The following is a 144,179-nucleotide window of genomic DNA, read 5'->3' as shown; positions in this document are numbered from 1 at the left end:
ATGCTGCCTAACCTGCTGTGCTTTGACCAGCAACACATTTGCAGCTGTGATCTCCAGCATCTGCAGACCTCATTTTTTACACCAGGTTTTAAAACAGACAAGAATGTATTCATAAAATTACGCAATGAAACACAAAAACGGAATAAAGTACCTCTAATGAACTAGACTTAATTATGCTGTTCCAAATATACACAACAGTCCCAATAAACAAACCCTCTTAAAACACAGTAAAAGCAATGGAAACGATGCTTACAGGTTGAAGTTAAAAGGGCAGAAGGAGAGAGACCTGTTCACACAGTCCACTGCTGAACTCCCATTTAAATCTAGACTGAACTGCTCAGCTAGAGAGCTGACCAGTCCCTTTCCATTATACAGGTCACTTCTAAAACTTTGGCCTGAAGACTCATCTGTTTACATGTAAACAAAAGAACTCTTAAAATCCTCTTCACCTTGTACCAAACTAGTCTAATCAGAGCCTGGCCCATTTACAACCCCTCTGAAAATTTCAAGGACACAGTATCCTTGAGAAAAGTGGTTAGCACTGCCGCCTCACAGCACCAGGAACCCAGGTTCAATTCTGACCTCAGGTGACTGTCTGTGTGGAGTTTGCACATTCTCCCCGTGTCTGCGTGGGTTTCCTCCGGGTGCTCCAGTTTCCTCCCATAGTCCAAAGATGTGCAGGTCAGATGAATTGGCCATGTTAAATTGCCCGTAGTGTTGGGTGTTGGGGTTGGAGTTGGGGAGTCAGCGATAAATGTTGGGGAATGAGTCTGGGTGGGTATCTCTTCTGAGGGTCGATGTGGACTTGTTGAGCCGAAGGGCCTGTTTCCACACTGTAGGGATTCTAATCTAATTTAAAAAAGGAACAGCTTTTAGGAAAAAAGGACCAGCTTTGTGACAAACAACACTCCCCAAGACCTTACCATTAAGTATATTGAGGAATTGAATTCAGTTTATCACCTCCCCCTGCCATCTCCTCTGAAGTCTCAGACTCCACACGTTTGGATAACTTATAGACCACTACTTTGATTCTGTTCCTGACAGTGTAAGGTCTGAAAGTTCCTTTTGCTGTGACAATACTTATTGGGTTTATCCTCATCAAGATGTGCTGGACAATTTATCCACAATAGAACATGGTTCCTGTGCCTCCTTCATTAAACTCCTTCAGATACATGAACAATACCAGATTTGCGCTGGTCTGCAACTCCCTAGAGGACTGTACCTGTCCCGTTAAGGTCTTATATTGTTAACTTTGGCCCTGATGTGTCAACTGCATGGCATGATGACATTGATAATAATGTATGGTCTGCTGTCCTCAGTAGGATTGGTCCTCTTTATGCCCATCGCAATAGCCTCAATAGCATAGATGTGGAGTTAACATCTTTAGTAGAATGAGAAGCTGACTGATCAGCTTCCTGTCCAACGACGGCTCTGTCAGTGATACAGCAGACTGGCTGGGGGTGAATCAGTCATTGAGCAAAGCTATAAAGGTCAGCATTTCTCTTCATGAGTGACTGGAGTGTCTGGACCTTATGGTCGGTTTCCTGTTCCATTATGGGTTATCTTGATGACATGTTTGAATCCAGCACTACCTGCAAATTGAGTGAAAGACTCATGAGAAGTTTTTTGTGTTGCAAAAAACTTCTTATGTTCCTGTATTTCTCAAGGCAGCACACAGTTTTATGTGAAGAAGAGCTACCGACAACAGTGAATGTGTGCCCAAAACGTTCTCACAGTCTGGGGAGGGTGGGAGGGGAATGGCAATCGGTATCAGTTCCTCTCATTACTCCAGTCTTTGAATAGCATGCAGTTCACAGTTAGTCATGAGTTCTTCAAAATCACTGTGGTTCCCAGGCCACCATACCATGATTACTTGCTGGTCCTGCAATTGGCAATTCCTGAGTAGTCCTGGTGGGTCTTGTCCAGGATACTTCCCTGGAGGTTGAGGGGTGACCTTACAGAGGCTTATAAACTCATGAAGTGAATAGCCAAAGTCTTTTCCCCAGGGTGAGGGTGTTCAAAACCAGAGGGCATAGTTTTAAGATGAAATGGGAAAGATTTAAAAGGGATCTAAGGGGCAACTGTTTCACTCAGAAGTCGGTGCATGTATAGAACAAGCTGCCAGTGGAAGTGGTGGAGATGGATACAATTACAACGTTTAAAAGACATTTGGTCAGGTGCATGAATAGGAAATATTTGGAGGGAAATGGGCAAAATGCAGGCAAAAGGGACTAGATCAGTTTGGGAAATTTGGTCAGCATGGACTTGTCGGACCGAAGGGTGTGTTTCCGTGTTGTATGTCTCTGTAGTGAAACTGAACCCAGCCTTTTAACAAGCAGTGATCAGTCATCCACAACTGTATAAAGTTGTCAGTGCTGGGCCTTTGAGCTGGCCACCATTCAGAACAATCCTGAGATATACCTGGGCCCTCTCCTGCTCCTGAGCTGAGTTGATTGTGACTCACTGGTCCCTGTATTGTGCTTGACTAACTCAATCTCAACATCAAACTTGGTAAGGCTGTCCACCATTGCTTTGGACAGTGCAGCCACTACCATTTCCCCATGTTTATACTGTTTCATAAACAAACCTCATATGATGGAATGGAAATCTCTGTGTCCTTTGAGGGATCTTTGCAAATCTTTCCCCTTGAGTAGGGAGACCAGGGCTTTGTGACCTTAAGGTATTCTGAAAATCTCTTGTCATCACATTTTGCCAACTAGTTTAGCCAATAGTTTTTGTAATTCGTAAATTGATTTCAGAGTAGAAAACTCCTTTATTTCTTTGGTTTTCTGCTCTGCCACTATACTTTATCATTGTGGACTGTGTCCCCAAAAAAGTGAATAGAATCTTAAGAGTATTCATACTTATTGTTAATGATGAGCCCTACTTCCTGTAATCACTTTGATATTACATGCAAAAATTTGTCACGTACTAATTTGCTCTCCATGTGGCAAATGACATTTAACTCTTCGAAGGCATTTGCAAATGGTTGGATTTAGCCCGTTGGGAAATCTCTGGTGCTCAGGTGATAATAAAGCGCACTTTCTGGAAGCAAAACACAGCATTTTATGCAAACTCTGGCCTTGAATAATTTAGACAAACCCTCATCAAACTGAGGCAAAATGCAGATCTCTCCCACTAATGCCTGTTGAGCTGTGTAAAGTCAACACAAGATGAAAGAACCGGTTAGTTTTAGGTACAGTAATCATGCTGAGCACCATGCATTTGGTGTTGTAACTGGGGACATGAAACACATCCAGGTCATCTCTGCAAATTGTTTCTGAAATGTTTCATAGAAGGATCTATAGTCTTCCTGGTTGTACAGAAATCTAATAGTTTAAAATCTTTCGTCAAACTGAGGGCTGTATTCAGTATTAAACTCCTTTAATTCATTCAATAATTTAAAGCACTCTTGTTCAAAGGAGATCTTGAAGTTCTGCTGTTTAACTTTTTAACCCCTATTGAAGAATGTTTAGGATATGTCAATTATTCTTGACTGTAGAGCATGTATACGTGTCATGTTGTCTGGTACCCCTTTATGTTCAAGAGTTGCTTGGAACACACTTTTAATCTTAAGTGCGGCAACTTCCAGACCATGTAGTTGCACTATTGTCTGCTTCAGATGGTATGTTTCCAACTGGTCATTCTTGATAATATTGTGACATTCACCTTATCAAGCATCTGATTACTAGGATACCTACTGCCTTATATATCCTTTTGCCAAAAGACTAAGTCTCCAACAAGAGAGAATCTAACCATCATCACTTGACATTACCATCACTGAATTCCCCCACTTTCAACATCCTGGGAGTTACCATAGATTATGAACTGAAATGGACAAGCCCATATAAATACCGTAGCTGTAAAACTACATCACAAGCTGGGAATCCTACAGCAACATGACTCACCTCCTAACACCTCCCCATCCCTCCAAGCCTGTCCACAAGCAGCAAGCCACAGATCACAGAGAGTGATAGACAAAACTAGGCTATTTGGTCTATCAAGTTCGCTCTGACATCCAATGAAACCATGGCTAATCTAGTAATCCTCAACTCCACTTTCCTGACTTATTGATTAGCTTCCCTACAGTGTGGAAACAGGACCTTTGACCCAACAAGTCCACACTGACCCTCCAAAGAGTAACCCACCCAGACCCATTTCCCTCTGACTAATGCACCTAACACTATGGCAATTTAGCATGGCCAATTCACCTGGCCTGCACATCTTTGTGACTGTGGGAATAAACCAGAGCACCTGGAAGAAACCCACACAGACGCGGGGAGACTGTGCAAACTCCACACTGAGAGTTGCCCGAGGCTGGGATCGAACCTGGCACCCTGGTGCTATGAAGCATCAGAGCTAACCACTGAACCACCGTGCAGCCATAACCCTTGGTTCCCTTCCTGATTAAAAATCTGTCTGTCTCATCCTTGAACATACGGAATGACCCAAACTATACAATGCTCTGCTGTAAAGTATCCCACAGGTTCATCACCCTTTGAGAAGAGAAAGCTCCTCTTCATTTCAGTCTTAAATGGGCAACCTATTATTCTGAGATTATGCCATTGGGTCCTAGACTCTCCCTAGATTTTCTCCTGATAAGAAAATCCCTCCATGCCAAGAGTGAGCCGAGTGAACCATCACTGGACTGCCTCTAACTCCTGTATATCTTTCCTTAAGTAGAGATCCCTAAACTGTTGACAGAATTCCAGCTGTTGCCTAACCAGTGCCATATATAATTTTAGCTACTTTTAGACTCCATTCCCTCTTAGAATTACATTTGCCTTCCCTATTACCCACTGAACTTGGATGCTAGATTTTTGCCAATCATATATGAGGGCTCCCAAATCTCTGTTCTGTAGCTTTCTGAAGTTATTCTCCATTTAAATAATATTCAGCTCCTGTATTCATCCAGCCACAGTACACCTCATATTTTCCCACATTATATTCCACCTGTCAAATTTTTGTCCATTCACTTAACCTGTCTACATCCGTCCGTAGATAGCTTGCGTTATCATAATCTTGGGATTATGCATTTACCTCCCTCACCCCAGGTATACTAAATATTGTAAACAATCGTGGCCCCAGCACTGATCTCTGTGGCACTCCACTAGTTGCCTTTGTGAAAATGCCCCCTTTATCCCAACTCTCTGTCTTCTATTAGCTAGTCAATCCTTTATCCATGCTAAAATATTACCCCTAATACCATGGACTCTTATCTTAATAAGTCACCTCATATGTGTTACCCTACCAAATGTCTTTCGGAAATCAAAATAAATTACTGTGACAATGCTTTCACTTTAATAATGTTAATTTGTCCTTGGATTTTTTTTAAGAGTGGTCATAAAGGCAGAGGTGCTAAAATGTCTTGGAAGAACCCAGTTTAACAATGGCAGGGGAATGGCCAGTTGTCCCAGTTCAGGTTTTTTCTAGTTTGGTTTAGCTGTAAAAGTGAGAAGTTGCCGCAGTGCAGAGAAAGGTCCCAAGTGTCTGCAAATGACCCGTGGCTGATTTCTCTCTCTGAAATCTCTCTTGCCAGCAGGAACTTGCGTTTGAATTTACCTTTTGCTAAACAGGTGTGTTTATGGGATGTTGTAGGAATTGGAACAGTATTGAGTTGGTTGGGTTTTCAAATGGTTGTTATTCTAAATTCTGTTTTCTTTTGTTTGCGTTTCAACTGTCGTGTTTAAATAAATTCTGTTTTGCTTAAAGCCGAGTAATTTGACCAGCTGCATCACACCTGAAATATCCACTTCATATCTGTCTTTAAAATAAGGAAAAATTAGGGTCTAGGCTAACTTCTTAAGATATTTCGAGGGGGTCTGGCCGGTCCATAGCATTATATCCATAGGTTATTTATCTATTTAACTTGTCAAGGGTGGTAATAAATTGATCAGGCATTGTATCTCCTTTATTAAAGTCATGCTGACGCTGTTTGATTTTATGATGTATTTCTAAAAGCTCTGTTATTACATCATTTGTAATAGACTCTTGACACTTCCTCAATAAGACATCAAGCTAACTCACCTAAAGTCACCTGTTAAATTTTGTCTTTCTCTTTTTAAATAAAATTGCTACATAGGCATTTTCCAGTCCTCTGCGACTTTCCCAGAATCCAAGGATTTTTGTAAGATTAATACTACTACCTCTATAACTATTTCCTTTAATATCAAAGGATGCATCCCATCTGGCCCATGGGATTTATCAATTTTTGCCCCATCAGTTTCCCTTGTATTTTTTTCTCTAGTTATCATGTTTATTTCCTCCTCACCATTTCACTCCTTGATTATTTAGCATTTTTAGAATTCTATTAGTAATGTCTATCTTAAAGACCAATACAAAGTATTTATACAAACTCCTCTGCCATTTCCCAGTTCCCCATTATTATTTCCCCTGCCTCATTCTCTATAACATTGCACATCTCTTCCTTCTAATATATTCAAAGGAATTCTTCGCATTTATTTTTATGTTACTTACTCATTTGCCATCATGTTTTCATTTCTCCTTTTTTTGCTCATGTTTTATTTGTTTTAAAATGTTCCCAGTCCTCTGACTTACTAGTTGTCTTTGTCTCATTATATGTTGTTCCTTCAATTTGGTGCTGTCCTTAACTCCCTTGGTTAACTCTGGTTACTTTATCTCCTTTCTAGAATCTTTCTCCCTCACTGCGATATATCACTGTTATAAATCATGACCTGTTTTAAATGTCTGCCATTCTTTATCAACGATCTTTTCAGCAAATATTTCTTTCCCAGTCCAATCCAACAAAATCCGTCCTCATTCCCATGTAAATATCCTTATTTAGGATGCACTGCAGAAATTCACCAAGGCTCCGTAGACAGTACCTTCTGAACCCATAACCACTGCCATGTAAAAGGACAAGGGCAGCAGATACAGGGGAACACCACCATCTGCAAGATACTTTCCAAGTCACTCACCATCCTGACTTGAAAGTATATCATTGCTGCTTCACTGTCACTAAGTCAAAATCCTGGAAAGCCCTCCCCTATATTATTGTGGGTCTACCCACAGCAAATGGACTGCAGTGGGCTTCAGAAGGCAGCTCACCACCACCTTCTCCAGGGCAATTTACTGTCGGGCAATAAATGTGAATGAGTAAACAAAAACACACCTATTCCTCAAAAAATACCTATTCTTGTATGTTAGAGTGTTCTATTCCATTACCCTCTTTGTGTGTGACCACTTGATTTTTCTGCCCTATTTAGATCAGCATGGATCAGTTTGGGCTGAAGAGCCTGTCTCAGTATAGGACTCTACGGTTCTGCATGACTTCAGCACATTTTCTGAACAGAGAGTGTGTCGACAAAGCTAAGATGGCTGGAGAAAATGGCTGCCAGACACCTGCACCTGTATTGATGTTAACAATTACACTATATTGACATGACAGAACCTTCTGGCTACTTTCCCCCGTATCCCCCTGGTCACATCTTCCGCTACGTGGCTTTGGGCTCTATCTGAATGCACCAGCCGTTGTTCCAGCTTGTGGTGACATTATAATAAATGCAGCATTGTCTGTGTATTACAAAGAAAGCATTATTTTGTAATAGCTGGGCAATGTCTGCACCTGTGATGTTTTTTCATCCATTGTGTTGACTATGATTGTTGTGTCTGGTGCCAGTCATTACTATTGGTTTCACACAAGTGTCTTTTCATGCTTTATACCTAAGGAGCTGACTAGTTTCTCTTGATCTCTGGTGATAAAAGTTGAAGTTGTTCTCTTACAATTGATCTGTACTGCATGCTGATTTTGGCTTTTCTTACAATTAGTATGGCTTTCTGCACGGTCAAATCACAGGTAAGTTAGATTTCTGCATTTTTGTGACTTCCAGGAGATAAACTTTGCTACTTACAGTTGAAATAAATGATTCTTCTTTCTTTAACAGCAGCACTGAATAAATTTCACGGTCTGAATCTTTTGAAAATGATCCTTATTTTAATCATATTGTTTTCTAGTTGATTGCTGCTATCAGGTGCTTTAATAATGATTCTACTTCCTGTCCACCTTTTTCCTGAATGATTCCCACACTCTGGTCCCAATAAGTGTTTCCTGCCTTCCTCGGTTTTAATAATGAATTTTCTAATTTCCATCTTCCATAAACCAGTGACATGCATTAAAACCCCTCTTCATACATTACAAAACCTGGTTGTTAAAAAGTTTCACAGGTAATTGTAACAGTATAAACCAGTCTAGCAACTAAAACAAAAACTGTTGTGATTCTGGGACTGTCATTCGATCCTGAAGACATCAACAGCTAATTGCTTCAGATTTCAGATTCATCAGATATCCCAGGGCTGAATCTTTGCTTTCCATCACCCCCAATCTCCCACAAGGGGAAAATACAATGGTCTTCACTTGTGGAAAAAGCTGAAAGGTGAATGGTCTCCCTCAGTTGCTACATTCCACTGCACAGTTCTGACACTGATCCCTCTGTACAGTTCTGACACTGATCCCTCTGCACAGTTCTGACACAGATCCCTCTGCACAGTTCTGACACTGATCCATCTGTACAGTTCTGACACCGATCCCTCTGCACAGTTCTGACACTGATCCATCTGCACAGTTCTGACACTGATCCCTCTGTATAGTTCTGACACTGATCCCTCTGCACAGATCTGACACTGATCCATCTGTACAGTTCTGACACTGATCCCTCTGTACAGTTCTGACACTAATCCCTCTGTACAGTTCTGACACTGATCCCTCTGTACAGTTCTGACACTGATCCCTCTGTACAGTTCTGACACTGATCCATCTGTACAGTTCTGACACTGATCCCTCTGTACAGTTCTGACACTGATCCCTCTGTATAGTTCTGATACTGATCCGTCTGTATAGTTCTGACACTGATCTCTCTGTATAGTTCTGATACTGATCCCTCTGTATAGTTCTGACAGTGATCCCTCTGTACAGTTCTGACATTGATCCCTCTGTACAGTTCTAACAGTGATCCCTCTGTACAGTTCTGACACCGTTCCCTCTGCACAGTTCTGACACCGTTCCATTTGTACAGTTCTGACACTGTTCCCTCTGTATAGTTCTGACACTGATCCCTCTGCACAGTTCTGACACTGATCCCTCTGTATAGTTCTGACACCGATCCCTCTGCACAGTTCTGACACTGATCCCTCTGCACAGTTCTGACACTGATCCATCTGTACAGTTCTGACACTGATCCCTCTGCACAGTTCTGACACTGATCCCTCTGTACAGTTCTGACACCGATCCCTCTGCACAGTTCTGACACTGATCCATCTGTACAGTTCTGACACTGATCCCTCTGCACAGTTCTAACACTGATCCCTCTGCACAGTTCTGACACTGATCTCTCTGTATAGTTCTGACACTGATCCCTCTGCACAGTTCTGACACTGATCCCTCTGTACAGTTCTGACACTGATCCCTCTGCACAGTTCTGACACTGATCTCTCTGTATAGTTCTGACACTGATCCCTCTGCACAGTTCTGACACTGATCCATCTGTACAGTTCTGACACTGATCTCTCTGTATAGTTCTGACACTGATCTCTCTGTATAGTTCTGACACTGATCCCTCTGTACAGTTCTGACACTGATCCCTCTGTATAGTTCTGATACTGATCCGTCTGTATAGTTCTGACACTGATCTCTCTGTATAGTTCTGATACTGATCCCTCTGTATAGTTCTGACAGTGATCCCTCTGTACAGTTCTGACATTGATCCCTCTGTACAGTTCTAACAGTGATCCCTCTGTACAGTTCTGACACCGTTCCCTCTGCACAGTTCTGACACCGTTCCATTTGTACAGTTCTGACACTGTTCCCTCTGTATAGTTCTGACACTGATCCCTCTGCACAGTTCTGACACTGATCCCTCTGTATAGTTCTGACACCGATCCCTCTGTACAGTTCTGACACTGATCCCTCTGCACAGTTCTGACACTGATCCATCTGTACAGTTCTGACACTGATCCCTCTGCACAGTTCTGACACTGATCCCTCTGTATAGTTCTGACACCGATCCCTCTGCACAGTTCTGACACTGATCCATCTGTACAGTTCTGACACTGATCCCTCTGCACAGTTCTGACACTGATCTCTCTGTATAGTTCTGACACTGATCCCTCTGCACAGTTCTGACACTGATCCCTCTGTACAGTTCTGACACTGATCCCTCTGCACAGTTCTGACACTGATCTCTCTGTATAGTTCTGACACTGATCCCTCTGCACAGTTCTGACACTGATCCATCTGTACAGTTCTGACACTGATCTCTCTGTATAGTTCTGACACTGATCTCTCTGTATAGTTCTGACACTGATCCCTTTGTATAATTCTGACACTGATCCCTCTGTATGATTCTGACACCAATCACTTTGGACACTCTGAGACCGATGTGGATCCTGTCAAGGGAAGCAGCTATACAAAGGATGTGCTATCTATTGGACTGTTTCCAATACATATCTGAGAATTGGTTCAGTTCAATCAAACATCTGTTAATGAGGTACAGTGCTGGCTGCAGGAGCTGCCTTGGCCAATCCAGCACCATATAATTATTATTCCATTTATATTTTTGCTGATGACACCACCACAGTCGGTCGAATCCCAGATGGCAACAAAACAGACTACAGACGGGAGGTGCAAGACATGGAGAAATGATGCACTGAGAACAACCTAACTCTCAATGCCAGGAACTCATTATTGACTATCAGTTGGGTGTGACTCATACCTCCACCACCACCCCCCACCCCAACCCCAGTAAACCCCCCCTCTCCCCTTCCCACCCACCTTACACATTAACAGCACAGAAGTGGAACGAGTGGAGAGTGTCAGGCTCCTGGGAGTGGTCATCCACAACAAGCTTTCTTGGACTCTTCATGTGGACACACTGGTTACAAAGGCCCAACGTCTCTTCTTCCTCAGGCAGCTGAGGTAATTTGGCATGACGTTGAATATCCTTACCAACTTTTATAGATGCGCCATCGAGAACATGCTGTCTGGATGTATTACTACCTTGTACGGCAACTGTACCATTCAAGATCAGAGACGGTTACAGAGAGTGGTGTACTCGGCGCGGACAATCACAAAGGCCAACCTCCCATCTATAGAATCCATCTACCAGGCCCGCTGTCAAGGAAAGGCCGCCTGCATTCTCAAAGATCCATCCCACCCTGGCAATGTTTTTCTACAACCTCTATCATCGGGGAGAAGGTACAGAAGCCTGAACACACACACCAGCTGGTGTCAAAACAGTTTCTACTCCACTGTTGTTAAAGTATTGAATGGACTCACAAACTCTTAACATTTGCCTATACCTGTGTTTTTTGTTTTTTCTGCTGTTTACCTCTTATTTACTTATTTTTGCTACTTAGCTCTGTGATCTGCCTGTATTGCTCACAAGACAAAGCTCTTCACTGTGCCTTGGTACATGTGACAATAAATTCAATTCAATTCAATGTGCAATCAAAAGAAAATATGGTATAGGGAATATAATTTATCATCCAATCCCAGTTGGTGCAGCTATGGTTATAAACGCTCATATCTTATTAATGTATTGCATTCCTATGTATTGCTTGCATTTCAAAATTGGACAACGCTTAGGGTCATAGAGTCCTACAGCACTGAATCAGACCCTTCAGTCCAACCAATCCATGCCGACAAAATTTCCCAAACTAAACTAGTCCCACTTGCCTGTGCTTGGCCCATATCCCTCTAAACCTTTTTTATTCATAAATTTATCCAAATATTTTTAAATGTTGTAATAATACCGACATCCACCACTTCCTCTGAAAGTTCATTCCACACATGAACCGCTTTCTGTGTAAAACATTTGCCTCTCATGGCTTTTTTAGATTTCTCTCCTTTCACCTTAAAAATATGTCCCTAGACTTGAAATCCTATTTCCTACATATCAACCTAATAATCTGTTTTCAGTATCTCAGCTATTTCATATTCTCCACCATTGTACATTGAGATTAGTTCACAATTTTTCTTAAATTTTAACCAGGAGTCTCAAGGCCATGACCCATTTGCTCCAGAATGCATCACAGCATGACTGAAGAGGCTGATTAAAAATAACAGTGTTAGTATACTACTTTATAGGGATTTTGGGATACAGTGGTAATGTCCCTACCTATGAGCCAGGAGGCTCAGGTTCAAGGCTTACTCCAGAAGTGTGTAATAACATTTCTGAATGGTTGATCAGAAAATAACTAGAGCAGTTGCTTTGTAAGAGTGCTCCCAACAATTAAACAAGGTTACCACCTGAAAACATTGGGCTTGATTTTCCCTGCGGACTTCCGAAGCCGTCTGTCAATTGAAAAGATTTGCCAGGGTTGGACGGTTTGAGCTATAGGGAGAGATTGATTTCCCTGCAGTGTCAGAGGCCGAGGGGTGATTTTATAGAGGTTCATAAAATCATGAGGGACATGGATAGGGTAGATAGACAAGGTCTTTTCCCCCCAGGGGTGGGGGAGTCCAGAACTTGAGGGCATAGGTTTAAGGCGAGAAGGGAAAGATATAAAAGGGGCCTGAGGGGCAACTTTTTCACACAAACAGTGGTTGGTGTGTGTGTATGGAATGAACAGCTAAAGGAAGTGGTGAAGGCTGGTACAATTATAACATTTAAAAGGCATCTAGATGGGTATTTGAATTGGAATGGTTTGGAGGGATATGAGCTAAGTGCTGGCAAAGGAGTCTGGATTAATTTGGGATATAGGGTCACCATGGATGAGTTGGACTGAAGGGTCTGTTTCTGTGCTGTACATCTCAATGATTCTATGACTCTATGACCCTCACTGTTAAATGTGTTAAATGGTCTCCCAAAGTGATTTTCCCCAAACTGAGCCAGTTAGTGCGCAGAAAGTGGGTATTGTCTGATTAAGAAAGAGAAACTCAGCAGATCTGGTTGAATCTGTGGAGAGAGAAGCCGAGTTGATTTTTTCAGCCCAATGACCTTTCTTCTGAACAGTCATTGGATCCGAATCTCTGCTTTCTCTCCATAGATGCTGCCAGACTTGCTGAGCTTTCCCAGCAATTTCTATTTTTATTTCAGATTTCCAGCCTTCAAAGTTCTTTGCTTGTTTGTATTCTCTGATTAAGGATGGTTAGGAGGCACATGAACTCAGAAGGAGCAGTACATGGTTTGTACATGTGAGAAAGGACCACTGATAACATTGCACTTTTCAAAAATGCTTTTCCAGAAAATGGGCGTGGCTGATTCGGCCTGGGGTTATTTCCCATCACTGACAGCCCAGGTGAATTTGGTGATGAAGCTGCCATCTTCAACTGCTATAGCACGGGGATTAAGGGCACCCGCAGTGCTATTAGAGAGGGAGTTCCAGGATTTAAACCCAGTGGCAGTGGAGGAATGGTTATATATTTCAAACCCAGAACAGTGAGTGGCTTGGTGGGGAACTTGAAGGTGAAGTGTTCCCTGTATCTGCTGCCCTTGTCCTTCTAGACTTAGTATGGATCCTACATGAAAGCAAGGCATGTGGAAATGTTGAAGGTGGTGACAAGATTTAAAATTTAAAATAATAATATTCAAGATGAGAATGTCAACTTTTATCAGATGTTACATCCTTAGGGACAGGTGATGTCAGGAGCCTGCGTTTGTCCAGGTCTCTGGTCCATACACCGTTATCGATTGTGAACAAAACGACTGACAAGTAAGTCTGAGCAACACAGGAATACTTGTTGCTTGGAAATTTTTTTTAGATTAGATTCCCTACGGTATGGAAACAGGCCCTTCAATCCAACAAATCCTCACTTACCCACTGAAGAGTAACCCACCCAGACCCATTCTCCTACCCTATATTTACCTCTGACTAATGCACCTAACACAATGGACAATTTAGTGTGGCCAATTCAGCCAACCTGCATATTTTAGGACTGTGGGACGAAACTGGAGCACCCGGAGGAAACCCACACAGACGTGGGGAGAATGTGCAAACTCCACACAGACAGTCACCCGAGGCTGGAATCAAACCTGCGTCCCTGGTGCTGTGAGGCAGTAGTGCTAACCACTGAGCTACTATGCCGCCCTCGTGGACACCTGTAACTGTCAAAACATTGGGAACACCAAATAAAATTCTCAAGAAAGCATTGTTTCATATTGAAGAGTTTGAATCAGCCTATCAGAAAGAAGGGAAAGTCCCACACAGATACCAAAGTTCCTGCCCAATGACACTTGCCAGACTCCAGCTCAGCAGAGGGATTGGTGAGATAGGGAGTAAAACGAACTCGCAGGAATCACTGTTAAAGGAACAGGAACAGCATCCTATTGGGAGACCAGCTAACCATCAAACGCCTGCTGTCAGTACCACTTGTGGTCATTGCACTGAGTGACTTTCCAGCTTGTGTTTTAATGAAGTCAGTCTCCTACAACCTCTCCCCCACCATTGTCTAAGAGAGGGATCTGTCACATACTCATCAACTGGATTTACCCCATGTGCAGCTACATTGAGTTACAAATAAGAGAAAGTACTAGAAGAATAAATGGAATGAAATCCAATGAGTCTGGGATCGTAACCCGGAGGAACCCCGAGGAACCCACACAGACATTGGGGAGAACGTGGAGAACTTCACCCAGTCACCCAAGAGTTGAATCAAACCCAGGTGACACGAGGCAGCAGTGTTAACCACTAAGGGAGGCATGGTGGCTCAGTGGTTCTGGTGCTCCAGTTCTCTCCCACAGTCCGAAGATGTGTAGGTTAGGTGGAGTGGCCATGTTAAATTACCCATAGTGTCCAGAGATGCTCAGGTTAGGCCATGAGGAATGCAGGGTTACAGGGAAAGGGTGGAATATTGTTCAAAGGGTCAGTGTGGACTTAGATTAGATTAAATTCCCTACAGTGTGGATACAGACCATTTGGCCCAACAAGTCCATACCGACCCTCCAAAGAGTAACCCACATAGACCCATTTCCCCACACTTACCCCGACTCATGCCCCTAACACTATGGGTAATTTAGCATGGCTAATTCACCTGACCTCCACATCTTTGGACTGTGGGAGGAAACTGGAGCACGCTGAGGAAACTGACGCTGACATGGAGAGAATGTGCAAACTCTACACAGACAATTGCCTGAAGCAGGAATTGAACCTGGGTACCTGGTGCTGTGAGACAGCAGTGCTAACCACTGAACCACCATGCTGACTTGATGGGCTGAATGACCTGCTTCCACACTGTCGGGATCCTATGATTTGAAGGCCTATATTCCAGGCTTTTAAAAGAGATAGCTACAGGAATAATGGCTGCACGGAATATTATTTTCCCAAATTCACTAGTTTCTAGAATAGTCCCAGTGGACTGGAAATTAGCAAACATACTTCCGGGATTCAAACATGGAGGAGGACAGTGAAAGGGGAACTCCAGGTCAGTTAGCCTGACTCAGACATCAGAAAGTGCTGGAATCTATTATTTAGGAAGTCTTAACTACATATTTAGAAAATGTCGAGATTGGACAAAGTTGGCGAGAAGGAACATGTGTTTGACAGATTTCTTCGAAAACTCGGAGTGATGAAACTAGTGGCTAAAGGTGGTGTAGGTGTACATGGGTTTCTGGAAAGTATGTTACACAGGGCCTCACAAAGGACTAGCCATGCATAAGCAAGTGCTCATGGAGTGTTAGCAATACGGATAGAGGTTATAAAAAATACATAAGATACTGAGAAAGATGGATAGTAAGATTTGAGGCAGTATAGTGGCTCAGTGGTTAGCACTGCTGCCTCACAGCGCCAGGGACCCAGTTTTGATTCCTGCCTTGGGTGACTGTCTATGTGGAGTTTACATATTCTCTGTGTCTGCGTGGGTTTCCTCCCACAATCCAAGAGATGTGCAAATCAGGTGAATTGGCTATGCTAAATTGCTCAGAGTGATAGGGGCATTAGTCAAGGGTCAATACAGGGTAGGGGAATCCGGCTGGGTGGGTCACTCTTCAGAGGGTCGGTGTGGACTTGTTAAGCCGAAGGGCCTGTTTCCATACTGTAGAGGATCTGATCTAAGATTGATAGAAGGGGCAGCATGACGGTTCAGTGCTGCCTCACAATGCCAGGGACCTGGGTTCAATTCTGGCTTCGAGTGACTGTCTGTGTGGAGTTTGTACATTCTCCTCATGTCTGTGTGGATTTCCTTTGGATGCTCCAGTTTCCTCCCACAATCCAGAGATGTGTAGTTTAGATTGCTAGATTGCCCATAGTGTACAGGAATGTGCAGGCTAGGTAGGTTAGCCACGGGAAATGTCGGATTGTAGCTCTTCAGAGGATCAGTGTGAACTCGACAGGGCAAATGGTCTGCTTCTACATTGTAGGGATTCTAACATTGGTGAATGAAAAGGAAGTAGAGCGTAGGGATAAAGCAGGCCTTCTCATGCTGGCAGGCAATGCCTAGTGGAATGCCATCAGGATCATTACTGAGGCCTCAGGTATTTACAATCTGTATGACTAGCACAGACAAACAGTAATGTAATTAGTTTCATTAATGATTCAAAGCTGCTTGTGATTATAATGTGTGAGAAGGGCCCAAAGAGGCTGATATATACAGGTTACCTTTCTTTAATATTTTCACGGGTACAGACCTCACTGGCAGCTTCAATTTTTATTGTATTGATGGTGGCCATGATGTGGAGGTGCCGATTTTGGACTGGGGTGGACAAAGTCACAAGTCACATGACACCATGTTACAGTCCAACAGGTTTATTTGACATCACAACCTTTCGAAGGGCTGTCCCTTTTTTTGGTGAAGAGGCAGTGGTTAGATTTTTTCCATTTTGAGATGGCTTGTGTATAGCACAAATATTACGTCAGCCCAAGCCTGGGTATTCCAGGGCTTGCTGGATTTAAGCACCGACTGCTTCAGTATCTGAGGAATCGCAAATGGTGCTAAACATTGTACAATCACTGGCGAACATCCTCACTTCTGACCTTATGGTGGAGGGAAAGTCATTGATGAAGAAGCTGAAGATGCTTGAGCCCAGGATACTACCCTGAGGGACTCTTGCATAGATATCCTGGAGCTGAGATGACTGACATCCAACAACTATGACCATCTTTCTATGTGCCAGGCATGAATTCATTCCTGATGATGATGCCTGAGATGTTGATTCTCCTGCATCTCGGATGCTGCCTGACCTGCTGTGCTTTTCCAGCGCCATACTTGTTGACTCTGATCGCCAGTATCTGCAGTCCTCACTTCCTCCAAAACTTCTAGATTAGATTACTTACAGTATGGAAACAGGCCCTTCGGCCCAACAAGTCCACACCGACCCGCCAAAGCTCAACCCACCTTCGACCCATTCCCCTACATTTACCCCTTCACCTAACACTACGGGCAATTTAGCGTGGCCAATTCACCTGACCTGCACATTTTTGGACTGTGGGAGGAAACCGGAGCACCCGGAGGAAACCCACGCAGACACGTGGAGAATGTGCAAACTCCACACAGTCAGTCACCTGAGGCAGGAATTGAACCCGGGTCTCTGGCGCTGTGAGGCAGCAGTGCTAACCACTGTGCCATCGTGCCGGCCAGTGTTTACCCACGCCTTCCCCCCAATACCCATTGACTGCAGTTTTGCCAGGACTCCTTGAAGCCACACTCAGTCAAATGCAGACTTGATGTCAAGGGATGTCACTCTCATCCCCTCTGGAATTCAGCCCTTTTGACCATGTTTGAACCAAAGCTGTAAAGAGGTCAGAAGCTAGGTGACCCTGGTGGAACCCAAACTGAGCGTCACTGAGCAGGTTATTGCTGAGCAGGTGCTGCACACTGTTGGTCACCTTCCATCACTTTACTGATGATCGAGAGTAGACTAATGCTGCAGTAACTGGCCGGATTGGATTTGTCCTGTTTTTTATGTATGGATGTATTTGGACAATTTCCCACACTTTTGAGTAGATGCCAGTGTTGTAACTGTACTGGAACAGCTTGGCTAGGGGAACAGCAAGTTCTGGAGCACATATCATCAGTGCTATTGCCGGAATGTTCTCAGGCCTCATAGCCTTTGTGGTGTCAAGTCACTTCAGCAGCCTCTTGATATTACATGGAGTGAATTGGTTTGACTGGAGACTGGCGCCTGTAATACTGGGACGACTGGAGCAGGCTGAGATGGATTATCCATTTAGCACATCTGGCTGAAGATTGCTGCAAAAGCATCAGCCTTATCTCTGGCACTAATCTGCTTGGCTCTTCCATCATTAAGGAAGGGGACATTTGTGGATCCTACTTCTCCAGTGAGTTGTTGAATTGTCCACCATCATTCAAGACTGGCTATGGCAGGACTGCAGAGCTTAGATCTGATCCGTTAGTTGTAGGATTGATTAGCTCTGTCTATCACTTGCTGGTTGAAATAACAAGCAACTGTGAGGTTATTCACTTTAGCCACAAAAACATAGAAGAGCAGAATGGTTTTTAAAAGATGTGAAACTTGTAACTGCTGATTTTAGAGTGGCTCAACTGTACTCTTATGAGGAACACAACAAGTTAGTTGAAGAAACAGTAAGCAATGAGGAAGGCAAAGGATCTTTGGCCTTTATTGCAAGGAAATGGAGCACAATGTTAGGAATGGCAATTGTACAGGGCTTTGGAGAGACCACAATGGAATACTAGGGGCAGTTTGATCCGCATATCTGTCTACATATTTGCCTTGGATTCAGTAAAACAAAGGGTCATTAGATTGTTTCTTGGGTGAGAGGATTGTCCTCATGAGAAGCTAAGTAAAAATACACACTCAATTTCAAAGGGGCACAACAGAGTAGACACGGAGGTTGATTCCCCCTGCTGACGAATCTGAAAGATGGAGGCACAGCCCTTCAATAAGAGAGAAAGCGAGTACGGGGCTACTCAAGTTGGATTGAGTTTGTCTCCTAACTACTGTCAAAATGGGATGAAAGGATTTCAACAAATTGCAAAACTAGGAATCTCAAACTGACTGTTCAACTATCAATGTTCTACTCTCCTCAAATGACCCAGAGTGACTGATCCATGTATCTTTGAACTTTTATAATTATTTTGAACTCATTTCTTATTCCTAATCTGTCTGTATGTGTGTTATGTTGCTATTTCTTGTAACATTTACTAGCTAATCTTTTGTTGATTCAAGAAAGCCAGTTAAAATGGCTCCTCTTAAAACAAATTTATTTGGTCTGGAGGGAAGGTCTATATTGAGGGAGGGAGTTTTGTTCTATATTAACTGTGTGTTAGTGGGGAGAAATAAGGGGGAGCCAGTTTTATCCCCTTCTCAATCTGGGGACTGAACATTTTGGGGCATAACCTTTCCTGGGACCTGATTATGATAAATTGAGGACAAGTTGCTTCTCTCAAAAGATTGTGAACTCTCTGCCTCCAAGGATTGTAGATGCTCCATTGTTGACTCTAAGGCTGGGATTGGGCAGATTCATGTTTGCTCAGAGAATCATGGGATACAGGTGGAGAGAGAAGGAAAGTTTGAAGCTGTAGGTCAGATCTTCAAGGAGCGATGAGGGCTGCTTACTCTGCCTCACTCCTATTTCTTGTTTCCCTGTGTTCCTATAAATTCTTGCACCATGTACAGGGGAGTGTATACATTGGCAATAATGATGGAACACTACCGGAATTGAGATTGCCTCCTTTCCCAATGGTCAGTTTAATTATCATTCCATAATATAACTTCCCTATCGTTCTTGGAATGATGGAGAACAGTAATGTTAGAAATGCACAGTCCACCTTTTTCAGGCCTGAAGGTGTAGTTCACTTCATTTTCACAGGAGCTGTAGGAAAACAGACAGAAATTCTCACCCAATACAGTTTGTACTTGCTGGAGTAGAAATGACTTTAATTTCGATATCGCTTTTGACCAATAGGTCCAAAATCATTTTCATAGAATCTCCTTAGTGCAGAAAGCTCCCCTTTACTCTGTGCAGATCCCACCCAGACCCACACCCACTCCCCTCTTCCTACATGGCTAATCCACCGAGTCTGCATATCTCTGGATACAATGGAGCAATTTAGCATGGTCAATTCACCTAACCTACATATCTTTGTAGGGAGGAACCCAGAGCACCCAGAGTAAACTACACAATCACAGGGAGAACGTGCAAACTAAATAAATATTCACCTGAAGGTGGAATCAAAGCCTGCTCCCTGGTGCTGTGAGGCTGTAGTGCTAACCACTGACCCACCTTCAATTTTATACACTATGACAACTGGGCTGTGAGTGAGTCTTTGATGGAAATGGCTGGACTCAATGCTGGTACAAATGAGTAGATGTTTATTAACTATTTACAGAGGCAGACTTCAGGAGGACTTCAATAGAACCTTCTTCCTCCAGGCTCCAGTGCAAGAGATCTACAATCACAGATGTTGCATTCAAACAATTGGCATAATAGCTACCTAGCCCTTATAGAAACACAGAAATCCGGAACAGGAGGAGGCCGTTCAGCCCTTCGAACCTGCCCTGCCAGTCAAGAGGGTCATGGCTGATCATCCAACTCAGTCCCTATTCCCAATTTCTCCCCCTATCATTTGATCCCTTTAGCCCTAAGAAATATATCTGACTCCTGAAAACATTTCATGGCCTTGACTGCTTTCTGTGGCAATGCTCCTTACACCAAATAGTTAAGATAACTTTGAAGTATCGTTATGTTGCAATGTCAAAAATGCTATTTTCAAAGGAGAACATCCCACAAGAAGCAATGTGATCATGACCAGGCAATTTGTCCTCACTGTTGAATGAGGAACAGGACAATGGGGTGATTTTCCCTCAGATAGAGACACTGGAGGTTTTACATCACTCTCCCTTGATACCTCTTCTCTCGTTTAACACCTTGTGTCAGGGATCAACTTCAATTTTGTTGACAGCTCTCTGAACAGAACTGAAAATCTTCAATCTTCTGACTCAGATGAGAGCGCTATCTGTGAATCAGAGCTGGTAAACCCAGGGAGTGGTAGAAAAAGCCGAAAAAAAGGCTGTTGCTGTGGTATTTATTTGAACCGTTAAATATTCATTTTCTGATTCTTATTTATCGATGGTATAGTTGTTGTAACGATAATCTTTTCTCTTGTAGTTTCAGAATGACTCAATAAGCAACCGCCCCCTCATCTGAAATTGACAGCTAAAGAAACATATCGTTGAATAATTATTTGATTTATTTATCCACCAAATCAGTTCAAACAATACTACACTAACCTTAAACAAGCAATACTACATGACTGTTCACACGCGTACAATGGACACATACCAAGTCTTAGTCATTCTCTGGCAACACACTGGGAGGTCAGGCAGCATCCAAGGAGCAGGAGAATCGACGTTTCGGGCATGAGCCCTTCTTCCCTGACTCTCCTGCTCCTTGGATGCTGCCTGACCTGCTGCGCTTTTCCAGCAACACATTTCCATCTCTGACCTCCAGCATCTGCAGTCCTCACTTTCCCCTAACACACTGGGGAGGAGCAAGAGTCTGTCCCTAACCTCAATTCAGGGATTGGGGAGCCTCAGTGGGTCCCTAGCCCCTCACCACATTCCACTCCCTCAAAGCTTGAGGCCCCCAGTTGGCCATTTCTTTCCCTGTGCAATGCTCTTGGGTGTTGAGGCATCGTGTTGTGGCTATACAGGACATTGGATAGGCCCCTTTCGGAACACTGTATGAAATTCCATTCCACCTGATGTAGGAAGGATGCTGTGAAACTTGAAAAAGTTCAGAAAAGATATACAAGGATGTTGCTTGAACTAGAAGATTGGAGCTATAGGGAGAGGCTGAATAGGCTGGGGCTGTTTTCCCTGGAGTGTTGGAGTCTGAGGGGTGACTTTGTAGAGGTTTATAAAATGATGACAGTCATGTATAAGGTAAATAGACAAGGTCTTTTCCCTGGGGTGAGGGGTCCAACAGTAGAGACATAGAGTCATAAAGATGTACAACACAGAAACAGACCCTTCAGTTCAACACGTCCATGCCGACCAGATGTCCAAAACTAATCTAGTCCAAGTTGCCAGCACTTGGCCCTTATCCGTCTAAGCCCTTCTTAATCAGATGCCTTTTAAATGTTGTAATTGTAACAGCCTCCACCATTTCCTCTGGTAGCTCATTCCATACACATGCCACCCTCTGTGTTAAAAAGGTGCCTCTTAGGTCCCTTTTAACTCTTTCCCCTTTCACTCTAAACCTACACCCTCTAGTTCTGGACTCCCCAACCCCAGGGAAAAGACTTTGTCTGTTTACCCTATCCATGCTCCTCATGATTTTATGAACCTCTATAATGTCACCCCTCAGCCTCCGACGCTCCAAGAAAAATAGCCCCAGCTGATTCAACCACTCCCTCTTGCTCAAATCCTCCAACCCTGGCAACATCCTTGTCAATCTTTTCTGAACCATTTCAAGTTTCTTCCAATAGGAGAAAGATCAGAATTGCACACAATATTCCAAAAGTGGCCTAACCAATGTCCTGTACAGCCACAACATGACCTCCCAATTCTAATATTCTATGCTCTTACCAATAAAGGAAAGTATACCAAACACCTTCTTCACTAACCTATCCACCTGCGACTCCGCTTTCAAGGAGCTATGAACCTGCACTCCAAGGTCTCTTTGTTCAGCAACACTCCCTAGGACCTTACCATTTAAGTGTATAAGTCCTGCTCTGATCTGCCTTTTCAAAATGCAGTGCCTCACATTTATCTAAATTAAACTCCATCTGCCACTCCTCAGCCCATTTGCTCACCTGATCAAGATCTCTGCGATAACCTTCTTTGTTGTCCACTACACCTCCAATTTTGGTGTCATCTGCAAACTGACAACTATACCTCTTATGCTCACATCTAAATCATTTATATAAATGCCGAAAAGCAGTGGACGCAACACTGATCCTTGTAACACATCACTGGTCACAGGGCTTCAGTCTGAAAGGCAACCCTCCACCACCACTCTCTGTCTTATACCTTTGAGCCTGGTCTGTATCCAAATGGCTCGTTCTCCCTACTGTGTGGAAACAAGCCCTTCAGCCCAACAATTCTACACCGACCCTCTTAAGAGAAACCCACACCCCCTATATTTGCCCCTGACTAATACACCTAACACTACGGGCAACTTAGTATGACCAATTTACCTAAACGGCGCATCTTTGGACTGTGGAAGGAAACCAGAGTACCCAGAGTGAACCCACGCAGACATCCGGAGAATGTGCAAACTGACAGTTGCCCGAGGTGGGAATTGAACCCGGGTCCCTGGCACTGTGAGGCAGCAGTGCTAACCACTGAGCCAATGTGCCACGTGATCTAACCTTGCTAACCAGTCTACTATGAGGAACCTTGTCAAACGCTTTACTGAAGTCTGTATAGATCACGTCCACTGCTCTGCCCTCATCAATCCTCTTTATTACTTCTTCAAAACACTCAATCAAGTTTGTGAGACAAGATTTCCTGAGCACAAAGTTTGTGAGACGAGATTTCCTGACTATCTCTAATCAGTCCTTGCCTTTCCAAATACATGTAAATCCTGTCCCTCAGGATTCCCTCCAATAACTTAACTGGTCTATAGTTCCCTGGCTTTTCCTTATCACTTTTCTTAAATATCAGGAGATTCCTCATGAAGAGCTTACACTCGAAGCCTCTACCTCCTTCTCCTTGGATGCTGCCTGACCAGCTGTGATTTTCCAGCACTTTTTGACTGATCTCCAGCATCACTGTCTCCCACCTTTCTTAAATAGTGGCACTACATTAGCCAACCTCCAGTCTTCTGGCACCTCACCTGTGACTATTGATGATACAAATATCTCAGCAAGGGGCCCAGCAATCACTCCCCTAGCTTTCCACAGAGTTCTAGGGCACACCTGATCAGATCCAGGAGACTTATTCACTTTTGTATGTTTCAAGACATCCAAAACCTCCACCTCTATAATATGGACATTTTTCAAGATGTCACCATCTATTTCACTACATTCTATATCTTGTATGTCCTTCTCCACATAAACACTATTGCAAAATACTCGTTTAGTATCTCCCATAACTCCTGCTGTTCCACACATAGGCTGCCTTGCTGATCTTTGAGGGGCCTAATTCACTCTCTAATTACCCTTTTGTACTTGTGTTTACAGAATCCCTTTGGGTTCTTCTTAATTTCCCTTTTAAATATACACCTACTGCCTTTTTATTCTTCTAAGGATTCACTCAATCTCTCCTGTCTATTCCTGACATGTGCGTTCTTCTTCTTAACTAAACCCTAAATTTCTCTAGTCATCCAGCATTCCTTATACCCACCAGCCTTGACTTTCACCCAACAGGAATATACTGTCTCTGGACTCTTGTTATCTCATTTCTGAAGACTTCCCATTTTCCAGCCGTCCCTTTACCTGCAAACACCTGCCCCTAATCAGCTTCTGAAAGTTCTGAGGCAAAAGTGAGGACTGCAAATGCTGGAGATCAGAGTCAAGATTAGAGTGGTGCTAGAAAAGCACAGCAGGTCAGGCAGCATCCGAGGAGCAGGAAAATCGATGTTTCAGGCAAAAGCGCTTCATCAGGAATGGGACTAGGGAGAAGGTAGCTAAGAATACAATAGGTAGATGGAGGTGGGGATGAAGGCGATAGGTTGGAGAGGAGGGGGCAGCGGATAGGTGGGAAATTCTTGCCTAATACTTCAGAAACGGCCTTCCTCCAATTTAAAACTTCTACTTTGACATCCAGTCTATCCTTTTCCATGACTATTTTAAAACTAATAGAATTATGGTCGCTGGCCCCAAAGTGCTCCCCCACTGACACCTCAGTCACCTGCCCTGCCTTATTTCCCAAGAGAAGGTCAAGTTTCGCACCTTCTCTCGTAGGTACATCCACGTACTGAATCAGAAACTTTTCTTGTACACACTGAACAAATTCCTCTCCATCTAAACCTTTACCACTATGGCAGTCCCAGTCTATGTTTGGAAAGTTAATATGCCTGACCATAACCACCCTATTATTCTAACACATAACTAAAATCTCTTTACAGATTTGTTTCTCGTTTTCCTGCTGACTAATAGGAGGTCTACAATACAATCCCAATATTGTAATCATTCTTTGGTATTTCTCAGTTCCATCCAAACAACTTCCCTGGATGTATTCCCTAGAATATCCTTCCTAAGTACAGCATAATGCTATCCCTTATCAAAATGCCACTCCCCTTCCTCTCTTGCCCCCCTTTCTATCTTTCCTATAGCATTTGTATCCTGGAACATTAAGCTGCCAGTCCTGTCCATCCCTGAGCCACGTTTCTGTAATAGCTATGATATTCCAGTCCCATGCCCTGAGTTCACATGCCTTCCCTGTTAGGCCTCTTGCATTGAAATAAATGCAGTTTAATTTATCAGACCTACCTTGTTCTCTGCTTTGTTCCTGCCTGTCCTGACTGTTTGACTCGCTCCTTTTCCCAACTGTACCAGTCTCAGACTGATCTCATTCCTCACTATCTCCCTGATTCCCACCCCCCACCTTACTAGTTTAAATCCTCCCAAACAGCTCTAGCAAATCTCCCTGCCAGTATGTTAGTCCTCTTTCAATTCAGGTGCAATCAGTCCTACTTGTACAGGTCACCTTCTGTAGATATAATCATCAGTAACATGGAAACTCTCCCTAATCTCCCACATCTGACTGGAAGAGCACATCAATCTGCTAAAGACCATCTTTGCTCCTTCACAACCTACAGAAAATAGCACAATCTTACTGCTCTAAAAAACGCTGCTCCAGGCTAACTTCGCACTTATCGTTTAGATTTTAAAAATTTAATTGAGAACAGGTCTCAATAAAATGTATAATCAAGAAAGAACCCACTCTACTCACCACTGTAGACTTACAACAAAGTTACATGTTAAAAACTATGCACTTATCTGTTCCTGTGTTGTGAGCTCTCCCACACAGGTTTCTTCAAGGTCAGCTGGGAATTTCGCTGTTTGTTAATTGTTCCTAGATGTCCAGAGATATTCAAACTCAAACAGCAAATGTAGTAACTGTGCAGATTCACTGCTGTGTATAGGTTTCTTTCTCTGACCATGTGGTCACTGCCTGTGTCTGTCTTTTCTCCCTCAGAGTTCCAAAACAATGCAACAGCGGGTTTGGGGTGAGAGGGGAAAGGTTCAAAAGGTACCTGTGGGGTAACATTTCCCTGCAGAGGGCAGTGCTTGTATGGAATGAGCTGTCAGAGGAAGTGGTGGAGGCTGGTACAAGTAAAACATTTAAGAGGCATCTGGATTGGTATCTGGATAGGAAGGTTTTAAAGGGATATGGGCCAAGTACTGGCAAATGGAACTAAATTAGTTTAGGACATGGATCAGTATGATTGAGTTGGAGTCTAGATTAAAGTAGTGCTGGAAAAGCACAGCAGGTCAGGCAGCATCCGAGGAGCAAAACCAAAGGGTCTGTTTCGATGCTGTGCATCTCTATAAGTCTATTCCTCTTACAAACTCTCCAACCAGACCTTCACCACTTTCATTTGTGTTTTGCAACCCAAAGGAGACTACTTGGCCCATTGAGTCTATGCTGTCTCTCTGTTGAGCTATCAATCAGACCACTGCTCTTGTCAATCCCTAAAACCCAGCACGTTTCTTTTCCTCAAGAGCCTTATGACTGTGTTATCACACACAGGATATACTTCCAGTAATGTGTCAGTTGCCTGATTTTCTACTGGCTATTCAACCATTGTAGGCAGCACTCCCACCCATGACCCAGCTATATCATTACCGAGGACAAGATGTTTCCATTGGCAAGAGAGAGAGGAGGACGCGAGGGCACAGCCTTTATGTCAAGGGAAGTCCCTTTTGAACGGAGATAAGGAGAAACTTCTTCAGCCAGCGAGAGGAGAATCTGTGGAATTCATTGCCACAGGAGGCTGTGGAGGCCAGGTCATTGAGTATATTTAAAACAGAGATAGATTAGTTCTTGATTACCAAGGGGATCAAAGGTTACAGGTAGAAGGCAGGAAAATGGGGTTGAAACCCCTGTCAGGAGAAAGTGAGGACTGCAGATGCTGGAGATCAGAGCTGAAAATGTGTTGCTGGAAAAGCGCAGCAGGTCAGGCAGCATCCAAGGAACAGGAGAATTGACGTTTCGGGCATAAGCCCTTCTTCAGGAAGAAGGGTTTATGCCCGAAAGGTCGATTCTCCTGTTCCTTGAAACCCCTGTCAGCCATGATTGAATGGCTGAGCAGACTTGATGCACCGAATGACCTAATTTCTGCCTCTATGTTTGATGATCTTATGGTCTAATCGACCTTCCTTTTGGACACATCCATCATTTCTATTTCCATCCACCCCTCTCCTCTTGGTCAGTGAGTTCCAGGTTATTACCACTCTTTATACAAAATGTTCTTTCTCTAAATCCCATTGTATCTCTCACCCCAAATCTTACATCTGTATCCATTAGTTCATGAAAACAGATTATCACCCTCTTTGCTCCTAGTAGGACCCATTCTACCTTTAACTACTTGCATAGTATTTACATGCCAATAGAACATTTTTGAGTTCTCTTTAATGTTGACTACCATTCTCTTCTCATCCTGTCTCTTTGCCATTCTTACTTATTCCCCTATTAGATAAGAACAGTCAAAGAAGGAATACAGTCAGTTCCTCTACAGCGCAATGGTCACGCTCCTATGCCATGACCACAATGCAAAAATCATGCAATACAAATAACACTTAAGGTGTTGGCAAACTAATTGTGTTAAAGCCAACATATGTTTTACAAGTTGCACTTTAGAAACAACGTTCTCTACTCTCCAACCAAATGTGTTACAGCTAATTCATATTAAACGAGACATGTTAGAGCAGAACTGTGAAGGCAGGTTTACCACGCACACACACACACGTAAATACACAAAGTGTGATGAATAACATTGTTCCAAAGATTAATATCTCTGATGGAATATGGTTTGGTGTCAATAACATAATTGAGGTTTAAAAATTGTGAGAACTGGGCTTGTACAAAATATAGAGATAAGAGAGAGATGACAAAAAAAGGACATGTGTGCCGGTGATTAGGGAAGACATTGTAAGTTTGGAAAGAGATGATTTTCATAGTGCGGGAACGACAAACTCCATGGCTAGTATTGAAATATGACAAGGCCATTGAAATAACTCCACACAGGCCAGTGTCATGTCACGTCACCAAGCTGCCCTTTATTTACACATGTGCAATACAGTTACAATGCTGGCATCAACCCAACAATGTGGAAAATTGCTCAGGTGTTACCCACACATCTAGCCCGGCCAATTACCACCCCACCATCTATTCTCCATCATCAGTAGAGTCATCAACAAGGCTTTCAGACAACACCTGCTCAGCAATAACCTGCTCAATGTCACCCAGTTTGGGTTCCACCAGGACCACTCAGCTTCTGACCTCATTACAGCCTTGGTTTAAGCATGGACAAAAGAACTAAATTCCAGAGGGGAGGGGAGAAGCACAGTCCTAGACATCAAGACTGCATTCAACAGAGTCTGGCATCAAGGAGCCCTGGCAAAATGGGATCAAAGAGAATTGGGGGAAAACTCTCCAGTGGTTAAGTCATGCCTGTCACATAGGAAGATGATGGCAGTTATTGGAGATCAGTCATCTCAGCTCTAGGATATTTCTGCAGGAGCTCCTCAGGGCATTGTCCTAGGTCCAACCATGTTCAGCTACTTCATCAATGATCATAAGGTCAGCAGTGGGGATGTTCGCTGATGATACACAATGTTTAACACCATTTACAACTCCTTAGATACTGAAGCAGCCCATGTTCAAATGCAAGAAGACCTGGACAATATCCAGGCTTGAGCGGAAAACTGACAAATAATACTTGTGCCACACAAATGCTAAGCAATGACCATTTCCAACGAGGGAGAATCTAACCATCATCCTTTGATATTCAAAGGGGCTTCCATCACTGAATTCCATAGTGTCAACATAATGAGGGTTGCCATTAACCAGAACCAAACTAGAATAACCATCTGAATACAATGACTACAACAGCAGTTCAGAGGCTGTGAATTTGACAGTGAGTAACTCACCTTCTGGCCTGACAACAATCGACAAGGCACAAGTCAAGACTGTCATGGAAAACTGCCCACATGCCTGGATATGTGCAGCTCCAAAAACACTTAAGAAACTTGAAACCCTCCAGGACAAAGAAGGTCACTTCATTGACACCCCATCCTCCACTTTTCACTTTCTCTCTATTTGTCATTGATGCATGGTTGTAATGGCAGCACTGTGTTACTGTTCCATCACTCTCATTTGGTCAAGGTACTGGAACACCTTCCTAAAAGAATTGTGCATGTTCCTACGTCACCACCTTCCCCAGGGAAATTATGAATGGTCATAAATGTTGGCCCAACTAGCGACTTCCACATCCCATAAACAAATTGTGAAAAAGGTCTTGGAGTTCCAAAGTTTTGTGGATGGTTGATATTCTGATTGGCTTCAAAGGTTTTTGTGTGTTCGGATTTGAGGTTGTGTTTTTGTTGGTATGGTTGTTCGAGGAATCTCATTATGAAAGCTTGACTTAGTTCCAAACTCACGAAGGGTTTGAGCTCAAGACCAATGTTAAGAGACTGTTTGTTTGGCTATAATGATAAATTTATGAAGTTAAGAGGATTGCAATTTACATGTGGATTTTAAAGTAATTTTTAATGTTATTTATGAGGAGTTAAGAGGATTTTATTTTAAGAGTAGAATTGCAAGTACTGTTTATATTGAACATCACGTTCTTAACAATTTCCCAATATTTGCAAGGACCCATATGTGCAGCACATTGGTTAAGCCACGTTTAGTATCCTGCATACAGTTCTGGTCTCTCTGTTATGGGAAAAATGTTGTTAAACTTGAAAGGGTTCAGAAAAGATGGACAAATACGTTGCCAGTGTTGGAGTGTTTGAGCTATAGGGAGAGGCTGAATAGGCTGGGACTGTTTTCCCTGGAGTGTCGGAGGCTGAGTACTGACATTATAGAGGTTTATAAAATTGTGAGGGGCATGGATAGGGTGAATAGTTCAGGAGTTTTTCTCAGGGTAGAGGAGTCCAAAACTAGAGGGAATAGGTTTACGGTGAGAAAGGAAAGATTTAAAAGGGACCTGAAGGATAATATTTTCATACAGAAGGTGGTGCGTGCATGGAATGAGCTGCCAGAGGAAATGGTGGAGGTGGATATAATTAAAATAGCTGAAATGGGGTATATGAATAGGAAGCATTTAGAGAGAGACATAGGCCAAATTCTGGCAAATGGGGCTATTGGGTAGCACGGTGGTTAGCACTACTGCCTCACAGCGCCAGAGACCTGGGTTTAATTCTTGCCTCAGGCAACTGTCTGATCTAATTAGTTGTGGACATCTGGTTAGCATGTCCAAGTTGGACCGAAGAGTCTGTTCCTGTGCTGTATGACTCTATGATCTGCATGAGTACAATCATCCTGTCCAGTACTTTTTTTTCAAAAATCTGTTCAGAGGTGTTATCACACCTCTCTGGAGCAGGTCAGACTTGAAACCAGGTCTCCTGGCTTAGAGGTACGGACACTACCACTCTGCCACAGGAGCACTTTCCTATATGAGCTACTGGGATTTCCCTGGTTGCCGTTTATCCGATAATGTTCTCTATTATTTAATGTTTAGTTTTATAATCTGTTTTGTCACTCAGACATTTTGAGCCCAAGGGAAACCCAATCCTCCAGACTCATCCATCGTGGGTTAGTAAAGTTATTTCAGTACAGTGGCTGAGTGGTTAGCATTGCTGCCTCATAGCACCATATACTCAGGTTCAATTCCAGCCTCAGGTAACTGCCTGTGTGGAGTTTGCAAATTCTCCCCAGTCTGCATGGGTTTCCTCTGGGTGCTCCGGTTTCCTCCCATAGTCCAAAGACGTGCAGGATTGGTCATGCTAAATTGTCCATAGTGTTCAGGGATGTGCAGGTTACGTGGATTAGTCATAGATAATGGAGGGATAGGGTAACTGGGTGGGATGTTCTTTGGAGGATCAGTATGGACTCGCTGGGCTGAATGGCCTGTTTCCACACTGTAGGGATTCAATGATTCAATATTCAAAGTCAGTATTCAACCAAGATCCCCTTTGAATTGAAGTCATAATTTGTACAATCTGGTCAGAGTGATTTGAATGGATTTCATCAGATTACAGCTTGTTTTTGGGGTCCTCTGATCCCCAGGAGTGAGTCACCAAGTGTCGGGTTTTGTCATCTCCTCTGTCTCAGCTGCAGGGACTGAGCTCAGTGCTACAGGCAGCTGTGAGTAATGCAGGGCCAGTGTACAGTAATGAATCTGGCCTGGCTCCTTAACAATGAGCCTTTGCTGCCAAATCCCTGTGAATGCAGCATTGCCTGGGGTTTTCCAAGAGGTCAGCAGTGAGCTTGGCTGCTCTCCCCTGTGCCTACACTCACACTGTGTTTCCCTCGCTCTGTCAACAGGAAACATGTTGGCTGTCAAGAGGAACTGGAACTCTGTAATTGGACCCATGTAAAAGTACATCCTCGCCGTCAGCCCAATCAGGGGCCGGAATATTTTAGGAGCTGGTATAAAAAGGGCTGCAGGCAGACCGTCATCAGTTGCAGCAAACACACTGTCCTTCAGTGACTGCACGTTCTCATACACTCAGCACTGGCAGCATTTCCCCAGCTTCCCCCCTGATCAAGCAGAACACCAGGAAGTTATTTATAGGACATTTCCATCACTGCATCAAGCAATAATTTCCAGCAATTGTGTCCTATGGTACACTAATATTTCCCAACTATTAACCACAAGGATAGAGTAATACTACGTTCAAACAAGGCAACACCGGCTCAACATTTTTTGGATTAATCTGACAGTGGGGAGAGCAATAGATTTGTTACCCACTGTCAGGCTGCAGTGAGGGAATGGGGCTGCTGTCAAAATGATAACCAACTGGAGATTACTGGGTCAACATGAGATGGAAATGAATCAATGCAAACAGTAAAAGCAGCAGGGAATACCCAAAGAGATAGTGTGCAAGGATAGTGTACAGAGATAATGGTACAGATAATGTGTAAGGATAGTGTGTAAGGATGGTGCACAGATAGTGTGTAAGGGCAGTGTATAAGGGTAGTGTACAGGAATAATGTGTATAGATAACGTGTAAAGTTAGTGTGTAAATATAGTGTACAGATAATGTGTAAGGATAATGTACAGGGATAATGTATACAGATAATGTGTAAAGATAGTGTGCAAGCATGGTGTGCAAGAATAGTGGGACAGCGTGTAACTGTGGTGTATGCTTTAGTTTTTTTTTCCTAAGAATTTGTAGTTAAGAATCTGTACCTAGGTATTGTTATACCTAAGATGGTGCCATAAATGGCAACTTGTAAACTTTTCACTGTCCTCATTTGAGTACGTGTGACAATAAAACTAATTCTAATTGTAATGTGTAGGGATAGTAAGCAGGGATAGTGTGTAAAGATATTGTGTAAGATAGCATGTAAGGATAGTCTGTAGGTGTAGTGTGTAAGGATAGTGTGTAAGGATTGTATGTAGGGATAGTGTGTAAGGATAGTGCATAAGGATAGTGTGTAAGGATAGTGTGTGGGGGTAGGGTGTAAGGATTGCATGTAGGGATTGTGCAAGGATGGATAATGCATACAGGAATGGTTTACAGGGATATTGAATGTATAGGGAGCATTAAAGGATAATGTGCAAGAATAGAGATTTATCTTAATTCACTCATGGGTTGTGGGCATCGCTGGCTGGCCAGTGTTTATTGCTGGTCCCTAACTGTCCTGGAGACGGTGGGAGTGAGCTGCCTTCTTACACTGCTGCAGTCCACCTGCTGTGGGTTGACCAACAATGCCATTAATGAGGGCATTCCAGGATTTTGATCCAGTGACACTGGCTGTACGGTGATATATTACCAAGTCAGGATGGTGAGTGGCTCGGAGGGGAACTTGAGGGTGATGGTCTTCCGATGTATCTGCTGCTCTTGTCCAGGCAAGTGGAGGTATACCATCACACTACTGACTTGTGCCTTGTAGATGTTTGACAGGCTTTGAGGAGTCAGGAGGTGTGTTACTTGCTACAGTATTCCTAGCCTCTTGTTGCCAGTGTTTATATGGTGAGGCCAGTTGAGTTTCTGGTCAATAGTAACCCCAAGGATGGGGGATTCAGTGATGGTAACACCATTGAATGTCAAGGGGCAGTGGTTAGATTGTCTCTTATGGGAAATGGACAGTGAACTTGGCACGTGTGTGGTGAAAATGTTACTTGCCACCTGGCAGCCCAAGCCTGGATACTGTCCAGATCTTGTTACATTTGATCATGGACTGCTTCAATTTCTGAGAAGTTGCAAATGGTGCTGAACATTGTGCAATCATCAACAAACATCCCCACTTCTGACCTTATGATGGTGGAAAGTCATTGATGAAGCAGCTGAAGATGGTTGGGTCTAGGACACTACCCTGAGGAACTCATAGAACATAGAAACATACAGCGCAGTACAGGCCCTTCGCCCCTCGATATTGCGCCGATCCAAGCCCACCTAACCTACATGAGCCCACTTTCCTCCATATGCCTATCCAATGCCCGTTTAAATGCCCATAAAGAGGGAGAGTCCACCACTGTTACTGACAGGGCATTCCATGAACTCACGACTCGCTGAGTAAAGAATCTACCCCTAACATCAATCCTATACCTACCACCCCTTAATTTAAAGCTATGCCCCCTCGTAACAGCTGACTCCATACATGGAAAAAGGTTCTCATGGTCAACCCTATCTAAACCCCTAATCATCTTGTACACCTCTATCAAGTCACCCCTAAACCTTCTTTTCTCCAATGAAAACAGCCCCAAGTGCCTCAGCCTTTCCTCATACAATCTTCCTACCATACCAGGCACCCGTTCCAGTGCCTCCACATCCTTCCTATAGTATGGCGACCAAAACTGCACATAATACTTCAGATGCGGCCGCACCAGAGTCTTATACAACTGCAACATGACCTCAGGACTCCGGAACTCAGTTCCTCTACCAATAAAAGCCAGTACGCCATTTGCCTTCTTCACAGCACTATTTATCTGGGTGGCAACTTTCAGAGATCTGTGTACATGGACACCAAGATCCCTCTGCTCATCCACACTACCAAGTATCCGACCATTAGCCCAGTACTCCATCTTCTTGTCACTCTTACCAAAGTGAATCACTTCACACTTAGCTACATTGAACTCCATTTGCCACCTTTCTGCCCAGCTCTGCAGCTTATCTATATCCCACTGTAACCTGCCACATCCTTCCTCGCTGTCAACAACTCCACCGACTTTCATATCATCTGCAAATTTGCTCACTCAACCTTCTAGCCCCTCCTCCAGGTCATTTATAAAAATTACAAACAGCAATGGTCCCAAAACAGATCCTTGCAGAACACCGCTCGTAACTGCACTCCAAGATGAACCTTTACCATCAACTACTACCCTCTGTCTTCTTCCAGTCAGCCAATTCCTAATCCAAACCTCCAACTCCCCCTCAATGCCATACCTCCGTATTTTTTGCAGTAGTCTACCATGGGGAACCTTATCAAATGCCTTACTAAAATCCATATACACCACATCTACCACTTTACCCTCGTCCACCTCCTTAGTCACCTTCTCAAAGAATTCAATAAGGTTTGTGAGGCACGACCTGCCCTTCACAAATCCATGCTGACTATCCTTGATCACATTATTCCTATCCTGCAGAGGTGTCCTGGAGCTGAGATGACTGACCTCCAACAACCATGACCATGTTGCCAAATTAAACTGGGCCCATGGGCCTGCATTTCGCCCATATCCCTCCAAACATTTCCTATATGTCAGGATTGACTCCAATCAGCGGAGAGTTTGCCCCCGATACCCATTGATTCCAGTTTTGCTCGGGCTCCTTGATGCCACATTCAGCCTTGATGTCAAGGGCTGTCCCTCTCCCCTCTCCTCTGGAATTCAGCTCTTTTGTCCATGTTTGAACCAAGGCTGTAATGAGGTGAGGAGCTGGGTGGCCCTGGTGGAACCCAAACTGGGTGTCACTGAGCAGGTTATTGCTGAGCAGGTGCTGCTTGATAGCACTGTTGATGGCTGAGAATAGATTGATGGGCCAGTAATTGGCTGGGTTGGATTTGTCCTAGGTAAAAACAATGACTGCAGATGCTGGAAACCAGATTCTGGATCAGTGGTGCTGGAAGAGCACAGCAGTTCAGGCAGCATCCGACGAGCTGCGAAATCGACGTTTCGGGCAAAAGCCCTTCATCAGGAATAAAGGCAGTGAGCCTGAAAGTGTGGAGAGATAAGCTAGGGGAGGGTGGGGGTGGGTAGAGAGTAGCATAGAGTACAATGGGTGAGTGGGGGAGGAGATGAAGGTGATAGGTCAGGGAGGAGAGGGTGGAGTGGATAGATGGAAAAGGAGCTAGGCAGGTCGGACAAGTCCGGACAAGTCATGGGGACAGTGCTGAGCTGGAAGTTTGGAACTAGGGTGAGGTGGGGGAAGGGGAAATGAGGAAGCTGCTGAAGTCCACATTGATGCCCTGGGGTTGAAGTGTTCCGAGGCGGAAGATGAGGCGTTCTTCCTCCAGGTGCCTGGTGGTGATGGAGTGGTGGTGAAGGAGGTCCAGGACCTCCATGTCCTCGGCAGAGTGGGAGGGGGAGTTGAAATGTTGGGCCACAGGGCGGTGTGGTTGATTGGTGCGGATGTCTCTGAGGTGTTCCCTAAAGCGCTCTGCTAGAAGGCGCCCAGTCTTCCCAATGTAGAGGAGACCGCATCGGGAGCAATGGATACAATAAATGATATTAGTGGATGTGCAGGTAAAACTTTGATGGATGTGGAAGGCTCCTTTAGGGCCTTGGATGGAGTTAAGGGAGGAGGTGTGGGCATAGGTTTTACAGTTCCTGCGGTGGCAGGGGAAAGTGCCAGGATGGGAGGGTGGGTCTTAGGGGGGCGTGGACCTGACCAGGTAGTCACGGAGGGAACGGTCTTTGCGGAAGGCAGAAAGGGGTGGGGAGGGAAATATATCCCTGGTGGTGGGGTCCTTTTGGAGGTGGCGGAAATGTCAGCGGATGATTTGGTTTATGCAAAGGTTTGTAGGGTGGAAGGTGAGCACTAGGGGCGTTCTGTCTTTGTTATGGTTGGAGGGGTGGGGTCTGAGGGTGGAGGTGAGGGATGTGGACGAGATGCATTGGAGGGCATCTTTAACCACGTGGGAAGAGAAATTGCTTTCTCTAAAGAAGGAGGCCATCTGGTGTGATCTATCGTGGAACTGGTCCTCCTGGGAGCAGATACGGCGGAGGCGGAGGAATTGGGAATACGGGATGGCATTTTTGCAAGAGATAGGGTGGGAAGACATGCAATCCAGGTAGTTGTGGGAGTCGGTGGGTTTGTAAAAATGTCGGTGTCACGTCGGTCATCATTAATGGAGATGGAGAGGCCCAGGAAGGGAAGGGAGGTGTCAGAGATGGTCCAGGTAAATTTAAGGTCAGGGTGGAATGTGTTGGTGAAGTTGATGAATTGCTCAACCTCCTTGTGGGAGCACGAGGTGACGCCAATGCAGTCATCAATGTAGCGGAGGAAGAGGTGGGGAGTGGTGCCGGTGTAATTACGGAAGATCAACTGTTCTACGTAGCCAACAAAGCGACAGGCATAGCTGGGGCCCATACGTGTGCCCATGGCTACCCCTTGGTCTGGAGGAAGTGGGAGGATTCAAAGGAGAAATTGTTAAGGGTGAGGACCAGTTCGGCCAAACGAATGAGAGTGTCGGTGGAAGGGTACTGTTGGGGACGTCTGGAGAGGAAAAAACGGAGGGCTTGGAGGCCCTGAATTTGTCCTACTTCAGGTGTCCAGGACATACCTGGCAATTTTCCACATGCCAGGAATGCCAATGTTGTAACTGTAATGGAGTGGTTTGGCCAAGGGCAGCAATAAGTTCTGAAGTTCAAGCCTTCAGTAGTTCTGTCTGTATTCCTGTCTCCCACTCCCTGCCCTGTCCACTCCCCATTCCCTCACTTTCCTCCCACTCTGTCCTCCCTATAGTCCTCTCCCCTCCTTCTTCTCCTCTCCTCATGGCAAACTCCTCTTGCTTTTAATGACGAGATTTCAGGAGGGCCAAAGCAGGAGGATGGGAAAGGGGGAAGTACCAGACAGCAAGGAGGGGAGTGAAAGAGTCACAGAGTCATAGAGCACAGAGTCAGGCCCTTCGATCCAACTAGTCCATGCCATCCATGTTCCCAAATTAAACTGGGCCCACGGGCCTGCATTTGGCCCACATCCCTCCAAACATTTCCTATTCATACACTTATCGAAATCCCTTTTAACTGTACCTGTATCTACCACTTCCTGTGGCAGTTCATTCCACACACGAACCACCCTCTGTGTAAAAAAGTTGACCTTCATGACCTTTCTAAATCTTTCTCCTCTCACCTTAAAAATGTGCCCGCTAGTCGTGAAAGTCCCCAGCTCAGTGAAAAGACTTTTGTCGTTTGCCTTATCCACGCCCCTCATGATTTTAAACTTCTATAAGGTCTCCCCTTAACCTTTGACGTTTTGGGGAAAGATGCCCCAGCCTATCCAACCTCTCCCATGCTCAAGAGAGGCGAGTCGAGTGGAGAAAGGAGGGAAGGTCGACAGTGAAGAGAAGCAGAGAGGAGTGTGGAGATGTGGGTTGGTCAAGGGGCGGAGCATGTTAGGCAGCAATCTGTGGCCGGCGGTTGTCTTTAGCTCGAGAGAGTTGAGAACAAGCAAAATGAGCCATTATCAAGATCTCCCATCACTGTGAATTAGACTTGAACTGAATGCCTGAGGTGAAAGGTCAAAGTTCCAATCTGGTACCTGCTTGTTTCCTTTGGTAAACCAGTGCCTGTTCTCTCAAGCTTTTTTTGCGGTATACAGGCGGGGCAGGCTGTCAGTTTATTTTCCGCAGCAAAGATTTTTCTGTGCTATTCTGTGACCTGAGGTCATTGGGAGGTCACAGATATTGGTGGTATTCAGCAGGGTTGGTGAGGGGGGGGATTTTTCTGGTCCATAAACAGGAAAGCATAGTGTAGCTCTTAAATACCACAGAGCAGTAGGCATGTCACCATGCTCTCCCCATGAGTTTCACTGAAGGTTTAAAAGTGCTGAAATTCATTACATTAAAAAGATTTATTCTTGGAATCCTAAATCTTAAGTAAAAACGGACTTGCTTTTTATACCACATCTTTCACGAAAATGTGACAAATGGATTTGCAACCAGTGCAGTACTTTCTGCAGTACAGTCACTCCTGAAACTGAGCAAACTGTAGAGTCCCTACAGTGTGCAAACAGGCCACTTGGCCCATTGAGACCACCCAGACTCACCATCCAGCCTAACCCTGTAACCCTGCATTTCCCATGGCTAACCCACCTAACCTGCACATCCCTGGACACTATGGGAAATTTCCCATGGCCAATCCAACTAACCTGCACATGTTTGGATTGTGGGAGGAAACCGGAGCACTCAGAGGAAACCCACACAGGGACGGGCAGAATGTGCAAACTCCACACAGACAGTCGCCTGAGGCTAACCACTGAACCAACATGTCACCCCTTTTGTCACCAAAGTCGCAGCACAGCAAGCTCCCAAAAGGCAACACTACGGTAAGACCAGTGCTTGGATAAGGACTAATCCTCAGGATACTGGCTAGGATGCAGTAGGAGCTTCCATGACCAGAGAAAGCCAGCATCCATCTGGAGGATCATTTTGGATGACCCCCTCAAGGGCTTGACCTTTTCCTCACTCAGAGTTGGCAAATCAGCAGCAGAAAGGTGAACGTTGGTTTCAAATCCTAATTAGCTTGTAGAGAAATTACCTGAAAACTATCCACCACTATCTCCTCTTGTTTTCCTCCACAAATAACCTTTACCCCACACTTCACTCCTACCTCGAAGTCTAAAGGAGGCAAGTGGGAAGGTGTCATTTCAAAGAAGTTTGGAGGGAAGGTTTGCGGGTAGGATAGTGGCAGCCATCCAGTGTTCACCCACCAGGATCCTGTTCATGAATGGCCAGAGTATCAATCATGACTCATTGAAAGCACCATTATCTTGGAGTCAGCTGGTTGTGGTTGAAGATCCCAGGTTCACTTGCTTCCCCAGCACAGGACAAAATTCAAAGAAACCAGCCTAGTTAGCAAAGACCTTCCCTGGAAGTGGAGCTGAGACAATCCTCCTCCTGACTCTATGATCACCTGTCCTCCAGGTGATCCAGCAATTGCTTGAGATCTCAACTACTCTCTTAAGTGGGGCGGAAAAATCCACTCTTTCTATAGGAACAGGAATTCCTTCTTCAGCAGGATGGTTACATTTACCAATTTCCTGTCTGTGAGAACCTTACCAGAATTTACAAAGATTTAAGTGATGACCACAGAAAAGTTGATTATCTCTATGCATTCTCATTTAACACTGGGAAGGTAGTTCATTTGGTCCAAGGGACTTATCAACCTCTGATCCAGTTCACTCTTCAATTACTATCTCTTCTTGAAAACTCATTTCTTTCAGTTCCTTGGTTTCACAAGGCCCTTATTTGATTTGTATTTCTGGGATATTCCCTGTATCGTCTTCCATGAAGACAGACACAAAATTATTATTTAATTATTCTGCCATTCCTATTCTCCATTATAAATTGTCCTACCTTGAAATGAAATGTGCCAATATCTATCCAAGTCAGTTTCTTACTTTTAATGCAGTTTGCCTTCAGATTTCTAATGAGCTAACATTCAGAATCGATTTTCCATTTCTTTATCAGTATATCAAGTCAACCTTCCCTCAGTCCTTTGCTCCTTTCCTCAGCTTACTATGTTTTCTGGCATCCTTACAGACTACTTCCTCCAATCTAACAAAATCATTAATTGAATTTGTTAGCCACAGTTGATTCACCTTTTTAGGGTGATGACACAGTGGCTAGCGCTGCTGCCTTACAGTGTCAGGGATCTGGATTTGATTCCATCCTCCGGCAACTGCCTGCGAGGTTTGTGTGCTCTCCCCGTGTCTGTGTGGGTTTCCTCCGGTAACTCCAGTTTCCTCCCACAGCCCAAAGGTGTGCAGGTTAGGTGCATTGACTATGCTAAATTGCCCATAGTGTCAAGGTTAGCTGCATTAACCGTGGGAAATGCAGTCTTACAGGGGTAGGAAAATAGGTCTGGGTGGGATCCCCTTTGGAGGCTCGGTGTGGACTAGTTGGTCCGAATGGTCTGTTTCCACTGCAGCGATTCTACGATTGAGTGTGCCTTAGAAAATGTATGTATTTCTTATAGAGAATGGTTAATTTCTTTCACTACTATCCATTGCTTGTCAATGGTCAAATATTTTACTGTACTTGCAAATTCTACATAGCCAACCTGCCCCTCATACCATGTTCAGATTTAAGACCCTAGCTTCACATTAAATTATATCTCATTATAACTTGATATGAAATTGAAAAATTTTATGGTCACTATTTCCCAAAGATTCCCTTACAGCAAGCTTATTAATTAGTCAATACTCATCAGAAATATTAAATCCCAAACAGTCTGATTCCCAGTTGATTCTTCAATTACTGCTCATACACACTCCAGGAATTCATCCTCTACAGCATTAGTTTCAGTGTTTGTCAGAGGTCTCTGAATGAGTCTCATAGAAATAGTTTAAATTGTTGTGAAACTACATCCTGCTTGGTCAGAAGGCTCTCGCCCCACAGCTAACCTATGGCTGGTGGAAATCCTGCAGAGATTGATCCACTCGGACATGGGTGGCACTTCTACTACCCACTGGAGACGCCGATAGTTATTCTGCCTCTCTGGGAGGTTCTGCCAATCTTCAGAGGGCAGGTAAGTGGAAAGTCAGACCTAACTCGTGAGAATTCAGGGCCCAACACTGCTGGAGAGAGAGTGTGGTGTAACATCATTATATAGCAATGCTTGTACACCATCCAGCAGTACCTAGCTCAAACCTGCTACGGCCTCCAAATGCTAGCCACCAGGGTGGGGCACCCTTCCCGAAATTATAATTTAATTCCCAAATTTTACATTCTCATTCTTGAGTTCAATGCTGACGTCCTTGCAATGCTCTTGCCCTCCATTATCTCTCAAATGGTTTCTATCCTCAAAAAGCCCCGAGACCCAGCCTGCCCAGTCTCACTTCTGCACCTGTAGACTCCATCTTTGGCCTTAGATTCCTCCCTGTGTAATTGTGACAGCGGGCTTAGCGGTGGGGGGTGTGGTGGTGGGGGGGAGGTGGGGGGCTGGGGGAGGTGCTGCTTCATAACAAGACCCATTCACCTATTAACCGCTGAGCTTGCTGAGCTGTGTTGACTCCTGGTTTCAGCAACACCTTGATTTTAAAATTCTCAACATTGTTTTAAATTGCTCCCATGTCTTCCCTTCCCTATCTCCGGGTTCTCCTCCAGCACCACAACTCTCTGAGATGTTTGTGTTTCTCAACTCCTAACCTCTTGACCAGATTAGATTAGATGCCCTACAGTGTGGAAACAGGCCCTTCAGCCCAACCAGTCCACACCAACTCTCCGAAGACTAACCCACCCAGAGCCATTTCCCTCTGACTAATGCACCTAACACTATGGGCAATTGAGCATGGCCAATTCATCTGGCCTGCACATCTTTGGACTGTAGGAGGAAACCGGAGCACCTGGAGGAAACCCACGCAGACACAGGGAGAATGTGCAAACTCAACACAGACAGTTGCCGGAGACTGGAATCAAACCTGAGATCCTGGTGCAGTGAGGTAGCAGTGCTAACCACTGAGCCACCACTGTAGGAGAGCTGTCACTCAGCTTGAAAGAGTTCACAAAGGATTGACATGGATGTCGCTGGGACTGGAGGATTTAAGCTAAAGGGAAAAGCTGAATAGGTTGGGGCCATTTTCCCTGGAGCGCCAGAGACTGAGAGGTGAGCTTATAGAGGTTTATAAAATCATGAGGGGCATAGATAGGGTAAATAAACAGGGTATTTTCCCTGGGGTGAGTGAGTCCAAACTGAAGGGCAAAAGTTTTAGGGTAAGAGGAGAAAGATTTAAAAGAAGCATAAGGGGTAACTTTTTCACACAGAGGGTGGTATGTGTATGGGATGAGCTGCCAGAGGAAGTAGTGGAGGCTGGTACAATTACAATATTTGAAAGACATCTGGATGGGGAGATGAATAAGAAGGGTTTGGAGGGATATGGGCCAAGTGCTGACAGATGGGACTAGATTAATTTAGGATATCTGGTCAGCCTGGTCAAGTTGAACCAAAGAGTCTATTTCTGTGCTGTACACCCCTATGACTCTCTGACTCTAGAGGGTATAGGTTTAAGGTGAGGGGAAAAGATTTAAAAAGGATCTAAGGGATAACCTTTCAGTGGTAAGCGTATGGACTGAGCTGCCAGAGGAAGCAGTGAAGACTGGCACAATTGCAACATTTAAAAGGCATGTGGATGGGTATATGAATAGAAAGGGTTTAGAGGGATAGTCGCTGGCAGTGCGACTAGGTCAGCTTGGTATGTATGGTCGGAATGGATAAGTTGGATGTAAGGGTCTATTTCCATGCTGTATGACTGTATAATTGTATGACTCAATCCCCAACTTTAATTGACTCTATCCATTACTTTTTCTGCTTGTATTTTAAGCTTTGTAAATATCCCTAGCCAAATCTCACTGCTCTCTGCTACTTTACATTTCTACTTAAAATTTATTCTATTTGACCAAGTTTTTTGGTCATCTGCCACAATATCTTCTAATGTCGTAAACTTTGCAACCTTGATGTTTCTCTGCAGTGGGTTAGGATGTTCCGAAGAGTCATGTCAAACTTGAAACGTTAATTCTGTTTCTCTCACAGCAGCACTTTGTTTTTATTTCCAATCTCCAACATCAGCGGTGTTATTATTTTTTGGATATTTTACTGGGGTGAATGTGAACTGTTCGACCTTTTCCCAACAGCCTCCATTTTAGTTAACAGGCACTTGAATCACTCAGAGCTAACACCATAGCGTCATTTCTTGACTGTGCTTTGTTCCTGTCTCTCTCGCAGCGCTGATGTAAGTGTGAGCCCAGGGTCAACAAAGAGATGAGGTCAGTGTATGATACAGTCCCTGCACTGACAATGGACTGACATCACTCGCCATTATATGGAGCCTGATAACATACAATGTGAGCAGATCTCTCTGTAGAATATCGTTGGTGAAACAGTTCCCAGCTTTAGGTTGTATCTGAGTGAACAGACAAACCCTGTAAGGTCATTGTAGTGTTCAGTCTGACTGAGCTATACAATGAGCCCTGTATACCACACTGTGTACTCACCTCCACCATCTGCAGCTGGACATTGTTTGCTGTTGCTGCTATTTCAGTCCCAGTTCAATTATTTAAAAATGCTTTTGTTCTGCAATGACTTTGAAATGTCTACATTCCTGAGGTGAGACATAAGCACTAGAAGAAGCTGTTCAGCCCCTTGAGTTTGCTCTGCCATTGAGTTAGATCAGAGCAGATCTGTACCTTGGCACCAATTCTCCACACTTGTTGGCCGCTCCGATAGTCTTACCCAGTAAAAAGCCGGCATTCTTGGGTTTGAAAGCACCTGTAGACCTGCAACACGTTGACAGGGAGAGTTCCCAGATTTCACTCAATGGTGAGTGGCACGGCTCTCAGTCGAAGATGGTTCTTCATTCCACCTTCAGCACAGATAGTTTTGCCCCATCAAATCTATTCATCATTTTCAAAGGCCCGATTAGATCATCCCTCAGCCTTCTACACTACAACTCACATTTAACAGCAGCTATTTATCTGATATATGCTTGAAATGGAGGAGGACTTGATGGTTCTTTTTTTAAATACAGAAACCCCACCGTGTGGACACAGGCCATTTGGCCCAACAAGTCCACAACAACCCGCTGAAGATTGTCCCACCCAGGCCCATCCCCCTACCTTATCCCTGGAACCCTGCATTTCCTGTGGCTAATTCACCTGACCTGCACATCTTTGGACTGTGGAAGGAAACCCACACAGACTCAGGGAGAATGTGCAAATTCCACACAGTCCAAATTCCAAGGCTGGAATCAAACGCGGGTCCCTGGTGCTGTGAGGCAACAGTGCTAACCACTGAGCTACCGTGCCATCCAGGTGGCTTTGCTGTAAGAGAATATGGTGGGGGTGGGGAGGTTTTGGTTTTTGACCCAACATTTGGAGTCACTGTTCCTTCTGAGCTTTTGGTTCTTTCATGAGATGTGGGCCTCATTGGCATGAGCCCAGTATTTATTGCCTACCCCTAATTGCCCCGATTTGAATGATACATTAGACTATTTCATGTTACTGAGGACCAGCTAAAGATGACAGGTTTTCTTCCCTCAGGGACATTAGTAAACTGGGCGACAGGTTTTGACAGTAGCTGATGTTCACTGTTACTGAGTCTAGCTTTTGCCTTCATCTGACATTAATTGAATTTCACTGGCAGCCGAGGTGGGATTTGAACTAATGGTCCCCAAAGCAGTTATGGGTCTTATAGATTACCACATTGCAATGGTTCACTCCCTCCTGACCAAGTGCTGTAAACACCAGCAGAAATGGTGTTGACTTATGAAGAAAGGGATGGCCATCCTCAATCTGGGAGGGGTTGTCAGGGAGTGGGGAATTGGACATCCTGGTGGGGGGTCACAAAGTGGGCTGATCGACTGTGGGAAGGTGCCCTGAGGAAAGCTCAGGCTTGTGTTACAGGTCTGCGACCTGTGTTTGCTCATTGCCAGTTTGTGAACATCTTTTCACACCTTGTGGTCTGTGGGATAGCAACTTATTGGCATGCAATTAATCTATTTTTCACTAACTGTAACCGAGGTCACAAGGTCATGGCCCCGGGTCACTGGGGGCGGTGGTGAGCGGTGATGGGGCTGAAAGCGGAACAGGCCTGCCCACTGAGATAGGCACTACCCACATGGTTCCCATCCTGTGTATGTTCTGAACAAATGTCTTTTCTTATACCAGTCACAGTGAGGGACCCCGTTCCCTTTTCCAGAAGCAGTTTACCAGCTTTCACATTGGGGCAGGAGAATATTGAGGATGAATCTGCATTATTAGAGCACCTTTCGTTTCCTCAGGGTGTCCTAACACCCTTTGGAACCTGCAGGGTGTTTTTTCAAATACAATAGACTCTGTTGTAATGTCGGAAACCTTGCACCCAATAGAAGCACAGCAAGATCCCACAAATAACAAGTCAGCACATCAGTAGATTTTTTTGAGATGTTGACTGGGACATGAGTCAGAAATCCCCCAACCCCAGTCTTGTAGTTGATGGTACAGCAACTCCTGAACACTTGGACTAATTCTCATTAAAAGCTGCTTAGGGTCATGACCTCAATGCAACAACGGCAGGGGCAGGAGACAAAAATCATTTTTTAGTGGGAACAGGCCTGAGATAAATACCCTCTTCATTATGGTAAAGATCCCAATCTCCCTCTTCTTTAGAGAGGTCAATAACAACCTGGGCATTGAGGGATGAGGTGCCTTCATCTTAATCCAATGCCAGGGTCTGACTGCATTGAGAAAGTCTGTTTCTCTCCTTCACTTCAAAACATTGAGGTTGTGACCCTGTTCAACCATCAGTTAGTTACCACAAGGCCACAAAGTGAGGCTCTCAACAATAAACAAGAGATAGGAGAGCACTGGTTTTTCAAGACAACAAGCACAGAGTGAGATTAGATTTCCTAACCAGAAAAGCCAATGATAGCTGACCTGTGACCTCAGGTCACAGTCCCATTTTCAGATCTACTGGGGTCCTACAGTCCTTAGGGAACACAGCCATCCTATACAGTCCCTGCCCTCCACCTCAACATTCCTCCTCTACCCCCACCAACTCCCTCCAATTCCTTTCACCTTAGAATTCCTTCTCCACTCCCTCTAACTCGCTCTACCTGCCTCCAACTCCTTCTAACTTCCACCAACTTGCTCCACCTCCTCTGCTCTCCTCCCTCCAACTCACCCCATATCTATCCAAATCCCTCCACCTTAGTATCTCTCATCCTCCCCTCCAACTTCCTCCAAATTCCTCCACCACCCCATCTCCCCACCCCTCCTCACCCCTCCAACTCCCTCCACATCCCTCCATATCCCCATCCCTTGTCCTCCTCTCCAACTCCATCCAATTCCCTTCACATCCCTCCACCTCACCATCCCTCATCTTCCCCTCCAACTGCCTCCAACTCCCCATCCCAGTTCTCTCCATATCCCCCTCCAACTCCTGCCATCTCCCCTTCTAGCTTCTTCCACCTCCCTCTCTCTCCCTCCATCTCTTAAATGCCCTCCTCTATCTAATTTTATTGTTTATAAGAAGGTTTTTACCTTATTTGCCCTGACTTGATTAGTACTCAGTGACCAATACATGTGGACATGAGCTTAGAATAGGGTAGCCTCTACATCTCAGTACAAAGAGCAAGGGAGTCAGGATAGAATTAAGTGCTACCCTCAAGGGTCTACAGATGCAGAGACACCCAAATGGATTTGTGCATCAGTCATTAGAGATGGCAGAATGGGTGGATGACTGAATTTGATTGAGTAAAACATCAAGGAGCCCAAGCAAAGCTGAAGTTAATGGGAATTGGGGGAAAACTCTCCACTGGTTAAAGTTATACATCTCAAGGGCAACTAGTGGTGGACAATAAACCAGGAATGGCCCAGCCAGTGACACCCATGTCTCATGGATGAAAAACTATGTTAGTGAAGCATACAGTATTTTAAGCTTCATTAATAGCGATGTGGAGGCGATTACATTACCTACAGTGTGGTAACAGCCCTTCAGCCCAACCAGTCCACACCCACCCTCTGAAGAGTAACCCACCCAGACCCATTTCCCTCTGACTAATGCACCGAACACTATGGGCAATTTAACAAGCCCAATTCACCTAGCCTGCACATCTTTGGATTGTGGGAGGAAACCCACACAGACAGTCACCCAAGGCTGGAATTGAACCTGGGACCTTGTGCCTTGAGGCAACAGTGCTAACCACTGTGCCATCTTGCCACCCCAGTACAGGTGATGCTGTATTTGTGACAAACGTTAATTAGATCTCAGCAGATGTATTGCATACATTGTGGGCACCAAGCTTAGGAAGCAAGTGAACATGTTGGAGACAATGTGGAACAGGATTACGAGAATCTTTCCAGGGATGAGAAACATCAGATACGGAGATTGGAAAATTTGGGACTGCTCCCCTAGACAAGCAGAAGGTAAGAGGAGATTTGATGGCTTTTATGTTCAAAAATATTAGGGGGCTGTGAGCAGTGTATGTAAGGGGGAAACTGTTCCCACTCATAAAAGGATTGAGAATAAGAGGGCATAGATGTAAGATTATTTGCAAAAGAGGCAAGCACAATGTGAGAGTAAATCTATTTAGGGGCCTGGAATACACTGCCTGGAAATGTGGTGGAGACAGGCTTCTTTGGGGCAGTCAAGAGGAATGAAATGATTATTTAAATAGAAACAATCTTCATATTTCCAGGAAAAAGGTCGAAGAATGGTATAGTGACATAATGTTCTTTCAGAGAGTCAGTGCAGACACAATGAAGTCAACAGCTTCCTTCTGTGTGGAACAATTCTGTGATTCACTCGAATTCCATGGCAGGACTATGCACCTGTACCCCTAGGTCACTCTGTTCGATAACGCTCCACAGAGCCCAAGTGAGTTGCAGGTAGACAGGGTAGTGGAGAAGGTGTTTGGTATGCTTGTCTCTATTGGTCAGTGCATGGAGTGCAGGGATTGACGCATCGTCTTGTGGCTGTACAGGACAGTGGTTAGGCCACTTTTAGAATACTGCTTTCAATTCTGGTCTCCTGGCAAGAGGAAGGATGTTGTTAAACTGGAAATGGTGCAGAGAAGATTTACAAGGATATTGTCCGGACTGGAGAGCTTGAGTAATGAGGAGAGGCTGGATAGGCCGGAGCTTTTTACACCTGGAACATCAGAAGCTGAGGGATGACCATATAGGGGTTTAAAAAATTATGAGGGGCATAGATAAGGTGAAAAAGCAAGGTCTTTATCCCAGGGTAAGGGATAAGGGGTAAGGGTAAACTAGAGAACATAGGTTTAATGTGAGAGCAGAAAGACATAAAAGGGACCTAAGGGGCAACTTTTTCGCAGAGGGTTGTACATGTATAGAATGAGTTGCAAGAGGAAGTGTGGAGGCTGGTACAATTATGGCATTTAAAATACATTTGCATAGATACATGGATAGGAAGAATTTAGAGGTATTTGGGCCAAATATTGGCAAATGGGACTGGAATAGTTAGAGTATCTGGTGAGCAGTGATGAGTTGGACCGAAGGGTCTGTTTCCATGCTGTATGACTCGATGATATTAATTGTGAGTTTGAGTCTCACACAATGCAATAATGAAGGAATACTGCCCTGACCAACAAACAATTGATTGGATGAGAAATTAGACCAAGGCTCTGGCTTCTCTCTCCAGTGGATGTGAAAGTTCAAAAGGCACTGAGTATAGAAGAACTCCCCTCCTTAACAACACTGCAGCTGCCCCTTCCCTAACAGTTCCAGATGGCAGCTCAGCACCACTTCCTCAAAGGGCAATTAGGGGTGAACATTAAATTCTGGCCCAGCCCCAGCAGCACCCACACTGCCTGAATGAACAAAACGAAAGGAGGGGATTTCTCGCAAGCTCCAGTATACATCCCACTACAGCAGCAAAATGTTCACGTCATTATTGCATTGTGGGAGTTTGCTGTGCATGCACTTGCTCTATTACAGGACAAAACACACTTCAACAAATCTTTCATTCAGTGTAAAGTGCATCGGGATGTCCTGAGGTCAGTTAAAGGTGCTACATAAACGTAAGTCTTCCTGCTGGGCCAAGTTGACATTTGAGCAGGGTACTGGAGGGGGTGGATCCACAAATGTTACTGTAGCTCAGTGAGACTCAGTGGGGAAGAAATGGGAGGGTAAACTATGGCCCAGGTAAAGACTGGCAGACAGAATTTGTTGGAAATGTTTGACAGAGTGAACTAGCGTCCTTGTTTCATACAGAAGCAGCAATCATCTCAATCTAATGTGAACTGTTGCAGGTGCTAATGATGTTTTTCAACAGAGACCTTGACTAATTTGTGTGTTATTTTTATCCCTTATTTTTCTTCAACTGATCTGAGGTCATAACCACACTGTGCAATCTTAATTTGGCAAAAAAATAATTCTTACCCAACTTCTAAGAAGGTACGGCTACCACAGACCACAGGGTGTGGCTCTGAGATGGTAAAAGACACAGTGAACTAGGCATTGGTTTTGACTGAGGATTTGGCCTATCCAAAACCAGCTGACCTGTTGATTGAACATGAAGCCAGCCCAGCTGATGAACTGGGCAGATCCAAAGCCTGAGAAGAGCTGGTGTGTAAGGGCCAGGGGCTGACTGCAGGAAGGTTGCAACATCACTGGTTGAGGCCTAGTCTAATGCTTTGGAGAGAACAGCCAGTGGAATTTAAATTCAATTAAGGAAATCTGCAATTTTAAAGAAAAGTTTAGTAAATAGTGACCATTGTTGATTATTGCAAAACCCTTCTGATTTAGTAATTCTCAGGAAATCAGCTATCATTGCCTGGTACAACTTACAAGGTTCTAGGGCAATTACGGATGGGCAATAAATGCCAGAAATGTCCACGTTACATGCAAGAATGAAAGATATGCATTTAACCTAATGCACACAATTAGATCCACTCTGTCACATTCAGGATTAAGATGGGAGATGAAGATCCCACCTTCCGCAGGCTGCTTTGCTGGTGACTACTTGATCCTCAGAGTTCAAATGTCACCTCACAAATGCCAAACGCACTTGTGCTTTAATACAATGTCAATCCACAAACAATGCAGACAACAGGATGACGTGGTGGCTCAGGGGGCAGCACCACTGCCTCACAGCACCAGGACCTGGGTTCGATCCTACCCTCAGGCGACTGTCTGTGTGGAGTTTGCATACCCTCCATGTTTCCTCCCACAGTCCAAAGATATATGCATTCGGTGGATTGGCCATGGAGAAAGTAGGTTGACAGGGATAGGATGTGTCTGGGTGGGATGCTCTGCAAAAGTCGGTATGGACTTGATGCACTGAATGGCCTGCTTCCACACTGTAGTGTTTCTGTGATTAACTACAGACATAGCTGAGTCCAAGGTCCAATGGGAATCCACAGGGACATTGAGTTTCCTGTACAGGCCCCTTGAACAGGCACGTTGAACCCCTTGAGGGATAGAGGCCATGGTCTGATATTCTGAGTCTGGGGTCTGTACACTGCTGACACCAATCCACACAGAAAGGGGCCTCAGACTGTCCTCTCAATCATTCAGCAGCCAGTCACAGGCCTCCCATAGTTGCACAGCAGTGGCAGCAAAGTAGGATCTTCCTGCCTCACTGGGAGAATAAAGCAGCTGATGGGACGATCCTGTTCTCCCACCTCTACTCCCAGTTTGTGTCATTTACCATTCTGTCCTGACCTGGCTACGGGCTTACACAATTTCTCTTGTTTCAACTCATCTCGTAGTAATGGAGGTAGTAGTATCCCAGATTTACAGCAGAAGTGAATGCCTTCATTAAACTCCAGGCACTCTCCTGTCCAGCAGTGACCTCAGTCAGGGGAGTCACAGAAGCTAAAACAACAACTGCTACAGAACATCAGCAGGTCCTCTGATAGGAAGGGATGCTGTTCAACTTCAGAACGTGCAGAAAAGATTTACAAGGATGTTGCTGGTACTGTAGGGTTTGTGCTATAGGGTGAAGCTGAATAGGTTGGGGCATTTTTACCTGGAATGTCGGAGGTTGACCTTATAGGGGTTTATAAAATCATGAGGGGCATAGATAGTGTAAATAGACAAGGTCTTTTCCCTGGGATGAGGGAGTCCAAAACTAGAGGGCATAGGTTTAAGGTGAGAGGGGAAAGATTTAAAACAGACCTGAGGGGTAACTTTTTCATGCAGAGGATGGTGTGTGTATGGAATGAACTGCCAGAGGAGATGGTGGAGGCTAGTACGATTATAACATGTAAAAGGCATCTAGATGGGATTATAAATAGGAAGGATTTGGAGGGACATGGGCCAAATGCTGGCAAATGGGACTAGGCCTGAAGGGTTTGTTTCTGTGCTGTCCATCTCTATGACTCTGGCAGCATCAGTGGAGAGAAAGCCGAGTTACCGTTTGAATCCAGTGACCTTTCTTCAGAACAGTACTAGAAGCTGTTTAATAAAACCTAATAAACTGGTGTTCTAGGGAAATGGGACATCAGTCAGTACATCTGCTCCGGTTCTGAGGAAGGGTTACTACACACGAAAAGTTAATTCTGATTTTTCTCCACAGATGCAGTCAGACCTGCTGAGCTTTTCCAGCAACCTTTTTTTTGTATCTGCTCCTGAGCTCTGTCTGTAGTCTCCAACTTAAAAGTACACACACAATGAGGAGACAAACAAAATCCATAATCCACTCTCTCTGCCAAGACTCGCACATCAGCCTGTGGACATGAGACTGACATATTCCTGAAGGTTTCATCACATGATCTCACCTCTCTAACTGCACCACTCCCATGTTTCTACCATTGCTTACTCCCAAAGACCATCTTTGCAATGAACAGGATTTTAGTCTCTCATTACATACTCAACAGACAATATAGTTTAATGTAGATAAGTGTGAGGTCTTGCATTTTGGAAAGTCAGATCAAGGTAAGAGTTTCATAGTGAATGGTAGAGCCTTAAGGAGTATAGTGGAACAGAGGGACCCTGAAGCACAGGTAGACAGGGCAGTGAGGAGGGTGTTTGGCACACTGGCCTTCATCAATCAGGGCATTGAGTAGAGAAGTTGGGAAGTTATGTTCCAATAGGTGAGGCTGCACTTTAAGTATTGTGTTCAGTTTTGGTTAGGTAAAAACAGGCTTTTGCCCGAAACGTCGATTTCGCTGCTCGTTGGATGCTGCCTGAACTGCTGTGCTCTTCCAGCACCACTGATCCAGAAATCAGTTTTGGTTATGCTGCTATGGAAAGCATGTTGTTAAACTGGAAAGAGTGTAGAAGAAATTTACAACGATGTTGCCAGGACTCAATGGTCTAAGTTATAGGGAGAGGTTGGACAAGCTAGGACTTTCTTCTTTAGAGCGTAGGAGACTGAGAGGGAACCTTATAAAGGTGTACATCCATGAGAGGCAAAGATTGGGTGAATGCACTCAGTTTTTTTCCCCCAGAGTTGAGGAATCGAGGACTAGAGGGCATTAGTTTAACATTAGAGGGGAAGAATAAAAAGGAACCTGAGGGGCAATATTTTTTATACAGAGGGTGGTACACATATGGAATAAGCTGCCAGTGGAACTGGTTGAGGTGGGTATATTAGCAACATTTAAAAGGCAATTGGACAAATACATAGATAGGAAAGGATTAGAAGGACCTGGATCAAGTGCAGGGAAATGGACGGACACTTTGGTTGGACATTTTGGTCGGCACGGACCAGTTTGGGCCTGTCTCTGTGCTGTAGGACTCTATCACTCTCTACGACTTGATGTCTCTAATGACCCCTTCAAATGAGCAGCTTGCTCGGACCTGTCAGAAAGAAATTCAGAGTCAACCACTTTGTTGTGGGACTGGAGTCACTTGTAGGCCAGACCAGGCAAGGGTCAAAAGAAAAGTCGACTTCTGCACCTCCTGATGCTGTATGGTTTGCTGCGTCCCTTCAGCCTCCTGCCTGCCTAGACCAAGTAAGGGTGACAGAAACACTTCCCTAATGAGCCAGATAAATCTTTACAACCATCGATGATGGCCCACAGCTTTTAATTCCAAATTTATTAATTGAATTTAAATGTGCCTGTGTTTGAATGCCCTCGCCCCTCCCCCACCCCGGCCACAGGGCATTAACCTGAACCACTGTAACACTGTCTCCTCCACATCAGATCGCAGAGGAGACATTAGGGTTCAGCCATGATCAGAATTTGAGGATCTGAGTAGTCTTCTCTTAATTTCACTGATCTGAAACTCCTGAATCAAATGTAAAGGAAGAGAAATCGTCCACAAACAGCCAATTTGCCACCTCTGATATTTTGCATATAAAACGCACAAAGAAGCTGAAAGCATGCATCATTTATAGTAAAAAAGGAAACACTGCAAATGTTCCTCACCCCGGCAACGTCTGGGGAGAGAAAGTTAACATTTTCCATCATTTTTATAATTGTCCGATAGTTTTGTTCCCCATTTCTTTGGGCTGGAGATTAACCTAGAATTCCTGAAGACTCCAGGCCAAACCTAGAGGGTCGGTAACTCAGCTTTGACAGAATGACTGGCCATCATGGAGACTGGAGGACAGCTGTGATGACATGTCCCAGTGTGAGTCAATGCCCACAACAGGGGACAGAGCTATTAACAAAACTGTAAAGTTCTGTTTCTAGTAGGGTGTTGTCAAATAAGCCCAATATCCAGTGTTCCAGTCACTCGCTCCCAACTACCATTTCCTCTCCCCAGGATCTTTGTCAGGACCTTAGCATATTGGCGGCATTTAGGGCCTTTAAGATTGATCTTCCTAAACATTTTCACCAATTTGCTCGCATTGACATTGGAGTGGCACAGTGGTTAGCACTGCTGTCTCGTAGCACCAAGGTCCTGGGTTCAATTCCACCCTCAGGTGACTGTCTGTGTGGAGTTTGCATGTTCTCCCCAGGTTTGTATGGGTTTCCTCTGGGTGTTCCAGTTCCCTCCCACAGTCCAGGGATTTGCAGATTGGGTGGGTTAAACATATGAAATATAGGGTGGGTCTGGTTGGGATGCCCTTCAGAGGGTCAGGGTGGATACGAATGGCCTGCTTCCACTTTGTAGGGATTCTATGCTATCATTTGACTTTGTTCCAAACTGTCTATAACCCATTAGCAGACACTCCAGTAAGTAACCTGAGCACTATATATAGTCTGTACTGAATCCATTCCTGTCCAATGCCTGTGTAATCTATGATGAGGCCTAGATATGCCAAAACGGGCATTTATTCTGTGGACAGATGATGGAATGTATTAAATGAAACTTTTTGGGCAAACACCTGAATCCCTGGGTCTCTGTTCAACAAAATTCCCCAGGGCCTGCCATTAACTGGATAAGTCCTGCCATTAACTGTTCGTCTACCCAAAGTACAATACCTCACATTTATCCAAATTAAACTCCATCTGCCACTTCTTCGATCCATTGGTCCAATTTATGAAAATCCTTTTGTAATCTTAGCTTAACCTTCTTCACTGCTGATTGGCCTCACTGCATATTGGCCCACAAAAGTTTGTCGATCCCAGGTTTGAAATTTACAACTGATCCAGCATCAAGTGCTGTTTGTGGGAGAGAGGTCCAAAGCTCTCCCAGCCTTTGTGCGTGGAAGTGCTTCCAAACATCTCTCCTGAGCAGTCTGGCCTTAATTTGCAGACTGTGCCCCTAACTCTTGAATCTCCGAACCAGTGGAAATAGTTTATCTTTATCTACCTTTGTCTTTTCCTGTTAAAAGCTTGAAGACTTTGATCATATCACCCCATAACCTTTAAATTCTAGAGTAAACAGGCTTCATTTTTATAATCTCTCCTTGTAACTTAACCCCTGACGTCTGGCTATCGGTCTTGTAAACCTGTTCCAAGGTCAATATACACTTAAGAAGGTGTGGGGCGCAGAACTTGGTACAAGACTCTAGTTGAGGCTGAAACAGAGTTTTGTAAAGTGCCATCAAACTTGCTGAAAGAGTTGTATTCTAGGACAGAGTTTTAAAAGCCAGGACCCTGTGTGCCTTTTCGATCACTTTTTCTCGCTGCCTTCCAAATCTGTGCACTCACCCACCCCGGGCCTGTCTGATCCTGCATCCCTTTGAGAATAGGAGCCTTTGTTTTATTGTGTTTCTTTGCTTCCACATTACAGTTCATCTCCACTCAGGTCCTCTTCAGGTCCATGGATACCCTCCTTGCAGTTCACAATATTTCCCACCTCACTTTTTGACAATTGCATCCTGGCCAGTTTGAGTGTAGCTCAGCTATCCCAGACTTGGGATTGCTCAGCCAGGATTTGAACTCATGTCTCCAGCTGTAGCAGCCATGGCCTTTGGATGTAAACTTGTCTGGCATCATAACCCATAACGCAGCCATATTACAGCAGAATGACAATCGGTGTGAGTGCAGAGCTGACAAGGAGCATGGGCAATGGATGATGGACTGAGATGGATGACGAGTGTCCGAGATTCTGCGATCAATCTGCAATCCCCTTGTAGAGGCTACATCCCGAACAAAGATTACAAATGCTGAGGGGAGACTCAGGAAGTTGCACTGCAGCATGAAATAAGGAAAAGACATATGATCCAACTTGATGATGTGGCAAACTAATTCAAAGACCTTTTGAAAACAATTACTGAATTTTTAATGGAACTCACTGCCTTAAAGGATGGTAGAGGAAGAAACCTTTAAGGCATTTAAAGAGTATTTAGATGAGTACACAGCATAGAAGGCTACACACCAAGTTCTGTAAAATGGTTGAGAACAGATAGGTACTTGATGACCAGCATGAACATAATGGACCGAAGGATCACTTCCCATGCTATAAAATCTCCTTTCCAGATGTTCCTTTTGGGCGGCACGGTGGCACAGTGGTTAGCACTGCTGTCTCACAGCGCCATGAGACCTGGGTTCAATTCCCACCTCAGGTGACTGACTGTGTGGAGTTTGCACGTTCTCCCCGTGTCTGCGTGGGTTTCCTCTGGGTGCTCCGGTTTCCTCCCACAGTCCAAAGATGTGCGGGTCAGGTGAATTGGCCATGCTAAATTGCCCGTAGAGTTAGGTAAGGGGTAAATGTAGGGTTATGGGTGGGTTGCGCTTCGGCGGGTCAGTGTGGACTTGTTGGGCCGAAGGGCCTGTTTCCACACTGTAAGTAATCTAATCTCTGAGGTATAAGGTCATGCTCCTTTCATTATGTAGTTTTTCTCATGATGTTGCCAGGGTTGGAGGGTTTGAGCTGTAGGGAGAGGCTGAACAGGCTGGGGCTGTTTCCCCTGGACCGTCAGAGGCTGCGGGGTGACCGGATAGAGATTTTTTAAAATCATGAGGGGCATGGATAGGGTGAATAGACAACGTCTTTTACCTGAGGTGGGAGAGTCAAAAATTAGAGGGCGTAGGTTTAGGGTGAGAGAGGAAAAGGATCTAAGGGGCACCTTTTTCACACAGAGGATGGTGCATGTATGAAATGAGCTGCGAGAGGAAGTGGTGGAGGCTGGTATAATTGCAACCTCTCAAAGACATTTGGTTGAGTATATGAATAGGAAGGGTTTAGAGGGATATAGACCAAGTGTTGCCAAATGGGAGTAGATTAATTTAGGATGTCTGGTTGGCATGGCCAAATTGGAGAGAAGGATTTGTTTCCATGCTGTACATCTCTATGATTCTATGTGACAGATCATGAACACTGTCATCATTACGATAATTACCATGGTTCCTAAAATGGATGCCATAGCCAGCAGATGGATTCGATTTGAAGAGAAAGCCCAAGTTTGACTAGAGTACAGAGCATCACCAGGATGAGATTAGGGCAGTGATAAAGCAGCTCAACAGCCATAGAAACATTCCAGGAAGAGAAAGGTCAAAGATGGATCAGGAGCCAGTGTTCATTGTACAGGAGATTATTCCAAGTGTAGACATAAAAAGAAGTGGAATTAGAGGCAATTGGATGGAGTTTTGCAGTTGGAAGCAACCTTCCAGGTGGCCAGGTAAAATAACTCGATCATGAACCTGATAGCAATGGGTCTGAAACAGATACAGTTCTGCCTCTTTGCCTCTCATGGTGCCTGGGTGAGTAGTTACTGCCAACAGAAATCAGGGTTACAGCATATTCCATGGTCCAGCAACTTGGGTTTAAGAGACATACGAGGTGAAAGTGAGGACTGCAGATACTGGAGATTAGAGTCGGTGTCCTGGCTAATAAGGATCCCCCTTATTAATCAAGATCATGTGCTGGATTTATCAGTCATCCTGGAACCTGCCAAACTGGAGTGGAAGCAAGTCACTTCTCCTTCCTAAGGATAAGGCTGTTTAAGAAGAGAGGGAAAGCTAGACTTGGGATTTTGCTCTGCATCATTTGGGTGCCATATTTCCCACGCTGCACTACTTCTTGTTTGAGAGAGTTGCAACAGTGGAAACTGGGAGTAGCTCAATGCTTGATTTCTGAGAAATCAGGCCAGTGCTGTTGTTTTCAGTTGCTCTGAGTTGGCACAAACAACTTTAGGAGGCAATAATCGACAGAAGTGTGATTTTTATCACTTCCTTTATCAAGATCACAGAGATAAATCTGTCATGTTCTTACCTGTTCACACACTCAGACCGTTTGCTGCTGAGAAACTCCTGATGTAGCTCCACAGAAAAATGGTTTTTAGAGAGATAGCAGGACAAGACCAAGAATAAAAGGTGGAGGGAACAGGAGGAGGTCTATCAAGGAGGAGTATTGCATTATACAATGGTTGGGTGTGAAATGCCGTAAGATATTCAAGTGGAAAACTGAAGGAGGAACGTTTAGATTGGCAATTCAAAGGCCTGAATTAATAGCCCTGGTGACAGGAGTTCAAGTCTGACCAGACCAGGTGAAAAGAACATGGAATTGATCTTTACAAGTCCAGAAATTGTAGCATTGAGTGATGGGAATGCTGGAGTGGGTACAGTTAAATACTTGGGAGAATGATGTGGTGTAAAGGGTCAATGTTAACATGCAAATTTGATGGTGTACATTTATCAGGGGAAGTGAGGCAAGATCACATGACTACAGGGAGATGGTTCTTCTCACAAACCTGACATTGTATCTTGTCATGCACATTGTTTGTATTTACCATGTGAATGAAAGGGTCACGTATGCTAACAGGTCCTTTTTAAATCGTTCCCCTCCCCCCACCTTAAACCTGTGTTATGTGACTGCACTCTAAATCACAATACAATTGACTCTAAACACTTTCGATAGTAGCCCATTCAAACCTCCAGTGATCCAGGAAGAAGGCCCACACACTAACATCTCACGGGGCAATGAGGGTTGGGCGAGAATGGTCATTCGCAGGCGAGAATGTTCTCATTCCAAGAAGAACTGCAAATAAATCTGCTGGGTGAGGGGTAGTTGATGGCAGAAACTGAGCGGACATGCTGCCAGATTCTCCAGTTTAAACTGAATCCAGTTTGCACTCTACTCTCTCCAATCATCAATGACAGGCCTCACACTGAGAAAAAGAAAGGTTTCCCCGAAGACTTGGATTAGTTTATACAGACCTGGGAAGAAATGTGTTGGTGAGTTCCCCCAGGTCACAAAATTCACCCCAGCCTACCTGAAACTCAGCTGGATTTCCCAGAGCAAGGGATTCCTGGTTACAGTAGGCCCAGAGCAGGGCACTCCTGTTTACAGTAGGCCCAGAGCAAGGGATTCCTGGTTACAGTAGGCTAGAGCAGGTGATTCCTGGTTACAGTAGGCCCAGAGCAGGGCATTCCTGTTTACAGTAGGCCCAGAGCAGGGGATTCCTGGTTACAGTAGGCCCAGAGCAGGGGATTCCTGGTTACAGTAGGCCCAGAGCAGGGCACTCCTGACTGCAGTAGGCCCAGAGCAGGGGATTCCTGTTTACAATAGAAGCAGTGCAGGGGATTCCTAGTTACGGGGTGAGTCTAGGTTGAGCGTGTAACTCGGCGATGGTGTCACAGAGGTGGGCCCAGTGGTGAAGTGATGGCATCTAAAGAGCAGCAACTCCTACATTGGTGAGGTCAGCAAGACAATGCAGGGCTAGAAGCACAGGTATGATTGGTGGGCTGGGTCAGGGCTCAAGGCAGGGTTGGTGGAACAAAGTGAACTCTCTTTCAGGTATATCTTTTTATTCTTAAACAATTACAAATGGCACCCAACTGTAATGACAGTTGAAGCTTTTCCCTGTACTTTATTGCATTATTCATTGTAAATGACAATAAATCACTCAATTAGATTCCATCTGTCCTCCCTAATGTAGGAAGTCCAAGTCTGGCTCTTGAGGACTGCATACTGGGGGAGTGCCTGACTGCTGGAGGGGTTGGTCTCTCAGGCAAGGTGTTAAACCAAGCCTCTAACTTCGATGAAGATTAAAAATCCCAACGACACTAGAGCAAGGAAAAGCAGCAGGGTTTTTCTTTGGACAATATTGATCTCTCCTCAACTAGTGAAACTAGATTGCTCCATCAGGTCAGTGCTTTTCCCCTTCACCAGTTTGCTGTTCGGTGTACACATTGACTGTTCCTTGGTTCTAACCCTCTTTTGAATGTCGCCCAGTTTGAATGGTGCTATGGAAATTCAATTTGCTCTACTTTCTCTCACACAGCGTGGAAATCAGACATAACAGGCGGATACTCCAGAGACACACCAGGTACCTGTATCCTGCACCCACTATAACACCAGAATGGGCTGGGCTAGAGAGCCTTGAACAAGCCTAAAGTGACAGGGCAGACAAAAGAAGGTAATTAACATGTTGGAAAACAGATTGAAAACAGAATGCGTTGGGGTTAATATTGGCCACAGCTTATTCCCAGTTTGAATTCCACTCAATCAAACATTTTTTGTTAAGAAAATAAATTAAAATTGTTCATTCAAGCATGATTGTTAACCATTGGAGAATCTTGGGTAGGACAGGTCCAACATCCGCTCAAGGGTCTTGTTAGCAATAACTGTGAATCTTGGCTTGCCACAATCACGTGACATTAACCATTAACCAATCACCACAGGCATCCATTTTTTGATTTGATTTTTTTAATGTCACATGTACCTGGACACAGTGAAAAGTTTTGCTTTGTGTGAGGTACAAGCAGACCACACCATACAAAGTGCATGAGGGTAATGGAACAGTCAGGGGAATACAACGTTACAGCTGCAGAGAAGGTGCATAAAGAGCGAGATCAACATTTAATTTAAAATTACTGAGGTACATTCAGAAGTCTAACAACAGCGGGGAAGAAGCTGTGTCTGAATCTGTTGGTACCTGTGTTTAAGCCTTTGAATATTCTGCCTGACGGAAGAGGGTGGAAGAGAGTATAACCGGGATGGGACGGGTCTTTGATGATGTTGGTCACCTTCATGAGGCAGCAGGAAATATAGATGGAGTCAATGGATGGAAGCGGCATTCCTGAAGAAGGGCTTATGCCCGAAACATCGATTCTCTTGTTCTTTGGATGCTGTCTGACCTGCTGCGCTTTTCCAGCAACACATTTTCAGCTCTGATCTCCAGGATCTGCAGACCTCACTTTCTCCTCGAAGATTTTAACCTACTGTGAATCCTCTTGCAAGGATGCTTTCCTTGAAGAAGCTCTCTTCCTCCCTCTACAAGGATTTCAGTGAGTCCCTCTCTCACTGCACCTTCCAGGTCATCTCCTCTGCACCGACGCTCTTCAGCCACGTTCTCAAACAGACCCGTTACCACAGCCACATCTCCTTCCTCAGCACCTGCCTACAGAACCGACTGACCCCGCACGGGCTCCGGACTACATTCCGACCGACAAAATTTGGACCCAACCAGGACAACCAGTACCTACAACAAATCCGAAGCCTCCAACAACAGACCTCCCTCTGGATCCTCCGCTCCACATTTGCAGCCATGCACCACTACCTACATTCCCTGCAATTAGACCTACCCCAGCTCAGGACAACAATCTCACAGACTTCTAAAGGATCTCAACTCTTCTTCATCCACAGAAGAATCCATACACTAAACAAACAGTTCTTCCTAGCCATATTGGAAATTAAAAGATTCCTTAAGAAGGGCTTATGCCCGAAACGTCGAATCTCCTGTTCTTTGGATGCTGCCTGACCTGCTGCGCGTTTTCAGCAACACATTTTCAGCTCTGATCTCCAGCATCTGCAGACCTCACTTTCTCCTCAATGGATGGAAGGTTGGCTTGTGTGATAGACTGGGCTGTGGTCACAAATGTATAGTTACTTATGGTCTTGGGCAGAGCAGTTTCCATATCAAACCAAGCCTGATAGAATGTTTTCAGGCAGTTCAATAAAGATGCAACAGAAGCCAAACAGTTGTCCTGTGAGTTTGTAATATGATGTCAGGGTGGAGCTGTGATCGAGCGATGAACTACAGAAGCACAGCTACTAAAAGAGGAACATAGGAATGCACAGAGATGCTGAAGGTTATGAAAAGTCACAGAAGTCACAGAAAAAAGAACTAAGAAATAGAAACATTGCTGAAAGTACTGGCTAAAAAATAATGGCTACAACTTTCTCTTTCAGGCACTGGTCAAAATGAAAAGTGATATAAAACAGAACTTAACACTGACAAAGGCGATACGATGAGACTGTAATAGATTTATTACAGATTAAAAGGTTGAATGGCTTACAAATAGTTACACCTTTATCATTGTTGGGGAGAGACTGTCTCAAAGGATACTCTACTCTAAATCTCTCTGAAGAGCAGAAGAAAAACCGCCTTCAGAATTTGATAACGTCCCTATCCCTGGACCGAGAGGCCCCGGTTTCAGTCCCACTGCTCCATTTCTGAACAGGTTGTTTAGAAAAATAAGATTGGAGGCACATTTAGAACCCTAATAGCTGTGTCAACCATGTTCCTCTCTCTCAATCTTTTTCTTTCTCTCATTCCAGGAGAAATGGTTCCATGATAGGGCAGGGGGAGAGAAGGCACAGAGCCAGGAGCCCAGTGGATACTGTGTGTTTATTTTCATTCATTCATTCATTCACGGGATGAGGGCATCACTGGCTGAGCCAGTATTGATTACCCATCCCGAATTGCCCAGAGGCCTGTTAAGAATCAACCACATTGTTGTGGGTCTGGAGTCAAATGTAGGCCAGCCCAGGTAAGGATGTTAGTTTCCTTCCCAAAAGGATACTAGTGAACCAGATGGGTTTTTCCAATAATTGATTCATGGTCATCATTAGACTCTTAATTCCAGATTTCTCTTGCATTCAGATTCCACCATCTGCCATGGCAGGAATCAAACCCAGGTCCCCAGAACTTTACCTGGGTCTCTGTATTAACAAGCCAGTGATAATATCACTAGGCCATTGCTTCTGCACTGGTACAGGGTGCAGGCGTGAGATTGGCATGGCTTGGTACCACACAGCAATATCCCCACCTCGTTGTTAGAACACTGCTGAAAACCCATGGGCAAGCTGCCTTGCTTTGTGACTGTACTAAAAGGCAGGATGAGACAGAGGCACTGTGAACCTGTTAGTCTGACTGAGAGACCAAACAGCACAAAGGCAAGGCAGCGACGTAGTGAGCATTCAGTGAGGCTCAGAATGAGTGAGCACAAAGAGCATTTCAACAAGAGATCCTGGTGTGTTCCAAAATACAGCAATGAAGTGCAGGTGTATCATTCCGGACCGGGGATGATTTGACCCCACAGTGTTTTCAGCTCTTATTTCAGTTTTCCAGCCTGGACAGTATTTTGCGATGGTTTTACCTTCTGCAGCTTGATGAGTCTTACAGCATGTTAACAGATCCTTCGGTCCAACTCATCCATGCTGACCAGGTATCCCATATGAACTAGTCTCATATGCCTGGCTAAAACTTCTTCACCTCTTATTTTTGTGCTCACTGAGCCACACTGGCTCTGTCAACAAAGGTGTTTTGAAACTTCACATCCTTGATTACAAACCCCTCCATCATGGGCTCGCCCTTCCCTAACTCTGTGCTCTCCATTAATCCTATATCCCTCTGCCCTACTCCTCTAACTCCTGGCACCTTGAATAGTGGTAGGGTTGAGGTCAGGCCTACAATTCAACAAAAGCACATCACAGAGGGTGAAGCTGTAAAACAGTGTGATCTCAAAATCACAGCAGCTTTATAGTGATTTAAAAGGCAAACATGAAATTTTTGAAAGGCATTGTTCTGTTTGCAAAGACCATGAAACAATGAAAATTGGCGAAGATAATCACCAGTGCAGTTTTTTAATTGGTGATGGCACATACAACATCAAAGGCCTCATCTCTGGAATGCTGTGTAAACACATCCACTTCCCAACTTCAATTCCTTCCTGCAGGACTCGTGTTTCAACCAAGAGTTTGATCACCTGTTCTTTAACTCCTTCCAAGGCTCAGTGTTGACTTTCATTTAATGATATGGATTGCCTTAGGATATTTCTGTGTGTTGATGTGAATGAGATAAACTCCGAAGGCAGATGCATCATGTAAGCATTCTGTTTTTATTCACAGAGCGGCTTTAAGCACCTGTACATTTTACCAATGACTAAGGACTTGGAGCTTCCCAATTGACGCGTGTTTTTCTAGATTGAACAATGGCAAATTGGGACGATGGCCTGACAGAATTTCCCTTTTACATCTTATAAACATCCTCCACTGACTGTCACACACAAAGAGAGCGAGGAACTGCTTTGTATTCTTTAGAACCATTTCCCCACTCGCTAATTTAAACAAAATTTGCATTTATTAACTCATTTCAAACCACCAGATGTTTCAAACCACTTTACAGCTCATGAATTATTTTTACAGTGTGTGATTGTTGTTTTTATATGTTATTCCACGTAAAAATAACTGCAGAGCCCCAGACTCTTCTTGACGCAGCTATCTGGAATTTTTTTATCTATGCACACAAATTTGATATCTTAGACAAAAACCAAAAGAATTGCAGATGCTGCAAAAAAGCAGGAATTGCTAAAAGGAAAGCTCAGCTGGCCCAGCAGCATCTGTGGAGAGAAATCAGAGTTAATGTTTCAGGTCGAATTAACTCTGATTTCTGTCCACAGATGCTGCCAGTCCTGCTGAGCTTTTCCAGCAATTGCTGATATTGAGACTGTCATTTAGACTGGGTGCTAGGCATTTTCTAATCAACCTGTTCAGAGGGGTAATGTTATATATCTTTCAAGCAAGTGGGACTTGAACCTGGGGTTCCTGACTAGAGGTAGGGACACTACCACAATGCCTTCAAAGAGTTTCTTTTAAAATCTATTGGACATGTTACAACACTTGCAAGTGGGACCTGTTCCCAGGCCACCTGACTCAGAGGTAGGGACCTTACCACTGCACCACAAGAACCCTGCTGTGAGATTGTATTTTATTTCTCTTCTTTTTATATGTCCAGAAGGGCTCTTACAATGACTGTAAGGTTTTTTTCCCATCTTCAAATCACCCGTGGTATTTTTTCACCTATTAATCATCATCAATAAATCAGTTGTGTTTTCCAATTGATTAATATGCCTCCAAACCATGTTAAAGGCAATAGAACCATTGAAGGTGAAGGAGAGATAGAGAGAGGGACAGGGGGTGAAGTCAAATTGGAGTTGACTAATGTATTGTGTGACTGTCACAGATTGATCATTGAACTCACTGAGAGTCCAATGGAGATTTTCCACAAGACAGGATATGCCATCTAATTGTCTTAAATGTATGGTGTCTTTCTAAGATCTGTGCAACAAGACAACATGCTGTACTGTAAGAATACAGCAGTCAATCTGTAGCATGCAAGTTACCTGTCCTGGTGGTATTGATTGAAGGATACACCCTGTTCACTCACCTTCCCCCCCGCCCCCCCCCTTTGTTCTTCACAGGTTTTCAGGAACTGTTTAACTGTTCAGTCTTTCTGATCCTCAACCTGCCCGCTCACCATGGGTTTCACCATGGGACTTGGCGGTCTCGCTCTGGGTGGGCGAAACAATGGCATCCATGGAGTCTCCTACATTGGTGGGTCTGGAACAGGCAGCAGCGAGGCAGTTACTGGAGGTGAGGTGTCAGTGCAGACTGGGTTGGAAGAACTGCTATACTGAATCTTTTTATGTTTCTAATTTATTCCAATTGTCTGTAATGCTGGACCTTTAATTTCTTAATTTTTGTATTTTGTTTTCCTAAGATATTGTACTCAGGAATCTGTATCTCGGTATCTTTATATCTAAGATGGCGTGGTAAGTAAACTTTTGGTTGTACTGATGTGAGTACGTGTGACAACAAAGCTAATTCTAATTCAATTCATCGCTGGGTCCTTGCTGAGATATTTTTATCATCAATAGTCACAGGTGAGGTGCCGGAAGACTGGAGGTTAGCTAACGTGGTACCACTGTTTAAGAAGGGTGGCAAGGACAAGCCAGGGAACTACAGACCAACGAGCCTGATGTCGGTTGTGGGCAAGTTGTTGGAGGGATTCCTGAGGGACAGGATGTACATGTACTTTGAAAGGCAAGGACTAATTAAGATAGTCAACATGGCTTTGTGCATGGGAAATCATGTCACATGAACTTGATTGAAGTTTTTGAAGAAGTAACAAAGAGAATTGATGAGGGCAGAGCAGTGGACATGATCTATATGGACTACAGGATGGTGAGTGGCTTGGAGGAGAACTTGGGAGTGGTGATGTTCTCATGTATCTACTGCCCAAGTTCTTCTAGACGGAAGTGGTCATGGATTTGGAAAGTGCTGTTTAAGGAATCTTGGTGATTTTCTGCAGGCATCACATACACTGCTGCTATTGAGCATTGGTGGTGAAGGGAGTGCAGGTTTGCAGATGTGGTGCTAATGAAACAGGCTACTTTGACTTTGAGTTTTTTGAAGAAGGAACAAAGAGGATTGATGAGGGCAGAGCAGTAGATGTGATCTATATGGACTTCAGTAAGGCATTCGACAAAGTTCCCCATGGGAGACTGGTTAGCAAGGTTAGATCTCACAGAATACAGGGAGAACTAGCCAGTTAGTTACAGAACTGGCTCAAAGGTAGAAGACAAAGGGTGGTGGTGGAGGGTTATTTTTCAGACTGGAGGCCTGTGACCAGTGGAGTGCCACAAGAATCAGTGCTGAGTCCTATACTTTTCATCATTTATATAAATTATTTGGATGTGAGCATAAGAGGAATGGTTAATAAGTTTGTAGATGACACCAAAATTAGAGGTTTACTGGACAGCAAAGAAGGTTAGCTTGGATTACAACAGGATCTTGATCAGATGGGCCAATGGGCTCAGAAGTGACAGATGGAGTTTAATTCAGATAAATGTGCATTTTAGGAAAGCAAATCCTAGCAGGACTTATACACTTAATGGTAAGGTCCTAGGGAGTGTTGTTGAACAAAGAGACCTTGGAGTGCAGGTTCATAGCTCCTTGAAAGTGGAGTCTCAAGTAGATAGGATAGTGAAGAAGGCGTTTGGTATGCTTTCCTTTACTGGTCAGAGTATTGAGTGCAGGAGTTGGGAGGTCATGTTGCAGCTGTATAGGACATTGATTAGGCCACTGTTGGAATATTGCATGCAATTCTGGTCTCCTTCCTATCGGAAAGATGTTGTGAAACTTGAAAGGGTTCAGAAAAGATTTACAAGGATGTTCCCAGGGTTGGACGATTTGGGCTATAGGGAGAGGCTGTTTTCTCTGGACCATCGGAGGCTGAGGGGTGACCTTATAGAGGTTTACAAAATCATGAGGGGCATGGATAGGATAAATAGACAAAGTCTTTTCCCTGGGGTCGGGGGAGACCAGAACTAGAGGGCATAGGTTCAGGGTGAGAGAGGAAAGATATAAAAGAGAACTAAGGGATAACTGTTTCATGCAGAGGGTGGTACATGTATGGAATGAGCTGCCTGAGGATGTGGTGGAGGCTGGTACAATAGCAACATTTAAGAGGCATTTGGATGGGTATATGAATAGGAAGGGCTTGGAGGGGTGTGGGCCGGGTGCTGGCAGGTGGTACTAGATTGGGTTGGGATATCTGGTCAGCATGGATGGGTTGAACTGAAGGGTCTGTTTCCATGCTGTACATCTCTATGACTCTATGTGGAGCTGTCTGAGTTGGACTGGGGTGGACAAGATCAAAAATCAAACCACGCCAGGTTATGGTCCAACACACTTTCAAAGCTCAGGTTGCAATTTCAAATAAACCTGTTGGACTATAACCTGGAGTCGTTTGATTTCGGACCTAATTCAATTTGGACACTGGATAGCTCCTCTGGCTTTCTTTGATATGTATTTTTATGGTCACTCAAGAAGGCAATGAAGTTTCAGTTTAACATATCACCTGAAAGAAGGCATCTCTGGCAGTGTATCCCTTGGTATCACACTGTACTGTAGGCCTTGACCTTTCTGCTCAAGCCCTGGAGTGAGACTTCAACCTGAAACTTTGAGACTCAGAGTGCCAGTAATTGTTGCTCAGAGAAACCAGTGAAGCACCAAGATCAGGAGGTCAGCGACCTGCCATCGGAATCACGGCTCCTGAGAAACTCCAGAAAGAATGGACTTCTCAAACCTTGACTTAATGAGTCTCCAGATAATTGTTCTCAAATTCTGCTCCCAGTGTCAGCCACGTTAAAATTCCTGACTACCAAATACTTTAAAAAGGCAACATAGCGGGCTGCCCTATGACCTGATATCTAACCATGTGGGCTTGGTACATAAATCAATGTAACTTTGCATTCTCTCGAACTGCCGTTCAGACTCGGAGTGTGAGCATGTGTGGCAAGTGTGTGCAGGCAGATGAACCATTTATTTATCCAGTTCTTGTTTAGAGGCAACATTTGGAGATGGTTACAATGAAGAGAAAAAATTGAAAAGGAATATTGTGAATTTTTGAATGAACTGCTTCATTCACATGCAAATTCTGCTGGAGTCCTCATGAGGTCCACTTCCTGGAGAAAGTCGCAACATCAAATCTTCATCAAATTTTCACTGAGAAAACACCTCGCCTAAAAGTTTTCCAGCTGGAGACGGTAATGTAGGAACTGAGGAAAATGTGAGGCACAGGAATCTCCAGGACACCTAATTACAATCAGTTCGGATTAACATTAGGGCTAGGATTGGGATTAGGATTAGGTTTAGGGTTCGGGTTAGGGTTAGAGTTGTGATCTGGATTACAATTCAAGAAAAGCAAATCAAAGAATGTGAAGATATAAAACAGTGTATTCTCAAAGTCACAGCAGATTAGTAGTGGTTTGAAAAACAAAGATGAAATTATCTAAAATATTACAAAGTCACCACTCTGATTGTAAAGACCATCAAACCTTGAAAACAGGCAAAGGTACCGCCAGCAGCACCGCGAGATTATAAATACAGTTCCACCAGTAGCTGTTTTCAGGCACTGAATTCATCTAAACAAGTTGAGAACAAGCGGTGGTCCAGCACCAATCCTTGTGGCACACTACTGGTCACAGGCCTCCAGTCTGAAAAGAACCCTCCACCACCACCCTCTGCCTTCTTTCTTGGTGAGATAGAATCTTGGTTCAGGAGGTAATGAAATATGGCAGAGATTAGGAATAATGAGGGACAAAAAATGCTGGCTCAGTGGTTAGCACTGCTGCCTCACAGTGCCAGGGACTGAGTTTGATTCCTGCCTCGGGCAATTGTTTTTGTGGAGTTTGCATGTTCTCCCGTGTATGTATGAGTTTGTTCCACTTTCCTCCCACAATCCAAAGATGTGCAGTTTAGGTGAATAGGCTATGTTAAATTGTGCACTATATTAATCAGGGGTAAATATATGGTAGGGGAATGGGTCTGGGTGAGTTACTCTTCGGAGGGTCAGTCTGGATTTGTTGGGCCAAATGGGCCTGTTTCCAGACTGTAGGGAATTTAATCTAATGCAGAAAACATTTGTGGGAACACCCTAACCATTAGACAGAATGTGAATCAAGAAGGAAAATGGGCTTTTAACAAGGGCAGTACTATAATCTTAGAGATTTTAAACTTCATATCGACTGGACAAATATTGTTGCCAGAGTTCCTTAATCATACTTGACCAAGAACTCTGATAGATGTTAGAATTTGTGGCAGCTGCCATGCCCCAGGAGAAACATTGCTTGATTGACAGCCTTTGCAGTCTGAGCTTTTCTTTGACTTACGTCATGTTTATTTACATAAGGTATGAAGGTTTCAAGCTCTTGTGGTTTTGGAGATAAACATCTTAAAGGGTCTGGCTGCGTTACACTGTTACAGGCCTGTCATAAAAACAGATTTTTATAAAGTAAAGTAGGAAGTTATGAATTAATTGCTATTTTTCAAGTTTTTCACACACATCCCTGTTCTGTTACTCTAGGCTCCTTCGGCTCAGTGGAGAGTGAATGGTGATAAGTGGGCGTGGTAGTGGTATGATAAGTGTAAAGGGCAGTTAGGGGTGGTGAGAATGACATTGCTTGGCCCAGAGGAGCCAGGAAGGGAATTTGGAACTTACTTTTCCAAGGTTCCCTCCTCGGGTATTGGCTCGTGATGTTTCGGAGGAGCTGCGAGACACGAAGCCTCGAAAAGCTGGGCTGACATTTGCAGTAAGCTAGAGATCTCTATCCCCAGAAAATGGATCTGTCTGGGAGGGGGGAGCAAAGGGTGAACTCTGAGATCAAACTGGTTTGTACTCTTAACTTGCACCCAAGGTTAAAACTGGGTCGGGGACCAGACATGGGGTAGTATTTTACACCTCTCTTTCTAAGACCCTGCAATGCTGGGTGAGGAGGGGTCTGTGATGGTGAACCTGGAACAGCTGCAGCATTGGGAAAAGGTGAAGGTGAACACAGGGTAGCCCCTGTGTGCTTAGCATGTGTTTAAGGTTTGGCAGCCTGATTTACACAGCACACCTTGTCTCAACAATCGCCAGACAGGAGCGTCCCCTCCCAGTTGGAGAACACTTCAGCAATCAAGAGCATTCAGACTCCGAACTTCAAGTGAGCATCCTCCAAGGCGGCTTTTGAGATACACAACAATGCAGGATCGTCAAGTTCCATACCCATGAAGACAGCCTCAAATATTATCCTAGAACATCGAACATTACAGCGCAGTACAGGCCCTTCAGCCCTCGATGTGGCGCCAATCTGTGAAACCAATCTAAAGCCCATCTAACCTACACTATTTAATTATCATCTTGGATTCATGTCACGTACAGATTACCCCACCATACCATTCTGTATTTGTAAAATCTTCCTTACTGTCCTGTTTTGACATCATCACCATGATACCTTATTATCTCTCTACCTTAGTTTGTACAGGTTTTGATTACTTATTACTTTGGCTGGACCCTCATCACATGACTCTGATACTTATTACATTATTCCAGCCTTTTGGTTTGTTTCTAGCATAATGTTACTTTTTATTTTTTATTTTTTGTAATTATTTCTCTGCCATAATGAATCAGTTCATTGGTCATTCGCTTCACTGTCCAGCTGTTGATACTTTACTCACAGCGTCAGACACTTTTGATCACGTGCAGACACTTGTTTTGCAACCTGTCGGCACTCCACTCACATTATCTGTTGACAGTCTTAGTTTCCTGGAATTATCTTACCATTATCTCTCTGCCTAGATATTCTGTGCCTGTGTGCTGCTCTCCACTTCACCTGAGCAAGGAGCAGCACTCCAAATGCTTGTGATTTCAAATAATTAGTGGGCGGTACGGTGGCACAGTGGTTAGCACTGCTACCTCACAGCGCCTGAGACCCGGGTTCAATTCCCGACTCAGGCGACTGACTGTGTGGAGTTTGCACGTTCTCCCCGTGTCTGCGTGGGTTTCCTCCGGGTGCTCCGGTTTCCTCCCACAATCCAAAGATGTGCGGGTCAGGTGAATTGGCTATGCTAAATTGCCCGTAGTGTTAGGTAAGGGGTAAATGTAGGGGCATGGGTGGGTTTCGCTTTGGCGGGTCGGTGTGGACTTGTTGGGCCGAAAGGCCTGTTTCCACACTGTAAGTCTAATCTAAACCTGGTGTTGGTCTATAACCTGGTGTCGTGTGACTTCTGACTTTGCCCACCCCAGTCTAACACCACCTTCGCATCACAGAGTATCTCAGCAGTAAAGAAATCAGGACACTGAACAATCACCTTAAATACACCATGGTCCTGTAAGATCGAGGCAGTTGGTCACTCTGAGAGAGTGTGAGGTTGACAAAGACAGTGTCTTCCCTCACTGGAGATTTGAGTAGGAATTGCCTCTGGCTAAGGGACAGACTGCAAAGGAGATTAACTGCGGCTGGCGGACCATTAATTGGGCTCTTTGGTCTGCCCAAAACTTGTTGGTCTTCCAGAACAAGGAGTTGACCTTGACTGAGTGTTGCAGACCGAGACATTCCAAGGTCCAGGAGTACGTATTGAGAGACGTGCTAAAGCACAGGGTAGCTACCGCCAAGGCACAGTGGAGACAGACCATGTCTGAGGTGTTTCTGCTGAGGGTAAATTGGTGTCTGTTCAGTTATCAGACCGTCCTAGTGCCTCAAATGCATGTAAATATAGTCTTGTCAAGTAAGAGGTGTTTCGGTGTTTTTGGATAGAGTCAAACTCCAATGTTTGTTTGTTTCCTTGATAGGAGAAAGTGAGGACTGCAGATGCTGGAGGTCAGAGCTGAAAATGTGTTGCTGGAAAAGCGCAGCAGGTCAGGCAGCATCCAAGGAGCAGGAGAATCGACGCTTCAGGCATGATCCCCAGCATTTTATGTAGATTCATGGAGTCATACAGCATGAAAATAGACCCTTGTCATCAGCTTTCCTGAAGAAGGGCTCGTGCCCGAAACGTCAATTCTCCTGATCCTTGGCTGCTGCCTGACCTGCTGCGCTTTTCCAGCAACACATTTTCAGCTTTGTTTCCTTGATATCCTACTGTACAGAACCTAACAACATTTGTGCGTATGTACATATAAAGTTTTTTTTTGTGAATATAGTATATTTTTGAAATGAAAGAAAAGAGATTGGACCTCTTGTGGCACAGTGGCAGTGTCCTTGCTTTGGAACCAGGAGGCCTGGGTTCCTGAAGAAGGGCTTATGCCGGTCGATTCTCCTGCTCCTTTGATGCTGCCCTGTCCTGCTCTGCTTTTCCAGCAACATATTTTTCAGGCCTGGGTTTGAGCCCTATCTACTCAAGAAGTGAGCAATAATATCTCCAAACCAGAATTCCTTCACTCAAAGGATTCCAATTCTCTGCCCCAAAAGGCTTTGCTTTCGAGAAAGCTAAAAGTTATCCACGTTTACTCTCCAGCAGAACTGAGGAAGTTATACGGACAAAAGGAGGCTGGGGAAGTCGTAAAGGGGAATACAGGAATGGCAGAGGAACTGCGTCGTTATTTTACATCAGCTTTCGCACAGCAGCATGCCAGAACTTCAACATGTGAGTGTAATGGCCATCACTCATGAGAAGGTGCTAAGGAAACTGAAAGTTCTGAAGGTGGTTAAATCATCTGGATCTGATGGACAATACCCCAGCGTTTTATGTAGATTCATGGAGCCTTACAGCATGAAAATAGACCCTTGTCATTGCCGATCAGGTTTCCCAGACTAAACTAGTCCCATTTGCCTGTGCTTGGCCCATGTCTCTGTAAGTTTTCCTATTCATGTCCCTGTCCAAATGTCTTTTAATGTTGTAACTGTACCTGCCTCTACCACTTTCTCTGCCTGTTCATTCTATACCTGAACCACTCTCTGTGAAAATGTTTCCCCTCAGATCTCTTTTAAATCTTACTCCTCTCACCTTTAACCTATGTCCTTCGGTTTTGAACTCTCCTATCCTATGGAAAAGACTTTTTGAAAGGAAATAGCTGAGGAGATTGTAGAGACATTGGTGATGATCTTTCAGTAATTACTGGAGCGAGGGAGAGTGCCAGAGGATTGGAAAATGACAAATGTAACACCTGTTTAAGAAGGGAGGGAGGCAGAAGACAGGAAACTGTAGTCCAGTTAACCTGACTTCGTAAGATTTTAAGAGTCCATTATTAAGAAAAAGATTGTGGAATTCTTGGAAGTGCATGGGAAAAAAGGTCAGAGTCAGCACAGCTTTGACAAGGGGAGGTCATTCCTGACAAACCTCTTAGAATTCTTGAGGAGGTAATGAGCAAATTAAACAAAGGAGAGCCAGTGGATGAGATCTATTTGACAAGGTACTGCACAAGAGGCTGCTAAACAAAATAAGAGCCCATGGTGTGTTAGGGCAATGTGCTAACATAGATAGAGGACTACTGACTGGCAGGTGACAGAGAGGAAGGATAACAGGGTTTTTTTCAGGATGGCATCTGGCGGAGTTCTGTAGGGACCATATTAATGATCTAGATGAAGGAACTGAGGGCATTGTTGCTACATTTTGGAAAGATGTTGTGAAACTTGAAAAGGTTCAGAAAAGATTTACAAGAATGTTGCCAGGGTTGGAGGATTTGAGCTATAGGGAGAGGCTGAACAGGCTGGGGCTGTTTTCCTTGGAGCGTCGGAGGCTGAAGGGAGACCTTATAGAGACTTACAAAATTATGAGGGGCATGGATAGGGTAAATAGGCAAAGTCTTTTCCCTGGGGTCGGGGGAGTCCAGAACTAGAGGGCATAGGTTTAGGGTGAGAGGGGAAAGATATAAAAGAGACCTAAGGGACAACGTTTTCACACAGAGGGTGGTACGTGTATAGAATGAGCTGCCAGAGGAAGTGGTGGAGACTGGTACAATTGCAACATTTAAGAGGCATTTGGATGGATATATGAATAGGTAGGGTTTGGAGTGGAATGGGCCAGGTGCTGGCAGGTGGGACTAGATTGGGTTGGGATAACTGGTCAGCGTGGAGGGTTGGACCGAAGGGTGTGTTTCCATGCTGTACATCTCTATGACTCTATGACTCTCTGACATAAAGATAGGTGGAGGGACAGGCAGTGTTGAGGATGCAGGGAGCATGCAGGAGGACTTGGACAGGCCAGGAGAGTGGGCAAAGAAGTGGCAGATGGAATACAATGCATGAACGTGTGAGCTAATGCACTTTGGTAGGAAGAATAGAAACATAGATTATTTTCTAAATGGGGAAAAGCTTCAGAAATCTGAAGTATAAAAGACTTAGGGATCCTAGTTTAAGATTTGCTGAAGGTTTATGTGCAGGTTCAGTTGGAGTTTAGGAAGTGTTATGATATGGGGTAAACCTACCTGCTAATTTAAACCCAACACACAGAGGCTCACCTCGTACCATAACCTGTTCAACTTCAAGCGGCAAAAAACTATCCCAGATAGTTTTAAAGTAAAAAGTAACAATTTTAGTCTTTAAGTATAACAGAGAATATTAAAACCAATAACTATTTACAACTCAATTCTCTTAAACCTATCTTTTATCTCCCACTCTACAATAAAACCCACAATTAAGATTTACAAAAAAAATTCAAATTTCAAAAGCAGCCAGGCTTTGTCAAGTCTTTGTATCTCCCTCTGTCGATGTTCTTCTATTATCTTTTGTTCAGTATTGTGCTTCACAGGTCTTTCATATGTACTGACCCTCTGACAGTGTGGCACTCACTCAGCACTGATCCCCTGACAGTAATATTCCTTCGTCTCCGCCGCATCTGCTCCCAGGAGGACCAGTTCCAATACCGTACAGCCCAGATGGCCTCCTTCTTCAAGGACCGCAGATTCCCCCCAGACGTGATCGACGATGCCCTCCACCGCATCTCCTCGACTTCCCGCTCCTCCGCCCTTGAGCCCCGCTCCTCCAACCGCCACCAAGACAGAACCCCACTGGTTCTCACCTACCACCCCACCAACCTCCGTATACAGCGTATCATCTGCCGTCATTTCTGCCACCTGCAAACGGACCCCACCACCAGGGATATATTTCCCTCCCCTCCCCTATCAGCGTTCCGCAAAGACCACTCCCTTCGTGACTCCCTCGTCAGGTCCACACCCCCCACCAACCCAACCTCCACTCCCGGCACCTTCCCTTGCAACCGCAGGAAATGTAAAACTTGCGCCCACACCTCCTCCCTTACTTCTCTCCAAGGCCCCAAAGGATCCTTCCATATCCGCCACAAATTCACCTGCACCTCCACACACATCATCTATTGCATCCGCTGCACCCGATGTGGCCTCCTCTATATTGGGGAGACGGGCCGCCTACTTGCGGAACGCTTCAGGGAACACCTCTGGGACGCCCGGACCAACCAACCCAACCACCCCGTGGCTCAACACTTTAACTCTCCCTCCCACTCCACCGAGGACATGCAGGTCCTTGGACTCCTCCATCAGCAGAACATAACAATACGACGGTTGGAGGAAGAGTGCCTCATCTTCCGCCTGGGAACCCTCCAACCACAAGGAATGAACTCAGATTTCTCCAGTTTCTTCATTTCCCCTCCCCCCACCTTGTCTCAGTTAGTTCCCTCAACTCAGCACCGCCTTCCTAACCTGCAATCTTCTTCCTGACCTCTCCGCCCCCATCCCACTCCGGCCTGTCACCCTCACCTTGACCTCCTTCCACCTATCACATCTCCATCGCTCCTCCCCCAAAATCCCTCCTCCCTACCTTTTATCTTAGCCTGCCTGGCACACTCTCCTCATTCCTGATGAAGGGCTCTGGCCCGAAACGTCGAATTTCCTGTTCCTTGGATGCTGCCTAACCTGCTGTGCTTTAACCAGCAACACATTTTCAGCTCTGATCCCCTGACAGTGTGGCACTCTCTCAGTACTGATCCTCTGACAGTGTGGCACTCCCTCAGCACTGACCCTCCGACAGTGCGGCACGCCCTCAGTACTGATCCTCTGACAGTGTGACACTTCCTCAGTACTGACTCACTGACAGTGCAGCACTCCCCCTGCAATGACCCTCTGACAATGCAGCACTCCCTCAGCACTGACTCTCTGACAGTGCAGCACTCCCTCAGCACTGACTCTCTGACAGTGTGGCACTCCTTCAGCCTTGTCCCTCTGACAGTGCGGCACTCCCTCAGCACTGACCTTCTGACAGTGCAGCACAACCACAGCACTGACCCTCTGACAGAGCAGCACTCCCTCAGCACTGACCCTCTGACAGTACAGCACTCCCTCAGCACTGACCCTCTGACAGTGCAGCACTCCCCCTGCACTGACCCTCTGACAATGCAACACTCCTTCAGTCCTGACCCTCTGACAGTGTGGCATTCCCTCAGATCTGACCCTCTGATTGTGTGGCACTCCCTCAGCACTGACTCTCTGACAGAGCAGCACTCCCTCAACACTGACCCTCTGAGAATGGAGCACTCCCTCAGCACTGACCCTCTGGCAATGCAGCACTCCCTCAGCACTGACCCTCTGACAGTGCAGCGCTCCCTCAGTACTGTTCCTTTCAGAGAGCTATTCAGCTCACAGTCAATATTTGTTGGGTTTTTTTCTGGCAGTTCTCCCTCTAACTGTTCACAAGTTCGATTTTATACCCCAAAACATCAGATCATTTCATTGGTTTGATGTCATCAAAACGCTAAATTCAAATTTGATTGAATTTTTGTATCTGGGCCATAATTTAAACAGATTGGCTGAACTTGAATTTGTTTTTATTTCATGATGGAGGGTGTGATGGAATGCTCCCCATTTGCCTGGATGGGTGCAGCTTCAACAACACTCAAGAAGCTTGACAAAGCAGCCCACTTGATTGCCATCCACAAGCATCTATCCCCTCCATTACTGGTAGCGGCAGTGTGTACTCTCTACAAAATGCACTGCAGAAATTCACCAAAGATCTTCAGACAGCACCTTCCAATTCCCATAACTGTTTCCATCTAGAAGGACAAGGGCAGCAGATACTTGGGAACACCACCTGCTGCAGGTTCCCCTCCAAGCCATTCACCGCCCTGACTTGGAAGTACATCACCATTCCTTCCCTGTCACTGCATCAAAATCCTGGAATTCCCTCCCTGAGGGCATTGTGGGTCAACCCACAGCAGGTGGACTGCAGCGATTCAAGAAAGCAGCTCACCACCACTTTCTCAAGGGGCAACTAGTGACGGGCAATAAATGCTGGGCCCAGCCAGCAACGCCCACATCCCACAAAATGAATAAATAAAAAAAGTTACCAGACCTCCACAACCATGTGTGGTCAAGAATTCCACAAGTTCACTGAGCCCTGAGTGAAGAAATATTTCCTCATCCCAGTCCTAAATGGTCAGTTCTATATCCTGAGTCTGTGAACCCTGGTTTGAGACTCCCCAACCAAATAAAACACCCTTCTTGCATCTAGTCTGTCCAGCCTTGTTAGAATTTTACCCATTTCCGTCCAATCTCCTCTCATCTTTCTAAACTCTAGCGAATGCAGGCCCCATCAAACCAACTTTTCTTCATAGGATAGTCCTGCCATCCCCCATGTCAGCCGAGTGAACCTCCATCACACTCCCTCTGTGGCAAGGTATACCATCATGCACAACCTCCAGACCCCTACCTCTCTCTCTCTCCCTTTAGAAACTTCAGGATTGTGCCCTTCACTAAGCTATTGTTCCAATACTTACTCGTGTGGCTCAGTGTCAGAATTGTTCGATAATGTCCCCATGAAGCACTTTGAGATGTCATGCTGTAACAGGGATTATATTAATAAACCTATCCACTAATCCTGTTCCACGTGGAGCAAGTGTGACAATTAGGATTTGAGCTTTTCCACGCAACACAAACCTCCACCAGATACTCTTTGCTATCCAAGAGTGCTATCTCCAATTGATTGACATTTGCTTCAATTTCCTGTGTTTAGTTGAACTTACTTTCACCCTCAACAGCTTTTCTGAATTGCTTTCTCATTCTCTAGATGAAAGGGGTCAGTGAGCAATCTACACAGAGCTCAACCAAGGCTTGTTCTTTCTTCCAATGTTGTTTCTGCCAGTTCTGGTTGGGCTTGTCATTAATGCTGCTGACTTTGCAGAGCAGAAGTCATGTTGCAGACTAGGGGCTGGCACTATCAGAGCAACCTCAGGGTTCATCCGGACTCCTGGATGGGCAAACTTCAAAAGAGAGAGAGAGAGAGAAAGAGAGAGCACAAATATGATGGAGTTTAGATCTAGGATTGGAGAATTTGAACAAAGACAAGACACTGTTTGTTTTATGACAGGGGAGGCTGATTTAATGAGAGAATCCTTACAGTGTGGAAGCAGGCCATTCAGCCCATGGATACCCACCCTCTGAAGAGCATCCCAGTAAGCCTAGACTTTGCATGGCTAATCCATCAACACTGCATGTGCCTGGACAATACAGGCAATTTAGCATGGCCAATCCGCCTGATCTGTGCATTGTTAGACCATGGGAGGAAACCAGAGCCCCCAGAGGAAACCCACACTGACACGGAGAGAATCTGCAAACTCCACATAGCCACCCCAAGGGTGGAATCAAACCCAGGTCCCTGGCGCTGTGAGGCAGCGGTGCTAACCATTGGGTCACTGTGCTGACCAAGTGCAATCACAGTGTATAAAATTACGAGGAACTCAGGCAAGGTGAACCAGAAGGATCTATTTCACTGAGCGGACAGTAGAAAAACCAGGGGCAGAAATTTAAAACGGTAAGGTTAGAGGAGAGTTGAGAATGTCTTCTCTCAGAAAGTGGGGAGAGGGCTACAACTCACTGTCTGAAAGGACGGTCGTGATGGAAACCCTTGACTCAGTTTTAGAACAAATCTTGAACCTGCTGTAAACACACTGTATCCATACAAGAACTGGAAAGTGAGATGAGGCTGCAGAGCTCCATCTCAGCCAGCGCAGCTATGATGCAGAGGGTAGGCTCCTTTCTACATTTCAATGCCCAGTCCAGTTTGGGACAGTGACCAGGCAGGGGAATGATGCTGGCAGTGAGCGTATCAAGTTTGGGACATTTTCTCTCAGGTGAAGAGAAGATTTGACTAAGGGTTTCTAAATCTAGCGGGGTCTGGATGGAGTAGAGGGGAGAAACTGTTTAAATTCACAGAAGGGATCAACTGGCAATAAGGACCCACAACAACGTGGGCGGCACGGTGGCACAGTGGGTAGCACTGCTGCCTCACAGCGCCTGTAGACCCGGGTTCAATTCCCGACTCAGGCGACTGACTGTGTGGAGTTTGCACGTTCTCCCCGTGTCTGCGTGGGTTTCCTCCGGGTGCTCCGGTTTCCTCCCACAGTCACAAAGATGTGCGGGTCAGGTGAATTGGCCAAGCTAAATTGCCCGTAGTGTTAGGTAAGGGGTAAATGTAGGGGTATGGGTGGGTTTCGCTTCGGCGGGTCGGTGTGGACTTGTTGGGCCGAAGGGCCTGTTTCCACACTGTAAGTCTAATCTAATCTAAAACGTGGGTGCTAATGTTGTTGTGCAGCAGTGGTTCAGATTCAGAATGTTCAGACTGAGGCAAATTCGACTGAGGGACTTCGATATTTGTCTGAAACAAGAAACATTTGGAGGGATTTAGGTAAAAGACAGAGGGGTGGGAGTCAGTGCATTGCTTTTGAAGAGAACTGCACTGATACAATGGGCCAAATGACCTCTTTTTGTGTCACAACCACGTTATGACTCAATAGCCCAGTGTTGAGTTGAAAGTTGTGATTCTCCTAGACCTGAACGATGAGCGTGGGGGATAGGTTGCATCTGAGCTTCTGAGGTGAACTTTAATGTCACTGCGACTTGTGTAAGTGTCTGCTAAGATGTTGTACAGCCCAGAGCATGTTGCTCCATAGTCTTACTACCTGAGCAATGTCACAAGAGTTTAGCTGTTACTAAAGCACCTGAGCTTAAACTTTTATTGAGACCCAGAGAACCCATACAGCCCAAAGATGAGCAGGAACATGGACAGTCCAGGAGCAGTAAGGGAAGCAGACAGCAAGGCTTCATTCTTGTGCTTGGAAAGGAGTTGGTGAGGAAGAAGAGAGAGCCAACGATAATTCTTTGAGATAGTAGTGTGAGGAAGGAGAGAGAGAAGCCATTAGTGGAGGTGCTCTTTTTGGTTCGGTAAGGGTGGCATTATGAACGGACACACAGTTGGATAAGAGAAGACGGCCAATGGGGGAAGGTGATATGACCACCTGTGCCGATCGCTGTATAAGGAAGTCAAGAACAGACAAAGCAATGATGGTCACAATTAGGGAGAACGTCATTTATGACTGATCGGCCCCACTGCAGTGCCAAACAGAAGCTCAGTTCGAGAGGCGTGATTACAGCAGCAAGCTATGCTCACAATAAGCAGGAGCTTTTCGATGTGCCATCTTGAAATAAAATAAGCCAAGGCCCTATCTACCCCTCAGGTGGGTCCCTTAAAGATTAAAATATCCCACTCACTCTGTGTCATTATAGTCAGAGAGGTCTACAGCAATGAGGAAAACGAGCCCTTCAGCCCAACTTGCCTATGCCACCCAGTTTTCACAATTTATGTTTATACCTCATTTAACATCACAGATTAGCTGATTATTACCAGACGGTGGGAGCTTGCTGCACTCAAAGGGGCTGCCAGTGGCTACTTTTTGAAGTGCTGAGACTTCTGCTGGTTATGAATGCATTTGACTCAGTTCTAACTGAGAAGAGTTACTAAATTAATCTTCCTGAAACACTCATGAATGGGCATTGACAGAGAGGGCGGACAGTAGTGAGATATAAGGAAATGGTGAGAAAAAACACTGACAGAAGCCGGAGAACAGGAAATATTGCAAACACAAGTCAGAACACAGACCAAATTACTGAAACAATGTGCCAGCAATGAAATCATCAAAATATTTGTCTTTGCAGAAGCCGTTAGCTCATGGTGTTTGATGTTTGAAGTTATTCAACATCCTGTTCCACACAAATACTAACAGATCCTCTGTATCAGAATAAACAGTGAGCTGTATAAATAGTTTCAGTTTGGGAGCTGAGAAATTAAAGTGTATGCACCTTATACTTGGAGGCAAGAGTGACTGAGTGATTGAGAGAGTGAGAGAGAAAGAGAGAAAGAGAAAGTGTGTGAGTGTGCAAGCATGCATGTGTGTGTGCATGCGAGTGTGTATATGTGCGTGCAAGTGTGTGCATGCGTGTGTGTGTGTGTGTGTGTGAATGTGTGTATGTGCAGACGAGTGTGCGCATGCGCACAAATGTGCATGTGCGTGCATGCAAGTTTGCGTGTGTTTGTGCAAGTGCATGTGCGCGACTGTGTGTTTGTGTGTCTGTATGCGTGTGTGTAAATGTGTGTGCATGTGTATCTGTGTATGTGTGCGAGTGTGTGTGTGTGTGCGCATGTTGGTGTGTGAGCATGCCAGTGTGTGTGTGTGTCTGGGTGTGTGTGTCTGTGAGTGTATGTGTGTCTGTGTGTGTGCGTCTGTGTCTGTGTGTGTCTGTATGTGTGTCTGTGTGTGTGTCTCTGTGTGTATGTCTGTCTGTGAGTGTGTGTGCCTGTGTGTCTGTGAGTGTGCGTCTATGTGTGTGTGTCTGTGTGTGTCTGTATGTATGTATGTGTGGGTGTGTGTGTGTTTGTGTCCGTATGTGCGTGTGTGTGTGTCTGTGTGAGTCTTTGTGTCTGTGTGTGTCTTTGTTTGTGTGTTTATGTCTGTGTGTCTGTGTGTGTCTTTGTGTGTGTGTCTGCGATTGTGTGTGTGTCTGTGTGTATGTCTGCGTTTGTGTGTGTCTGTGTGTGTGCCTGTGTTTGTGTCTGTGTTTGTGTCTGTGTCTGTGCGTGTGTCTGTGTGTCTGTGTGTCTGTGTGTCTGTGTATTTGTGTGTGTGTCTGTGTGTTTGTGTGTGTGTGTGTGTCTGTGTGTCTGTGTCTGTGTGTATTTGTGTGTGTGTCTGTGTGTTTGTGTGCTGTGTGTATGCATTTGTGTGTCTGTGTGTCTGTGTCAGTGTGTGTCTGTGTCTGTGTGTATGTTTGTGTGAGCTGTCCTTGTACCAAGAGGGATCATCGGGGCAGAGTAAGATCCTGAGGATGCTGAAGATGTCCTCCCTCTGGGAAGGGAGGTGTGGGCCGCAAATCACTCCCACTCTCAACATATCCACTGACCTGCACTTCCATTTCCTCCTAATCTATCCCAGAATTGTTATCCCCATCTGATTCTCACGTCGGCTTTCAAATGGTCCACAGTCTGGGCTCTGCTTTATGTATCACGCCTGGTGCAGGGCTCTGCGCATAACTAGGAGGATTTGTGTATCTCAGGCAGACCATCCACAATGTTTTGCACTGTGTCCCAATCACTGACAGTGCATTGCACATCCCGGTGTGATGGACAGCTCTAGGTCAGAAACTCTGTCAAATATACCACATTCGCCTGGTTCCTCTGCTCCTGCTGTTTTAACTCCGTCTTTCTCCAGTTCCTGAATCTATTCCTCCAGACCCTGACTGAGTGCCACCATCCCCATTCCCCAGCCCCTTACTAAGCATTAACGTCCCCCATTCTCCAGCCACCTACTGAGCATCACCTTTCCCCATTCCTCAGCCCCTGAGTGTCACCTTCACCATTTCACATCTCTGTATTTAGCAACACCTTCCCATATTCCCCAGCCCCTTACTGATTGTCAACTTCCCCACTCCTGAGCCCCTTACTTAGCGTTACCTTTCCCCATTCCCCAGCCCTTAATGAGCATCACCTTCCCCATTCCCCAGCCCCTTACTTAGCGTCAACTTACCCCATTCTCCACCACTTACTGAGCAACACATTCCCCCATTCCCCAGCCCCTTAATGAGCATCACCTTCCCCATTCCCCAGCTCTGACTGAGCAACACATTCCCCCATTCCTCTGCCCCTGACTGAGCAACTCCTTCCCCAATTGCCCAGCCCCTTACTGAGTGTCCCCTTCCCCATTCACCAGCCCCATACTTAGCATCAACTTTCCCCACTCCCCAGCCCCTTACTGAACATCGCCTTCCCCATTGCATAGCCCCTTACTGAGCATCACCTTCCCCTATTCCCCAGGCCCTTACTGTGCATCACATTCTCCCATTCCCCATCCCCTTCCTGAGCATCACTTGCCCCCTTTCCCCAGCCCCTTACTGAGCATTAACGTTCCCCCATTCCTCAGCCCCTAACTGAGCGTCACCTTCACCATTTCACATCTCTGTATTTAGCATCACCTTCCCCCATTCCCCAGTCCCTCACTGAGTGTCACCTGCCACATTCTCCAACCCCTCACTTAGCGTCACCTTTCCATATTCCTCAGCCCCTTACTGAGTGTCACCTTCCCCATTAACCAGCTACTTACTGAGCACCACCTTCCCCCATTCCCCAGCCCCTGACTGAGCATCACCTTCCCCCATTTCTCGGCCCCTTACAGAGCATGAACTTCCCCCCTTCTCCAGCCACTTACTGAGCATCACTTTACCCCATTCCTCCGCCCCTTACTGAGTTTCACCGTCCCCATTCCCCAGCCCTTTACTAGCATTAACTTCCCCTATACCTAAGACCTTACTGAGCATCACCTTCCCCCATTCCCCAGCCTCTTACTGACCAACACATTCCCCCATTCCCCAGCCCCGTACTGAGCATGACCATCCCCCATTCCCCAGCCCCTTACAGAGCCTCACCTTCCCCCATTCCTCAGGCCTTACTGAGCATCACCTTCCCCCAATCCCCAGCCCCTTACTGAGCATCACCTTCCACCATTTCTCGGCCCCTTACTGAGTGTCACCTTCCCCATTTCCCAGCCCTTTACTTAGCATCACCTTTGCCCATTCCTCAGCCCCTTACAGAGCCTCACCCTCCCCCATTCTGCAGCCCCTTATTGAGCATGACCGTCCCCCATTCTCCAGCCCATTACTAAGCATCACCTTCCCTCACTCCTCAGCCCCTTACTGAGCATCAACTTCCCACATTCCCCAGCCCCTTATTGAGCATCACTTTACCCCATTCCCCAGCCCCTTACTGAGCGTCACCTTCCCCCCTTTCCAGCTGCTTATTGAGCATTAACATCCCCCATTCCCCAGCCCCTTACTGAGCATCATTTACCCCCATTCCCTAGCCCCTTACAGAGCCTCACCTTCCCCCATTCCTCAGGCCTTACTGAGCATCACCTCCCTCCATTCTCCAGCCCCTTACTGAGCATCACCTTCTCCCATTTCTCTGCCCCTTACTGAGTGTCACCTTCTCCCATTTCCCAGCCCTGTACTTAGCATCACCTTCGCCCATTCCCCAGCCCCTTACAGAGCCTCACCCTCCCCCATTCTGCAGCCCTTTACTGAGCATGACCGTCCCCCACTCTCCAGCCCATTACAGAGCATCACCTTCCCTCACTCCTCAGCCCCTTACTGAGCATCAACTTTCCCATTCCCCAGACCTTACTGAGTGTCACTTTACCCCATTCCCCAGCCCCTTACTGAGTGTCAACTTCCACATTACCCAGCTGCTTACTGAGCATTAACGTCCCCCATTCCTCAGCCCCTTACTGAGCATCACCTTCCCATATTCCCCAGCCCCGTACAGAGCCTCACCTTCCCCCATTCCCCAGGCCTTACTGAGCATCACCTCCCTCCATTCTCCAGTCCCTTACTGATTGTTAACTTCCCCATTCCCCAGCCCTTACTTAGCGTTACCTTTCCCCATTCCCCAGCCCTTACTTAGCGTTACCTTTCCCCATTCCCCAGCCCTTACTTAGCGTTACCTTTCCCCATTCCCCAGCCCTTACTTAGCGTTACCTTTCCCCATTCCCCAGCCTTTACTGAGCATCACCTTCCCCCCTTCTCCAGCCCCTTACTGAGCAACACCTTCCCCCCTTCTCCAGCCCCTTACTGAGCATCACCTTCCCCAGCTCTCTTTTGCTTCATGTCACTGGCCATCGCTATTGTCTTGTTGAGGCTTGCAGCACAGCGAGTGAAGTAACCTTTTAGATGAGATGTTAAACCAAGGCTCTACAGTCTGTCCTTTCACCTGGATGTAAAAGATGTTGTGAAGCTACTTTGGGGAGTGTCAGGCCACCTCCCTCAGTGACCTGACCCAGAGACTGACTGTGGGGAGCAAGACTGAGTGTTTCACCTTGTGAGGCAAAGAGTCACAGGGCACCCATGTGTCAAGCTCTGTTAGTCTGTAAACTGGGGTTTTGAGAAATGGTGTCCGATAAAAAGCGGTTAACACCCTTACGTGTGATCAGAAAACAATAATCACACAGTCTGATAAGATCGCATTAGTAAATATTTCTGTTGCTACTTGCTTGAATACTTTTTCAGTTGTTTACCCACGGTAATGCCCCAGTTGTTGCATACCTGTGGTGATGGATTTTCCCTCCATTGCCCTTTCTCTGGGAGTAATTTCACCGGTGGATAAGCAGCTCCAAGGGATCCCTTTCCATTGGCTGACAATGGAGGCAATAAAGCACTTTGTTCAGGTAACATGCAGTGGTGACTCAGTCTGAGCCACCTTCATGGGACTTGAAGAATAGGACTTATGTCACTCAGGGGCAAGAGGTCCTACCCTGGGGAGCTGCCAGTCACTCAAATTATCTGATAGTACTGTGGTCACCTTCAGTGGCAGAAGAGAGTTGTACAGACGTAGAGATTGACACAGAGAACGATCCTTTGTGTGTGTACCAGTCAAAAACAAACAGCTAACTATTCTAATCCCATTTATAAGATATCGAGCAGAATTAGGCCATTCGGCCCATCGAGTCTGCTCTGTCATTCGATCATGGCTGATATGCTCCTCACCCCTATTTTCCTGCTTTCTCTCCATAACAAGGATACGCTGCAGCTTGACAGGGCCCTGGTTAGACCACACTTGGAATATTGTGTTCGGTTCTGGTTGCCACATTGTAGGAAGGATGTGGAGCTTTAGAGAGGATGCAGAGGAGATTTACCAGGATGCTCCCTGAGCTGGAGGGCATGTCTTATGAAGAAAGGTTGAGAGAACCAGGGCTTTTCTCATTGGACTGAAGAAGGATGCGAGGTGACTTGATAGAGGTGTACAAGATGACGAGAGGCATAGATAGAGTGGATAGCCAGAGACTTCTTCCCACGGCGGAATTTTAAGATTCCCCCCACCCCCGCCAACTAATCCAGTCTCCAATCCCGGCACCTTCCCCTACTACTGCAAGAAGTGCAAAACCTGCACCCACACCTCCCTTCTCATCTCCATCTCAGTGTGGTCTCCTCTACACTGAAGAGACAGGATGCCTACATCTCTGGGACACCCGCACTGACCAATCCCACCACCCTGTAGTTTAACTCCCCCTCCCTCTCCTCCATTGCCAAACTCTCATCACCAGATGCCTGGAGGAAGAACACCTCATCTTCTGCCTTGGGACCCTCCAACCATGGCATCAATGTGGAGTTCACCAGTTTCCCCATTTCCCCTCCCTCCATCTTATCCCAGTCCCAACCTTTCAACTTGGCACCACTCTCTTAAACAGTCCTATGTGTCCATCTTCCTTCCCACCTATCTGCTCCATCCTCCTCTCTGACCTATCACCATCACCTCCCACCTCCATCTACAAATCGCATTCCCTGCTACTTTACCCCCAGCCCCAACCCCCTCCCATTTATTTCTCAGCCCCCTTGGCCCACAATTCCTGATAAAAGGCTGAGACATCAATTCTCCTGCTCTTCGGATGTTGCCTGACCAGCTGTGTTTTTCCAGCACCACAGTCTTCGACTCTGAAATCCATATACACCACATCCTCTGCTCGATCTTCTCAACATATCTCATCACATCCTCAAAGACCTCAATAAGGCTTGTGAGGCATAGCCTGCCCCTCACAAAGACATGCTGAGTATCTTTAATCAAACTATGTTTTTCCAAATAGTCATAAATCCTAATTCTCAGAATCTTTTCCAGTATCTTGCTTACCACAGATGAAAGCCTGACTGGTCTGTAATTCCCAGGGATTTCCCTATTCCCTTTCTTGAACAGAGGAGCAACATTCACCTCCCTCCAATCAGCCGGTACTACTCCCGTGGAGAGTTACGATGCAAAGATCATCACCAGAGGTGCAGTAATCTCATTCCTCACTTCCCGTAGTAACATTGGATATATCTGGTCTGGTCCTGGTGACTTATCTATCTTGATGCCTCCCAAAATTTCCAGCACATCTACTTTCTTAATATCAATCTGTTCAAGCCTATTAACCTGGTCCACGGTGTTCTCACTATCAACAAGATCCCTCTCTCTAGTGAATACTGAAGCAAAAAACTCATTTAGGACCTCTCCTCCCTCTTCAGACTCCAGGCACAAGTTCCCTCCACTATCCCTGATCAGTCCTACCCTCTCTCTGATCATTCTCTCATTCCTCATGTAAGTGTAGAACACCTTTCAGTTTTCCCTAAAGCTTCCTGCCAAGGCTTTCTCGTGCTCCCTCTTGGCTCTCCTCAGTGCATTTCTGAGTTCTTTCCTAGCTACCCTGTAACCCTCTAAAGCTGTGCCAGATCCTTGCTACCTTTATGTTGTGGGAGAGATTATTATCTTTACGTCCTCTGTCTCTTTCCTGTATTCTATCTCATCATTGGTTGAGATCTGCCTACAACGGTGGCATTGTCAGCAAATGAGTGGATGGAGATAGGTGGAAATTTGTCCACACGGTCATGAGTGTACAGGGAGTACAGTAAAGGGGCTGAGCACGCAGGCTTGCAGGACATTGGTGTTGGGGATTATCATGACGTAGGGGTTGTTGCCTATTCTCGATGATTGTTGTCTGTGGGTCAGGATGTCGAGAATCCAGTTGCAGAGGGTGGAGCAGAGACCTAGGTCTCAAAGTTTGGAGATGAGTGTGGTTGTTGAAGGTGGAGCTGTACCCAAGTAGGGGAGCCTGGTGTTATTATCCAGATGTTCCTGGGAGGAGTGTGGGGCCAAAGAGATGGTGCCTGCTGTGGACCCATTGCACTGGTAGGCAAACCACAAAAGATCGAAGCAGCCAGGGAGGCTGGAGTTGATGTGATTCGTGACTAACCCCTCGAAGCACTTCATGGTTGGGGAGGTCAGAGCCACTGGTGGGCATTGAGGCAGGCTGCATGAGCTTTCTTTCTTCCCGGGGTGATGGTGGTTTTCTTGAAGCAAGTGGGACTTCAGATCGTAGCAAGGAGAGGTTAGAGATGTCAGTGAATACCCCCAGCACCAGCTGATCCACACAGGATGTGAGTGCACAGCTGGGGAATCCATCCACAACCGTCAATTTCTGTGGGTTCACTTTCAGAGCAGCCGATCTGACATCTGCGGCAGGGACTGGGGGAGTGGGTGCACCCAGGGCTGTCAGGACAGGTGACACCGCTACACTCAGCTCTGTTCAAAATGAGCATAAAATGCATTGAGCACACAGGCAGGGATGTTCTTTTAGAGTCATAGACTCCTACAGCATGGAGAAAGACCCTTTGGCCCAAATTTGTTTGCTAATCCATTCTGCTTCATTTCATAGCCCATTCTGTCATGTCGGCTTTGCCAGAAATAGTGGGTGGCCATGTGTTTGGATCTCTAGCTTAGTCTGGTACTGTCCTTTGGCATCTCTAATGCCCTGATGGAGGCCGTACGTGGAATAGCCTTACAGAGGCTGCATCTGGATTGTATACTTATTCCTAAATCTACCCATAAGGCCTTGCTGCATGAGCCTTCCAAGATGGCCTTTCTTAGTAAAGCTATAACACTCTCTTTAATCAGAAATGCAACCTACCCCCCAGCCACACCTTTCACATCCCTCACCATTTCACCTAAAACGTCTAAACCACAGAACACTGAGCTGCCAGTCCTGCTCTTCTCTCAACCCATTTCCTGTAATAGCTACAACATTGCAGTTGCATGCACTAATCCAGCTCCAAGTGCATCTGCCTTATCTCTTATATTCCTTGCATTAAAATAAATATACTTCAGATCATTAGTCCCACTGTGTTCATGAACCTGGCCTTGCCTGTTCTCCCTGCCAGATTTACTTGACTTAGCCCTTCTCTCCTCCTTAATGGCTCTTTATCCTGACCTACTGTTCTGCTTCCCATTCCCCTGCCCCACCAGCTTAAACCCTCCTGAGTGACACTAGCAAATGCATTGGTGCCCTCTAGATTCATTGGGACATAGAGATGTACAGCACAGAAACAGACCTTTTGGTCCATGCTGACCAGATATCCGAAACTAATCTAGTCCCATTTGTCAGCACTTGGCCCATATCCCTCTAAACCCTTCCTATTCATAAATCCATCCAGATACCTTTTAAATGTTGTAATTGTACCAGCCTCCACCATTTCCTCTGGCAGCTCATTCCATACACGTACAACCCTCTGCGTGAAAAGGTTATCCTTTAGGTCCCTTTTAAATCTTCCCGTCTCACCTTAAACCTATTGTTCTGGACTCGCTCTCTATTTACCTTATCCATGTCCCTCATGATTTTGTAAACCTCTATAAGGTCACCCCTCAGCCCCAGCCTGTTCAGCCTCTCCCTGTAGCTCAAATCCCCCAACCCTGGCAACATCCTTGTAAATCTTTTCTGAACCCTTTCAAGTTTCACAACATCCTTCCGAGAGGAAGGAGACCAGTATTGCTTGTGATACTTCAAAAGTGGCCTAACCAATGTCCTGTACAGCCACAACATGACCTCCCAACTCCTGTACTCAATACTCTGACCAATAAAGGAAAGCATACCAAACGCCTTCTTCACTATCTTATCGACCAGCGACTCCACTTTCAAGGAGCTGTGAACCTGCACTCCAAGGTCTCTTTGTTCAGCAATACTCCCCACGACCTTACCATTTAGTGTATAAAGCCATGCTCTGATTTGCTTTCCCAAAATGCAGAACCTCGCATTTATCTAAATTAAACTCCATCTGCCACTCCTCAGCTGATGTCAGGCTCACTGGTCTATAGTTCTCTGGCTTTTCCCTACCACCATTTTTAAACAATGACACCATGTTAGCCAACCTCCAGTCTTCTGTCACTTCACCTGTGACTATCAATGATACAAATATCTCAGCAAGGGGCCCAGCAATCACTTCCCTAGCTTCCCACAGAGTTCTAGGCTACACCTGATCAGATCCTGGGGATTTACCCACTTTTCTGCATTTCAAGATATCCAGCACTTCCTCCTCTGTAATATGGACATTTTTTAAGACGTCACCATCTATTTCGCCAAATTCTGTACCTTTCGCGCCCTTCTCCACAGTAAACATTGATGCAAAATGCTGGTTTAGTATCCGCCCCATCTCCTGCGGCTCCATACAAAGGCTGCATTGATGATCTTTATGGGGTCCTATTCTCTCCCTAGTTTACCATTTTGTCCTTAATGTATTTATAAAATCCCTTTGGATTCCCTTAATCCTATTTCCCAAAGCTATCTCATGTCAGCTTTATGCCCTCCTGATTTCCCTCTCAAGTATACTCCTACTCTCTTTATACTCTATGGATTCACTTGATCTACCCTGTCTATACCTGACCTATGCTTCTTTCTTTTTCTTAATCAAAACCTCAATTTCTCTAGTCATCCAGCATTCCCTACATCTATCTGCCTTACCTTTCACCCTGACAGGAATAAACTGTCTCTGGACTTTCATTATCTCATTTCTGAAGGCTTCCCATTTTCTAGCCATTCCTTTACCTGCAAACATCTGCTCCCATCAGCTTTTGAACGTTCTTACCTAATACCATCAAAATTGGCCTGCCCCCAATTTAGAACTTCAGCTTTTCAATCCAGTCTATACTTTTCCATCACTATTTTAAAACTAATAGAATTATGGTTGCTGACCCCAAAGTGCTCCCCCACTAACACCTCAGTCACTAGCCCTGCTTTATTTCCCCAAGTGGAGGTCAGGTTTTGCACCTTCTCTAGTAGGTACATCCACTTACTCGAGTGGCAGGGAGTGGCGCTGGAAAAACACAGCTGGTCAGGCAGCGTCTGAGGAGCAGGAGAAGCAACGTTCCTGACATAAGCCTTTCATCAGGAATGAGGCTTGTGGGCGAGGGACTGAGAGATAAATGGGAGGGGTTTGGGGCTGGGAGGTAGATAGCTGGAAAAGCGAAAGGTAGATGAAGATGGGGCTGAAAGTGAAAGGTCGGAGATGAGGGTGGAGCAGATAGCTGGGAAGGAAGATGGATACGTAGGACCATTCAAGAAGGTGGTGCCGAGTTGGAAGATCGGGACTGGGATAAGGCAGGGAGAGGGGAAATGGGGAAACTGGTGAAATCCACATTAATTCCGTGTGGTTGGAGGGTCCCAAGGTAGACGATGAGGCGTTCTTCCTCCAGGCATCGGGCGGTTAGGGTTTGGTGATGGAGGAGCCCTCAGTTCCACCTGCATGTCCTTGGTGGAGTGGGAGGGGGAGTTAACGTGTTCAGCCACAGGAGAGTGGGTTGGTCAGTGCGGGTGTCCCAAAGATGTTCTGTGAAACAACCCACAAGTTGGCATTCTGCCTCCACAATGTATAAGAGACTACATTCGGGTGCAATGGTTACAGTAGATAACGTGTGTGGAAGTGCAGGTAAATCTCTAAAGGATGTGGAAGTACTGAATCAGAAAATTTTCTTGTACATCTGCCTTTACAAATTCTTCTTCAGCTAAACCCTTAACACTATGGCAGTCCCAGTCTATGTTTAAAAAGTTAAAATCCCTGACCATAACTACTCTATTACACTCACAGATAACTGAAATCGCCTTACAAATTTATTTCTCAATTTCGCGCTGACTATTGGGGGTCAATAGTACAATCCCAATAAGGTGATCATCCCTTTCTTATTTCTCAGTTCCACCCAAATAACTTCCCTGGATGTATTCCCAGGAATATCCTCCCTAAGTACGGCCATAATGTTATCCCTCACCAAAAGCACCACTCCCCTCCTCTCTTGCCTACCTTTCTGTCCTTTCTGTAGCATTTGTATCCTGGAACATTAAGCTGCCAGTCCTACCCATCCCTGGGCCATGTTTCTGTAATTGCTATGATTACAGAATCATAGACTCATAGAGATGTACAGTACGGAAACAGACCCTTCAGACCAACTCATCCATGCTAACCAGATATCCCAGCCCAGCCGGCCCACATCCATCTAAACCCTTCCTATTCATATACCCATCCAGATGCCTTTTAAATGTTGCAGTTGTACTAGCCTCCACCACTTTCTCTGGCAGCTCATTCCATACATGTCTCAGTCCTGTGTTCCGCATCATACCCTGAGTTCATCTGCCTTTCATGTTAGGCCTCTTGCAATGAAATAAATGCAGTTTGATTTATCAGTCCTACCTTGTTCTCTGTTTTGTCCCTGCCTGCCCTGACTGTGTGACTGTCCTATTACTTAAAAAAAACTTCTCCAGGCTAATTTAGTATCTATGTTTTATATTTTTAAATTTTAATCAAGAGACAGATCTCAATAAAACATATAATCAAAAAGTACCTAGTCTACTCACTATTGTAGTTTACAAAAAAAATAGCAAGGTTACACTTAAAAACCACATACTTCTCTCTCTCTCTCTCTCCATTTCTCCTTCCCTCCTTTTAAAGTGCCTTTGTTTTGATCTCTTTTCCCCCAAAGTTCCAAAACAATGCAACAGCATATAAAACAGTCATACTGAATTCAAAGAAATCCTCCCCAACACTTAAAATACCTCAAAAAAGGAGCAGCTCTTACAGCCATAATTTTTTCCCATCCTCCATCTTGGATTACCCAGAATCCTTTTTTTCAACCCATTCTTCTTGTACAAGTCCCACATGCCCTGGAGACGATCCCGATGATCCACATGTCCGAATTCCTCCTTCCTATGCCAGCTCTTTAGTTACGCATTCAACTCTATTACCTTTCTATTTCTGTCCACATTAGTATGTGGCATGGGGAATAATCCTGAGATTACAACCCTAGAAGTCCAACTTTTCAACTTCTGACCTAACTCCTTGAACTCCCTTTGCAGGACCTCATCTCTCTTTTTGCCTATGTTGTTAGTACCAACATGGCTGCTTATCCTCTCCTTTCAGAAACATCCTTGACCCTTGCACCAAGTTGGCAATGTGCCTCCTGGAGTCTCGCTTGAGGCCACTATGATGTCTATCTGTAGAGTCTCCATCATTACTGCTCACCTACACTGCCCCCTTCCTGGGGGCGGTGGGGTTATCATCGGAGGCAGGCCCCACTTGAATTCCTGCTCCAGAGCAGACAGTGGGGGCAATGCTATGCAGCCTGCTCCTGCCTTTCCCCATCCCCCGCTCCTGCCTTTCCCCATCCCCCGCTCCTGCCTTTCCCCATCCCCCGCTCCTGCCTTTCCCCACCCCCCGCTCCTGCCTTTCCCCACCCCCTGCTCCTGCCTTTCCCCATCCCCCGCTCCTGCCTTTCCCCACCCCCCGCTCCTGCCTTTCCCCACCCCCTGCTCCTGCCTTTCCCCACCCCCTGCTCCTGCCTTTCCCCATCCCCCGCTCCTGTCTTTCCCCACCCCCTGCTCCTGGCTTTCCCCACCCCCGCTTCTGCCTTTCCCCACCCCCTGCTCCTGCCTTTCCCCACACTTCCTGCTCCTGCCTTTCCCCACCCCTTGCTCCTGCTCTTTATCCACCCCCACTCCTGTCTTTTTCCACCCCCCTGCTCCTGCCTTTCTCCACCCCCCTGCTCCTGCCTTTCTCCACCCCCCTGCTCCTGTCTTTCCCCATCCCCTTATCCTGCCTTTCCTCACACCCCCTGCTCCTGCCTTTCCCCCCACCCCCTGCTCCTGCCTTTCCCCCCACACGCTGCTCCTGCCTTTCCCCACACCCCCTGCTCCTGCCTTTCCCCTCCCCCGCTCCTGCCTTTCCCACCCCCTGAAGAAACGGTGGGAGGAGTTTGCATGATGGCCAGGTTTGTATTATGTCAGAAATATACTTTATTCATAAAACATCTTCACACACATACATAGTCAGTCCAGCAGTCTGGCTCTGTACACAGTCTTTATATTAGGGCGGCACGGTGGCACAGTGGTTAGCACTGCTGCCTCACAGCGCCAGGGACCTGGGTTCAATTCCCGCCTCAGGCGACTGACTGTGTGGAGTTTGCACGTTCTCCCGGTGTCTGCGTGGGTTTCCTCCGGGTGCTCCGGTTTCCTCCCACAGTCCAAAGATGTGCGGGTCAGGTGAATTGGCCATGCTAAATTGCCCGTAGTGTTAGGTAAGGGGTATATGTAGGGGTATGGGTGAATTGCGCTTCGGCGGGTCGGTGTGGACTTGTTGGGCCGAAGGGCCTGTTTCCACACTGTAAGTAATCTAATATGTGTAGAACAAACAAAGCCAAGACATTTCTGCCTTATGCAAGAGTATATTCGTACACAGTTCAAGCACCGGGAGGGCCCAGTAGCTGAACAGACCCCCATTTCATTTCAGCAGGAAGACTTCAGATGGTGGTCTTCCCCCACTGTGCCTTAGCAGCAGCTGCCCCGTACTTTAGTGCGTCCCTTAGCATGTAATCCTGGACCTTGGAATGTGTAACGCCCAGTTTAGGTTCAACTCCTTGCTCTGGAAGACCAACATGTTTGAGGCCCAGGTAGATTGAATGGGCCTACAAGTAGGCAGGTGAACTGCCTCAGAGCTGTGTGGGTATGTGCAGGAAGCCTGGAGACTGACCAGTCACTTCTCATCTTTCCCCTCCCCCACTAGCTTCAGGCCTATCAGTGAAGGGGGTGGGCGAGGCGGAAGAGGGGCATGAAACACCCCTGGGATTTTGGGGCTGCTCATGTCCAGGTAACATCATGGAGTTGGGAGAAGATACCTCCCAGATAGATACCGATGATCTGGGTACTCCAGGCCCACTCAATCTACCTGGGCCTCAGGCCTGTGGGCTGGCTGTGGAAATCCAAATCTCTGGATTGTGAGTACTCCTGGGGCAGGAGCTTGTTCAGTATGAACCTGCTGAGTGCCTCAATGTGTCCTTCAGGCCATAAGGGATAGAAAACAAATCACATTCTGCCAGCCTCACCCACCTCCTCTGATCATTAGTTCAGTGACGTAAACAGCATTGTAGTGGGGAGACCACCTCCTGCGATTGGTGGGCGGGCACGACTTAGTGACAATAGAGTGAAGCTCACCCACTTTGGCTGTTGCTGAGTTTGCTCACAGCTCTTAATCAGCGAGTATCTCTTCCCATTCGAAAGAGACAAAAATATTTTGACATGTTGAAACAGGAAGGGTTTGTGCCTGCTCTCAGATGATAAGAAAATATTTAATCATATTTCTCATCATTGCCTGACTCGATAGACTGCGTAACTGGTATTTCTCTTACCCGACCTGCATGACCCCGTAGCTGATTACCTGCAAGTTCAGCAGATTCCGAGCCCATGAATGTCTTTGGCTAACAAACATGTCATCTCCAAGTAGCTATCCAAATGAAATAAAAAAGATTGCTTTGGCACCCACCACAACCCCGGGACAGTTTAATATGCTTTACAGCCAACGGTGTAATGTTGACTTAGACTTAGACTTACAGTGTGGAAACAGGCCCTTCGGCCCAACAAGTCCACACCGACCCGCCGAAGTGTAACCCACCCATACCCCTACATTTACCCCTTACCTAACACTACGGGCAATTTAGCATGGCCAATTCACCTGACCCGCACATCTTTGGACTGTGGGAGGAAACCGGAGCACCCGGAGGAAACCCACGCTGACATGGGGAGAACGTGCAAACTCCACACAGTCAGTAGCCTGAGTTGGGAATTGAACCCGGGTCTCTGCCACTGTGAGGCAGCAGTGCTAACCACTGTGCCACCTGCAGCCACTATTGTTAATGGGCACACAGCAAGATCCGAGCTGAAAATGTGTTGCTGGAAAAGCGCAGCAGGTCAGGCTGCATCCAAAGAGCAGGAGAATCGACGTTTCGGGCATGAGCCCTTCCTCATTCCTGATTCTACATTCCTGCATTCTACAAATAATGGTCTAAATTCTTCAATCATGCTGTAGCCAATTCACATTGAAGAAACGTGTGTTATAGCAGAACAGACTGTATAGAGTCATAGAGGTATACAGCAGGGAAACTGACCCTTTGGTCCAACTCATCCATGCCAATCAGATATCTTAAATTAATCTAGTCCCATTTGCCAGCACTTGGCCCACATCCCTTGACACAGTGAAACAGTTGCCCCTGAGGTCCCTTTTTAATTATTTCCGCACCTATCTTAAATCTATGCCCTGTAGTTCAGGACTCCCCGAGCCCAGGGAAAAGACCTTTTCTATTTACCTGATCCATGCCCCTCATGATTTTATAAACCTCTATAAGGTCACCCCTCAGCCACTGATGCCCCAGGGAAAACAGCCCCAGCCTATTCAGCCTCTCCCTTTTCCTCAAACCCTCCAACCCTGGCAACATCCTTGTAAATCTTTTCTGAACCCTTTCACATTTCACAACACCCTTCCTACAGCAGGAGACAAGAATCACACGCAATATTCCAAAAGTGGCCCTAACCAATGTCCTGTACAGCCGCAACATGACCTCCCAACTCCTGTACTCAATGCTCTAGCCAATAAAGGGAAGCATACCAAACACCTTCTACCTGCGACTCCACTTTCAAGGAGCTATGAACCTGCACTCCAAGGTTTCTTTGTTCAGCAACACTCCCAGGACCTTACCATTATATGGCAATCCTGGTTTTTCAGATCACAGTGTTGATTAATCACGTGGAGACCATTAGTTCAAATCCCTAACTGGCTGCATCAGATTGAGGATTTGGATACAGTTTTAAAGGATCTGGAAATGAGATTCTTTGAACTGGCAATGATGAAGCTGCTGACATCCCATAAAATCCTTCTGCTTCTCTAATGACCTGAGTAGGAGGGAATCAAACATCCCTATACCCACATGACTCCAGTGTCGTAGCTGCCTTCTGAAGATGCTCAAGCGCACCCGGAATCTCCGTTAATGGGGAAGGCTGGCCTTCAGGAAGTTGTGCGATTTTCCATTATCTTACTTTCTTTTGTGGCTTCATCGCGAAATGAAGCCACAGTGAAAAAGTCCCGTAAACTAATTTCGCGTTTTCCTTAGTTCGGCAAACCCTGTAAATATTTCTGCTGAGCAGCGTTCCCTCTAACCTTCTTTGTGGCTGTTGTGGTCTCAGGAGGTCATTGTGCAGCGGACAGGGAATGTTGGTGCTGGGTCCTTCACCGCTGAGAACCTGTTCCTCGCTGTCACACAAACAGAGGATATTCACTTGTGAGGTGTAAACACCATGATTGCACTGGAGTTAGTGATTGGCACCGCGTGCCCCCTCTGCCTTGAATCTTCATGCGGTTATTCACCTATCTACTGTTTAGCACAACTCACTGAACAAACCTACACATGTGCTGCAGACCCCATTTTTATTTGGTTTCTTTTCTTTTAAGCCTGAAGAATGGCAGGTGAAGGAGCAAGCCCTTGGTGGCATTATCACAAGGACGAGCCAGACATGGCTGGACCCCAGGCCCGAGATCTCCCAGCGAGGGCTGACTGCCATCTGGCCTGGACTCACAGGCTAGGCTGAGGTTCCAGGTCTGTGACTAGGCCTGGGTGTCTGAAGCAGGGACTTCATGGCCTGGCACGTTAGTCTCCCTGTGTGGAGGTCTCATCCTCGTGTGGGGATCAACTTCATCTACAGTATCCCAGTTGTTCCAGCATCCCGGCAATCTGGTTTAATTCTAACTGTGTCTTCAGGGTTTTCCATTGTTCCTTAATTGGCTTCCCCTGAGCCCAGGAGCCATTAACTGTGATGAACTTTGTCTTAACTATACTTTTTAAAAAATGATTATGAATGACTTCTGTCTTCAATATAGGTTCAGTGGTGTGACCGCTTATAAAACCTTTCATTGAATTTTTCATGTGAAACTAAACGTCACAATAAATTTCTACGCAATTCTATTTCGATGCTAAAGGTGCTCATAGAGCTCAGAAAACAAGGATTTCTGAGGCCAATTTCTTACTAATGAATTCACTGAATGTACTAGGAGTTGTAATACTAGTTTACCATGCTGTTCTCTGTTGTACATTATTCAGTGCTGATCATAGCTCATTTATCGCCAGGTTTTTAAAATGGCTGCATCAACATAGGACGGTCCTGGGGTCATTAATGTTTTTTTAAATTCATTCTAGGAGTGGTACCCACAATGGTACGTACCCACAGAATTCATTGCCCTTGAGGCGATGGTGGTGAGCTGCTTTCTCGAATCACTGCAGTCCATGTAGTATAGGAACACCCATTTTAGAGTTTTAGTGTTTTTAGAATTCCAGGATTTTGTCCCAGTAATACTGAATGAACAGCGATATATTTTCAAGCCAGGACAATGTGTGTCTTCAAGGGGACCTTGTAGATGGTGGTATTTCCAAGCATGTGCTACCCACGTAGAGGTTTAAAGGTTTCGGAAGTGCTGCATAAAGAGCTTTGGGGAGTTGTTGCAGTGCGTCTTCTGGACTGTACACATTGCTACCACTGTGAGTTGGTAATGAAGGGAATGAATTACATTGGCAGTCGATGCAGTGCTAATCAAGTGGGTTGCTTTGGCCTGGATAGTGTAAGGCTTCTTGAGTATTGTTGGAACTGTACCCATCTAGGCAAGTGGGGAGTATTCCATCACAATGCTGCTTTGTAGATGGTAGACAGGCTTTGAGGGGTCAGGAGGTGATTATTCATCACAGTATTCTCAGCCTCTGATCTGCTCTTGTAGCCACTATGTTTATGTGGCAAGTCCAGGTCAATTTCTTGTCAATGATAACCCCCAGATGTTGATAGTGGAGGATTTTGTGATGGTAACACCATTGAATGTCAAGGGGTAATATTTAGAAAGTTCGACCTCTTCTCCCCTCGTTGAAGATAGTCATTGCTTGGCATTTGTATAGTGCAAATGTTACTTGCCAATTGTTAGCCCCAGCCTGGATATTGTCCAGGCATTGCTGCAGTTGGACATGGACTGCTTCAGTATCTGAGGAAGAGCGAATGGCACTGAACATTGTACACTCATCAGCAAACATCCCACTTCTGACCTTATCTCAGAGGGAAGGTCTTTGATGAAGCAGCTGAAGATGGTTAGGTCTAGGACACTACTCTGAGGAGCTCCTGCAGAGATGCCCTGGAGCTGAGTTGACTGACCTCCAACAGTCATGACCATCTTCTTATGTGCCAGGTATAAATCTAACCAGCGGAGAGCTTGTCCACTGATACCCATTGATTCCAGTTTTGTTAGGGTTCCTTGAATGCAGCCTTGATATCAAGGTCTGTCCCTCTCCCCTTCTTTCTCGAGTTCAGCTCTTTTGTCCATGTTTGAACCAAGGCTGTAATGAGGTCAGAAGCTGGGTGGCCCTGGTGGAACCAAAACTGAGCGTCACTGAGCAGGTTATTGCTGAGCAGGTGCTGCTTGATAGCACTATTGATGTCCCTTTCCATCACTTTACACTTGACGGAGAGTAAATTGATGGGGTGATAATTGACTGGGTTGGATTTGTCCTGCTTTTTACATACATGCTTGGGCAGTTTTCCACATTGTAAGGTAAACACCAGTGTTGTAACTGTACTGGGACACCTTGGCGAGGGGAGTGGCAAGTTCTGGAGCACAAGCCTTCAAGTACTATTGCCAGAATGAGATACGAGATATTAGACTAGAAAGGATCGAAGTTAATAAGGAGGAGGTGTTATCAATTCTAGAAGGAGCGAAAGTAGACAAGTCCTCTGGGTTGGATGGGATTTATCCGAGCATTCTCTGGGAAGCTAGAGAGGAGGTGTTGGAGCCTTTGGCTTTGATCTTTGAGTCGTCATTGTCTACAGCTTTAGTACTAGAGGACTGGAGGATTGCAAATGGTGTGTTTTTGTTCAAGAAGGTTAGTAGAGACGATCCAGGTAATTATGGACAAGTGAGCCTTACTTCTGTTGTAGGAAAGATTTTGGAAAGGATTATGAGAGATCGAATTTATAATCATCTAGCAAGCAACAATTTGATTTCAGATAGTCAACATGGTTTCATCAAGGGCAGGTCATGTCTCACAAACCTCATTGAGTTTTTTGAAAAGTGAACAACCATGTAGATGAGGGAGGACAGTTGACGTGGTATACATGGACTTCAGTAAAGCCTTTGATAAGGTTCCACATGGTAAGCTGTTGGAGAAACTGCAGAGGCATGGGATTGAGGGGGATTTAGCAGTTTGGATTAGAAACTGGCTTTCTGTAAGAAGGCAGTGGGTGGTGGTTGATGGAAAATATTCAGCCTGGAGTCTGGTTACTAGTGGTGTTCCATAAGGATCTGTTTTAGGACCACTGCTTTTTGTCATTTTTGTAAATGACTTAGACCCAGGTATAGGTGGATGGATTAGTAAATTTGCTGACGACACTAAAATCAGTGGAGTAGTATACAGTGTGGAAGAATGTTGCAGGTTGCAGGGGTGTTGGATATATTGCAGAGTTGGGCTGAGAGGTGGCAAATGGAGTTCAATGCAGCTAAATGTGAGGTGATTCACTTTGGAAAGAATAACAGGAAGGCAGAATACTGGGTCAATGGAAAGATTCTTGGTAGTGTGAATGTGCAGAGGGATCTTAGAGTCCATGTACATAGATCCCTGAAAATTGCCACCCAGGTTGTTAGTGCTGTTAAGAAGGCATACGGTGTGTTAGGTTTCAATGGTAGAGGGATTGAGTTCCGGAGACGCAATATCATGCTGCAACTATACAAAATGCTAGTGTGGCCACACTTGGAATATTGTGTACAGTTCTGGTTGCCCCATTACAGGAAGGATGTGGAAGCATTTGAAAAGCTGGAGAGGAGATTTACCAGGATGCTGCCTGGTCTGGAGGGAAGGTCTTATGAGGAAAGGCTAAGAGACTTGGGTCTGTTTTCATTGGAGAGAAGAAGGCTAAGAGAGGATTTAATAGAGACGTACAAGATGATCAGAAGATTAGATAGGATGGTCAGTGAAAGTCTTTTTCCCAGGATGATGACATCAGCTTGTTCAAGGGTGCATAGCTACAAATTGGCGGGTGTTGGGTGATAGATTTAAGACAGATGTCAGCGGCAGGTTCTTTACTCAGAGAGTGGTCAGGGTGTGGAATGCCCTGCCTGCTAATGTAGTCAACTCAGCCACATTAGGGAGATTTAAACAATCCTTGGATAAGCACATGGATGATGATGGGATAGTGCAGGGGGATGGGCTTAGATTAATTCACAGGTTGGTGCAACATCCAGGGCCTGTTCTGCGCTGTAATTTTCTATGAATGTTGTGAGGGCCCATAGCCTTTGCAGTATCCAGTGCCTCCAACTGTTTCTTGATATCACAAGGAGTGAATCAAGTTGGCTGAAGCCTGGTATTATGGAAAATAAAGAACATGAAAGCATGAAGACCACTGGCATTCTGTGGTCTGTGGAAGACAGGATAGGATAAGAACAATGGAATGTTCTTACACCAATTAGCAGAGTAAGGTTAAGGCTGAAAGGTCACTATGGCAAGATGAGATAACACGAGTAATAAAGCAAGTTTCTCTGTTAAGTATCATTATGGCAAGATTTGGACAATAAATATTTGGGACATGACTTTAAAATATCTAATTAATAGTTAGTAGAGTCAGCTTGAGACAGGAGACTATTGTAATAGATGGAATAGCTAAAAATCTATCATGACAGGAATGGTAGATCACTGTAGCAGAGTTAGCAAAAAATATCTAACCGTGACATTAGAATGACATTAAGTAGAATGTACAACTAAAAAGATAATGGGAACTAACATCACTGGTTTATTGTGTAGCTAGAGTGAGGTATTTCGATGAATATAGTTGGATATGCTATTAGGCTAACAGAAACATGATTTTTAAAAATCCATGGACCCTGAGGTTCGGCGGCATTTGACAATCTGCTTTCTCAGTGTCACGGTTTTTTGTTTGCAAATAAAAGACCTACGTCTTGAGGAACTCTCTGCGTCTCCTGGTGATTCTCTATATTTTCTCCACAACAGTATCCGTGACGCTGGGGACCACTGGAGGAGACCGAGATGGATTGTCTACTCAGCACTTCTGGCTGAAGATGGCTGCATATGCTTCAGCCTTATCTTTGGTACTGATGCGTTAGGTCTTCCAACATTGAGGTTGGGGATACTCTGGACCTTTTCCTCCAGTGAGTTGTTTAATTGTCCACCATCATTCACAACTGGGAGTGGCAGAACTGCAGAGCTTAGTTTGGATCTGTTGGTTGTGGGATCACATTGGTCTGCTTGTTGTGGATATTGTTTGGCATGCACATAGTATTTGTGGGCAAGCAACAGTGGGCCTAAAATTGGACATTCTAAATTGGCCCTCAGCCGGAGATATTGGGCCTGACAGAAAATTGGCTAAACTAAATTAAACAGCAGCCAGCAGGTATCAGCAACAGTACATAATAAAGTCAAAGAGGTCCCAAAGGTTCAGGGGGAACCAGTTACAACCAGCCCGATGGCTGTATATTGGAGAAGCACTGATCGGGCCTTATGGAACCTTAACTCTCAGCCCATACCTGAGCACGTGCATTTTACAGCTCCCCCATGGCAATAGTGAAAGGCTTGGCGTGACCCCATTAGATGATTTGAACCCCGATCTAAGTGGCTAAGGGTCCTACAACATTCTGGGAGGTCAGGGATAAGGGGGGATAAGATCACCAACCTGGACAACATGAAGACTGGTTGAAGACTCACAGTGAAGACTCAGAAGGAAGACTTGTGGCAGAAAACTGTAGCAACCCAAAGAGACCCAGGAGAAGATCCGTCCTGACCTGTCAGCCCAGCTACGTGGAAAAGCCTTCCCAAGTATCAGACAGGAAGGAAATTCCATTGGTCCAGCTCAAACACACAGATGAATGCAGGTAATATCCTTCCTCAGATAGATAGAGCTAGATAGAAAGTAAATATTATGAAAACTTAGGAAAGGCTCACATCATGTTTTTAACAAGGGATAGTTTGTTAATAAAATCAAGTTGAACCACAGACCAAAGGGCAAAGTGTTTTTCAGACACAAACTGGTCAAAGTGATCAAAGCACTGACAACATTGATGCCCCTGGGTGGGCTTCACTTGTATCATCTCTGAAGTGCAACCCCACCAACACTGAGCATCCAGCATGAGCCTGGAGTGAGAGGGCAGCTGTCCCCCCACCCAGAACGGCCAGGATTGAAATGGGTGAAATAGGGTGAAGGTTTCCGACCAGTGATTATGTCACAAACCTTTGGGCTTATAACATGAAGAGGACAAAGAGCCAGAGTAAGTCCAGGGTCAGGGACCCACAGCAAACAGACACAAAGAAACTGGGTCAGACCCATGAGGTATCGAGGAGCCAGACATTGGGATCAGGGACCCATGAGGTAACAGATAGTGGAAAGGGTGGGTGACTGAGAGTTGCACAGAAGTGAGAAGAACCTAGTTGATACAAGGCCAGGGACCAACAGGAGAGAGAGACAAACAGACAGACAGACAGACAGACAGAGATCAGTAACTTAGACAGAAACAATAGGAGAATGGCCCAGGACCCAGATTGGAAGGTGGTATTAGCTCAATATGGAGGGGCCCATGTGGGTTGACCATCGCACTAAGTAAACATTGGGCCTGAGAGCTGCAGGAGAGAAACACTGGGAGAGGAGCTGTGGAAAGCTGAATGGTGTTAACCGCTTTTTATTGGACACCATTTCTCAAAACCCCAGTTTACAGACTAACAGAGCTTGACACATGGGTGCCCTGTGACTCTTTGCCTCACAAGGTGAAACACTCAGCGCCCACTTGCTGTCCCCAGTCGTTCTCTGGGTCAGGTCACTCAGGGAGGTGGCCTCACTCTCCTCAAAGTAGTTCCATTTTTTACATCCAGGTGAAAGGTCAGTCCGCAGGGCATTGGTTTAGCATCTCATCCAAAAATATCACACCACTGGCAGTGCAGCAGTCCCTCCATAGTGCACTCAAACAATAGTGTACTGTCACTTACTCGCACTCAATCTTTTCATATCCAACTGTCGCTATGACATTAATCGCCTCAACCTGTCTATCCCCCTCACCCACTCCAACCTCTCACCCTCGCAACGTGCAGCCCTCCACTCCCTCCACTCCAACCCCAACCTGACCATCAAATCAGCAGATGGGGGGAAGTGGGGGGGGTGGGGGGGCACTGACCTCTACACTGCTGTAGCCAGGCGCCAACTCAGTCACCTCCTCTTACTGCTCCCCCCACCCCCCGACCACGACCTCACCTCCCATCACCAAACTATCGTCTCCCAGACCATCCACAACTTCATCACCTAAAGGGGATCTCCCATCCACAGCCTCCAACCTCATAGTCCAGGATCCCCAAAATTCACAAACCTGACCGTCCCAGTTTACTTATTGTCTCTGCCTGCTCCTGCCCCACCAAACTTACCTCCTCATATATCCCGCTCGGTCCAGGGACTCCCCACATACAGTTGGGACACCACCGATGCCCTCCACTTCCTCCATGACTTTTGTTTCCTCAACTTCACCATGGAAATTCAGTCCCAATACTTATCCATCTGCTATGAAGAAGACCTTCAAGCCCTCTGTTTCCTCCTCTCCCACCAACCCAAACCAGTACCCTTCCACCAACAATTGATTCAATTGATGGAACTGGTCCTCACCCTCTGCAACTTCTCCTTCAAATCCTCCCACTTCCTTCACACCAAAGGAGTAGCCATGGGCACCTGCAATGGCCCCAGCTATGCCTGCCTCTTCATCTGATACATGGAACAGTCCATCTTCCGCAGCTACACCGGCACCAATTCCCACCTTTTCCTCCACAACATTGATGACTGTATTGGCGCCACCTCATGCTCCCACAAGGAGGTTGAACAGTTCATCAACCTCATCAATATCTTCCAGCCTGATCTTAAGTTCACCTGGACCATCTCCGACACCTCCCTTTCCTTCCTGGACCTCTCCGTCTCCTTTTCCAGCAATCGACTCAACACAGACATCTATTTCAAACCCACCAACTTCCACAGCTACCTGGACTCCTGGACTACACCATCTCCCACCCCCCCTTCATGTAAAAACATGGTCCCTTACTCTTCATTCCTCTGCCTCTGCCGTATCTGCTTCCAGGAGGATCAATTCCACTCCAGGACATCGCAGGTGGCCTCCTATTTCTAGGACCACCAGTTCCCCTCCCACATGATTAACAATACTCCCCATCACAAGTCCTCCAATTCCAAGGCCTCCACAGCAAGGATACAACACCAACCCCCAATCTTGACTTCCTACCCTACTAATTTCTGGATACAATGCATTAGCCTCCACCATTTCCACCATCTACAATCAGACCTCACCACCAGAGACATATTTCTCTTCCCACCTCTGACTCCATGACCCCCTTGTTAGGTGCACATACCCCACCAACCCACCCTCCACACCCAGCACCTTCCCTTACTGCCACAAGAGGTGTAATACCTGCGCCCACCTCCGTCTAAGGCCCCAAAGTATCTTTTCACATCCAACAGAGACTTTCCTGCACATCCACCAAACTTATCTAATGTGTCTAGATGCGATCTTCTCTACATTGGGGAGACAGGACACCAACCCATAGAGCATTTCAGGGAATATCTCTGGGACACACGCACCAAACAACCTCACCACCCTGTGACTGAACTCTTCTTCTCCCCCTCCCGCAAGTCCTGGGCCGCCTCCACCATCAAATCCAAGCCATCCGATAACTAGAAGAAGAATACCTCATCTGTCACAATACAGAAGTGTCAGGATAATGCGCTGTAACAATCGTGCGCTGTCACAATACAGCACTGTCAGGGTAATGCATCGTAACAATCGTGTACTGTCACAATACAGAAGTGTCAGAATAATGCACTGTAACAATCGTGCACTGTCACAGTGCAGCACCGTCAGAATAATGAACTGTAATAATCGTGCACTGTCACAATACAGCACTGTCAGGATAATGCACCGTAACAATCGTGCGCTCTCACAATACAGCACAGTCAGAATAATGCACCGTAACAATCGTGCACTGTCACAATACAACACTGTCAGAATAATGCACCGTAACAATTGTGCACTGTCACAATACAACACTGTCAGAATAATGCACCATAACAATTGTGCACTGTCACAATACAGCACCGTCAGAGTAATGCACCGTAACAATCGTGCACTGTCACAATACAGCACTGTCAGTATAATGCAATGTAACAATCGTGTACTGTCATAATACAGCACTGTCACAATACAGCACCGTCAGGATAATGTACCGTAACAATCGTGCGCTGTCACAATACAGCCCTGTCAGGATAATGCGCTGTAACAATCGTGCGCTGTCACAATACAGCCCTGTCAGGATAATGCGCTGTAACAATCGTGCGCTGTCACAATACAGCCCTGTCAGGATAATGCACAGTAACAATCGTGCACTGTCACAATACAGCACTGTCAGGTTAATGCGCTGTAACAATCGTGCACTGTCACAATACAGCACTGTCAGGATAATGCACAGTAACAATTGTGCACTGTCCCAGTAACAGGACTGTCAGGATTAAGCACCATAACAATCGTGCACTGTCACAATACAGCACTGTCAGGATAATGCACCATAACAATCGTGCACTGTCCCAGTACAGGACTGTCAGGATTAAGCACCATAACAATCGTGCGCTGTCACAATACAGCACTGTCAGAATAATGCACCGGAACAATCGTGCGCTGTCACAATACAGCCCTGTCAGGATAATGCACCGTAACAATCGTGCGCTGTCACAATACAGCACTGTCAGAATAATGCACCGTAACAATCGTGCGCTGTCACAATACAGCCCTGTCAGGATAATGCACAGTAACAATCGTGCACTGTCACAATATAGCACTGTCAGGATAATGCGCTGTAACAATCGTGCACTGTCACAAATACAGCACTGTCAGAATAATGTATAGTATCAATCGTGCGCTGTCACAATACAGCCCTGTCAGGATAATGCACCGTAACAATTGTGCACTGTCACCGGGGTTATGCACTTATCTCTCTGTGGTGAGTCTTGAACCCAAAATCGCAGAATTGTTACAGTGTAGAAGGAGGCCATTCAGTCCATCATGCCTGAGCAATTTGACAGATGTTTGCCTTTTCCCTTGCTTGTTGTTTCTATTCAAAATCCTCTGGATACTTTATTTGTCATTGAGTCCACCACATTCCCAGGCAGTGCATTCTATACCCTAACAATTCATTGTGTGAAAAAGTTTATTCTCAACTCACATTTGTTTCTTTTGAAGAACATTTTGAAACTGTGCCCTCTTCTTCCCAAGTGGGAACAATTTCTCCATCCATTGTCTCCGATCATGACATTGAAAACTTCTCTCAAATCTCTTCTTCGCCTTCTCCTCTCCAGCGAAAACAATCAGAGCTTCTTCAATCTGTCCTCAGAACCGAAGCTTCTCATCCCTGGAATCAACTTCTTCTGCACACTCTCAATCCATTCATGTCCTTTCAAAAGTGGGATTCCCAGGAACCACGCACAATACTCCAGCTGAGGTCTAACCAATGCCTTACACAAGGTCAGCATTACTCTTTGTTCTTGCACATTATGTTCCATCAAATAAAATACTAAAAACTGTCACAATACAGCACTGTCAGGATAATACACTGTGACAATCGTGCACTGTCACAATACAGCACTGTCAGGATAATGCACTAAAAAAGAATTCCCCCCACCCACACCCAACAATAGCATAAATGCTGCCCCCTCCACACTTCAATTCAGCTCTGGTAAAGAAACATCTATACTCAAAACGTAAGCTTGGTTACTCTCCATGGATGTGCAGATTTATCCAGAGCCCACAGTGTAGATTTATCCAGGAACAACAGTGCAGATTATCCAGGACCCACAGTGCAGATTTATCCAGAGCCCACAGTGCAGATTTATTCAAGATACATAGTGTAGATTTATCCAGGACCCACAGTGCAGATTTATCCAGGGCCCACAGTGCAGATTTATCCAGGACCCACAGTGCAGATTTATCCAGGACCCACAGTGCAGATTTACCCACGGCCCACAGTGCAGATTTATCCAAGGCCCACAGTGCAGATTTATCCAGAGCCTACAGTGCAGATTTATCCAGGGCCAAAAGGCAGATTTATCCAGGGCCCACAGTGCAGATTTAACCAGGACACACAATGCAGATTTATCCAGGACACACAATGCAGATTTATCCAGGATTCATAGTGTAGGTTTATCCATGACCCACAGTGCAGATTTATCCAGGACACACAGTGCAGATTTATCCAGGCCTCACAGTGTTGATTTATCCAGGGTCCACAGTGCAGATTTATCCAGGGCCCACGGTGCAGATTTATCCAGGGCCCATGGTGCAGATTTATCCAGAGCCCACAATGCAGACTTATCCAGGATTCATAGTGTAGATTTATCCAGGGCACATAGTGCAGATTTATCCAGGGTCCACAGTGCAGATTTATCCAGGCACATCACAGTGCAGATTTATCCACGGTCCACAGTGCAGATTTATCCAGGGCCCACAGTGCAGATTTATCCAGGACCCACAGTGCAGATTTACCCAGGACCCACAGTGCAGATTTATCCAGAGCCCATAGTGCATGTATCTGCTTGTCCTTCTAGATGGAAGTGGGAGTTGCTTTGGAAGGTTCTATCCAAAGATCTTGGGTGAATTTCTGCAATGCATCAAATATCAATTGGTCATTAAAGGGCAGATGGTGCTGGAGGAGCTCAGCAGGACTGATAACATCTGTGGAGAGAGAGAAACAGTGTTAATGACTGACATCACTCTCCTTTAGCACTGAAAGCAGCTGGGAAATGTTGTTCTTCTATGCTGTTGATAAAGGGGGAGAGGCAACGACTTGGACAGATGGTGAAGGCGCCAAAAGCAAAAGGCAAATGATGGTAAGGAGAGATAGAGTGCAAATAATAAGTCTGAACAGGAGAAAATGAGTCCTCTTTCCTGAGAGAAAAGTCAAAAAGACACAACAAGACACTGCTGTGGGAGGCAGGGAGGGGTTATTATCAAAATGGAGGACAGAACTCATGCTCTGAAGCTGATGAACACAATATTTAGTTTGAGAAGCTGTAAAGAAAAAGCCTTCAGAATCATTCTGAAATGGTGTTAATGTGCACGGTAATTTCCTCTCTCAGTTCTGAAGGAGAGTCATACTTGAAACATAAACTCAGTTTCCCTCTCCACAGTTGTCAGCAGACTTGCTGAGTTCTTCCAGCATTTTCAGTTTTTATTTCAAATTTGCAGCATATGCATTTTTTTGCTTTTATGTGATGTGTTTCTGGCTTGCTGTTTTCGATTTCAGTCAAACTCTTCTGCAGATTTATAAATCTGGAGGGAGATCAAAGGTAACTGAGGTGTGACCAAGGCTTGTATGAAACCATCAGATCATCCTTCTTTTCTCAGTTTCTAACATCTCTTAATATATCTCTCTTTTCCTCAGACCGTGCTCCTGTGAAGTACCTTGGAGAAGCTTTCCAGGTGACGCAGTGGCTCAATGGTTAGTGCTGCTGCCTCTCAACAGCAGGATCCTGGTTCAATTCCACCCTCAGGCGACTGTCTGTACAGAGTTTGCACATTTTCCTAGTGTCTTCATCCAGTCCTCCATTAGACTGAAGGTGAGATGGATTGGCCATGGAGAAGTGTCCGTAGTATCCAGGCTAGGTGGGTTTGCCATGGGAAATGCAGGGCTACAGGAATGGGCTGGGATGCCCTTCATACGGTCAGTCCGAACCTGATGAGCTGAATGTCATCTTTCTGCACTATATATGGTTCTCTATATTTGAAGGTGCAATACAGATACAAGTTGTTAGGGACAATAGAACAGGAGTAGGCCATTTAGTCCATCGAGCTTGCTCCACCAATCAATTCAACAGTGGCTGGTCTCTTACCTCAACACCACTGTCTCGCACTGCCTCTATATCACTTAGTCACAGAGATGTACAGCACAGAAACACACCCTTAGGTCCAAATCATTCATGCCGATCTGATATCCCAACATAATCTAGTCCCACCTGCCAGCACCCGGCCCATATCTCTCCAAACCCTTCCTATTCATATACCCATCCAGATGCCTTTTAAATGTTGTAATTGTACCAGCTTCCACCATTTCTTCTGGCAGCTCATTCCAAACATGCATGAAAAAGTTGCCTTTTAGGTCTTTTTAAAATCTTTCCCCTCTCACCCTAAACCTTTGCCCTCTAGTTTTGTATCTCCCACCCCATGGAAAAGACCTTGTCTATTTACCCAATCCATGCCCCTCATGATTTTATAAACCTCTACAAGGTCACCCCTCAGCCTCTGATACACCAGGGAAAACAGCCCCAGTCTATTCAGTCTCTCCCTACAGCTCAAACCATCCAACCCTAGCAACATCTTTGTAAATCTTTTCTGAACCCTTTTAAGTTTCACAACATCCTTCCAATTTGATGTCGTTGGTCTCCCAAAATAACTACATAGAAGCCATTATCCTGTTGCCAAGTCACCCTTTATTTAATTGTTGAAAAGTGTGGTGCTGGAAAAACACAACCGGTCAGGCAGCATCTGAGAAACAAGACAGTCAACGTTTTGAGTGTGAGGTCTTCATCAGGAATGAGTCATGATGAAGACCCCATGCTCGAAACTTCGATTTTCCTGCTCCTCGGATGCTGCCTGACTGGCTGTACTTTTCCAGCACCACACGTTTTGACTCTGATCTCCAGCATCTGCAGCCTTCACTTTCTCCTTTATTTACTTGTGCACAGCACACTGATTGTGACCAACCAGCTTGGAGTCAGTCCCAGAATTGAGGAGATTTTCAATCAGGAACAGCTCCCCTCAGTCCCCTGAGTTATAATTTTATTTACTAACATCCTGTGGGACCTTCGCAAAATTATTCTGAGAATCCACATTCACCGCATTCACTTCTCCACCAATATCCTCAAAACATTTCAACATGTTTGTCGTGTATGATTTCCCTTCCATAAATTCATGCTGACCCTCCCGAATGTCCTCATTCTTTTTGAAGCTATCACAATTATCCTTTATAATAGACTCTAATATTTGCCCTTTTAAAGTCCAACTCATAGGCTATTGATCTCCATTCTCCCTCTCACTTTCTTTTTAAATATCAGGGTTATATTCACTACCTTCCACTCTTCATGAAACTTTCCAGAACCTTGTGTTCTGGGAGCTCGCCCCCAGTCTGTGTATAGTTACTTCCTCCAATGTTCTGGTTAATCACAGAATCATAGAGTCCCCGCAGTGTGGAAACAGGCCATTTAGCCCAACAAGTCCTCACCAACCCTCTGAAGAGCATCTCACCCAGACCCATCCCCATCCCTGCATTCCCCATGGCTAATGCACCTAACCTACACATCCCTGAACACTGTGGTCAAGTTAGACAATCCCGCTAACATGTTCTTATTCTTGCTTCAGTAGCTGAATAAAAATTTGTGGAACTCCCCATCTCCCTCGCTGGTTTGAATTCACACACTTTAACCCTGGGGGAAAAAAAAGAAACAAGATTAACCTTAAACTGTTCACCAATGTTTACATATGTAGCTCCCATTCTGACAGTACTCAAACAGTGTAGTTCTGAAACAGGTGCCGTGTTTCAGATGACGTGTTAAAACAAAGCTCTATCTATTCTATCTTACAAGATCTCATGGCACTAATTAAGGAACTACAGGGCAGGTCTCCCAACCAGCACATCCCTCAGCCAAGATCAAAAGCTGTTTGTGGGATCCTTCTGTGTACAGATTGGCTACTGTATTTCCTGCATTACAACAACGGCTATGCACTGAGAAGCATTTCATCGGCTCTGAAGTGCTTTGGGATGTCCCAATAGCATGTAAGGTGCTACAGAAATGCAGGTTTATTCTTAGATTTGAGCCCTCACAGGGAAGACCACAGTATCTTTACTTAGAGAGAGCTTCATGTCTGAGAGAAGCAGCGACTGAATTTAATTTCACAAAAGCAGTTACCCCTGAGGAAACATGGCAGCAGAATGGCGAGGCTGGTGGGATGTAACTGTCAGTCTGTATTTTCAAACCCGACAATGCCAAAACAGGTTCAAGTGTTACTCGTGCCATCGCCTTGTTTAGCAATTTGTGAAAGATTTGCTTTGGTGGAACAAAAGTTCTGATTTCTCAGCTAAAATGTGACCTGCTTTTATGGTATTTCCCCTCATTATTACTGCAAATTACCGAGTGGAAAACAGAGTACGTGCTGGTATGGTGAGCCGCAGACCCCACAAGATTGGAAATGTAAATTTACGTAGAGCAACATAAGTCTACGCATGGAATTGCTGTGCTCTTTTGAGCTCAATTCCGTGGAGATTGATAACAGGTTACTTCAAATTCTCACACCACTAAGATTATAGAATTCATGATAAGACACCAATCAGAGTGGCTGTAGATATTGGGATCATACACTAATCAGACTGGGTATGAATACTGGGGGCATACACCAATCAGATTGGTTGGAGGTATATCGGTTGTACACCGTTCAGATTGGGTGTAGATATTAACGTCAGACACCAACTAGAATGTGAATTGTGACTGATCCCTTTTCAAAGAATAAGAACATTATAGCAGAGGAACAGGCCCTTCGGCCCACCAAGCCTGTGCCGACACATGACGTAGAGTCATGGAGTCATAGAGATGCGCAGCATGGAAACAGACCCTTCAGTCCAACTTGTCCATGCCGACCAGATATCCCAACCCAATCTAGTCCCACCTGCCAGCACCCTGCCCATATCCCTCCAAACCCTTTCTATTCATATACCCATCCAGATGCCTTTTAAAAGTTGCAATTGTACCAGCCTCCACCACACCCCTGGCAGCTCATTCCATTCATGTACCACCCTCTGCGTGAAAAAGTTGACCTTTAGGTCTCTTTTATATCTTTCCCCTCTCACCCTAAACTTGTGCCCTCTAGTTCTGGACTCCCCCAGCCCAGGGAAGAGACTTGGTCTATTTATCCTATTCATCCTATTTATCCTCATGATTTTATAAACCTCTATAAGGTCACCCCTCAGCCTCGGACGCTCCAGGGAAAGTAGTGCCAGCCTACTCAACTTCTCCCTATAGCTCAAATCTTCCAACCCTGGCAACATCCTTGTAAATCTTTTCTGAACCCTTTCAAGTTTCACAACATCCTTCCAATAGGAAGGAGACCAGAATTGCACACAATATTCCAACAGTCACCTAACCAATGTCCTGTACAGCCACAACATGACCTCCCAAGTCCTGTACTCAGTACTATGACCAATAAAGGAAAGCATACCAAACGCCTTCTTCACTATCCTATCTACCTGCAACTCCACTTTCAAAGAGCTATGAACCTGCACTCCAAGGTCTCTTTGTTCAGCAACACTCCCTAGGACCTTACCATTAAGTATATAAGTCCTGCTAGGATTTACTTTCCTAAAATGCAGCACCTCACATTTATCTAAATTAAACTCCATCTACCAATTCTCAGCCCATTGGCCCATCTGATTAAGATCCTGTTGTAATCTGAGGTAACCTTCTTCGCTGTCCACTACATCTCCAATTTTGGTGTCATTTTTTTTAGATTAGATTACTTACAGTGTGGAAACAGGCCCTTTGGCCCAACAAGTCCACACCGACCCGCCGAAGCGCAACCCACCCATACCCCTACCCCTACATATACCCCTTACCTAACACTACGGGCAATTTAGCATGGCCAATTCACCTGACCCGCACATCTTTGGGTTGTGGGAGGAAACCGGAGCACCCGGAGGAAACCCACGCAGACACAGGGAGAATGTGCAAACTCCACACAGTCAGTCGCCTGAGGTGGGAATTGAACCCAGGTCTCTGGTGCTGTGAAGCAGCAGTGCTAACCACTGTGCCACCGTGCCGCCCACCACTGTGCCACCGTGCCGCCCACCGTGCCGTCATCTGCAAATTTACTAACTATACCACTTATGCTCACATCCAAATCATTTATATAAATGATGAAAAGTAGTGGACCCAGCACTGATCCTTGTGGCACTCCACTTTCACAGGACTCCAGTTTGAAAAACAACCCTCCACCACCACCCTCTGTCTTCTCCCTTTGAGCCAGTTCTGTATCCAACTTCTGCTTTTGTTTCGGATTCACAGCATCCACAGTCACTTTCGGTTTTTATTTCAGTTGGCATGGCCTGGTTGCTCCGAAGAGTATGTTTCCATGCTGTACGGCTCAATGAATCCCATCCACCCACTTTTCCGGTACTCATTCACTGAGTTGTTTCCTGATTCAGCAATGCCTCAATTTAAAAATATCACCCTCTTGCTCCAATCCCTCCATGGTCTCGCTCTCTCTCTCTCCTTTATATCTCAATAACAACTGTCATTCCTACAATCCTCTTAGACCTCTCAGATCCTCTCATTCTGGCCCCTTAACAGTCCTAATTCTCAACCCTTCCCCAAAGGTCAACCAATCTTCACCCACCGAGACTCTTGCATCTGAATTCCTGGCCTAAACCCGTCGACCTATCTCTCTTTTGAAATACTGTGCTTGCTCAGTCTTCCAAGTATCTCCTTAATCTCTGTAATGTCTCTCAGGATGTTAAGGGTGCTTTAAAAATGTAAGTTGTTGTTGCAGTTTGCCACACTTTGCCTAAGTATGAAGCTGCCTCAGGTGACACAACCCAGGTCTGAGTAAGCATGGGAAAGGAAGAATTAAACCTTTCAGGCTGTCTGAACAGGGTGTAAATTTCTATTTTCATCATTAGAATTATTTTGACTGATCATTGCCAATCTCTTTCCCTCAATTCGAGCTGCTTGTCCCTCTCTCTATAAACTGCTCAGATACAATGAAAACAACCAAGGCAACATCAGAGCTGTAAAAACCTTCAAGTGCAGTTGAAAGAAGCTGTGTTCTGGACTTGCTGACATTATTTTCACAGCTGAATGTGTTTAGACAGGCAAGTGTGTTGTATGTGTATTTCAGTGTGTATGTGTGTGTGTGCTTATCTATGAGTGTGTGGATATGTCTATTTGGGAGTGTGTGTTGTGATTCGTGTGTGCATGTGTTTCTGTGTAGGCTTCTCTGGGAGTGTGTGTGTCTCTGTGAGTGTGTTTGTGTGTATGTCCCTCTGTGTGTCTCTGTGAGTTTGTGTATGTGTGTGTCTCTATGTGTGTCTCTGAGAGTGTGTGTGTGTGTGTGTCTCTATGTGCATCTCTGAGTGTGTGTGTGTGTGTGTGACTGTGTGTAAGTGTGTGTGTCTGTGTGTGTGTGTGACTGTGTGCAAGTGTGTGTGAGACTGTGTGTAAATGTGTGACTGTATGAGACTGTGTGTGACTGTGTGTGAGTGTGACTGTGTGTAAGTGTGTGTGTGTGTGAGACTCTGTGTGTGACTGTATGTAAGTGCATGAGTGTGTGTGAGACTGTGTGACTGTGTGTATGACTGTGTGTATGCGTGTGACTGTGTTGTTGTGTGACTTTGTGTGTGACTGTGAGTGTGACTCTGTGTGACTGTGTGTGTATGTGCATGTGAGTGAGTGTGTGTGTCTGTGTGTATTTAATGAGTGTGTATATGTGCATGTGAGTGAAAGTGTGCATCTGTATGTGTGTGTATCTGTGTGTGCACACATCTGTGTATCTGTATTTGTCTGTGTGTAAGTGTGTGACTGTGTGTGAGTGTGTGTGAGTGAGTGTGTGTGATTGTGTGTGTCAGTGTGTGTTTAATGAGTGTGTGTGTGTGACTGTGTGTCCCAACAGTTAGCTCGGCCTTTTATGGAGGATATTTTCGCTGATGCCTACCAGTAATGCTCAATCCAATGACTAAACCTGACTTTAAATCAGATTTCAATTTCAACACAAGATAAATGTTCTTGGCACACAACACAATAATTTGAGGAACTTTTCAGGGATATAAGTTGGCGATCACACTGTCGCTACAGTTCCCTTGATGTGCCCCCTTTGGCAGTGCTGTAGCTTTCTTTATGGTGGTCAGGCGGAATATTCTGTCCAGTCTTTAAAGTGCTAATTCTACCAAGAAATTGGTGTTAATAATATTTCAGACCTCTCGACAGGGATTGGGAAACTTTCCATCCCTTCAATGGTTTCTTTTTTTCTCTTTCTTTTTTGTCAACTTTGTAACGTTGCCAAGGTTACTTTCCAGGGCTGAGCTGCTTCAGACTGGTGCTTCTCAGAGATTCTTTCAGCCTCTGTTATGTGTGAGCAGGAAACAGGCCCAAGTCAGTTTCCTGAGCTGAGAAAAATAGAGGAAACGCACTAATGAGCAGGGAGCCCTTGGTTAAAAATAACCCAGGTATATAAGAGCTGAAGAGAATCCCCTTTTCACACACACTTTGTGCTGCTGGGTGAACACTGAGTCTCAGGCTATGGAGCATTGCTGTGCACGCACTCGATCAGCGACTCTCTGCAATCTGCAAGTTCCTCAGAACCTCTGACTGTGTCGACATGTTAACTGCGAGTCGGACCGAGAGGACCGATTGTCAAAAGAAATAATTCCACAGTCAGTAGAAAGGAAAGAGTTATATTCACTTCTCGTGACGTTTAACGTTTCTTGACAAGATTAAAGCAGTCGTGAAGTTCCCACAGATAACGAGGCAGCAGATAATGAGTGATAACTAAGCAGCAGTAGAAGAGGGAGAGGGAAGGATCTGGCCCTGGGTTTAACATCACTTTTGAAAATCAGTGCCTCTGACAGTGCAGTACTCCACCGGAGGCTTCTGTTCCTAAACTCAGAAACAGGACTTGGACTGACATCCTTCTGTTTCAATATTGCAGTAGTGCTGCATATCCACTGAGTCACTGCTGAGGCAGGGCAATGCGAACATAGGAGCTGGCCATTTGGCCCTTCAAGCCTGCTACCGCATTCTAGATTATAGCTGGTCTTTCAGCCGCACACTCCTCTACAGAATTGAGAAATTGAGATTGTAGAGGGTTATTGGACCGGAAACGGAAACTCTGCTTTCTGCCCACTGGCTTGCTGAGTTTCTCCAGTAATTTCTGATTTCTAGCGTCTGCAGTTCTTTTGGTTTTTTTGAGCGCATAGATGATGCAGAGGTGCTGATGTCAAACTGGGTTGGACAAAGTCAAAAATCACACGACACCAGGTGTTAAACTCATCGCTGAGGAAAGGGCTGCACTCTGAAAGCTTATGTTTTCAAATAAATCTGTTGGGCTATAATCTGGCGTTGTGTGATTTTTGATCTTGAGTTTATAGAGGCTGAGCTTCTCCAGCCCACTACCATCGGACCATAAGACACAGGCCATTCGTCCCATCAGGTCTGCTTCACTATTCAATCATGGCAGATAGGTTTCTCAACCTCCTTGAACCCCTTGACAATCAAGAACCTATCTATCTCCGTCTTTAATATGCTCAATGACCTGGCCTCCTGTGGCAACAAATTCCATAGATTCACCATTCTCTGTTCTAAAAGGTCTTCGCTTTAATCCAAGGGCTTCCAATGATGCATCAACTATCTAACTGAAGAAATTCTTTATCCCACTCCCTTTTCCTGAGACTGTGTCTGCACCCTCCCCCCTACTTCATTACCTCCCAGGGCAGGGGAAACATCCTCTCAGCGTCTACCCTGTCAAGCTCTATAAGAATGTTGGAAGGTTAAATGAGAGATAATGTGCTGCAGCAGTGATTGGATCACCCCTCAAGTTAACGTTCACACTCAACACACTGTGAAACGCTGCCTGAATGTCAGCAAGCTCAACAGCTCAGTCCAACACCACCTCGTATAATGCTGTCTTTGTACAACTCCAAATGATGTGCCTTTCCACAGCCCCTGGATTTGTCCAGTAAGGAACTGATTTAAACAGACGAGTAAAGGTTTCCCAACCCACAGTCATGGAAATCGGAGGCAAGGAAGAGGCCATTCAGCCGCTTGAGACCGTTCTGTCGTGCAGTTTGCTGAAACTGTACTGTGATTCCACTCCCCCACCTCCCTCCTGTAATCCTACAAATTCTTACCTCGCAATTGCTTTCAATTTAAGAATTTTCAGTACACTCAGATTTTTCACGAGCTTTCTGTATGGTCATGATTTTATTTTCCCTTTTCTGAAGTAATTCCCTGGAATCCCAGTGCTTTTCCTATTCCTATCAGTGTGTTGTCACTTCCAGCACTACATGTCCTGCAGAATACTTGGAGATGACTTTCTTGAACTAGTTGGGACATTGTTCTTTTCAAACCCAGCCAGTCATCAGTTCCAAACCCAACACCCTCAGCACAGAAATTTGCTTCTGACTGCACACTGCATAAGATCTGACTTTTATTTTAATCCTCTTTTCCCTGTGGATCCTGTAGCCACCATACACAGGCAGTAAGATGAGTGAACCCTCAGGCCCTTTCTCTTGGTGAATAGGCCGACTAAGATCCTCTATGTCTCTATGACTCTATTTATTCAGAGTGTTTCACACATTCAGATATGCTCTGAAGCATTTTACAGGCGATCCAAATCTTTTACAATGAGCTTTAGCAGTTCTACCCAAATCTTCCAGTCTCTTTATCATTGAAGACGGGATATAAACACCATTGAATATAAGAGATGGGAGGTCATGTTGCGTCTATATAGGACATTGGCGAGGCCACTTCTAGAATACTGCATACAATTCTGGTAACACTTCTATAGGAAGGATGTTGTGAGTTTTGAAATGGTTCAGAAAAGATTCATAAGGATGCTGTCAGAGTTGGAGGGTTTAAGCTACAGGGAGAAGCTAAATTGGCTGGGGCCATTTTTCCTGGAGCATTGGGCAAAGGATTACCTTATAGAGGTTTATAAAATCATGAGGGGCATGGATAGGGTGAACAGTTAAGGTTTTTTTCCTCAGGTAGGGGAATCCAAATCTAGTAGGCATAGATCAGATTCCCTACAGTGTGGAAACAGGCCCTTCGACCCAATAGGTCCATACCGACCCCCGGAAGAGCAACCCACCCAGACCCATTTCCCTCTGACTAATGCACCTAACACTATGGGCAATTTAGCACGGCCAATTCACCTGACCTGTACATCTTTGGACTGTGGGAGGAAACCGGAGTAAACCCACGCAGACACGGGGAGAATGTGCAAACTCCACACAGTTGTCCGAGGCTGGAATCGAACGTGGGATTCTGGTGCTGTGAGGCAGTAGTGCTAACCACTGAGCCACCATAGGTTTAGAGTGAGAGGGGAAAGATTTATAAAGGACCTGAGGGGCAACTTTTTCACACAAGGGGTAGTGCATGTGTGCAATGAGCTGCCAGAGGAACTGGTAGATGTTGATATAATTACAACATTTGAAAGGCATCTGGATGGAGAGATGACTAGGGTTGAGAGGGAAATAGGTGAAATGCTGCCAAATGGGAGTAGGTCAAATTGGGATATCTGGTCAGTGTGGATGAGTTGGAGCAAAGGGTCTGTTTCCATGCTGTATGACTCTATAAAAGTTGGGAAATGTGTGTGTTTCAGAATCACCTGGCCATCCTGTGAACAGATGAACATGGAAATTGGCTGGGTTGTTTAAGAAATGTGTGGTGGTATTGTCCATACCTCTGAGCCACGAGGCTTCCGTTCAGAGTCCAGAACTAGAGGGCATAGGTTTAGGGTGAGAGGGGAAAAATTTAAAAGGAACCTAAGGGGCATCTTTTTCACGCAGAGAATGGTACGTGTATGGAATGAGCTGCCACAGGAAGCGGTGGAGTCTGGTACAATTACAACATTTAAAAGGCATCTGGATGGGTATATGAATAGGAAGGGTTTGGAGGGATATGGGCCAAGTGCTGGCAGGTGGGACTAGATTAGGTTAGGATATCTGGTCAGTATAGACACGGAGGAGCGAAGGTCTGTTTCCATGCTGTACATCTCTAGGACTCTGCATACATATATACATAGGCATGTAGACATATACATAGGAGATAGTGAGGACCGCAGATGCTGGACATGTGGCACTAGAAAAACACAACGGGTCAGGCAGCATCCGAGGAGCAGGGAGTCAATGTTTCAGGTAGCACCCTTCATCAGGACTATGCACAATGGGGCTGCTGCCAGAGTGCATTGCACTGTTGGAGATGGTCTCCATGTAGGTTCCAGCTAGAATTCAGATCAGGAGCCCCTCCTGGTGTCGTAATCCCACAGTTATCCTGCTGAATGGTCCTGCCCAAAACATCGTCTCTGCTCCTCCTCAGATGCTGCTTGACCTGCTGTGCTTTTTCCAGCACCACACTTTATAGACGTATAAATATGCATGTACACATACTCATACATCATCCAAGGAGCAGGAGAATCGACAATTCGGGCATGAGCCCTTCTTCAGAATTGAAGAAGGGCTCATGCCCGAAACGTCGATTCTCCTGCTCCTTGGATGCTGCCTGATCTGCTGCGCTTTTCCAGCAACACATTTTCAGCTCTGATCTCCAGCATGTGCAGTCCTCACTTTCTCTCACATACTCACACACACATATACATATATATATATATATATATATACACACACATATGCATATACACCCACACCCATAGCTACATTTACATAGGTACACCCACACAAAAATTCAACGCTACATTCACGTGTACACTCATTGACCCGTAGACACACAAACACGTGTGCATACACAAACTCATATACAGATTCACACATACAGATACATACACACACTGACTCACACACACGCACAAACACACAAATTGAGTGGAAAGTCTCTCAAATCCAAATGTTTTTTCCAGCACTCCTTGTGGGTCAGCTTGAACTGGAGTTCTCTCCTCAGGTTCCTCAAAGGAGCAGAAGCCTTCAGCCTCATCTTTGGCCAAATTACAGAGCATCAGCACCAAACGCCAATCCCACCCTTCCTTTGACGATGGCCAAATGTTCTTCCCCAGTGACCATCCAACTTTGAATCTTTGTTGCTTCACGTCAATATCAGTTTAAAATGTGTTCATAGGGTGTATCTGCATGTATATTCTAATGACACTCGAAGTTTATCCAATTTGTCATTCCTGTGGTGGTTGCATTGGTTTTAAATCACTAAGTTTATGACCAATTATTCTTTTCAATTAAATTCAATCAAAATTGTTTGCAGACAGCAGATAATAAAACACTCTGCAGCACACAGATTTAGTTAAAGTGGCCAATTTAATTAAATACATCAGTCTGGATATTTAAGTGGGCTTTGATGGTGGAGAGTGTGCAATACTCCTGAAATGCAGAAGTGACCACTCTCAGATGAGGTCTAATTGGACCTGAGTACTGGGGGAAACAGACAGATCTCAGACCTTCCTGATGGGTGGAGGAAGATTGAAAAGACTGAACATCCATCACGCAAATGGATTTGTTCGGTATAGGTTCCAGATTTTGATCAGGCGTACATTTACCGGGAGTTAACTGAAGTGAGCTACAGAGCAAATCTTTTGCATACAAAGCTGAAGCTGAATACAGGATTTCCACCCTCAGAACATCATATTGAGGTGAGCGATTCACCACTGAGAGACCTGAGGTTTTGGTTTAAAACCGTGTGTGTACAAAGGTCTCTGTATTAATTCTATTCTATCAGCCACATGTAGTTCCCCTAACATCAAGCATTGAAGAGGAAGATCAAAGAGCAATTACTCAAGTAAATCCAAATCTTGTTGTCAAACCTTTGCACAGAGCCCTGATGGACAGTTCTTTCAGCAGTTTTTGGGAGACGTTTTATCTAATACAGAGTGTCTATCCATATGGTGATGGTCCATTGAAACTCTAAACAACTCCTGCATACCCCCTGATAATCTTCGATCCCCTTGATCATCAAAAGTCTACCCACCTCTGTCTTAAAAATATTTAAAGATAACCTCACTGCCTGAGGAGAAAGGCAAATCCAAAGCCTCAAATTCATTTGGGAAAATAAAACTCCTAATCTCTGTCTTAAATCATCAAGCCCTTATTTAAAAGGATGACCCAAATTCCAGATTCTCCCTATTGAGTCGATAGGCCCTGTATCCACACTGTACTCACCCCAATATATAACCCTGTACCCACACTGTACTCATCCCAATATATAACCCAGTATCCACACTGTACTCATCCCAATATATAACCCAGTATCCACACTGTTCTCACCCCAATATATAACCCAGTATCCACACTGTACTCACCCCAATATATAATCCAGTATCCACACTGTACTCACCCCAATATATAATCCAGCATCCACACAGTACTCACCCCCAATATATAACCCTGTATCCACACTGTACTCACCCCAATATATAACCCTGTACCCACACTGTACTCACCCCAATATATAACCCAGAATCCACACTGTCCTCACCCCAATATATAACCCAGTATCCACATTGTACTCATCCCAATATATAACCCAGTATCCACACTGTACTCACCCTAAGGTATAATCCTGTACCCACACTGTACTCACCGCACGGTGGCACAGTGGTTAGCACTGCTGCCTCACAGCGCCTGAGACCCGGGTTCAATTCCCGACTAAGGCGACTGACTGTGTGGAGTTTGCACGTTCTTCCCGTGTCTGCGTGGGTTTCCTCCTGGTGCTCCGGTTTCCTCCCACAGTCCAAAGATGTGCGGGTCAGGTGAATTGGCCATGCTAAATTGCCCGTAGTGTTAGGTAAGGGGTAATTGTAGGAGTATGGGTGGGTTGCGCTTCGGCGGGTCAGTGTGGACTTGTTGGGCCGAAGGGCCTGTTTCCACACTGTAAGTAATCTAATCTAATCTAGTCTAATATATAACCCTGTACCCACACTGTACTCTCCCCATATATAAACCTGTATCCACACTGAACTCACCCCAATATATAAACCTGTATCCACACTGTAATCTCCCAATATATAACCCTGTATCCACTCCATATTCACCCCAATATATAAACCTTGTATCCACACTGCACTCCCAATTCACCTAACCTGCGCATCTTTGGATTGTGGGAGGAAACCAGAGCACCCGGAGGAAACCCACACAAACACGGGGAGAATGTGCAAACTCCACCCAGACAGTCACCTGAGGCTGGAATCCTAACCGGGTCCCTGGTACTGTGAGGCAGCAGTGCTAACCACAGAGCCACTGTGCCACCCTGATTTTGAAAATAAGAATTACATTCTTTAAAAGCAAAGTATTGCTTGACCAGGTGTCAGTGTAGATCACGAGAGTGGTCGGTGAACAGATCTTGTTGCGTGTTCTGGACACAGCAGTTTGGCTCATCTCGAGTACGTGAAGGGTAGAGTGTGAGACACCAGCTAGGAGCGTGTTGGAATGGTCATGTCTGGAGGTAACAAAGGCATTCATGAGGATTCCAGCAGCACAATAATGTGAGCAGACTGTCACAGAGGGTCGAAATAAGTGGTTTTATGACAATTTAAATACGAGGTCAGAAACTCAGCTCAGGAGGCAAATACAACACTGAGATCATAAAGAGACTGGTCAGACTGCTCCAGGGAAAGACATGCAGCTGGAATGGAGAGGGAGTTGTGTGTGATCAAAAATAATGGCTGCCCCTTAATTCCCAATACTAAACTGAGAAAAATATCTACTACTCAAGTATTGGACATGCAGTTTGGTAATTACATACCATCAGTGTCTGTATAGGAACTGATACTGTTTCCAAATGATGGCACCAAACAGCAGCATGAAAATGAAATATGAGACATCACTGCTCAGATCTTTTGAGTAGAGGAGTTGGGACATTATGTGAAGGTTATACAGGACATTGCTGAGGGCTCTTCTGGATAACCGTGTCCAGACCTGGTCGCCCTGTTATAGGAAGGATATTAAAAATCTGGAGAGGGTTCAGAAAAGATTTACCAGGATATTGCCAGGAATGGAGGGTTTGACTTGTAGGGAGAGGCTGAATAGGCCAGTCTCTGTTGTTAATGGAGCATGGGAGGTTGAGACTTGACCTTATCAAATTAACAGATAAGGTAGCTGGCAGGTATCTTTTCTGTAGGGTGGGGCATTTCAAGACTAGGAGGCATATTTTTTAAGGTGAGAGGAAAAAAGATTTAAAAAGAAAATGACAGGCAACCTTTTAACACAGAGAGGGGAAGTGGTGGATGCTGGTACAGTTATAATGTTTGAAAAACATTTACATAAGTGCATGGATAGGAAGTGTTTGGAGGTATATGAGTCAAGCACAGGCAGATGGGACTAGTTTAGTTTGGGAACATGATTGGCATTGACTAGTTGGACCAAAGGGTTTGTTACTGTGCTGTCTGACTCTATGACTATGACTCTGTGAACGGGGACCAAAGGGAGATACTGAGGCAACACGGGAGGGAGCATAGAATGATGGGTAAAAGAAGTCATTTGGGTGATTCCCTGGCTCCAATTAAAGACTGGAAGTAGATGAGAGCAGGCCCAATGAGCTGAGCCACAATGACAGCGGAATATGATGGTCATTCGCAGTCAGGTTGAGAAAGATAAGGGGTGAATATTTCCCTTTATCACAGTTACACAGGATGTCATTTGTGACTTTAACCAGAATCTTTAACAATATCACTGAGGTCGAACTAGATGGTTTTATGGTAGCATGACTTAGCTCAAGAGCCAGAGACAACACTGAGGTCACATAGAGACCTGTTCAGCATTGAGAGTGTGCTGCTGGAAAAGCACAGCAGGTCTCGCAGCATCCAAGAAGGATTGGAGGATGATTGGAGGATTCAGATATAAAGTCCCAGGAAAGCTGGATACAAACTTGTAAATTTCTCCATTTCTCCAAAACCCCTCGCTCCTTTAACACACTCCTTAAAAATCACTTATTTCCCTAAAATCCCATTGTCCTTAACCCAAATCTTCTGATCTGGCCAGAAACCCTATTTCAGACAAAGAGTTGCTTAGTTAGGAATTTTCCCAGGAATTTTTAGGTCTGACTTCCAATGCAAGATCTAACCCCCTTAGCTGGAGTCCAGCAAGCCCACAGAAACCATCCCCTTTAAGGCAATCACTGTTGTATCCCAGTAAACAAAGACAGGTTAAAGATCCTAAAAGTTTTGGCAGAGGAGGCAAATGAATAAGGCAATCAGGCAAGGGCATTGTCTGCAAAGCAGGTAATGGCACGTTGAAGCTGGGAAGTGGGCATGGGGAGGAGAGTACCAGGTGAATTGGCTGGTGGTACGTGAAGGGGTATAATCCCAGCTGTGAGTGAGTGTGTAAAACTGACCAAGTGTCAATATGAGATCAGCTTGGAGGGGAGGGGGTCAGGTAGGAGTGTGGGAGAGTCAGGTATCCAGGAGAGAGTTCAGGTGTTTGAGTGGATGACAATGGGTATTGACGTGTGCTGTCTAGTGGGGAACAGGAGGGTAGAGGTCAGATGTTGGGTCAGAGTTGGTCAGTTTTCTAATTAGCAAGAGGATAGAGTAAGTTTTAATTCCATGAACTTTTCCTGGGGGACTGCCCAGATAAATCAGTTGGAAACCTCTCAAGTCCGTGACTGACTCACTGATGATTCCAGACACCAGCTGATCATTTTGACTTCCCTGGAGAGTTACTGCAGAGAGTGAGTGCATCAGGATTCCTGAGGAGTCTACAGCTGCTCTCTGACCTTAACATTTTTAGATTTAGGTTTTATTATCATATACTCAAGTTGAGGAGTACAGTGAAAAGTGTATATGTCACCACACATGGTTCCAACTTAGGTACGAAGGTACCTGAGTACAAAAAACTTAGGTAGTTAAAAAAAGACAAGTTTAAAACGTTAAGCATTACCTTCATAGAATAAGTAGAAAAATAAAGAAATGAATTAATAGTTAACATTGAAGTCCTTCTTAATATTAACTATAAAAAAGGAATACATTGAGAGGAAAACATGTGGTTAGATGAGTTCTCATTAGAGAAGTTGTTAGTTCCGTCAGTAATCAAACTGGGGATACATTGACAGGAACATCTTCACCTTCAGTGACAGAGAGTTAATGATCACCCAGACAAGGACTAGGCTAAAAGGTAACCTTCCTCAGAGACATCGTGGGGAACAGCCCCACAAAATCCAGCAAAGTTTCTTTCAGTGAGCCCAGAGGAGGGGAAGTGTGAGGGTGATATTTAAGGCCCAATGGTTAGACAGAAAAGCTGACCTCAGACAGACAAGAACTATCCTCTGCCCTCTGCTCCCCACTCCCTGCTCTCAGCCAGACCTCTGGTTTAGGACATTGTACAATGATACCTTAAGGTCACATCCATTGCAATCAGCAGCCTCCCACATTGAAGCTGCAGCTGAATTCCTGCTCTTCCTGTCCCAACCAGAAATCCTTTCCTACTCCCCAGCCGAGATAGTTTCAAATCAAGCTGTTTCAGGACGTTATGATACACCTCTGGCAGGTCAGTCCAGCCCCCTTCCCCCCAACCCCCCCCCCCCCCACCCCGCCCCGGTTCAGAGGTAGGGACACTACCATCATATTCCCTGTCCTACACTCACTCCGGAGTAAGCACCTTCTCTACTTTAACATTCTCATTCTTGTTTTCGGATGTCTCTTTGTCCTCACCATTCCGTATCTCTGGAACTTCTGGCAATCCCTCAATCCTCCAGGATCCCTGCTCCTCTTTAGCTCTGGCTTTTTGAACATCACCGATTTGAATCACTCTGGGATTTCCTTGCTCAGCTTTTCCCGCTCACTCAATGGCTTTCTGCACCCTACAGGCAGCACATGCATGAAGGGCTGCCCAGTCCCAGCTTTTTGGTGGCTTCAAATGCAGCCTCCAACATCTCCACTCCATCTCTGTGTATCACCAAGGCCATCTCTCAATGAGCTCTGCGTTGTCCTCGGTGAGCCCTCCCTGTTTCAGTCAGTCACCAGCCCATACCACTCGTGTCTCAGGGATGTGTGACCTCTTCGGGGACACCCTTAAATTCTTTCAGCTGTCTATCCTCCTGGGAGTTTCCTTACATTCAGAATTAGAATCAACACAGAAGAGGACAGTGAAGTAGTTGAGGCTCCTCATTGAATGTTTTCAAAGATAACGTTTTGAACAGGAAAGGATTATAGTGAGAGTGCATGTAGGGGCAGCTGAGACCACGAAAAGATCAACCATGATCTTACTGAATGGCGGAGCAGACTTGAGGGGCCAGATGGCCTATCCCTGCTCCTATCTCTAATGAAAAGTGTACAGAGTCACCATTCTCTGGCACCACCTTGGTTCCAAACCCATGGTCTGCCCAGTTGGAGCTGAGTGATGGCCATTTTAGTTTTGAGGAAGGTCATAGCTGTTGGATCACCAATCTATCCCCCAGTGTTAGAGGGCTTACGAAGACTACCCCAGAGCTTTAGCTTTTTGCTTTGGTCATTTACATTTCTGAAGTAAAAATCAACGCAGGATCACCGAATGGGCAATTTTCTCACACAGAAGTTGGTGTGTGTATGGAATGTGGTTGAAAATGTGTTGCTGGTTAAAGCACAGCAGGTCAGGCAGCATCCAAGGAATAGGAAATTCGACGTTTCGGGCATAAGCCCTTCATCAGGCTCATTAGAATTTCCTATTCCTTGGGCCTGATGAAGGGCTTATGCCCGAAACGTCGAATTTCCTATTCCTTGGATGCTGCCTGACCTGCTGTGCTTTAACCAGCAACACATTTTCAACTGTGATCTCCAGCATCTGCAGACCTCATTTTTTACCCGTGTGTATGGAATGGGCTGCCAGTGGAAGTGGTGGAGGCTGGTACAATTACAATATTTTAAAGGCATCTGGATGGGTATATGAATAGGAAGGGTTGAGAGGGATATGGGCCAAGTGCTGGCAAATGGGACTAGGTTAATTTAGGATCTCTAGTTGGCATGGATGACTTGGACCAAAGGGTCTATTTCCTTCCTGTATATCTCTATGACTCCATAACTATTACCCAATAATGGGAGGCACTGTGATTCAGTGGTTAGCGCTGCTGCCTCACAATGCCGGGGAGCTGGGTTTGAATCCAGCCTCCTGCATGGATTATGCACATTCTCCCCCCATGGGTTTCCTTTGACTGCTCTGGTTTCCTCCCATAGTCCAAGGATGTGCATTCCTGGAATGTTATGATTTTTGAACTACTCATCCAAATATTTTTTTAAAGATTATGAGGTTCCTAGCCTACACTACCTTCCCAGACACTCCATTCCAGATTCGCTCTACCCTCTGAATGGAAAAGCTTTTTTTCCCCAAATCCCCTCTGAATCTCCTGCCCCTTACCCTGAAACTTTTTTAACCTGCTGGCCTTACCAGGGTCAGTAAAGAATTTAAAATGAAAATACAATTAATTTCTAAACACTGAGCTGATGGAACTGAACTTGACGTGGCTCTACAGTATGGGGGAGGGCTGCACATGCATCACAATGTAACAATTAAGATGCTGACCCAAGTGACGTCTATGCAACTTGTGCTCAAACAATACTGAGTCTGCAGAAAGGCACGGTAAGAATGTGGAGCCTGGCAGTCGCTTTGTGAGGACAATGTAACAGGGTCTGGTCACGTCCAGCTGGAGTTAGCTGCCCGCTGTGTGTTGTTAGGAAACGTGATAAAGCTCATTGTCATTCAAGCCGAGATTGTATCACTAACTTTACAAAGTCCTGAGTGTGGCGCCTAGGCTCTGATGTGGTGAGCGGAGGGCCCTCTCGGCAAACAAAGCGTTAATAACGACTGTCAAAAAAGCACCGATTTACATCTAATATTCGTGTTGTCATCGAGCTAATTTCCGACCCCCCATCTCTCTTCCCATTTTCTGTCGGTTTCATCTGCTAAGTTTACACAGGGAAAAACTCTGAAGCAAGCACGTTCTGTTTGCAAAAAATATTGTTAAAAAAATACAACGAAACTAACGGTTGCATTGGGCCTGAATGACTTGCATTTTTATTCAGTTTTTAAGAAGGGTTGGTGACTCAGAGTGTAGTGTTTTGCAAGCTGGCACAAGGAGTCTTTCAGCCACTGTATGCGATCCAGGGTATGAGCACTGAGTTCTTAACTGTCTCTCATACCTACTGCAATATCTCGCACTTTAACCAGGCTCTGCAGGGTTTGCCAAACGGAACTGAAAACTCATTTAAAAGTTTGCAAACGATTGCTAAACGTTTTAGTTTCTCGCATGCGCAGCTGATTACTCGCTAGCTACCAATGTTTTGACCTAAACATTTTCCTTCTCTGTTTGCCCAGAGCTGACGTTAAGGAAAACTGCACTTCTGGCTCAGAGCCAGATATTAACTGCGGGCCTTGAAGTTTTACAGGCTAGATGTATTCTATATTCCACCTGAATTATACCTCCACTCAGTTCACAGAGAGGAACAGACCACACAGAAACACATACAGCAATATACATCTAAAAAAAATCTATATACAATCAACCGTCCCACGGCATTTCACAGATATATTATCCAACAAGGTTTGATGCCCATTCCCATAAAGGCTTGGTCAAAGAAGTATCTTTTAAGGAAAGATGTTGTGAAACTTGAAAGAGTTCAGAAAAAGATTTACAAGGATGATGCCAGGGTTGGAGGGTTTGAGCTATCAGGAGAGGCTGAACAGGCAGAGGCTGGAGCGTCGGAGGCTGAGGGGTGACCTTATAGAGGTTTATAAAATCATGAGCATAATGGGCCGCACGGTGGCACAGTGGTTAGCACTGCTGCCTCACAGCGCCAGAGACCTGGGTTTGATTCCCGCCTCAGGCGACTGACTGTGTGGAGTTTGCACGTTCTCCCCGTGTCTGCGTGGGTTTCCTCTGGGTGCTCCGGTTTCCTCCCACAGTCCAAAGATGTGCAGGTTAGGTGAATTGGCCATGCTAAATTGCCCGTAGTGTTAGGTAAGGGGTAAATGTAGGGGTATGGGTGGGTTGCACTTTGGCGGGTCGGTGTGGACTTGTTGGGCCGAAGGGCCTGTTTCCACACTGTAAGTAATCTAATCTAAATGAGGTTCATGGATAGGGTAAATAGATAAGGCCTTTTCCCTGTGTAGGGGAGTCCAAAACTAGAGGGTGTAGGTTTAAGGGGTGAGAGAGAAAAGATTTAAAAGGTTCCTAAGGAAAAACTTTTTCAAGCAAAGGATGGTGTGCGTATAGAATGAGCTGCCAGAGGAAGTGGTGGAGGCTGGAGCAATTACAATATTTAAGAGTCATCTGGATGGGTACATGAATAGGAAGGGTTTAGAGGAGTATGGGCCAAATGCTGGTAAATGAGACTGGATTGGTTTGGGATATCTGGTGGGCATGGACGAACGAGTTGGATCAAAGGGTCTGTTTCCGTGCTGTACATCTCTGTGACTCTATATTTATAATAAGAAGGTGCGATGGAGATGTTTAGGACCCAGACAGCTGAAAGCACTAACTGGACCAGAATTGGAGGCAGGAGTCAGACAGAAATCTCGGAGGGCTGATGGAGATATTTGTAAACAAGGGTGAGAATTTTAGAATCAAGCCTTTGTTTATGTAAGAGTCAGTGATTGCAGGGGTGATGGGTGAACAGGAGAGGGTGTGACAGCAGCAGAGATTTTGGATAGATTATGAACATGAAGGGCAGAAGGGAGAACGGTCAAGTCTCAATGACAAAATATAAATGAGAGTTTCAGTTAAGCTGAGCTGAGTCAGAGACAGACTGGATGGTGCGGAGATGAAAGTAAACAGTGTTAGTGAAGACTCAGATGTTTTATTTATTTCTGTCATGTGTATCTTGTTACAAAATACAGTGTGTCTAGTCTCATCACTCTTCAGTGTCATCTTAAAAATAAATTAAAATTCACAATATAAAGGCAGAAAAATGAAGAAATAAAGAAAGTGTCCAACTTTATATGCACACACACATACATACTTATACAGATACACATGCATACATGTACAATTACATCACTCGCCAGGGAACCGGGTTCAATTCCAGCCTCAGGTGACTGTCTGTGTAGAGTCTATACATTCTCCCCGTGTCTGCGTGGGTTTCCTCCAGGTGTTCTGGTTTCTTTCCACAATCCAAAGATGTGCAGGTCAAGTGAATTGCCCATGCTAAATTGCCCATAGTGTCCAGAGATGTGTAGGTTAGGTGCATTAGTCAAGGGAAATGTAGAGTGATAAGATAAGGGGATAGGTCTGAGTGGGTTCCTCTTCAGAGGGTTGGTGTGGACTTGTTGGGCTGAATGGCCTGTTTTCACACTGTAGGGATTCTATGATTCTGTGATGATTCTGTCATATATACACATACATGACATACATCACGTACTCCCAGTCAGGCAGATTTAGTGAAATAATTTTTGCTCAATCTTATATTTGTTGGAGTGACTCATTAATTTTATGTCAGAGCAATAAACAGAAGCCCAGCTGTACAGTCGGGTGAAAATGTGTCTGAATGTGGAATGCATTGACCAAGAATGGAGAAGGTAAAAACAATGGCTGCAGATGCTGGCAACCAGATTCTGGCAAGTGGTGCTGGAAGTGCAGAAGTCAGGTACAAATGAAAACTGGATAAGCCCCTGAAGAGTAAAGAGGAAAGAAAGAAAGGAGGAGGAATGAGATGGCCTGAGCTGCTCTTATTAAGAGGTAACAAAGACAAAAACAAAGAAAAATGGCTTCCTTTTTGTGCTGTTGACATTCTATCATTCTAGATTGTGACTCAGAATAAGTGCCTCTCTGTGAAATCGATATTATGTGAGTGTGTAAGAGAGAGAGAAAGTGTGCACACATGTTTATGTTTAAGAAGAGTGAGATTGTGTTAACAGTCCACAATAGTGTGAGCATTTGTGTATATGTGGGCATGTGAGTGTGCGGGTGAGTGAATCTGTACAAGACTGTTTGGGAGGGGGTGTATCCGTGTGAGTAAGAAACCCTGAATGACGTGGCCATGATGGGAAATTTGAGGAAACTGGGTGAGATGCCCCTCAAAAGTCTTCCTGATGTCGAGATCAGAAAGTCCCATTTTCTAACCAAATGTTGGGATGGGAAGACGGGAGTCTTTGTAGTGAGCAGTAAGAGGCATGCCTGCATGAATTATCACTTTCATTATTAGCTAATCTCACCTCGTTAATGTGCATCTTCCCATTCTGTCATCCACTGAATAGAAACGGAGAATTCCCAAGATAACAGTCAGAGCAGATACCTGGGGTCTCCAGCTCAATGCTTGCACACCCAGTCTTGCACACTATGCACTAATATGACAGGGCACACTCCATGGGCAACAGCTGTACTCACTAGACCTCTCTGGACAATGGCATCTGATAGGTACCAGCCTCCCTGCACCAACATAGTAATTTCCAATACACTATGTTTGTGCATTCTGGATTAGTGATGCTGAAAGATTGCGTTGGGATGTCTGATCGGCGTGGACGGGTTGGACCGAAGGGTCTGTTTCCATGCTGTACATCACTATGACTCTATGACTCTGGAGTGAAGGACTGTGGGTAATACACTGCCTCTGAGACCAGCCTGTCCATCACTGCAGTTGGCCACTTGTGTGCCTGGGGCAGCAGGGTTCCCGCTGCGCTCATTAATTTAGATTGACCATTGCCCAATGATGCTGCTTGCTACTCCTGTGTCTGTTGTTTATCTCAATGAAGTCACGAATTGCAGGCACCGTGGAGCTCCCCACCTATCAGGGGCTGAGCGGGTGTACACTCTCCACTTTCTCAGCATTTCTCCCTGAACAAGCTATTGAGCTATGGCAGTGTGCTCCAGATTCGCATTTCAGTGAGGTCTGAGGGACGGAGGGGGGGGAGGGTGTAGGAGGCAGCCCTACTGGTGCATCCTCTGAGGGAGGTAAAGGTGGGGGGATAGTGTCTTGTGACACTAAACTCTTGACCAAGGAGATTGTTTATGTGTGTAAGAGAATGTGTATCAGAGTGTGAGAGAGAACATGTATAGGAGCATGTGTGAGAGAATGTGTATCAGAGTGTATGTGCGTGTGAAAAAAATGTGTATTGAAGTGTATGTGTGTGTGAGAGAAAGTGTATCGGAGTGTTTGTGTGTGAGAGAGAATGTGTATTGAAGTGTATATGTGTGTGAAAGAATGTGTTTTGAAGTGTATGTGTGTGTGAGAGAAAGTATATCGGAGAGTACGTTTGTGTGAGAGAGAATGTGTATCGGAGTGTGTGTGTGTGAGAATGTGTATCGGAGTGTGTGTGTGAGAGAATGTGAATCAGAGTGTATGCGTGTGAGAGAATGTGTATTGCACTGCATACGTGTGTGAGAGAATGTGTATCAGAGTATATGTATGTCTGAGAGAATGTGTATCGGAGTGTATGTGTGTGTGAGAATGTGTATCGGAGTATATGTGTGTATGAGAGAATGTGTATCGGAGTGTATGTGTGTCTGAGAGAATGCGTATCGGAGTGTATGTGTGTGTGAGAGAATGTGTATCGGAGTGTATGTGTGTCTGAGAGAATGTGTATCGGAGTGTATGTGTGTGTGAGAGAATGTGTATCGGAGTGTATGTGTGTATGAGAGAATGTGTATCGGAGTGTATGTGTGTGTGAGAGAATGTGTATCGGAGTGTATGTGTGTATGAGAGAATGTGTATCGGAGTGTATGTGTGTCTGAGAGAATGTGTATCGGAGTGTATGTGTGTGTGAGAGAATGTGTATCGGAGTGTATGTGTGTATGAGAGAATGTGTATCAGAGTGTATGTGTGTCTGAGGGAATGTGTATCGGAGTGTATGTATATGTGAGAGAATGTGTATCGAAGTGTATGTGTGTGTGAGAGAATGTGTATCGGAATGTGTGTGTTTGTGTGAGAGAATGTGTATCGGAATGTATGTGTATGTGAGAGGATGTGTATCAGAGTGTATATGTGTGTGAGGATGTGTATCAGAGTGTGTGTGTGTGAGAGGATGTGTATCATAATGTATGTGTGTGTGAGAGAATGTGTATCGGAATGTATGTGTGCATGAGAGGATGTGTAACAGAGTGTATGTGTGTATGAGTGAATGTGTATCGGAGTGTGTGTTTGTTTGAGAGAATGTGTATCAGAGTGTATGAGTAGTGAGAATGTGTATCGGAATGTATGTGTGTAAGAGAGAATGTGGCTGGTGACGGATTGTTTCTCATTTGTTTATTTTGTTGGGGATGTGGGTGTAACTGGCTGGACCAGCACTATTGCCCATCACTATTCTTGTGGCCTTCTTGTATGTCTACTGTCCAGTAATGGTTAGATATCAGCAGGATATGAAGGAACCGCTATATATTTTCAAGTCAGGATGGTGAGTGACTTGGAGGGGAACCTCGAGTTGGTAGTATGCCCATGTATCTGCTACTCTTGTCATATAGGTGTGACTTGTTTGGAAGGTGGTATCCAAGTGGCGTTGTTCGGCTCCTGAAATATGCCTTGCAGTGGGCAATGCTGGGACCTGCTGCATTAACAGTGGTGGGGGTGAATATTAAAAGAGGTGAATCTAGTGCTAGTTAAGCAGGTCGCTTTGTGGTGTCGAGCTTCATGAAGTGTCCCCATCCAGGCAAGTGTGGAATATTCCATCGCACTCCTGACTTCTGCTTTTGTAGGTGATGGGCAGACATCGGGGAGTCAGGAGGTGAGTTACTTTCCAGAAAATACCCAGCCTCTTTGCTGAATATGTGTGTATGTGAGTGTGTGTGTGTGTGTGTTTGTGGTTAAGAATATGCATGTGTGTGTGACAGCGTGTGAGAAGATATGTTAATATGAGAATGTATGTGTGACTAAAGAGTGTGTGAAGATGATACAGAATACTGAAGAAAGCTGTGCTGATCTCTACCTGGAAATAGATGGGAGGCGCCCCCTGCAGATGGAATGTAGTATTAAATCTTCTTCTAGATTCCTGTTCAATACTGAAACGCTCTGTCACAGCAATGGATACAAATTGAAGAGACCCCCGAACATGTCCAGAGCCGTTCAGTTAACCATAACCAGGCACCGCATACTACACAAAAAAAATCGAACTTTTTTTTGTGTGCTTGGAGGATCGATCCAAAGAGACAGAAATTAAAACAAACCCAGGGACAAGCAGCAGAATTCCACCTGGGTTTACATTGGGAGTCCGAGCGGGATTCCCTGCACTCGGTGTTGTGTCTGAGATGCGTTTGCAGACTGGAACACCCCCCTCCCCTCCCCTCTCCCATTTATTCCAATAGTCTCGCTGTTTTAAAACAAAGAAAAACACGATTAGACTCGTGTGTGTGAGCTGTAGCTGCCACACCAGATTATTTACAAACAGCAGCCTGGAGTGGAGTATTGTGAGGGGGGGGGGGGGGGGGGGGAGGACTCTCGTATTTTGATTCATACATTCTTCCCTCTTTGCATTCTAACACTGGGTGTGGGCGTGATGCAGAGAGAGAGAAAAAAACTCTCGGTTCTCTGGATAGTTCCTGCGTCAGCCTGGCGTCAGTCCATGCTTTGTAAGAAGTGTGTGTGTTGTTTGGTTCGTCCCTATGGAGACGCAGGAAGCCCTGACAGCTTTTAAGAAACGGGGAAGGCGCTTGGAGATGGTTCACTCGCTCTGTCGACCAGCTCGCTTTATATACTACTGCTAAATTTAGGCCATTTACTCGCGTACGGTTCTCATCCTGGACGTGTTTCCTGAGGCAACTGCAATTGGTTCAAGTTCTCGGCTAACTTGCTGATATCCTACCAATCGCAGGCTCCCGCTGCACAACTTCAAACCAGTACTGTACTTAATCCGAGCTCAGAACTTTTTGGAGACTCTGTTCTGCGAACGAGTAGCAGCCGGGCAGCCCCGCTTGATCCATGCAAACCTTCTCCTGCTGAAGTCCACCAGTTCCGACAGGCAGACATGGCATTGAGCGGCACCATCCTGCCGTCTATCTCCACATTCACAGCCCCCAAGACCTGGGACAGGCAGGAGTTCTGCAACGTAAGGAGACTTCTATAACTTTTCTCACAAAGGATGCAGACAGACACCTGCCTTGAAGCGCAGGGATTTTCGTGAACGTGTTTCAGATTTATTTTAACTCTGTATTTGCGAGATGAGTCTGATAATCATTGTGTGTTTTTTTTTCTCCTTGTTGTTAATTTCTTCCTTGCACAGAAATGGAAAAACGAGCCGGGACTCAAGCAGCCTCAGAATCACTGCCCCATGACGGATTTTATACAATATTTGGAGAATTTCACGCGGGCCAGCGACACAGATGATGACCTGAGCTTGCTGGATGTGGATTTTATTCTGTCCAACACCATGACCACCGAGCCTGCCGGGGGAGCGGACTACACTCTGCCTGCAGGAGGAGGAGATGTCACCCCTTTCTATGAGAAGGCTAACTGTCCGGTGTACAGCGCGCCCGAGGCCGGAGACCCTCCCGCCTACAGTATGATGGCCGAGCTGATGTGCTCGGACACGGACTACAGCGCGGTGCAGGGTCGCTTCCTGCTCACCCCGGTCTACCCCAGCGAAGAGTTAGCCAAAGCGACCAAGAGTGAGGCGGCTCTGGATGGTTATGGGCAAGGGGGAGTGAGCATGGAACCAGAGGCGGCCTGCCTGCGGGTCAAACGGGAGGACACGGTCTCTTGCCTGGTGGCATATAACGAGCAGCAGCAGCGCCTGGGGAGTTCCCCGCTGGCCGGGGGCAGTGTGACACCCCCCCTCAGCCCCGGAGACCTGATGAACTCCGGAGACTGCCAACAGCAGCAGCAGCAGCCCCCTCCTCCTCTCTGCCACCCCAACAGGATGCTATACCAACCCAGCTACCCGTTCGCCCACCAGCACCTCCACTACCCCAACCAGTACGGCCTGTTCGATGACCCGGTGCCCCTGCAGCCTTCCCCGGCTCAGAGGGTGATGCTGACTCCGCCGTCGTCCCCTCTCGAATTGCTGGACAACAAGCCCAAGAGAGGGCGGCGCTCCTGGCCCAGGAAGAGGACCGCTACCCACACCTGCAGCTACGCGGGATGTGGCAAGACCTACACCAAAAGCTCGCACCTGAAGGCACACCTCCGGACACACACAGGTAAGCAGCAGCCAACTCCTGCTTTGGGAAATTCGATCTGCGTTTTTAAAACAAAATCTGCAGAGCTGCATTGCTGTGGCGCCGGTCGCGTCTCCCCAGCCAATGAGTTGTTCGCGTTTAATTGCGTTAAAGACGAGCAATTTTGATTTTTAAACGACGTTGTGAGTCTTTGAGTGTTGGAATGAGATATTGACCAGGTTTTGTTGCTCTCCCTCCCTCTCTAGGTGAGAAGCCATATCACTGTACCTGGGATGGATGCGGCTGGAAATTCGCCCGTTCCGACGAGTTGACCCGTCACTACCGCAAGCACACCGGCCACCGACCTTTCCAGTGTCATATGTGCGAGAGAGCGTTCTCCAGATCAGACCACCTCGCCCTGCACATGAAGAGACACATCTGACCCAGCAAAGCCCCTCTCTCTCACTCATAAGACTTCCGATAACAATGGTAGAATGTTTTCAAACAAAAACTGTTTCTCAAAACCAAAGACAATTATTTAATAAAATACCAAGGATGATTGGGGAAATGTAGCTGGAACTACCGCCCTGGGACATGGGCAGCGAAGGAAGATACCAAAGACAGTGGGCGAATTGGAACAGGCGATGGAGAGACAAGGGGATGGGACAACTCCAGCCTAGGAGACTGGACACAGGAACTGGTTATGAAAATTAGTGTCCCTTGACTCACTGCGTGAAAGACTGATTTTAGTGACAGGGTCAAATGTATACAGTTTACATTGGCGCTATGTTTGTGTTCGATGCCAGACAAAACAAATCCTGTCATTTGTTTTATAAAAAAGATTGAACACGGGACGAGGTTACACAGAGAAAGTTGCCGGAGTCTGTTTCTTGGCGCTTTCTAGTAACTGAGAGAATTCAGTCGATGTACGGAACGCGGCTAAGTTAACACTGCCCACAGTTGCAGCCTTGTATCAGCAAGCCTTGAATCGAATCAATATCTTTTTTATTATTGTGTCCGCTTTTTTTTTCGAGTTGTGGACCCGGTGATGGGTCCGAGCGAATGTCGCGTTTTTTTTGTCCGACGACAGCCGGGTGAAGGTCCCCTTTCTCCTCCCCCCCCTCTCCCCCCCCCCCCCCCCCCCCCCCACCCTCAATCCGGTGAAGAGCACAGATAGATCCCACAGTGACTGAGGTGCAATAGCTCACACGCAATGTCTGTCCCATCTCGGAGTTACACTAGACAAGGCTAGATGTCTTGGAGTTAATAATTGTATTTTATCTGACTTGATCTTGAAGTAAATGTATATAATATTTTGTAATAAAAGTTATTTGTATTATGTAAATATAAAGGAACTGGATGAATTTCAAACCGCTGCCTTTTTGTGTTTATTTTAAACTGAGAGCTTATTTGAGTCTGTAAGGTGTCACTCTCTAACGGCGCAAGGCAACTTCATGATAATGAGATTCGCTAAACCATAGAAACAGTCAAAAGTCACACGACACCAGGGTATCGTGCCAAAGGGTTTATTTGAAGTGACCAGTTTTCCGAAAGCTAGACCCGGGTGTTGTGTAACTTCTGATTTTATTCACCCCAGTCCAACACTGGTCCCTCCACATCACAGAAGGAACATCGAAACTTATAGTAGGGCGGCACGCTCATAGAACCAACGCGACCGGCAGAACGGTCTCCCTTGTGAGGTGTTTTTTGCTCTTTAATCGGCAAACATATTATAGCCGTTGAGTCAGTTGGGTTTTTCGGTTCGTTAGAAACAACATATCGCTGGTCAGTTAAGATAATAAGGATGCAAAGGGTTCGGAATCCCACAGCGAAAAAAAGAGAGATAAGAACAATATTTTCGACCTGAAAACGGAATCCCGTTGGTGGTTGTTGATGTTTTGTATCGGAGGCAGGGGATTGCGGGGAGGATTTGTATTTTGCACATTTCAGAGCAAACTGAAACGGGCTAATATAACCCAAAAGGAAATGAGAACTCTGCCCCCACCATCTCAGTCAACACTCAAGACGGCAGAAAATCAACCGATTTCTAAACTTTTGCTCCAAATGAGCCGCTACCAGTCATGTACTCTGTCACTAGGCTGTCCCGTTTTGTAAATGAACTGAAAATAATAAGCTTTTAAAAACGTCCAGACAAACTTAATGCGAAGTGAGTACGGGATTTCTCTGAATTGAGAGCCACGAGATAATATTCAAATATTAATGGACCTGGAAATCTCCCATCCCTCTTAGCAGAACAAAGAGAAATTATATTTGGCACTCTTAAAGCACTTGCTTTCAAAACGCACTCCCCTTCCTCTAAACATGTAACTCTTGTTTCTTCTAGCTGCTGTGAAAGTGGGGAGATGTTATTGAAGCTTTTCACTTCCCCCTTTTATCACCACCCCCATCTGTAGGTGACACCAACGCCCTACTGACAACCAATTCCACATCCCCAAGGTTGACAACCAGCGGCTCTTTTCATAGGCTGAAGCGACTGTTCGGCCCATTGTGTAACTAGCCGCCCTTTGAAAGTATGCTGTTCCTGTTGCTCACCCTCCCATATCACACCCTGGCCTGCATCCACTGGCTCCTCAGACGATGCATTCCACTTTGTGGAGGTGAGGAGTTGGGAGAGAAAATAAACACACTTTAAAGGACATTTTAAAAAGGTTAAGGTTGCACACAATACTTTATTATTCACTCATGGGGTGTGGATATCACTGGCTTGGCCAGCCCATTGTCCAGAGGGTATTAAAAGTCGACCACACTGCTGTGGGTGGCAAGGATAATGGGGTAAGGATGATAAATGTCTTTCCCTGAAGGATACTGGTGAACCAGATAGGTTTTTACAAATATTGACAAAGAAGCATGGTTGTTCTATCAATTCGCTTTCTACTCCAGATTTTGTTTGCCTAGGGTTGGATTCCACTCCTCACTGCTCACCTCCCCACGATACCTCAGGGGAAAGTGTTGAGGAATTTTACTAAACGGTATTTGACAAGAGATCCTGCTCCGTCGTGGATTTTAACGAAACAATACAATACTTCTGTTCCTCTGTGTTCGTTTTACCTTTCGCTTTCTATGTCACGTGTGTTTCTTTGGTTTACATCTTGTGTTTCTGGTTAGCTGGAGCAGGAGTTGTGAAGTGTGCTCGGCGTGAGGTTCCGAGTTGGAGCGTTCACAGAGCTGAGAGATGAACCACAACCTCCCGTAACATCTCCCCACATCAACAGCGGAACCCTGTCCCGGAGCATGGAGGGGTGAAATAAAACCCCACCAGATGGCCAAATCCCACCAAGTGCAGAGCAAACCACTGCCGCATTAACAAAGCAAGAGCAACACAGAATTTTCCATGCGAGATGTCAAAAATTTAACTAGGAGAAAGTGAGGACTGCAGATGCTGGGGATCAGAGCTTCTTTCCTGAAGAAGGGTTTATGCCCAAAACGTCGATTCTCCTGTTCCTTTGATGCTGCCTGACCTGCTGTGCTTTTCCAGCAACACATTTTTAAGGTCAAAAGTTTAACACCAACAATGATAAGCTGCTGAATTAGCTTCGCCATGAGGTCTAGGGTAGAATTGGCCGCCTGTGAGTCAGTGGAACTGACACAAGACTTATAGAAAGGGAGTATGTTCTGCCCATCTAATTCATTCTGTACCCTTACCCTTTTCCACTTATTTATTTTTCCTCATTCTCTTGTCAATATTAAGAGTGAATCTGCTTCCAGCAACACTCCAGGGCACAAAAGTTTGGAAAAAAAAATCTCCTCATATCACTTCCTTTTTTTTGTCACTTGACATTAAATGTATTAACACTTCTGCCAGCATCCTCTCACATAACATTCATGGTTTTCAATTCTCCTTTTAACTTGATGAGATTGACATGAACTCATCCAGTTTCCACACACAACTCACCCAGAACCCTGTTCCAGTAGATCCCTTTTGTAAATTTTCCCTGTTATAGGAAGGATCTTATTAAACTGAAGAGGGTTCAGAAAAGATGTACCAGAGGGTTGTCAGGATTGAGGGTTTGAGTTATAAAGAAAGGCTGGGACATTTTATTCACTGGAGCATAGGAGGCTGAAGGATGACCTGAGAGAGGTTTATAACATCATGTGGGCCATAGTTAAGGTGAATGGTATAAGTCTTTTCCTTAAGGTGGAAGAGTTCAAGGCTAGGGGACATATTTTTAAGGTGAGAGGAGAAAGGTTTAAAAGGACACGAGGAGCAATGTTTTACACAGAGAATGAATGGCTCATGTGTGGAATGAACTTCCAGAAGAAGTGATGGATGCAGGTACACTCACAACATCTAAAAGATGCTACATGATTAAGAAAACTTTAAGTACATTTAAGTCGTCATTGGACAAGCATATGGACGTACATGGAATAGTGTACATTAGATGAGCTTCAGATTGGTATGACAGGTCGGCGCAACATCGAGGGCCGAAGGGCCTGTACTGCGCTGTAATGTTCTATATTCTATGTTCTAAAGTTGAAGGGATTTGAGCCAAGCACAGGCAGGTGGGACTAATTTAGTTTGGGAACATGATCAGCATGGACTGGATGGACCAAAGGGTCTATTTCTGTACTGTGTGACTCTGTGACATCTTTATGACTCTAAAGTGCAGGACCTGCAACTGAATGCAATACTCCAGGTGAGGGCAAACTAGAGGTTTATAAATTCCTGTTGTGGTATACAAGCTGCCTTATCAGACTCTGAATTGCAAGTCTAATACTCTGGGGACATATATTCAAATCCTACTTTGGCAGATGAATTCAATAAAGATATTAGGAATGAGAAAATGGCCTTGGAGGGGGAATAACAGCTCCTAACTGCCTGCCCCACCTCCACGAGTATGATTGTGACAGGGTATCCTGGGACAGGGGGCACCCAGTATCCAGCAATACTCTCAATCCCTTTTGAGAGAAGTAGACCCCACTCGAGATACAGCGCTTTATCTCTCCTTCCATCTCCATTTTGATTTCGCCCCTTCCCCCCTCTCCCACCTTTGATGGTTTAAATGGCCATTAACAGGTTTTGCACATAAATTAACCAATTGGAAAACACTGCCAGTGGTTAATAGATGAAAAGAACACACAATGGGTGCTGGGGAAAAAAAATAAGCACTACCGCAGTTAGGCGGTAGTGTGGGGGTTAATAAAAAAATAAATAAAAAAGAAAAAAAGAAAAAAGTGCAAAAAAAAAGAGGAGGAGACCCCTCCAACTCTATTTAAAAAAATAAATAGATGAAAAGAACACACTATGGGTGCTGGGGGAAAAAAATAAGCACTACCACAGTTAGGCGGTAGTGTGGGGGAAATTAAAAAAAAGAAGAAAAAAAAATAAACAGGGGATTGCCCTTTGATTAAAAGAGAAAAAATAAACAGGAGATTGCCACTCGGGTGTTTCCTATCTTCCTGGTGGTGGAAATTGAATAAAGATTTGTGCACTTTGTGTCTCTCACTGTGTCTCACACCTGCACACACACAACATGGGTGCTGGGGAAAAAATAAGCACTACTGCAGTTAGGCGGTAGTGTTGGGGGTTAAGAAAAACAAATAAACAGGCGTGTTCACTGGACCACTCAGGTGTTTTCCCTATCACTTGGGCTGGATCTGTGAGAGTGTGTGCGCTTGTGCAAGTAGAACAAAAAAAAAGGAGATTCAGAGTCTCTTCAGTTTAGGGGATTGACTCTATGCTGGTTGGTACTACAGTCAGTATGTTACTGTTAGTTTCTGCTTCCCTTTTTTCTGGAAGGGGAAACCTGATTAAAAAAAAGATGAAAAGAAAACCATGGTTATTTGGAGATGTGGGAAGATGATGTTTAGTGGTATCTAAGAGCAGTTTGAATATAAAAGAAACTGGCCTGATGACAATCTGTAAACATTGTCAATTGTTGTAAAAACCCATATGGTTCACTAATATCTTTTAGGGAAGGAAATCTCTCATCCCTAATTGGTCTCATCTGTACAATTACAGCATTTAAAAGGCACCTGGATGGGTATATGAATGTGAAGGGTTCAAAGGGAAATGGGCCAAGTACTGGCAAATAGGACGAGATTAGTTTAAGATATCTGGTTGGCATGGAGGAGTTGGACCAACGAGTATGTTTCCATGTTGTATATCTCTGTGACTCTATATGTGACTCCAGGCCCACATCAATATGGTGGATTTTTTTATAAAAATTGTCTTCTGAAATAGCCTAGCCATCAAATTCAATTTCAGGGCAATCATCGAGGGGCAATAAATGCAGGCCAAGTGAGTGTCACTCACATCTCTTGATGTGATGTAAAAAAAGAAATCAGGATGTTGAGGAAAGTATGTGTGGCCCAATGACACCAGGAGTTAAGAGGTAAAGCAGGAATCTATTTATACATGGCCCCCAGATGTGGATGGGAATGTTCCCAAAGACGATCACAGAGACTCGACATTGCAACCCTGGATAACGCTGAGTGCTCAGTCACCATGAACAAGCCAACATTTAATTTATATCGTTAATACTTTGCAAGATTTTACTGTGCATAGCTTGGCTCCAGTGTTTGGCTACAATTCAACGGTTATTAATTGGATGCAAAGTGCTTCAGACTGTACTATAGATGTGAAAGACACTTTGTAAATATGAGATTTGGTTCTATTCACTGTGTTACTCTGGCACCTGAGCCTAAGGAAACAGCCTAAAACTGAATAAAATTAATCAATCTTTTTCATTGCAAATCAGGGCAGGACTTATACACTTACAGGGAAGGTCCTGGAAAATGTTGCTAAACAAAGAGACCTTGGAGTGCAATTCATAGTTCCTTGAAAATGGAGTTGCAGGGTAGGTAGGATAGTGAAGATGACATTTGGTATGCTTTCCTTTATTGGTCAGTGTTTTTTGCTTCAGTTATGAAGTGAAGTTCAGGGTCAATAATCTGAGCAACTGAGCCCAGACACCAGCCATATTCTTTCTTCATCTCTCTAGCCCACTCATTACATTAAACTAAAGCTTATATTTCTTCTTCCCAAAAATAAATTTATTCATATAATTTGCAAAAGTACATTACAGAGCAGTTACATATGACCCTGCATAAAGATTAATTTCTTTCAATTCAGGTGGTGACTATGCTTGTCATTACAGGTTATATTCAGTGTAGATTGGCACTTTATGTCAAAAAGTCTGAGAATATCTACACACATTGGAACCCAACCATATATATATATATTTTTAATACAATTCCTACAGTGTGGAAGTAGGCCATTCGGCCCACTGAGTCTACACTGACCCTCCAAAGAGCATCCCACCAAGACTCACCTCACCCCCATAACCCGACATCTCCCATGGGTAATCCACTGAACCTACATATCCCTAGCATTGTCAATCCACCTAAATTGCACATCATTGGCAGTGGGAGGAAACCAGAGCACCCTAAAGAAACTCACACAGACACGAGGAGAATGTGCAAACTCCACACAGTCGCTTGAGGATGTATTGAATCCATGTATATCCCTGGAGCTGTGAAGCAGCAGTGCTAACCACTGAGCCACTGTTCCCCTCTCATACTGTCATGGGAGAGCCTTAGATGGTTGCCTTTCCCCAGTGAGCCTTTACAAAAGTTGTCCCAACCTTTTGTGCCTCTCTCAATCGAATCAGGTGTCAGGCAAGGCTTCTAGAAGTTTTATTTATTAACTGGAACCTTGCCTTTGAGCTGAGCCTCCATATCCAAAATCTTCCAGATGTGTTACTTTCTCCCAGATTGTCTCCCAGCAGAATGCTCCAGTGAAGGTGGGTTCAATTACCACTGCAACTTAAATAAGATCCAGTGTTGAATGCTAATGACTGTGAAACTATCATTGCCTGCAATAAAAATTCATCTGATTCATTCATGCCCCTTTAAGGTGGAAATCTGCCTTGCTAGGGTGGCACACTGGCTCTAGGCAGCACAGTGTCTCAGTGGTTAGCACTGCTGCCAGGGACCCGGGTTCGATTCCAGCCTCGGACGACTGTGTGGAGTTTGCACATCCTCCCAGTGTCTGCATGGGTTTACTCTGGGTGCTCTAGTTCCCTCCCACAATCCAAAGATGTGCAGGTCAGGTGAATTGGCCATGCTAAATTGTCCATAATGTTCAGGATGTGTAGGTTAGGTGCATTAGTCAGGGATAAA

General features: G+C 45.3%; 1 protein-coding gene across 1 annotated transcript; it reads left to right on the top strand.

The window, feature by feature from the left end:
- The first annotated feature begins 134,588 nt into the window (after positions 1-134,588).
- klf2a (Kruppel like factor 2a) lies at positions 134,589-137,408 on the top strand. The gene is made up of 3 exons (XM_060846415.1): positions 134,589-134,989; positions 135,164-136,079; positions 136,304-137,408. Exons 1-3 carry the CDS (start codon positions 134,909-134,911, stop codon positions 136,477-136,479), a joined length of 1,173 nt encoding a protein of 390 aa, XP_060702398.1. The 5' UTR covers positions 134,589-134,908; the 3' UTR covers positions 136,480-137,408.
- Positions 137,409-144,179: the final 6,771 nt, after the last annotated feature.

Source organism: Hemiscyllium ocellatum, chromosome 28 (assembly GCF_020745735.1).
Source record: "Hemiscyllium ocellatum isolate sHemOce1 chromosome 28, sHemOce1.pat.X.cur, whole genome shotgun sequence".
NCBI classification, from domain to species: Eukaryota; Metazoa; Chordata; class Chondrichthyes; order Orectolobiformes; family Hemiscylliidae; genus Hemiscyllium; species Hemiscyllium ocellatum.
This window is presented reverse-complemented; position numbering and strand designations above follow the sequence as displayed.

Coding starts and splice junctions, on each gene's coding strand:
- klf2a (XM_060846415.1), top strand. CDS start 134,909: ATGGCATTGAGCGGCACCATCCTGCCGTCTATCTCCACATTCACAGCC. Junction 134,990..135,163: donor ACAGGCAGGAGTTCTGCAAC/GTAAGGAGACTT, acceptor TTCCTTGCACAG/AAATGGAAAAACGAGCCGGG. Junction 136,080..136,303: donor ACACCTCCGGACACACACAG/GTAAGCAGCAGC, acceptor CTCCCTCTCTAG/GTGAGAAGCCATATCACTGT.